Raw genomic sequence first — 141,074 nt, 5'->3', positions numbered from 1 at the left:
GGGCGCAGAAGCAAAATCGGCATCTAATATACCGGTGCAGAGAAATTGTTTCGTCACTTAAAAAAAATCGCGAACGCCTCTCTGAATGTAATCACCATCAGCCATTGTCCATCCACTGCTAGATGAAGGCCTCCCCACGCCGTTGCCATCCCTCACGGTACAGTGTTGCTACCATCCACCTGACACCTGCACATGAAATATTCTCATCGCTCCATCTCCACGGCGGGTGGTACCCGTCAACTGATTCTGTTCTTTATTCCGTCACCAGTCTTGTGGGCGCCACGGTGGAGAGATGTTAACTCCCTCGCCTGGTATGCAGGAGGTCGTGGGTTTAATCCCGACCCTGACGCCCAGTATATTTGGAATTTGCATGTATCTCTCCCTGTGGTCCCATGGGTTTTTCTGCAAGTCCTCCGGTTTTCTCTCCATTTAGAATCAACATCCCGCGTTTAGAGTATTTGGCTGCTGTACATTTCCACGTGATAAGCCACTTCTTTGAGCTATCATTTGTGGCCAGGTCGCTTCTGAAAAAGAGCTACACAGCTCGGTGTGCCTAACCTGGTAAAATAAAAGTAGTTTAGTTATTTTATCACCAGTCTCGTCAATAGCTATCATCCCGTCTAGGCATGATCAGCAAACAAACATAAATCACAGAGATTAACAAATAATATTCTTTGCGTCTTTCGGTAAAGCCACGTAGATAGAAAACATAATACAAATATCACGCCGTTTCGATGGCAACACAAGCAATAGTCATCAGGTGAAAATATAGCGGGAGAGCTGCTGAGGCAGGATGTTAAAGGTTTGAGATGGGTGTAGCCCTAGGGTCATCAGCGAAGTGGGCGGGGCTAGAGATTAAATTTGCACGTCAATGTTGAATCGGGTGAATCGGAGAGCTTCCTCCACGACGACGAAGCTGCGGAGGTGGCCATTGTCTTGTGAGGAATCCGCATGTCAATGTAAGATCGCAGAGCCACCGCCACATCGAGGAAAACGAGCAACGGTGGCTGTGTTAGTGAGACATTTAACCTGTTAATGTAAAGACATTTAACCTGTTACTGTAACACCAGAGAGTCTAAAATAACTACTAACAAGAAATGTAAATGGGCTTGAGTATTTACATTTCCCTAGACGGGATGATGCATCCTACTCGAGTCCATTTACATTTCTCAAATGTGAATGTCTCTGATTTTGTGTCTGTTTGCTGATCCATGATTCTGTTAGTTCTACCTGAAGGGGGATGCTGCTCACCTGCTGAAACCTCGCTGACATCACCAAGTCCTTGATGTACGTACACTATACGATCTGTCCTGTCAATGTGTATCATCACTCACGCGGTAACATTAATTACATTTGGATAAAATGTAAAGCCAAGAGACATCGTTATACAATTCCGTAATGTGGCACAATAACTCTGACTTATGCTTCATCTGAAATGATGCGATTAGAATGCCACGAATTTCTCCCTGAACAAGTCTATGCCATTTACAAACGGCCAACAGACTGGCGGTTTTGTCAACACATGAAAAACGTCAATAAATTAATAAAACCCTGACCTCTGCCGCCCCGAGGGGGTACCGAAAAGTCGCACCGCCGCGTTGGCAACCGGAACAACACTTGGTGGAGTTAATCATCAACACTGGTGGCCAAGGTGTGAGGGCACCGCGATGCTGGAGTCGCTGGGCTCTGCACGAAGACGAACGTCGGGAAGACGTCGCTGCAGGCGTGCGAGACGTCACTCACTCCGGCCGCGAAGCCTGGTAGCTCCTCTACGAGTACACGCGGTGAAATTAACAAGGCGCGGGGTTTAGTGAATAGACTCATCTCGACATTTAATCGGCGACCAATTTCCCTTCTCGAATTGAGGGCGCGCGCTGATGCAGATGGCACAGACTGGAGTGGAAACCGGTGCAGGGTTGTCATTGTTTAATAAACAACAGCTGCTAGCTGGCACACTCTGACCCAGCTGGGCCATCGATATCGCGGTTGAATAAAGTGGTTTTATCTTGAATAAAAAATCCGTCCTGGCGAACATGTATGGAGGTGAGTGTGCGTGTATGCTTGTTATTCTGAGAGCGGTTGCACAGTCGTTAGCGCGCTGCACTATGAACCCGACGGCTCGAGTTCGATTCCCGTTCAAGGCTAAAATCGGTGATGAGTGTGTGAACAGGTGCCGATATTGACTCCAACAGCACCTGGTGTGATGTGTAAACACGGCAGCATTGCCGAGACAAAGGCGGCCGAGCGTGGTGCTGGCCACCCACCGCCCTCTATTGAGCCTGCTAACAGCACTTGCCCCAATAGTCAGTTGCAAGCTATATTTTTGATCTTTATATTGGCCTTTGTATTCTTTGGGCGCCATTTCGGATTGTTTTTGCCCGTGTTTTGCCTGGGGATTGGACCGCTTCTCGTTTCCATGCTCGTGAAGTCTTACAATAAACACATTTCCCAACTTGTTTTGGGTTGCCCGACGTTTCGTTCCAAGTGCTCCCAGCACGTGGAGTAATAGCGTCCGACATCATGGGAAGCGGAGTAGCCTCCGGTATTCGCATATATAGCATTCACTCGTTCGAGTGCGTCTCACTCGTACGAGTGAGACGCACTCGTACGAGTGAGACGCACTCGTACGAGTGAGACGCACTCGTACGAGTGAGACGCACTCGTACGAGTGAGACGCACTCGTACGAGTGAGACGCACTCGTTCAATAGCCGCAGTGCACTTCGGCCAGCAACCTCGCTCGTCCCGCGGGCATGGCCGGGCTCCGTCGCAGCCCTCCGCTGGCTGTGTGCGACAAGCACGCGGTGATCTCGGCGTGATCCATCGACCCCCAGCCCCCGCGCCCGCCTCCAGAGGGCTGGATTAGAGGCAGCTCGAGTTGGTCAGTGGGTACTGCCTTACGATGGGTCCCAGTCGCATCATCATCGTCGCCTTCTCACCGCTATTATGTGGTTATGGTTATTGTTGCAGTAGAATGTTTGGCCAATTCCATTGTAAACGAATCGTGCGTTTTAATGATGATGATGATGAAATTGTTGATGAAGTCAATGAGTTTTAATAATTTGTCGTTTTATAGATAGCGACGACGTTCATGCAAATTGGCTCTCGCAAAGTTGGAAGCAGCGGTCAGGCGGTGAGCGGGCGCTACTAACGACTTGCCAAGCTCTGCAATCATATCTCTATAACAACATTTTAAGCACATCGAGGCATGTTTTTCACCAAAGAAAGCTTTACCGAGTCGTACTACTGGCTTCTAAAAGGGCCGTGTTTTATAATCAGATAGCAAATGAACACGGGAAGCAGAGGTCCTTGAACGCTTCGTTTAGTTGCAATGGCACGCGGTCTACCCCGATCACGTGAGAGCCCCCCCCCCACCCCCGTGGCTCAAGCGGGGTCTCCGGTAGAACCTTGGGGGAAGCGTTCACACAAAGTAATAACGAACAGCCCTTTGTCAATCCACTGCTGGATGGAGGCCTCCCCACGTCTCGTCGGTGATGGGGGTTGTTGATTGATCATACTTCACCGCGCCGGTTAGTGCGGATTGGTGAAGTTGGTCGGGGCTTGCAGCACCAGTCCAGACATGTCCCTACCTTTCCACCCATTGCCTGTTGTGTCAGGGAGTCGAACTCAGTTGGCCGAGTTGGAGAGGGAGCGCCAAGTGCAGCGGCCACTCGGTGCCAGGTGAGGTTAGCGCGCCCCCCTGTGGCCCAGCCTGGGCATTGCAAGGTCAAGGTTTTCCGCGATGTTATTTCCCCCCCCCCCCATACGAAGCACGATTGTCGCGATATGACACTGATCGCAAGCTACGCTTCCCCATGACGCTGTGCTTCACGCGTTTATTGCGCCGCTGTAGCTTGCAGGACGAGTGAAGGTCAAGGTCACTTAAATGTCCGTCAACTGCAGCTCCCCGGCGCAAGAATTTCCCCAAGTCCTTTTCAGCACGGCATCTAGCGCTGAGCACACACACGCACAACGCCGATATTTACACGATATTAGTTAAATAATTTACAACATCATATAATCGCCACGACGCCAATTATCCTGGAACACATTTAAAATTTCGCGATATGTTTTTATTTTTACAGAACGGACGACACAATCGTAGGTGACCTCGTGCCGTACGATATCCAATATCGTGGTGGCGCTCAATGTCGGGCAGCCGCAGGTGCTGCGTCTTCAAGTCGGGGTTTAGAGTCCCGGGTGGAGTGGATGGCTTTGAGGCTTGGTTAAACCACGAACGTGTGCCACCGGCTCTCTCCCAGGTCGTTGCAGGCACAATCGCCGCTAGTTTCAGAAATCGGCGTTACCTCGAGGCTCCGCTTTATGTAATGACAACTTGTGCCGAGTTCAACTTGTCACGAGCCGAGTTCAACTCGGAGCGTGCCACCACATAGAGGCGCAAGGAGCAACTCAATGGGCCAGCGCCAACAGTTGCCCAAGCTCTGCAGTCCTCTCTGTATTCAGGTGTGATCGGACGATTAACCGTTGACATGTGGGAGGAAACTGGAGCACCCAGGAAAAAAAACACTCGCAAGGGGGGAATGCTCGATCCCGCCATCTCCTGGCCAGTCAAGGTACGACGCCTCCTCGACGCCCACGGGAATGGAGTCGGGCAACATTTGTGTGATCCACCGACCCTCGCTGCCTCCATAGTGTCGGATCACAGGCCACGTGCATCGCAAGCACCAACGCGCCGCCGTCTGTGCCAATCGAGCACGGAGTCTCCGGGTGAAATGCCCGCAGGTGAGAGATGCAATGAGTGGCTCGTTCTCACGTCTGCGCAATCGCTCGTCGTCTACAAAGAGCGCCCTCTCGCGTCTCGGGTCATTCCAGAACGTGGACAACCGATCGGCAAGGTTGGCTACGTACGGTGCGAAAAAGTCAATTATAGATACATACAGTGCCATAGCTGCCAACATTCAACACCGTAAAAAGGCAGACACAACGCCCACTTCCCGTGTGTCTCTCCACATAGTATATGTGTCTCCACATACTATATATGTCTCTACACATACTATATATGTCTCTACACGTAAAACATAAACGAACCTTTTGCACAAACGTGCGAAGGAAGAAAAGTGTCAGCTTGTCTATTTTGTTATTTATATTCTCCACAACCAATGCGCATTGAGTATTGAGGACAGATGGGAAGGGATGGTTCACACCATCCATCATTTAAGCAATGATTTCATGTTTGTGTCTGGCTTTGTACAAATGACCACCGAGGGTGCAGGGGGCCACCCGGGGAGGTTCCCCGCAGGCCCGAGGCCCCGATGCAGAATCCCACGTGGGGCACCCCCTCACCTCGCTCATGGGCACGGTTGGGCCACGCTCTGGAATAACTCGAATCGCGAGGGGCGCTCTTTGTAGACGACGAGCCACCTCATTGCGTCTCTCACCTGGGGGCGGCGACACCCAGAGACTCCGTGCTCCGATGGCACAAAGGGGGCGGCTCGTTGGTGGTCTGTGATCCATCATCACGATGGAGGCAGCGAGGGTTGGCGGATCAGAGAAATGTTGCGAAACTTCCCGACGGGTCCGTTGCGGTGTCCTGGGCGACCACGCCAGAGTGTGCAAAGTTGTCACCCGTCTGGGTCAATCGTCTTTGTTGATGGCCCATTTACGATGAGAACGTAAGCTCACATCTCAAACATGGACACATTTTTAGAATACAGGGCGGTCTTCACACATATCCCACTCGCTGTGAAATGGTTGGATATGCGATTGGGCGCCGTTGGTTATGCGCGGTGCGAAATAAGTTCGGCACAGAACACGAGGGTCGCACCACCAAGCGTGACTCTGGAGCAGCGGCTCTCAACCGGGGGTACGCAGACCCCTTGGGGGTACGCAGACCCCTTGGGGGAACGAGAGGTCATTTAGAAATGTGTGAAATTATATCATACACGAGAGTCATCGGTGGATAATCACGTGTGAATCTGGCGATATAAAATAACTTCGATTACATTTCACTTCAATACGGTAGCCTAGAGCGGTATAAACAAAACCTTTCGAAACTCATTCATCGCAAACGCCGTGGTCTCCAAGAGGAACGAGCGAACGCGAACAAATAACGTCACGTGTGCAGAGCATCTGTTGATTTAGTTTGTACGCGCTTGTAGCTACGAGCAGCTTGTCACGATAAACCTTACAAAATGGACAATTTTGCTACAATATTGATGTTCATTATTCGTACATTTATTTCTCAGAACCCCGTTGGGTCGGGCAAGGGGGTGGCCACTGCTCGGTAGAAACAGAACTCGACATGGGAGGGGGGAGCAAGAGGAGCTAAACAAGGCCGGGAACCACTGCCTTGGGAGAGAGATTGCACAACGCGTGATCCACATCACACGGCTCGATCCAAACACGAAGCACATCCACCACTGGCGCTGCTGCTGCTGCTGTGTTGACGGCGGTGCACATGCACACTCAACGATATAACTTGCATGATCTTTGTATCGTCCGCTGGTCTACCGCTGGTGAGATGAGGCCACAAAAAAGCCCGTCTCGGATGGAGGCCAATCAGTATCAAGGACGATGCGTATATCTTTATCAGATCACTTTTGTTTGCATGTTTTGCGACAAGTATGTGTGAGTCATGCAAACGTGATGCCTGCAGAAGGTATCTATTTTGGTGTTTGAACATCTTAACACGCCCTGTTTCATTGCTTGAAAGAGTAAACCTGTGTTTATGTTTCATCGAAGTCAAAACATGTCAATAACACCGCCTCCCAAACCCGTATCCACGATGCCTCTGCAGCGGCCCTCTGTGCGTCGTGGAGGAGGGGCTCACTGCCCGTGTAGTGACTGTGAGTGTCACTGTGTGGTGCCAGGCTTGCGAGGCCACGGCGGATCATGTGTTGGCATTATGTGCAGCCCGCTTACTGGGCGTTCAACACCCGAGTGTAGGTTACGTTATGTTGTGTGTTGAGTTGCTGTAATAAAACGTGTTGCTCCCAAGACAACGTCTGCGACTACACGTGGAACTTGGCCTATTTAAATTATCTTCTTGGTTCTTTCGGTAAAGTCACGTAGAAGGGAAGTAATAAAATAATAAAAATAAAACATAATAAAACAATTCTCACGACGTTTCGGCCACAACGCAAGCAGCCATCCTCAGGCGAAGAATGAAACACCCCAAGCTTGGAGCGTATATTTAAGCTGGGTTAGAGGGGGGGGAGGTGGGAAGAAGAGCGCCTAAACAAAATAATTTGCATATCAAGAGGAATTCAGCATATGGAAAATGCGTAGGAGGTGGGCGGGGGGGGTTCCAAATCAATACTATGCCCGTGCATTATGCAGGATTAGCAGCATCAAAGGGGGGGGGGGAAGGGGGGGAGCATTAACAAAGGAAAGGAATGTTAATAGTATGTAGCTGTAGTTACTAAACAACCACGTAAAAAACTACAGTATAAACTGCATGACAAACTAAAGTAAGTTTATACTAACCCAGCTTAAATATACGCTCCAAGCTTGGGGTGTTTCATTCTTCGCCTGAGGATGGCTGCTTGCGTTGTGGCCGAAACGTCGTGAGAATTGTTTTATTATGTTTTATTTTTATTTTTATTATTTTATTACTTCCCTTCTACGTGACTTTACCGAAAGAACCAAGAAGATGAATCCCTGCAGTCACGAAAGCTTTAAATCGAAATCTATTTAAATTACTTTTACTTTTAGGGCTCACGGTGTTATCAACGAATGTGTTGATTCTTCTCCTTGTATCTGGGAGAGGTCAGACACGTGAACAATGGTTGTTCGCGTGAACAATGGGTGTACGCGTGAACAAAGGGTGTACGCGTGAACAATGGTTGTACGCGTGAACAATGGGTGTACGCGTGAACAATGGGTGTACGCGTGAATGGTTGTAGCGTGAACAATGGGTGTACGCGTGAACAATGGGTGTACGCGTGAACAATGGGTGTACGCGTGAACAATGGTTGTACGTGTGCACAATGGTTGTACGCGTGAACAATGGTTGTACGCGTGAACAATTGGTGTACGCGTGAACAATGGTTGTACGTGTGCACAATGGTTGTACGCGTGAACAATGGTTGTTCGCGTGAACAATGGTTGTACGCGTGAACAATGGGTGTACGCGTGAACAATGGTTGTACGCGTGAACAATGGTTGTACGCGTGAACAATGGGTGTACGCGTGAACAATGGTTGTACGTGTGAACAATGGTTGTACAATGACGCTCGCGCGCGCTCCACGGCGCGCGTGGCCGACACTGGGCGCGCCCCCCCCACCTCTCTCTCTCTCTCTCCACGCGTCCCCGCCGTTCTCTCGGTCTCCGCTTGTATTGCAGAGGCCAACGCAAGGTGCCGTATAGCGACAGGTGCCTTCAATAAATACGGTCGTGCTGTTCCATAAACACCTTTCGGCAATTTCGGGTGAATATGAAATTGAGCTGTGGGGCTTCAATGGGCAACGCGCTCGCAACTAAAGCAATATGTACACCGTGCATTGTTACGTCTCGCGGCTGCATGGTTTAGTCCCATCCACACCGCAGGTGACAACAACACACTCACCCCCACTCACCACACTGCAGGTCATAACAACACACTCACCCACTCACCAAACTGCAGGTCACAACAACACACTCACCCACTCATCACACTGCAGGTCACAACAACACACTCACCACACTGCAGGTCACAACAACACACTCACCCACTCACTCACTCATCACACTGCAGGTCACAACAACACACTCACCCACTCACTACACTGCAGGTCACAACAACACACTCACCCACTCACTCACTCATCACACTGCAGGCCACAACAACACACTCACCCACTCATCACACTGCAGGTCACAACAACACACTCACTCACTCATCACACTGCAGGTCACAACAACACACTCACTCACTCATCACACTGCAGGTCACAACAACACACTCACCCACTCACTCACTCATCACACTGCAGGCCACAACAACACACTCACCCACTCATCACACTGCAGGTCACAACAACACACTCACTCACTCATCACACTGCAGGTCACAACAACACACTCACCCACTCACTACACTGCAGGTCACAACAACACACTCACTCACTCATCACACTGCAGGTCACAATAACACACTCACCCACTCACCCACTCATCATACTGCAGGTCACAACACTTCTCTGCTTCTTTCCTGACACTGCTCCACTTTGAAATTTGACCCCATCATCGTCTCTCTTCCAAAATTCTTCTAATAACCTCTCTGAATGCAAGAACTTTGATAAATAGTGCCGTTTGTCGCTGGTCTCTTGACCTTTTGGGCATTTTTTTAGCCTGCCCTAGAAATTAAGAAAAAAAAATGTCTTTGAAAAATTTGCAAAGCATAGCGCCCCGCTTAAAAATCAGACATCAGAGAATCCAGAGACGTGGCTATTCATGGTGAAGGTCACCGGTGGGGCGAGGCAGCGAGGTCGCCCCACGTGAGTGCAACAATGCGACTTGTAAAGTACAAGCAACGGCACCGGACGAAGCAGGCTTCACTGATGAAAGGCGTAGAGTCGTCGATGTGCCTCGTCACGCGACGTGGCGCGCATCCGCCGTGGCTCACAGAACGACTCTTCTGAAGAGGAGCCATCGAAACGACTCCTCTTAGGCCCCGCGCTCCGCCACGTGCCTGGGCCGCGTCTCCTCGCAGGCGGCTGTGCTGGCGCCGGCCCCGGCACAGGGGCGCACGGCCTCCCCGAGGGCCTTGCTCCTCAGGTGCCGCTCGAGGCAGTGCACGGCCACGTCGTCCACGGCCGAGTCAACCTTGTTGACGAAGAGGTGGTGCTGCCGCAGCGCCCAGGGCAGGTCGCCCACGCCGTTGACGCACACCCAGCGCACCACGGTGCCGCGGCAGGGCGGGTAGGCGGCCCCTTGCAGCGTGTCGCCCTCCATGTAGGACCACCGCACGAGGCGCGCGATGGCCATCATGTCCTCCACGTCGTACTTGTCGTGCAGCGGCGAGGAGCCCGGCACCCCGGGCAGGCGCTGCAGCGTCGCCCACAGGTGCTCGTCGGGGCTGAACGTGTCCTTCTCCCACTCGATGAGCGCCCGTGCCGTGGGGTCGCTCAGCACGTGCTCCACGAAGGCGCGCGTCACCACGATGTACGCGTTCCCGGAGAACATGGGCGTGGGGATGGGCGGAGGGGACTTTCTGACGTGCGTGGAGCGCAGCTCGCCGTCCACGATCTCATGGCGTATCTCCCAGCGCACCGTCTTGTCCCGCGGAGTGTGCAGGGACTCCATGCTGTTCTTCCCGTTGAGGGTGCGCAGCGCTCGCACCATCTCCAGGTTGGTTTTAATGGGGAAGTCGAGGCCGCACAGGTTGATGAAATACTTCCAGGGCTGCGGCGCCGCCACGAGGTCCCGCATGCAGTTGAGGTCGGCCTGCACGCGCAGCCAGGAGCTGTAGACCACCCGCTCCTGCCGGCTGGCCAGGAAGACGTTGGGGAAACACGCGGCGAGAGCGCGCACCGCCTCCTGGTAGGGCGGCGGCGACTTCTCGTCCACGTGGAGGCAGTAGACGTTCTGCGGCGCGTAGATGGCGCGCAGCAGCCTCTCCAGCATGTCCACGCGGTGGTGGGCCACCACGGAGTAGGCGATGGGGAAGGCCGCCTCCTCCTCGCTCAGCGGCACCGTCACGTACCTCCTGTCGCGCTTGAACGCGTCGCAGTTGCGCGTTATCCTCAGGTAATCGTCCTCTGCGAGCGGGCGCCGCTTTTTGAACTCGACGGTGATGGAGAGGAGCATCGCTTCAGCGATGCTCTCCTCGTCGCCTCGCACCACCGCAGAGCAGTTCACGGGGAAGCGCGGGTCCATGTCCGGCAGCTCGTAGCGGCTCAGGTCCCAGGTCTCCCCGTGTCCGCGCGGCTCCCTGGGCACGCTGTGACTCCGGACGCACACGAGGAAGACCGCTCCTGTGGCGATCGCGACGGCACAAACGATCACCCCCTTTCTGTTCCACTTGACCGCCTGGCCCATGTTTGCGCCTGGAAATTAAAAGGAGAAATATGAAAGCCGCGTTGCTGAGTATCTACGGCTACCGTATCAACACAGCAACTGCTCGCACCGCGAGTAATACCCTGTCCCACCGTGAGTGATGATAGCGTTTGGGAAATTAATTAATGAAAGGTGACACCACGAGCAGAGCCAGGCATGTTTAGACAAAGTAAACAGGCGGCTCATCTCTCATAAAGACAATGATAGGCCTCACCAAGATTCTCCTCCCCAAGTCATTTCATTTTCAGACCATTCGACCGCCAATAACCGAGACCATTTTACATCGCTGCAAAATTAATGATTATAAATGCCTCATCCTCCTCCTGCAGGTCACTACTCGTGTCCGTGTGTCCGTACGAGTGACGCGCAGGGTGGCTCGGGATGACACGATATGTGCTATTCTTAACCTCATTATCGTAATAATCGTCATAATCAACAACGCGCGAGAGTTCTGCACAATAACCACCGCTACCTGGAATTCCCAAAGCACTGAGCCGGACGATGGTCATCATTCACTGCTGTGTTTGAGGATAAACATTCCGGTTGAACAACCACCACAGTAGATATGAGAATCGGCTCCGTGGAGTCTCGTTAGCCACGAAGATGCCTTGCGGGTCTCAACCCCAGTCTCGGATCATCCTGACATTTGTTTTTCTGGTCTCCGTGGAACTCTTGGCACCCTGCAGACCCCCTTAGCCTTGACAGCTGCTAGACCCCCGGTTGAGAATCTCCGTCCCTCGTCAAGACGGAGTGTGGTCTGCCGCTGAGCACAAGGCCGATGTGATGTTTGATATTTCGCCGGTCATCCCTTTGCAAGTTTGGCGGAAGCGGCTAGCGGGTGGGAGCAGGAGGTTCTCGATGAGGAGGACACCCTGGTTCGGATCCCACTGAGCCCATGGACTGCCCCCCCCCCCCAGCATCCGTAACTGTTGATAATTACAATCCGGCGGTGGCGGGCAACGAGAGGTGCGTTTGTGGCCGCGGTGCCATTAATTACAGGCCCCATCCCGCACCCTGGCGTGGCCAGAGGCTGCTGTGGGACGTGTCCATTGCGCAAGACGAGTTGACAAACCGGCCGTGTGACACAGTCACATGGCGACTTCCGTGTCAATGCCACATCATACTACCGGGCTAGGTGGAGCGGGGAGTTCACGAGCATTGATTTAAGCTACCCCGCGTCTGCTGATGAGACAGTGAATGTCGAAACTGCTCCAGGGTTGTCCTTGTGTTGAACCAACGCTGCTTAAAATGTACGCACTCCCAGAAGGTCGTGTGGCTGATGAGACGTGGAAATCCATTGCTTTAATTGTTTACGTGGCGGGACAGATATGGGATGGGAAGGAGGCTGAATCGTCTGCTTATTTATCTCTCTCTGCGCTCGCTCAAACGAACGCCGCTTTATAGAAAGCCAGAAATGGTTGTTCGAAAGAAATGACTTCGCCATACGGGAAGGAATTCCCGCCCGTGTCTCAGTGCACTGCCCGGCGCATCTCCCTCACACACGGTGCCTGGCCACGCTCCGATTCTCGATCATTCCCGTCGGCAGCAGTCCACTGGTACTGCAGGCTGACTCGACTGTCATCACACACACACGTGTACCGGTGCATACGAGTCGTCGGCCCGATGTAAACTGGCCCATGAGCCAGCCCAGACCGCAGACGTTTCGCCAGTGGGAGCCACCCGTGGCCGCCTCGCCACGTGGAACGTTCCGAATTCTCTCGTGCGGCCAACAACGGCGATTGACGCGAACACAGCGCACTGCGTGGTGACGACGAGGGGGGGGGGGTCACTCAGTGACGAGGGGAGTCACTCAGTGACGAGGGGGGTCACTCAGTGACGAGGGGGGTCACTCAGTGACGAGGGGGGTCACTCAGTGACGAGGGGGGTCACTCAGTGACGAGGGGGGTCACTCAGTGACGAGGGGGGTCACTCAGTGACGAGGGGAGTCACTCAGTGATGAGGGGGGTCACTCAGTGACGAGGGGAGTCACTCAGTGACGAGGGGGGTCACTCAGTGACGAGGGGAGTCACTCAGTGACGAGGGGAGTCACTCAGTGACGAGGGGAGTCACTCAGTGACGAGGGGGGTCACTCAGTGACGAGGGTGTCACTCAGTGACGAGGGGAGTCACTCAGTGATGAGGGGGGTCACTCAGTGACGAGGGGAGTCACTCAGTGACGAGGGGGGTCACTCAGTGACGAGGGGAGTCACTCAGTGACGAGGGGAGTCACTCAGTGACGAGGGGAGTCACTCAGTGACGAGGGGGGTCACTCAGTGACGAGGGTGTCACTCAGGTGCTGCTGCTGTTGGCGTGGGTGAAGCTGGGTTCTGCCCTGGCAATATGCACAGGAGCCTCCGAATGAGCACGCGTGGCTACGTACGGCGCGAAAGAAGTTCAACATGCAGTGTAGATACACACAGGACGAGTCGCAGGCGGACAAGCAGGGGCCGGGCTGCGAGACGGAATCATTTGGCAGCGCCGCCGTTCACTCTCGACTTCTGATGGTGGTTCGAGTGTTTTAGAACCCCTGGCATGTCACACACACACAAGGCAAAGAGACCCCATATAGCCTTGAGCTCACTGTTGAGACAAGTGCTGTGAGCGAGCGCCTATGGAGGTCGACAGTGACACACGACGGTGATGGGTGACCAGCACCATACCCGGCCGCCTTTGTCTCCCCAGGGGCGATGTTTACGCATCGAATCGGGTACTCGTTTGAGGTCGAGTCGACCTAGGCGTGGGCCAGGACCGGTTGAAATATTCGCGGGACTCGAACTCGGGTCACCGGGTTCGTCGCTGCGCGCACTCCAAATACACACACAGTACATACAGTACATACAGTACATACAGTTGCGCGCAGTACACAGTACATACAGTACACACACAGGACGCACAGCACATACATTGCGTACAGTACACACACAGTACACACAATACACACAGCACACACACAGTACACACAGTACATACAGTAAACACAGTACACACACGGTACACACACAGTACACACGGTACACACACAGTACACACACGGTACACACACAGTACACACGGTACACACACAGTAAACACGGTACACACACAGTACACACACAGTACACACACAGTACACACGGTACACACGGTACACATGGTACACACACACAGTACACACAATACACACGGTACACACACACAGTACACACGGTACACATACAGTACACACGGTACACACACGGTACACACACACACGGTACACACACACTACACACACGGTACACACACACTACACACACGGTACACACACACTACACACACGGTACTGTGGTGCCACAGCGACGGGGCCGCTCGGCCGAGCCAGGGAGCCGCCCGGCTTCCACCGCCGCACTGCCCCCCATCACCCCCCCCACATAAACACGCACCCGCACCCACGTAGGGCCTCGTGGTCGGGTCACCTACCCTGAGTTTTCACCCGAGGGCCCCCTAGGGGGGTTACCCCACGGTTTCTCAGGGCCAGGGAATTGGACAGGACCCTTCCCAGGCCAAGTAACACTGCGGCGCCGTGGGCGGATTTGAGATCGCACGACCACGGCGAGCTCAGAGAGCCCCGCAGTTAGAAACGCATACAAACACAAACACGGGTCAGCAAGGCAGATAGCTGGGATCAGGACCCGGGACGACTGATTGGTCGAAAGTTCAAAGGCCGGCGGGATCGCAAAAGAGCGGGAAATCCTAGGCTCAGGATTGGTCGAGAGACCAAGGCGGTCGGGACGGGGGCGCCTAGCCTTTGATGTGAATAGTTTAAAAGAAAACGCAGGGGCAGTAGGGAACTCTCTTCTTCTGGAGTTTGGACAGGGGGTCAGCGACGAAGGAGTCATCGGGCGAGCCGCTAGATTGTCTGCAGGACGATCTGAGCGCCGCAAGGTCACCAAGGACTACAGACGGTATCGTGTTGCGCGCCTTACAACACCTCAGAGCGGAGGGTAGGATCCGTAGGAGAGGGTTAGTTCGGGGTAAGGACGAGTAGGAAAGCGGTTTAGCAGAGAGCGCAGCATAGAATAGGGCTACACGGCACCAGAGTGTGGGTTAGAAGCGCCTTGCTGTCCCGCACACACACACGGGTGGCTCGGTTGGTTAGCAAGGGCTAATAAAATCTCGAGCGTAGTAACAAAACCGTGTTGTTGGGTGTTTTTGGAACGTGGTATTAGCGTGCACTGCATTCGCGAGTGTGTGGTCGTTGTACGCATAAAGGCCGTGGTCTCTGTACGATTGTGCGGGTACGGAGGTGTGTGCGTTAACGCCCGGGGAGAGCACTTTTGGTGTGTTGGCGTGACTACGCAGCCGTGTGAGAGGAGAATCGTCCTTGTACGATATTTGTGTTGACGTGCACGCGCGAGTGGGGGAGGGGACGAGTCGTCGTGTCGGCGTGTGCCCCGCTTGCGTGCGCTCGTTACTTGCGTAAGCTCTCGGCGTGCGTAATCGGCGTGCCCAAGGTGCGCGATCGTAACGTGGGCGGCCAGCGCGGCGCAGAGCGGCGCAGGAGTGGGTATCGCGTGTGGAGCTGTATGCGTGTGTGCGCGCACGTTCACGACGTGTGTAACACAGGTGCGCGATCCTAACGTGAGTGGTCAGGGTTGGGTGAGTGCCATGCAGAGCTGTGTGTGGGTGTGCGCGTGCGTGGTTATCCATGCCTGCTACGCGGACCCGCGGTGGAGGGGAATCCTCGGGTGACGGCTCCCACACCCTGGGTGAGGAGCCTAGCGGCGGTTCGCTTAGCAGCGGGGGGGCGATTGATGATGTTAGTCCGGCCGTTAGTATTATCGAGGGAGGGATCTCGGGGGCTAGCGACCCCCACAGTACACACACACTACACACACAGTACACACAGTATACACACGGTACACACACGGTACACACACACGGTACACACACACGGTACAGACACACACAGTACACACACAGTACACACAGTACACACTGCACTGTACAGCCATCCACCACGGCAGAATCCCCGATGAGCCCCGCCGCGCACAGCGGCAACAGCCGACGCGCTGACGCCCCGATCGGCAAAGACGACGTGGAGGACGACGTGGAGATCGCAGCTGCGACCCCGCCGCCGCCTCCGCTGCTGCTGCTGCTCGCGCGGGTCACCCGGGGCTTGACCACCCTGGCCCGATGTGAGGTCGTCGTCGTCGCTTCGCATCCACAGCGGCAGCCGCGCGAAAGGAAACGACGAAGCCCCTCCAGTAGCACGGCACGCGTCTCGCACGCGCACACCCCGTGTGTCTGTGTGTGCGTGCGAAACGTCGGACAGAGGGCCCTTACCTCGCCACCAGGGCCGCCGAACTCGCAGCTCTCTGTGGCTTCTCCTTCAGGGCAGGCGACAGAGCCTGCGAGCTGTGGCCACCAGCGGCAGGTGAGCGGGGAGCGAGTGCGTGCGTGCTACAGGTGATGATCAGACCCCACCTCGAGCCTGCCACCTGCACCCACCCCCACCTCCCCCTCGCAAGGTGACGTTTCGCTCCATTCTGACACCACGGCTCACGCCTTCCTCATCCCTCCAAGTTCAACCAGACACTGGTAAAGTTCATTTCAATTTCGATAATCATCTGCTGTACGTCTCTGTCCTCCGTGTGTGTGATGTGAAGAAGGGCTATGTCATTGACTAATGTGTCCAGTTTAATAATTGCACTGTGGAACAAAAAAAATGTTGTCCCTGGGTAGTGCTATTTTCTAATTGATTATGCCTGGAAGGTAAGATGGACAATTGTTGCTCGGAATTTTAAGTTATAAAATTTGTAAAAATAAATAAATTGTGAAAGTTTTTCATTTTTAAATGTTTTACAATTTCTAATGTTATTAAAAAAATATGTCATATATGAAAAATGTTTCGAGAATCTTACACATTCGTCATGGGTGAAATAAATGTATTTTTGTAGGATGGTACAGAGGGGAAAAGAAAGCCATGAAGTTCGCTATCCCAAGAATCTGGCGGGAACCCACTGACCAATCATGCAACTGCTACTTCTGCATGGTGGACCCTTCCAAACGTCGGAATGTCAAGAATGCACCTGCTATCACCTATCCGGATCTTCCTTCATCCATTGCCCCGGTACCACACTGCCGACTTTAGAAGAGAGCAGCAAGTCAGAGAGCGAGGAAGACGTAGATCGAGATGACAATTTCAGAGGTGGAGCTGAGGAGATAAACCCAGACTACCCCAACCAAAAATACCTCAATGACTTGATCAGATATCTTGGTCTCACCAAGTCCAATGCCGAACTTTTGACGTTTAGGCTCAAGCAGTGAAACTTGTTGGATGCAAGTGTGCAAGTCGCAGATCAGAGGAAGCGTCACCAACCTTTTTGCAGCTTCTTCACCCGTCAAGATGGGCTCTGCTTCTGCCACAATGTGACCATTCTGTTTCAAGCAATCGGAATCGCCTGTAACCAGAATGAGTGGCGCCTCTTCATTGACAGCTCATCCAGGAACCTCAAAGCCGTGCTGCTCCATAATGGTAACAAGTACCCATCTCTTCCCCTGGCTCACTCGGTGCACCTCAAAGAGGATTACAACAGCATCAAGACCTTGCTGGATGCTTTGAAGTATGATGAGTATGGCTGGGCGGTCATCGGAGACTTTAAAATGGTGGCATTCCTGATGGGTCTCCAAGGCGGTTTTACCAAGTTTCCCTGTGATCTTTGCCTTTGGGACAGCAGGAACACTAAGATGCACTAACACAAGCGGGACTGGCCACAGCGGACCGAGTTCTCTGTGGGGAGGAACAACGTCAAGTGGGAGCCACTGGTGGACCCCCAGAAGGTGCTGATGCCACCACTGCACATCAAATTGGGCCTCATAAAACAATTTGTCAGAGCTGTAGATAAGGAGTTGGCAGCCTTCAATTACCTTCAAGACTACTTCCCTAAGCTGTCTGAGGCAAAGGTCAAAGCCGGTGGCTTCGTTGGACCACAGATAAAGAAGATCCTGGAGTGCAATGAATTCCCCAAGAAACTCACATGTAAGGAGAAAGCGGCTTGGAACAGCTTTGTCGCAGTGGTTCGGAGCTTCCTGGGCAATCACAAGGTCGAAAACTATGTGGAGCTAGTTGAGACTCTGGTGAAGAACTACGGCACAATGGGCTGTAGGATGTCCCTCAAAGTCCATATCCTTGATGCTCATCTTGATAAATTCAAGGAGAACATGGGAGTGTACTCGGAGGAGCAAGGCGAGCGCTTCCACCAGGATATACTGGACTTTGAACGCCGCTACCAAGGAAAGTATAACGAGAACATGATGGGAGACTACATTTGGGGGCTGATTCGTGAAAGTGGTTTACAGTGTAATCGTAAATCTCGACAAACTACTCACTTCTAAATCTTTTGTAGTAAATTTTGTATTACTTTAGTATAAATACATGTTAATTTCGATTAATATCTTTTTTTCTGACTTTATGTGAACGAAAATACATAAATTCGCCCGTTTTCTCAATGAAAATAGGTACGTTTAAAAATATCACTGTCCTGGTCACAAAAGCAAAGTTTGTGGGGAATAATAGCCATTTTCTATACTTTTTAGGCATAAGCAATTAAAAAATAACACTTACTACCCAGGGACAAAAATTGTGTTACAGTGTTATTTGTGGTTATGCACCCCTACCAACGCAGCATCAGCAGCATCACCAGATAACGTAGCAGTCCTGTCGGACGTAGGTTACGTGTTTAATATCAATGCGATATGGCATTGACATACAAACCGATGTGAATGGGCAGGAGCGCACGCCGGAGGGTGTTGGTGTTCACAGATGATCTGTCGGGCTCACAGCCAGAGCTAATGTGACACGTCTTCACAATTGGTCCGCTTAAAAACACTCCCGTAACATCGTGGTGCAGTATATGAGGGCTGCTCATTCATCCGCGCTCCATGTTGCGCGTTATCGAGAGAGGATGAGCGATCAGCGACCAACTCTCGTAAGAGTCTATAACCCACCGTAAAGAAGACAAGTTGATGTCGACTTCCTTCTGTATTCCCCAACGACGCGTGCATGCGATACTCGTGTCGTGATGACACCGCGACCACCCTCAACCCGGCGACATCTGCGGGCGCGCATCTTGCGAGGGGTTGGAGGGAGCCCCCCCCCCCTCCTAGATTCGTAATGTCGAGCCAAGAGATAGTTGTGACACAACGCACATACAGATGTACAAAGCGATGGTGGGTCGCGGCCTTCCCCCGTTTGCGCGGGGCGTGAGCCTCGTGTCGCGACAAAGCCGGTCGCGACTCCGGGTCGTTGGTCCCGTCCCGGTCGGTGCGGCGGGACACGCCGCGTGTTCCACGCCTCCTGCGACTCCAGCACGTCGTTTGAACGTTCGCCGTCGTCTTGCCCGTCCCCATGGCCTTGGCACACCAACCTTGCCCTTGCAGCTCGCTTTGCCAAGTCACATTTGTCTGGATTTCAAAGCGGACTTGTTCGGGGTAACTTTATTGCACTGAATGTAACATTGACTTCCGTTCGTTCTCTCTTCTCGATATTCTGTTACGCGATTGTCATTCCCCATAATCACTGTACTACGTGTTGTTTTTGGCCCAATTTCTATTTGCCGAGTAAATTTACTTTGTTTCCATGTTAATTGACTTAATCGTGTCGGTGACCCAAATCACTGTTATCGCGAGGTTGTGACGTGGCCGCTCACCTGGTTACGCAATCATTAACTGGACATAGAAAAAAATAGCTTTATAGCTCATCGGATTCCTCCAGTATAAAAAGAGATTCTGAAACGTGAAAGTGGAACCCAGAAAAAGCACGTGACCGTCCCGGCGGCAGCACAAGTGCGCGCGTCCTCCCCCAGGAGATCCACGCGCTCGCAGCGCCACTCGCACGACCCCTTGGCTCACGCCCTCGACTCGCCCCGCCACGTGCGGGAACCCACCTGCACACCCCAGCGAAGACGGCGTGCGGGTTCCCCACCAGGCCCGGACCCTGCCCACTTCCACAATCCTCTCTCCTCTGTGGTGCGTTGGGGCTCAGCGCGCGACGCGGGATTGGCGACGGCTGGAGATGCGAGTGACAGGCTCGTTTATTGTCGTGGGATGTGCATACAATGGGCTCGAGCGATACGAGGAGCGAGTCGTGTTGCGGTGGGGTAAGGCGCTTGGCGTCACGCGGTCGCGTGCATCTGCAGTCGTGAGATCGGGCGTTTGTCCAAGTGGTAATCGAGGAATGTAATGACGCAGACTGTAACCATGTCCGTTTGCATCATTGCGAGGGCAGGTGGCGCTTCTGCCGGTCAGTGCCCCCTTATCGTCACTCCCCGTGATCTCAAAGTGCAGCTCGTCTTGCATAAGCTCCGCGGAGACGTTGGCACCACTCCGTGACACCTGCTGGTGGATGTTAATCGGGGCGTGTGTGTGTGTGTGTACTCGTGGAGGGTGCAGGTGTAGGATGGAGGTGTGCAAGTGTGTCGAGTAGCTGCAGGGGTGTGCTGAGAGAGGGGGGTGTCGAATTATGATTGGCGAGGATTCTGCTCGTTTGCCCGTGACAGACCTCACCGAGCTTCGCGACTCTTTTCAAGAGGGTCCACGTGGTGGCAATGGGCCAGAACGACCTGGAAGGAACCAGCCGGAGTGAGTTAGTGCGGATCGAGCTGGGGAAGCGGGGGGGGGGATGGTCCAGATTACCGGCACTGGAGTCTTGCAAAAATTTCCAGTCATGGGCAACCTTTGCTCTGTATGAACTCAGTTTAACTTTTTGCGGATAATTGTTTTTTTTATTTGGACTGACGCAGTCACACAATGGTCTTACTTAATTTTGGAGCTTTCGGTGAGCTTCCCTCTCTAGCCACTGGTGATGGGGAGGCGTTCCGCAGTCGTGGCGCAACGCATATTTATCGGCCACCACAGGTGGAGAGTCCAGCTCTCGGCACGGGATCTGGACTTGGAGCGGTCGTGGCGGTATCAGTTGTTAAATGTAAATGGTGCAAGGTCGTTTAAGGCCTTGTAGGTCAGCGGCAATGCTTTACATTGTACCCAAAACGTAACGGGAAGCCAATGACGAGATGTCATTATTAGTGGTGGCAATGTGCTCACGGGATGACGTTTGGGCGAGCATCCTGGCAGCCGGGGCCAGCAGGATAGGCACCGGTGCTCCTTGGCGTTGCAGAGAGCATGCACGGAATGTTTTGTGGGGTGACGCGATTTCAATCGCATCTTTCATGCCAGGAAGTAATCCACAATTCACGAAGCCTGAATGTGGGCTAGACCGGTCGAGCCAGTTCTGTGTTGAGAAAAGGAGCGGCTACATGCTGGGTGCTGCTGGGCTGCTGGGTGTTGGTGGGCCGCGCGTGACGGATCACGAGTGGTCATCGAGTAGGCAGAAGTTCCGTCTGTCAAATGAAATCGTAACCAGTGCGATACGATCCATGTTTGATTTTGGCCCAGGCTACGCAAGTGTTTTTAATGCCAAAACGTCAGGTGGTGGTGGTGGTGGTGGAGGGATGACGATGAGACTCTGTAACGACACACTCTGTGGCCTCACACCCACAAGCAAACGGTTTCTGTCTGTATTATGACATGGATCAGAGCTGGTGTCAAACAACTGGAAAATACATTATTGGCATTTGAGCATCAAGTATCTGAGATGGATGCTGGGAATTTCGTGAAAAGACAGAAGCAATGCATGTCGGGAAGAGAACGTGGCAGGCGAGTGGTGTAGATGGGATCCGGTGGGTGAGGCCGTTGTGTGCAGGATGGGGGAGGGCCGATTACCGAGACAGGCATCAGAGTGGTCTCCATGAGGGAAGAGAAGATCTACTAGCAGATGGCGGTAGACGACTGTCAGGGCAGATCTTGGCGGCCGCGTGTTGACTGCAGCAGCTGTGGGATCTGGCAGCGAGGTATGGGTGGCATCGACCTCTGACCATGACGACATCCTGGTCTTGGAGATGGGATGGTGCAGTTGAAATATGACCACCTTGGAGCCCCCCTTATTACTCCGGTTACACCCGCATTAAAAAGAGGACCCGCGGGAGAGTCGGATCTTCGCTGTGCTCACCGTAGGGAGCAGTAAAACAAATTAAGTGAACATCTGGGCGCGAGGTCACATGACAGCTTCCAGTCACAATCCCTGCGGAATAAGAACCGAGCGCCACCACGAACCCGACCTATAACAATTCACCAACACCAAGTAAACGGTGACCCCAGCACGAGCATAACTATAAACCCCCCACTCAAAACATTCCACTCGACCCCAAAACACAACCTAAACATCCTCATTCCCAACGCCAATCTAATCCCAACCCTAATCTTAACTTTACTAAAGTACGGATGGAGGCAGCAGCCAGGAGGAGCGTTGGCGCCGTGGTTAAGAGTCAAGTTGGGGGGTAACGTGACAGTTTGGTGAAGGCCATAGCCCAGCGAAAGGCGATCAGAGTCCATAATCACAGACCCACCACAAACATCCACAGCGTCAGCTGGGTCATGAGAACGATCCACACCAGGGTGTAATCGAGCCCACAGCAAGTAAAGACAATTGCTATATTTGACACCACTTCCAGTTTGACTCCAGTCTTCATTACACACACAAGGGGTGAGAGTGGAGGGCAGCATGCAAGAGACACAAGCTGGTCACAACTTTGCGCATTCTGTTTAGCGTTCACGTTTGTTTAAAGTTTATTGAACATTCTCTGTATCATGTCCCCCCCTGCCCCCGCCCCGAGTGTTTGTGTGCCCCCACCGTGAGGCAAGATCACGCTGCAGGGCTGGGGTATGTGGTGGTGCTGGAGGTTCCACGAACACCAGGGGAACATGCTCGCCATCGGACGACTAATCTAAATCATTACGAAATGCGTTTAGTTTAATCTTATCAACATTCCTTAAAACCATTTTATACAGTAGATTCCACCTCTATTGCAGTTTTAAAAAACCCAACCTTATCCCCAACAACCTCAATAAAAACGCATAAACTAAAAACAAGTAAAGTGATTTTCACAATCAGCACCGCACGGGGACGCGGGAGTGCGCTTGGCGGTCGAGCGAGCGTTGGAGGCGGCGAGCGGCGTGCTCGCGCCACACTCGTGACATTCGTAGCGGTGACCGGGAACCCCGAGGACTCGAGATCTCCGACGACGAGCCGCGGTCTTGCCGCACACGTGCTGGACGTCCCCCCCCCCCACGTCCTTGCGTCCCTCGGCAACGCGAGGATCGCGAATCTCGACGTTGCCGTTGCACGGTCCGCGCGTTCCCAGCTTCGGGCTCCTCCTGCCGTGCCCCGACACCATTTCGATGATCCTCTCCGTGCCGGACCCCACCGCCCCGCAACCGAACCCCCCCCTCCCGGCGGGGTCCGGAGCGAGCGACCCTACGCGAATAGCCGACCGTCGCCACCGGCGCCGGCGGCGCCGTCCTCGGGCTCGCTGTCGGAGGACGAGGGCAAGTGCTTGCCGTGGTCGTAGCGGCGGTACACCGTTCCGTCGCCGCTCGTATACACGACGTCGTCGTCGTCGTCGTCGCCGCTCTCGGCGGGGTCGTCGTGGAAGCGGCTGTGCTCGTAGCGGCCCTCGCCGCGCTCCGCGCGCAGGCGCACGCCGTCGCGCTCCGCGTCGTGGAAGGGCTTGGCGGTGGTCGTGGCGATCGCTGTGCCGCCCCCGCCGCTGCTGCCGCCCAGCTTCTCGTAGCTGGTGCGGGACCAGCACAGCTTGCGGTGCGCGCGAGCCCGCAGCAGCAGCGCCGCGCCGGCGCCCACGGCCATCAGCGAGAGCACCAGCAGCGCCGTCAGCGCCGCGTGGCTCTTCCGGCCCAAGGAGGCTTCCCCCGACGGCTGCGTGTCCGGCGCCCCCACCTGACGTCCCGCGCTCACGGGGGGCGGGGGCACGCACTTGCCTGCGCGCACGCATGCAGCCGGGGAGGAAGGGTTTCCGTTCGCGTTTTAACGGCGCGGCTGAAGAGAGGGAAGCCCTCGTAATGGCGCGAGGTCGAGAGCTCAAATCCCAGCCACGATCGACACGGGCATTATCATCCCGACTCAGAGGTCGGTAAAATGAGTACCGCTACGTGAGGGCGTTCCACGTGAAGTCAGCGATGGAGATGCACAGCCGAGTGTCACTGCTGCACGAGGGTCTCCCCACGCAGTGCGAGTCATGGGGGTTATTTGACCTTACTTCACCATGCTGGTCCCTGCAGGTTGCAGAGGTTGAGAGTATGGAGTGGGATAAAATGATGGATGTTGCTGCACCGTCCGCTTGCTGTCCAGACAATGATATATCCACAAATTCCCTTTGGAGACAGAGGTTAGAGTGTGGGGCTTGGTTTTAGTGGAGGCAGTGATGGAATAAGCGAGAGTGGGGATTGGTTTGTTAGCAGGAGGTGGTGATCGACTATGGTGCAAACGAGGCGATGGATGAAGTGGTGGATGAGGAGGGTGGTCGCTGCTGTGGTGGCACGACCGTGCGTGCGTCTGTTTATTGGTGCGTGCGTGCGTGCTCTCACTCGTTCCCTCGCGGCAGAAACAGCACTCGGCGCCGTCGTTGCCGCCCTGGAGGCAGCAGGGCAGGCAGCGGCGCTCGCTCACGTTGAGGGCCAGGTGCGGGTGGCACTCCAGGCAGTCGTGGCCCACGGGGCCCGTGCAGCGCAGGCACGACTCGTCGCACGGCTTGCACGCACCCTGCCCGGACGGGGAGGGGGGAGGGGGACACTCTTCAGAAGATGCCGCAGCAGTTGCTCGAGAAGACGTCTTTAGAATCACGATTGCCAAACGCAGGTCCTTGGGCCCAAACGTGCCAGGTGGCGGCCCACTGGCCAAGTTGATGTTGTTGAACCAGAAGAGAATGCAAGAGAGACCAGGAGGAGTCTCGTTTGCAAGATGGACCTGGCTGGGTGTCAACCGATGCCCTTTTGCAAACGAGGAGGTTTCATCCAGGGATTATTCCAGAAAAAAAAAATATATATTTTTTACCAAATCCTGGTTGGGTGTCAAGTTAGTCCACTATCCCTCTGGGGTCGTTAAGGTGAATACTACTTTGTGGGGAAGTCGACAGTGGTTCTCCTATTGATAGGACTCACCCCCTGTCATAGGAATGTGGAATATCCACAACTCAGGGCTGTAATACAGAAGATGCGCAATGCCTCAACACTCATTTGAGCAGCAGGAGATCACTTCGATTGTGAGCAGGGTTCACGGCGGGGTGGGAGAGAGGGTCACGGTGGAACGGCTGAGGGTCAGCTACCTCCTCAGTGAAGAAGTTGTTCTCCGAGCACGCCGGGTAGCAGATGCCGTCCTGGAGCTCGGCACCCCACTCACAGGTGAGGCAGTCCTTTGCGCCGCCTCCTGCGGCGACACCGCACCCACCCGCCGGAGACAACACGTTAGCGACGCGTCAGCGACACACTTGAGCACAATCGGAGCAGTCGTGGTGGTCACGCTGCGTCTTTACCAATCTTCCAATTCTCATTTGTTGGGATCAACTTGGGGAGGACCCCTTAACCTCTTGCATCCCTGTGTACCAAATCCCATGAAGGCAACTTCATCAAAAGCCTCTCGATAAGATCCTCTGGGCATCATGGAAGATATATCCAAACCAGGAGACAGAATCTGCGCATATCCCAAGCATAACTTTTCACGATCCTAGTCAGAGCCTTTGGATATCTCATCCAGATCTTCTGGGCACGGCCCCGGGCTCACCACTGCAGGAGCGGCAGCTGCGGTGGCAGGTGAGGCAGGTGTCGTCGTGCCCTGGGAAGTAGCCGTACGTGGGGCAGCCGCCTTCCACGCAGCGGCGCTCGTCGGCCAGCATCACGGAGCCCTGGGGGCAGCTCAGGCAGTCGGCGGGGGATGGGCCGGAGCAGTCGCCGCACGAGGCGTGGCACGGCACGCAGGCCGAGGCCTCCTCGTCGCCGTAATGCCTGCCGGTGGTCGGGGTGCGGTGCCGGACGGTTAGCGAGTTGGCGCATATGTACGCATTCGGCCTCCCCCACACATCTGGCCCCCCCGCGTAATACACATCCCATTAGCAATGCGAAATTCCTTCTAGAAGTGCATGATTTCAGCAGCATTGCTTCTGAACAAGCAAACGGTTTTGTCACCCAGTGTGCAGTTTGTTCACCACAGCAAGCACTAAGGCCATGTCACAACGTGGGTTGTCGCAGCTAATATTACGATTCGCAATTAGATTTTTTTGGTGCAAGGGCATGTAATTATTAATAAAATGTATCGTACGACCCTCCGCCACCAGACACAGCCAAACAAATAAAACTGCCAAGTGTCCAAGTGCTCACCGGCGCGCCGATCATTTTTTCTCGCACACAGCGGGTGACGCGCAATTGTTACAACCAAGATTGATCAGCAATCGGATGCGGCGCTTCGCTCAAAACCGCACCGAGCATCTTCAAGCAGGAAGGCCGGGAAGTGACGGCGATCACCTGGGCGGGCAGGAGAAGTCGCAGTGGCCGTTGTTGAGGCGGTAGGCGCTGCTGACGCACGCCGTGCAGTCCGCGGCGGACGCTCCCCTGCAGGTGGCGCAAGCCGGGTGGCACCGCACGCAGGAGCCATCTTCCCTGGCAGGGTGGTGCCCGTCGGGGCACGACGACAGGCACGTGCCGTCTGCACGCGCCGGCGCAGGGGGTGGGGCAGAGCGATCGTTGAGTACGGAACGGCGCAACCGCACGGCAATACTCCAACAAGTCAGCGGCAAAACGCACTAATTGTTATTATTGCGACGCTTGTTTACCCAGGAAAAGTCCTGCCAAGTTTCATTTTCAGGTAATGGAGGAAATCCATGCAGAAGCGGAGGAGAAGATACAAGTTTTCACGCAGAAATGTGCCCGATTCAGAAATCAAACGCAAGCCCTTCCTTGCTGCGAGGAACAAGTGCTACCACTGTGCCACCCTGCCACCCGCTTTTAATTCCACACGATTACTCTCAACCTTGACCGCTGCATTGCTTTTCCTGGCCCTGCCACCAAATCCCCAGCAATCGTCACGCGGACTCCTGCGCGCGTCAAACGCCGAGGCCACTCGGTGGCGAAGAGCTCTGGGAGGACGGGCCCCGCGGTGGCGCTCACTGTAAAGGAAGGCCCCTCGAGCGCAGGACCGGCAGTCGTGGTCCGACGGGCCCCGGCACGCTGCGCACGTCCCGTCGCACGTGACGCAGGAGCCATCGTCCCCCCGGCGGTAGGAGCCGGGCGGGCACGCGGGGGGGGCCGGCGTGGCGGGCGCGGGATCCTCCTCCTCCTCCGCGGAGCACAGGCCGGTGTCCGGGTCGGGCTCCCCGCCGTCGGAGGCGCACGTGGCGCACTCTGCGGCCGTGGGTCCCGTGCAACTCTCACACGATTGGTCGCAGTCTGAGGGAGCACCAGAACGCGCACACGAGGACAACCGTCAACCCTCAAATATTTGTTGCGCGTGGTATCCGCAACAGTTCCGGAGCACTTCCCACGGCCTTGCGGACCCACTGCTGGCGGGACACGCGCGCGTGCCGGCAGACTGGCGCGCACACCCCCTTTCCGCCCCCCCTCGGCTCACCCTGGCAGTCCCCCGTGCCGGCGTCGTAGAAGGCGTGCCGCGGGCACTCCTCGGAGCAGCGGCCCTCGTAGAGGCGCGGCCGGCCCGGCGGGCAGCGCTCGCAGTCGTCCTCGCCGGGACCCGAGCAGGTGGCGCAGCTCTCCTGGCAGCGCAGGCAGCGGCCCTCATCGACGCCCTCGTAGTACCCGTCGGGGCACACCACGTAGCACTTGCCCCCCAGCAGTGAGTACAGGTAGCTGCACTCTGCGTGGGCAGTGGGGGGGGGGGCAGAGGGCGAAGGATAGGAGGGGGCAGAACACGATGGGTGACGCGGTATGCAGAGAGAAACGTCAGATGTCGTGCTGAACGTCATCGCCGTTGTTAACAAAACGACGTGTGCGCACACACAACAAGCGAGAGCCGATTGAGAAATAAGTCTCTGTTGCAAGCGGTGCCGGATTAAGCTAGTGCGGGGCCTGTAGCATATGTTATAAAGGGGCTCTAAATAAAAAACAATATATTAAAACACATTTTTTACTTGCTCAGTAAAGTAATTGTATTTTTTCATTCGCTATACAGCAAGATATGACAAATCGCTAACATTGAACACCCAGGCGTTCATAAAAGTTGAAGACAGTATACTACTATAGCAATAGAACAAGTGCAGAATCACTGAACCGGAATTGATTGAAAGCATTTAGCACGGGGCCCTTGAAAGTGCGTGGCCCGTAGCATGTGCTACTGTTGCTACTAGGATAATTCGGCACTGGTTGCAAGAGACCATTCGAGATCATTGCCGCCACCGAGGCTACATACTGGCGCAGGCTGTCGCGTTGGTGCAGGCCTCGCAGTGCTGCGGGCAGTGCTGGCACTCGCGGTCCGCGTCGGCGAAGTAGCGCTCCCGGCAGCCCTGGCGGCACACGCCTCCGTCGAGCAGCAGGCCGCCGGCGCACGTCACGCACGCGGTGGCCTCCCCCTCGCACGTGGCGCACGCGGCGTCGCACGGCACGCACGCCCCCTCCTCCGGAGACTCGAAGTAGTGCCTGGGATGCGTCGGAGCGAGCGCGGGGGAGACGGAGAGAGCGAGAGAATCGTCGTTAGCCATGAGCGAGACCACCAGGTTGCCTTCCTCGAGCTGGCCAACGAGAGGTCAAAGCTGGAAGTCGTATCAAAACTAAAAAAGTGACACAGGATATACTCCTTAAAGCAAATTTTAAGTATTCTGCAGATGATTCGGCAATCCCAGGCGCGACGAGAGCTGCGGAAGAGCGCTCACTCGGGGCACTCCGCGATGCAGCTGCCCAGGTGGAGGTAGTAGGCGATCGCAGCGTCCTCAGGCTGCCAGCAGGCCTCGCACGTCAGCCCCTCGCTCCCCCCCGCCGCCACCGCCCCGTCCGCCACGCACTGGCGGCAGCCCTCGGGGCACTCCTCGCACTCGCGTGTGTCCTCGCTCCCCACGAAGCCCTCGGGACACGAGGACACGCACGTCGTCTGCTCGTCCAGGAACTTCCCTGCGGTGTCAGCGGAGGACACGGGCGGACACGAGTCACACGCGCCGCAAAGACCGTGCACCACGTATGCACTCCAGCAAGCGCACGCCACGTGTACAGCCGGATCACGTGCGCACAGCTCGCCACCTAACCTTGTACGCCGCACGTGCACACCGCGCGTGCGTACAACGGCGTAGGGGCCACTCCTCATGCAGCGTCCCAATCCTCCACAAGCGCACGTCCTCAAATGCACCACTTCAGCAACAAGTGAAGACGGCTGCACGCAGGCACTTGCAAAGGTTTCACCTGCGCCGTGTGACAGAGCAGCAAACCCCGAGGTGCGTCACACAGGCTGGCGGACTGGTGCGCCCGCCCACCTCCCCCGTGCCCGTGGGAACTCACCCTCCGCACAGGACGTGCACTGCTCCTGGGCGGGCCCAAAGCACTCGGCGCAGAGCGGACTGCACTGGTGGCACCCGGTGGAGCTGTCTGCACGGGTACATCACAGGCACAGAGACGCACACCGACATCCACGTTCAGGAGGCACAGATCGGCTGGCGTGGCACAGTGCTGATGTTTACGCACGATACGTAAACCTCCGATTAGCACGGTTGGTTACGTACGGTGCGAAAGAAGTTCAACACAAATATTTACTTGGTATTCCGGCCGTGGAATAACGATCACACCACGGCAGTGTCCTTGGCTTAACGATGGCAACTTCATGTCAATGTTGTGACTGGGAATGTCACCGTGTGGTGCCGGGCTTGAGGCCACGGCGGGGTGTCTACTGCTGTGTGTACACCCCGGATACGGGGTGTAGTACCAGCCCTAGTGGGGGCTTGGGGGAGCGCTGGTTCAGCGCGGTGGCACCACACACAGCGTGCGGTGCGGGCTCCCATTGAGAGAGCGAGAGAGCGTCAGCCAGCTGGGGTTACGTTGGGGGCACGATACTCTGGCTGACCTTGGGACATGTGACCGGATGATACTGGAGGGGGGCCACCGGTGGAGGGGGCCAATGGGTGGTCACGTGGTCCGAGAAGAACTCTCGAGAGCCTTCGGGCAAGGGTGAGAGAGATCGAGAAGGTGGGCGGGGCGTGAGGCGGAGCCAGTCCCAGCCCGGCCCCATATAAGGGGGGCCCCCTCCCTGAGAGGGGCTCGGGGTTCTTCCTGTTGGAGAGACCCACGTCAAGCTTGAAGAAGCCTCCAGCCACGCGGTCCGGACCGGGATAGTGGAACCATGTCTAGTTCCGCCGTAGCGTGGTTAGTTGGGCGGTCACCACCCGGGAGTTTGTTGCATTAATAGCCCTGGAGTATGTTGTGTTAATGGCCTGGAGTATGTCGTGCTAAGAGTTTAATAAAACGTGTTGCTCCCAAGACAACGTCTGCGACTCATTTGGACTCGCTACATAAACGTCAATAAAAGGAGTACGACTGCGGGGGAGAATCAACAGTGCGTTGTTCTACGAGAAAGACTCGATCCCACCATGGCAACATGGAATTTCCACCACTGGCCTCAGGGGCTGCACACACAAGATGGAGAGGAGTCGCCACACGTTACCACTGAACTCCCCGGCGGTGCACTCCTCGAGGTGCTGGCAGAGCCCGGCGTCCAGGACGCTGCCCCGGGGGCAAGATTGGCACTCCTCGGCGCCGGGGCCAGAGCAGCTGTCGCACGACTCGTGGCACGGCTCACAGCGGCGCGCGCTGCCGTTCACGAACATCTTCGGGGGGCACCTCGTCACGCAGTGTTCACCTGCGTGGCAGCGGCGGCGGCAAAACGTCAACCCTCCCTCCCCACGCAGTGGCGAGCGGGCGATTTGGAAGTGGCGAGCGGGCGAGAAATTTTGTGGGCGGGTGGGCGATTTGAGGGCGAGCGACGTCACTCACGCAGGTGCAGGTGGCCGTGGGGGCAGGTGCGGCACGTCTCCGCGTCGACGCATTCCAGGCAGGAGGTGCCGCAGTTGGCGCACTGCCCCGTGTGGAGGTCCCCGTACATCTCCTGCGGGCACGTGCGGTGGCACCGCGCTCGCAGCCTACGCAAGAGACAAAAGGTTGTGCTAGCGAGCACCTATCGAGGCCGGCACGGTGGACCAGGGGGCCAGTGGGGAGTGTCACACCCGGCCGTCTGTCTCCCAAGTGGCGATTTTACACACCACACCAGGTATTTATCTAAGGTTGAGTCGACCTAGTGGAGGCCCAGGACCGGTTCAGATATTCGTCACGGATATTGGCTACGATTGGGAATCTCTGTTTGCCGGGTCCGTAATGTGGTACACTAAGCACTCCACTCCTGCTTGCACACGCATGTCCACATGCGCCTGCTCCCATCACCGCTTCCTGCTTCTACCATCATCACCTGCTGCATCTCAACTACCCTGATGGTGCCCTCGTCACCATCATCGCGATCGCTCGAGTCGCTATCATTCTGACTACAGCTCCTCGGTTACTTCGTGCGTGTCGGTATGCGTGGAGTGTACTGCACTCGTGGGTACTCACAGGAAGTAGCCCGGCAAGCATTGGTCACACTTCTCGGGGTCAGCTGCGAGAAAGGGGTGGGGGGCAGGAGAAGGCACGTGACGTCACAACAAGTGTGCGTGCGGGGGGAGGAAACCGAAGATCCTGGAGAAATCCTCGCACGTGGGAGGGGAATCTCGGGGTGAGGGCTGTGGGCGGGCGGCACTCACACGGTGCGCAGCCGGCGCAGCCAAGACCGCAGTCGATGCAGTCGTCCGTGTCGGGGTCGAGCACCTGGCCTGGGGAACGTGGACACTGACGTCAACGACGCGACGCACCGACCCGACTCGCAGCAGCGACGACGGCATCAACACGAGCCTCCGCACGTGCGGGGTAAACGCCGGGTGCGTGGACAGGGCGAGCGCAAACCACACGAGCACAGTGCTGCAAGACGCCAGCACGGGGGTGAACGCGAGCATGGGGCGAGTACGCGACGCACGAACCACGCGGGGGGTGGAATAAACGCAGAGCAAACACCACGGAGACATCTCGTCTGTTAAGACACGAGCCTGAACACTGGCGCGAGGTAAACAAAAACAGTGCAGAGATGGGGGGTGTGGCGGTGGCGGGGCCGTACCGGCTTCGCATGTCTGCACCTCCTCGCAGGCGCCTCTCACCACGTGGTACGGCGCCTGGCACCGCGTGCAGAAGTCTTGCGACGAGCACACCTGGCAGTTGTCGGCGCAGTCCTGGCACCGGTGGGAGCTCCACTCGGCGAAGAAACCGAGTGGGCAGGCGACGCGGCAGTGCCGCTTGTGCAGGAAGCGTTGCTTGCCGGCACGATCTGCTCACACGGTCGTCACGCGCGTAAGGGCAAGCGCCGCGACGGCTCGCGGTTTTGGCGTTACGCCGCGCGTCGCTTCGGCAGCGTCCGACGTTTCGCGACACGTGCTGGGAGCCGCTTCAGGAACCGAAACGTACAGCTGTTTTACAAGCCGTCCATCTGTCAACGTCGAAGCCTTTAAAGGAGGCACCAAAGCGTAAAGCACGATCTCCGAGGACGAATCTGTCAATCCCCTTGCTCACCCTCACCGCTCTGCAAAGCGATCAACGCCGGTTGAAGGCCTCCCCATTCCGTGTTGGTCGCTCCGGTTGTTTGTCGCCACCACGCCGGGGAGCGTGGGGGCGCCCACAGCGACGCCACTCGCCATCGGCGTCGCCTGCGGCCGGCGATCCGACTTGGGGTCAACCGCGACACCGCCACTCGGCCCCGATTGGGAACTGCCAGTGGGTTACACATCCCCCTGCGGGTGCTGCTCGGGTTGCAGTTCTCACATCGGAAGGTCGCCAGTTCAAGTCCGGATAAGGGTTAATTTTAGCCCATCGTTGCTTTGGGGAAAATGAGGCTGCATGGTCTACGTACTCAAGCGCCGAACCAGCGGAGGGAGGAGAGAGCTCCGCAGGCTCCGGCTGCGGACGGTAACCGGGCACCACCACCACCCCACGCTCGCGTGAGCAGGAAACTAATTTTACCTTTTTTATTTTAAGTGGCTAAACTTAGGAAAGTCACAGTGTATGCACTGTCCCAACCGTGGGGCTGCCAAATTCACTCCCTTGGCTCATGACCATCAGATGGTTTGGGGGAACATGCCCCATGGTGATTTGGTTAAAATTTTAACTCCGTTTTTAATGAATAAACCCATCGCAGAGCTCCACCGCACAGCAACGAAACCCTCCGCAGCAGTTTCACTCCGTGTCTCGCCGGAAAACGACATCGTGAATATCAAGAGGGGCTCTCGCTCTCACCGGGTCAAATAAAAGCCACCGTTCAACAGAACTCGTTACGTGGCGCTATCGCCGCTGCGTTGGCAGAGGTGCACGAGCAAAAATAACAACAATAAAACTTGCACACCGCGCGTCAATAAAACTGGCTGTAGAAAGGAAAAACAATATATAAAGGGTTGTGTGTTTTAGGAAATTACCATTTCTTCACAGCACATAAGGGAGGCCATAGAAATGAGTGGACCACAAGGGTTGGGGAGACTGCACCAGACACCACGGGGCCTGCTCAGATGATCCTAAAAAAGTCTCCTGACGAACAGTTTTAAAATTGGCATACGTTACTCAATCGCTACCCATTAGCAGCTACTGAGTAACAGGCAAACCGTTCAGCGACCCACGTGTACGGCTAAACAAAGCATCGCAACTCTTGCACGACGTGCGGCCGGACCGCACGGAGTGCGGATCACCACGCGAGCGCTCGCAGAGCGGAGGCTGGAGAGACGTCACCGGCAAGTTGGGCTCCCCGCGGAAGCAGGAATCGGACCGGATGCGGCAATCAGACCGCCGCCCTGGATAGCTTCTTTTACTTTTTACAGACGCCAAGCGGCCAGCAACAAACAGCGCTGCCGAAGGTGGAATAGATCAAAGTGTAGTAATATAATACTGGTAGGAACCACCTGGTTCCACCAGCCCACAGGGGATTATTGTGGCCGTCCGTCCGTCGTGCATTCACAAATGGGAGGGGAGGGTGGGAGGGGCTGGTCACCCCGTGGTGCCCTTATAAAACTCAACGTTTAACCTACTCACGCCGGCTTGTGCCCGCCCTCACAGTCGGCTATATTTGCGGAATACACTACGCTGCCGTTGACCCTGCAGGCCATTGACCGAGAAACCCAACGTTCCTACCAGCTGCCTCCGCAGGAATGTTTCTTGAATTGAGCGAGGTAACTACTACGAGCACTGTGGAAAAGGTGATGGGAGGGAATTTCAAATTGGAGCGGCACGAGGGAAGAAGCAGGGGAGAAGAAGGGTTTAGCCTGCGACACCACGCAGACAGCAGCACCTGCAGAGCGTGCTGGGCGAGGCACCCACAGGTGCAGGCACGCACGCTGCCTCGTGTCAATTCGGCATACAACCACGGTGTGGCTTTTTGGCGCCCGGGTTGCTTGGATCGTACAGAGATAAGATCCCTCTATGGGGAAAACACGGCAGGCGAGTGGGCCATCAACCCAGGCCGCCCGATTGTTTTGCAGTGTTATCGCCTTGTAGCCGAGGTTTTGTTCCACACCCCCCTCCCCCCCAGCGACTCGGTTTCCTCCCACTCCACAAGGCACTGTGCCAAACACTCAAAGCCGGTCGCTGGCGATAGCGAGCCTTTCCTGGCTAAACAAAGGACTTGACCAGGAGGTTGTGGCCACGGTCGTGTCGTCGGACAGCTCTCAGCAGGGCTGCGGCGGAGAGCCGGGGGGGGGGACACCGTCGCCGCGATGGCTTCGAGGCACTGGTCGGTGGCAGGCCGGACGGGCTGCGCGCTGCGGCCGCGCTGGGCATGTTGTGGCGGTGGTCGTGGCTCGGTATGCGACGAGCCACCACGCGCTGGGGCCAAGCAGCGCTGGCCAGGCGTGTGGAGCCGGGTGGACTGCAGCCAGACGCGACGCGCCTCGTGAAATCTGTCCGCGGCACTCTGTCCGGCTCATCATTTTTGGAGGGGACGAATTTCCAGAGGCGGTAAATGCTTTTGGGAAACACAAAGGTCTCATTATACAATATTAAATATATCTGAAATAAAAATGTTAATGTATCGTTATTAATCTTCAATTTGACTTTAATGTAAAACCTCAAAAACCGGCCGAGCACCTGAACCGACCGTGTCAACCTCTTGGGGCAGCAAACCTCCGGGTCGGGCAGCAAGCTCGCCACTGGATTAGCAGCGACTTCAAATGCCGGTCGGGACTTGGCTCATCATCATCATCATCCGTCTGGTTTTCGATCCAATGACGAACACTTTGAGAGAGGTCAAGAGTGTTCGTCCTTTGAGAAAAACTGGTCCTCATCACGTGAATGTGGAATTATTTCTCCATTGGTGGCTAGGAGCCAGTGGTATACATTCACATTCTTATGCGCATGTACAGCCCCGTTTCTTAATCCACTGCTGGATGAGTGCCTTCCCACGCCCTCGGGATCGTGTTTCACGCTGATAATTGCCGGTTGTTGAAGACACGGAAGCATAGAGGTACAGCACAACAATAGCCATCCAAGCACGATCAAAACACTCCGAGCCACGTTCCCATTGGCCAGCTCCACCGTCGGCTTCGTACGAAACTATCAGCCCCGGGGAGACCCTGGGTCGAGTTGACCCACGACCCAGATTTTATGGGTCGCGAGTGTGGCGAGGTGGACACGGGTGACGAGGTGAGGTGGACACGGGTGGCGAGGCGAGGTGGACACGGGTGACGAGGTGAGGTGGTGTGGGGAGGTCAGCAGGGGATGGGGGCGTCGCGAGGGGTCCGGCTGGGTGGCCGCCCCGTGTTTCCACTCTCGTCACCCCCCGCCCCCCCCCCCATCTGCCTGACGCGCTCGCCTCAAAGGCAGACAATGAGCGAGCGAGCACGTGAGCAGTTCGCGACTCCCATCACCCAGCCGCACAGGGGCGGGGTGGGGGGCGGGGTGGGATGGGGGCGGGGTGGCTCAGCACGGCTCCCACTCAGCCCCCCCCCCTCCTTGCGACAGAGACAGACGCGGGGTTCCCTTTAAACGGACGGACGGATGCAGCATCCCCAGATGCGTACCAGCCCCCCACCCAGGGTCGGGACGCATGCGGACCCAGCTCCCCCCCCCCCCCCCCGTTGGCAAGCGCTTAAGGAGGAATTCGAACGCGTGATTTTATACCGCGAGCTTTCATACCGCGGGCATAACGCAACGAACGACACGTCCCGTATTTTGGCCTAAAGCACCGCCCAATGGTAGCTTGTCCCTAAACCCCACCGCGGTTGATCATCGACGAAACCGCACACCCGTGCGTGCGTGAGTGATGATGATGATCAAGGTGACGGCGGCGATGATAGTAGTGATGGGACGACTGAAAACGAGGTCGTTAGGTGATGTTTAACAAAGTTGTTGGCGATTCAGATGACGTCGAGGAGGATGATGCACCGTCGTTGCCGATGAAGTTATCAATGCTGATGAGACGATGCCGCGAGTGGCCGCGCTGCTGCAGTTCCCGTTACTCTGGACGATGCTACGGATGGCGATGTTGAGGAAGTTGACGGAGTGCAAGTTGTTGTTGTTGTGGATCGCGATTATGCGGGCGACAGAGTTATTGATGAAGCGGGTGGTAAGGATATCGATCCGTTAGATGATTATACAATTAACGGTGATGACGATGTTGATGACAACGGGATAACCACGATGCTAATGTCGACATCTATTTAGACGAGGATAGCTCGTCATCGTGATGCTACCGCTGATGTCGAGACCGCCAGAGAGAGTGGTGATGATGATGATCGTAATGAGGATGCTGCCGAAGCCGTGGCTCCATCCCACGGCGACGACGTTCGTGATGATGATGATGATGCCGACCCACCGACGAGACACGCCGTGCAGTTGAAGTTCTCGCTGCCATCGCACTCGGCGCACGACGAGTGGCAGGGCCGGCAGCTGCCGTCCAGGGCGAAGCTACGCGCGGGGCACGCCGCGGGCTCCCGCAGAGACGACGCCGCCGTCGCGGCCCCGAGGAGGAGCAGCAGCAGCAGCAGGGGGAGCCGGGGGAGCGGGGGGGCCACCCAGGTGCGGGGCCCGGCCGCGCCCATGGCGCTGCCTCTGCGGTTCTTCTCGCTCGCTCCCCTGTTGCCCTCTTTCCCCTCTCCTCCTCCTCTTCTTCCACTCCCCCCAATACTCGCCTCACTCTTTCTTAGCCTCGACTCTCTTCCTCTGAACTTTTCTCCTCTCGTGGTGCCTTCTCTTTATTATCTCTTCGTCTTCTCCACTCCGCTGCGTCGTGTCCTCTCCCCTACACTCGCCTCCTCCTCCGCCTCTCCTAAACGATCCTCTCGCCCCTCGTGCCCCTCGCCTCCTCCCTGACCGCCCGCAGTAGGCAAGTGTCTCCACCGCCCCTCCCTCGCCGACTGCACCACCACCGCCTCCACCACCGCCGCCCTCTTCGGGAGCTCCGCGCACAAAGGCAGCAGCGGCAGCAGCGGCAGCAAACTCCTGACGGGAGCGCAGTGTCGAACCAGGAGCGCGACCTCTCGAGCCTTTGTTCTTCGCTCTCCAAGAGTCGCTCGCAAACTTCCTTCGTGCCCGAGCGCCTCTCCCTCCTCGTCTCTCCCTCCTCGTCTCTCCCTCCTCGTCTCTCCCTCCTCGTCTCTCCCTCCTCGTCTCTCCCTCCTCGTCTCTCCCTCCTCGTCTCTCCCTCCTCGTCTCTCCCTCCCCGTCTACTCCCGGTCGGTCGGTCGGTCTCCCTCTCCTCCTCCTCCTCCCCCCGCGTCCCCGGGCCGCTTGGCTCCGCCTTCACCCGCGCACCTTTATTCTCGTCGCGACGTGGACTCGTCCACTCCGGGATGGGGAGTGTTCGGAGGGGTGGCGAGGGGGGAGGGAGAGTTAATCTCTTTAAAATGTGACCGCAAAAAACGTGATCCGCCTCGCGCTTTCTTCGAAGTAAGCATCCGCAAGCGTACAGCGCAAACTTACAACTGCTGTCCACTTTACGACTTTAGAATGGCCCTTGGCCGAAACGTCGGTTTAAAAATAAGACAAATCGCCGTGATTTTGTGACGAGGCAGGGTCTACAGTTGCGCGCGGCGCGATGTGTATTCGGGTTGTCGTGCAGGCGACCCGCTCACACGCCGCGTCTCGTTCACAGGGGCCGCGGGTGAAAGTGACGGCTCCCCCACATTCCACCACCCCCCCCCCTTGTCACGCGATGGTTTCACCCGGGGGGGGGGGTGATCCCACCTGATCCCACCTCTTTCACCTGATCCCTCCTGCACCCCGCCAACAGTGAACGCCCCTTCCCGTTGCACAGACAAAGATGACCCGTATAACCTTCATAAACTGTTAGGGCAAGTGTTGTTAGCGGGTAGCAACCGATGAAGGTCGGCACGTTACACGACGGGGTGAGTGACCCGGTCGCTTTAGGTCGACTCAGCCTCATATAAAGTACCCGGTGCGCTGTGTAAACATCGCCACTGGGGAGACAAAGGTGGCGCTGGATCCACCCCTCGTGTACCGTGCTGGCTTTCATAGGTGCTGGCGAGCAGGACTTGTCCCTACCGTCTGTTGAAGGCGATACGGGGGCGATCTTTGTGATAAGAACACTCTCACACCCTCACACACAATAACCCTCGCCTGCAGGTAACACACACACACCACACAGGTAACACCACACAGGTAACACCACACAGGTAACACCACACACCACACAGGTAACACCACACAGGTAACACCACACAGGTAACACCACACACAGGTAACACCACACAGGTAACACCACACAGGTAACACCACACACAGGTAACACCACACAGGTAACACCACACAGGTAACACACACACAGGTAACACCACACACCGCACAGGTAACACCACACAGGTAACACCACACAGGTAACACCACACAGGTAACACCACACGCCATGTATTACGAGTCAAGTTTATGTGCTATGCAGAAGGCCATTTCCCGAAACGTCGCCTATTATGCGTGTCCTTTAATGCGACGCGACGCTATTGACGATGGTGTTCAGTTCGTTTTAACGAAGAGTCAGTTACACGCGACGGATTCATTTCATCCGGGACTGAGCTCCGGAAAATACCCCCCCCCCCCCGCATAAACCTCTCCCATTGTTGGTGGGGGTAGGGGGGTTGCCCCCGGCGAGGCTGCACCACCACCACCATCGTGGCTGTCCCCACAAATCTCGCGGGGCCAGCTGTGTTTTTTAAATAGCGGGGTCATAAAAATAGAGGGGGGGGGGGTCTCTGAGTTTAGCGCGGAATTCGGGGTGACGGAGCAGGCTCCAACAGCGGAAATAACAGCAGCAGCAACAACATTTAGTTCACCACCGATCTCAGCCCCAGCATGCTGGCGGTCACCGGGCTAATCTCGTTGTTCGAGTTTCGAGGGGAACGTCCAAGGAGAGAGAACCCGGCGGACCACATCCATCCACGAGAACGCGTCACCAATCTCAGTGCTGGGACAGGGGCGACTACACATGTCGTGTCGGTTGTCAGGGGGCTGCTTGACCACACTTCGCCACGCTGGTGGGTGGGGGAGGGGTGGCACCCAGGACCCGTTGGGATGTCACTCGCCACTGATCTTAGTCGTCACCTGCAATCGGTCTCACAGCGCCAGTTACCCAGCACTGTGCGCTAACCACTGCGCCACCGCTCCACCCCGTGTGTGTAACCGTGTATGCGCTGTGCCGTATGCAGAAATACAATGTAGTGAAACAATAGCAGCAGCAGCAACAGCATCAGTCAATAGCAGGCCTAAACAGTAGCCGCATCAGAAGGAATAACAAAAGCAGATAACACGAGAAGCGCAGCAAGAACAGCAACATCAGCAGTCGACGCAGCGGCAACAACAGCAAAGACCACCCGAGCAACAGGAGATCCAACAGTGGCGATCCAACTTCCCCCCAGCGTCAGAGACGGCAGCAGTCGCAGCAGAGAAGCCGCATCACGGGACCGGGCAGCGCCGAGGGCTCCGGCAGATGGGCCGCTGATAGCCGCAGCTCCCCAGACGTGCCGAGGAATGCTGCTCGCGTGCACATTGCGCGCGCACACAATGCGCACGCACGCCGATAAACATCTGCAAGTGCAGGCACAGCCTAACACGGAGGACAGACTCCCGTTTAACCTTTCACAGACTGTTGGGGTAAAGTGCCGTTAGCGAGCACCTATTAATTCCGTCACAGAGCAGCCCCACGCCCGGCCGCCTTTGTCTCCCCAGTGGCTACTCGTTTAAAGCTTAGTAGACACACACGTACACACAAAGATCCCCCGATAGCCTGAACAGACTGTTGGGGCAAGTGCTGTTAACGAGTAGCACCAATGAAGGCCGGCACGGCACACGAGGGGTTGGGTGGCCAGCACCACGCCCGGCCGCCTTTGTCTCCCCAGTTGCGACGTTTACGCATGTCAGCAGGTACTCATTTGAGGTCGAGTCGACCCACACACACACACACACGTGCACACGTACACACGTACACACACACGTACACACACACACACACGTACACACGCACACACACACGTACACACACGTACACACACACGTACACACACGTACACACACACGTACACACACGTACACACGTACACACGCACACACACACGTACACACACGTACACACACACGTACACACACACACACACGTACACACGCACACACACACGTACACACACGTACACACACACGTACACACACACGTACACACACACGTACACACACACACGTACACACACACACGTACACACACACACGTACACACACACGTACACACACACGTACACACACACACACACACGTACACACGCACACACACACGTACACACACACGTACACACACACGTACACACACACGTACACACACACACGTACACACACACACGCACACACACACGTACACACACACATGTACACACACACGTACACACACACGTACACACACACGTACACACACACACGTACACACACACACGTACACACACACACATGTACACACACACGCACTGTAGGTGAGCGAGCTGGAGCCCCGGGGGGAATGCTTTGTAAGCGAACCTCACGGTCTGGCAGGCAACATTCCACATCGCGAGGGATCAGCGGGCTGCAGCCCCCCCCCTCGCTCCTTACCTCGGCGAGGGAGCGCACGGGCACGGCGTGGGGGGGGGGCACGCGGTGATGGGCACGGGGAGGGTGGAGAGAGAACGGAGGAGGAGGGGGAGTGGAAGATAAGGGTGGCTGGAGGGGGGTGAGAGAGATGGGGGAGATGCAATGGGGGGGGGTGCTGGAGGGGGTCTTGGGACTCTTCCAAGGTCGACTCAGCCTCAATTGAGTACCCGGTGCGGTGTGCACACATCAGCACTGGTGAGACAAAGGCGGCTGGGCGTGGTGTTGGCCACCCACCCCATCACGCGCCGCTGTCTTCACAGGTGCCGCCCGCTAACTTGCCCCAACAGTCTGCGAAGGCGATGTAGGGGATGTTGATCTTTGTCGTGTGAAGGGAACTGCGTGAGAGGCGGAATGCAGCGGCGGTGATGATGCGAGTCGGGCTCGGAATGTCTCCGGGACTCGAGGCGCGTCGCAGCCGCCACGCAGCCGCAGGGGCGACTCGCCCCGCCTGGATCAGTGCGCGGATTCCTCGTCATCTTCACCGCAGCCTCGCCACCCCTGTGGTTCTCACACTCGTTAAAAACTGTGTACGATGTAAACAGATGCATAGGTGTTGATTAAAACAAAGTTGCTGTGCTTTGGTGCCCGTGCTGAGTGTGTGTGTTCGATGATTTACTTTCTAATAAAAAACAAAGTCTGGCCACGTCTCGCGTCCGCAGGGGATGCGTGCCACTGACTAACGGGATTCGCTGCGTGTGTGTGCACGTAGCCTGGCACAAGAGCCGCGGTGATGTCACCGCCAGCACTTAGTGGCGAACGGCGGTTGTTGTTATTGTTGCGTTAATGTGTCTGTGTGTCTGTTGAGAGTATGCGGATGTGTTACGGGTATTGTGTTCCTGTGTGCGCATTGTCTGTTGTTGGGGTGTTTGATGTGCCTGTCGTGTGTGTGTTAGCTTGACGTGTGTGTGTGAACTGTGTGTGTGTGTAAACTGTGTGTGTGTTGTGTCTGTGTTATCGTGACGTGTGTGTGTAAACTGTGTGTGTGTGTAAACTGTGTGTATGTTGTGTCTGTGTTATCGTGACGTGTGTGTGTGTGTAAACTGTGTTGTGTGTGTGTAAACTGTGTGTGTGTGTAAACTGTGTGTGTGTGTGTTGTGTCTGTGTTCTCGTGACGTGTGTGCGTGTGTGTATACTGTGTGTTGTGTGTGTGTGTAAACTGTGTGTGTGTGTGTAAACTGTGTGTGTTGTGTCTGTGTTATCGTGACGTGTGTGTGTGTTTAAACTGTGTGTGGTGTGTGTGTGTGTAAACTGTGTGTGTGTAAACTGTGTGTGTGTGTGTTGTGTCTGTGTTATCGTGACGTGTGTGTGTGTAAACTGTGTGTGTTGTGTCTGTGTTATCGTGACGTGTGTGCGTGTGTGTAAACTGTGTGTTGTGTGTGTGTGTGTAAACTGTGTATGTGTGTAAACTGTGTGTCTGTGTTAGCTTGACGTGTGTGTGTTGTGTGTGTGTGTAAACTGTGTGTGTGTGTTGTGTGTGTGTGTAAACTGTGTGTGTGTTGTGTGTGTGTGTAAACTGTGTGTGTGTTGTGTCTGTGTTAGCTTGACGTGTGTGTGTTGTGTGTGTTTTAAACTGTGTGTGTTGTGTGTGTGTATAAACTGTGTGTGTGTTGTGTGTGTGTAAACTGTGTGTGTGTTGTGTCTGTGTTAGCTTGACGTGTGTGTGTGTTGTGTGTGTGTGTGAACTGTGTGTGTGTTGTGTGTGTGTGTAAACTGTGTGTGTGTTGTGTCTGTGTTAGCTTGACGTGTGTGTGTGTGTTGTGTGTAAACTGTGTGTGTTGTGTGTGTGAACTGTGTGTGTGTTGTGTCTGTGTTAGCTTGACGTGTGTGTGTGTAAACTGCGTGTGTTGTGTGTGTGTATAAACTGTGTGTGTTGTGTGTGTGTGTGTAAACTGTGTGTGTGTTGTGTGTGTGTAAACTGTGTGTGTGTGTGTGTGTAAACTGTGTGTGTTGTGTGTGTGGACTGTGTGTGTTGTGTGTGTGGACTGTGTGTTGTGTGTGTATAAACTGTGTGTGAAAACTGTATGTGTGTGTAAATTGTGTGTGTGTGTTGTGTGTGTGGACTGTGTGTGTTGTGTGTGTTGTGTGTGTGGACTGTGTGTGTTGTGTGTGTGTGTGTGGACTGTGTGTGTTGTGTGTGTGTGTTGTGTGTGTGTGTTGTGTGTGTGGACTGTGTGTGTTGTGTGTGTGTAAACTGTGTGTGTGTGTGTGTTGTGTGTGTGTGTTGTGTGTGTGGACTGTGTGTGTTGTGTGTGTGTGTGTGGACTGTGTGTGTTGTGTGTGTGTGTTGTGTCTGTGTGTTGTGTGTGTGAACTGTGTGTGTGTTGTGTGTGTGTGTAAACTGTGTGTGTGTGTTGTGTGTGTGTGTTGTGTGTGGACTGTGTGTGTTGTGTGTGTGTTGTGTGTGTGTGTTGTGTGTGTGGACTGTGTGTGTTGTGTGTGTGTAAACTGTGTGTGTGTGTGTTGTGTGTGTGGACTGTGTGTGTTGTGTGTGTGTGTGTGTGGACTGTGTGTGTTGTGTGTGTTGTGTGTGTGTGGACTGTGTGTGTTGTGTGTGTGTGTAAACTGTGTGTGTTGTGTGTGTGGACTGTGTGTGTTGTGTGTGTGTTGTGTGTGTGTGTTGTGTGTGTGGACTGTGTGTGTTGTGTGTGTGTAAACTGTATGTGTGTGTGTTGTGTGTGTTGTGTGTGTGGACTGTGTGTGTTGTGTGTGTGTGGACTGTGTGTGTTGTGTGTGTGTGTGTTGTGTATGTGTGTTGTGTGTGTGGACTGTGTGTGTTGTGTGTGTGTGTGTGGACTGTGTGTGTTGTGTGTGTGTAAACTGTGTGTGTGTGTTGTGTGTGTGTGTTGTGTGTGTGGACTGTGTGTGTTGTGTGTGTGTGTGTTGTGTGTGTGGACTGTGTGTGTTGTGTGTGTGTTGTGTGTGTGGACTGTGTGTGTTGTGTGTGTGTGTTGTGTGTGTGTGTTGTGTGTGTGGACTGTGTGTGTTGTGTGTGTGTGTTGTGTGTGTGTGTAAACTGTGTGTGTGTCTGTGTTTAAACCTCAGCCTGGGTTCCCGTCAGCCCAGGACTGCAGCGGCCAAAATGAGAGCCACACCTCCGCGAGCAGACACTGACTCATAGCCACTCGCAGCACAGGCGGTACACGTACCGCACACACAGTACCCACACAGCACACACACAGTACCCCACACAGCACACACACAGTACACACACAGCACACACACAGCACACACACAGTACCCCACACAGCACACACACAGCACACACACAGTACCCCACACAGCACACACACAGTACACACACAGCACACACACAGCACACACACAGCACACACACAGCACACACACAGTACCCACACAGCACACACACAGCACACACACAGCACACACACAGCACACACACAGTACCCACACAGCACACACACAGTACCCCACACAGCACACACACAGCACACACACAGCACACGCACAGCACACGCACAGTACACACACAGTACCCCACACAGCACACACACAGCACACACACAGCACACGCACAGTGCACACACAGTACCCCACACAGCACACACACAGCACACGCACGGTAACCCACACAGCACACACACAGTACCCACACAGCACACGCACAGCACACACACACAGTAACCCACACAGCACACGCACAGTACACACACAGTAACCCACACAGCACACACACAGTACCCACACAGCACACACACAGTACCCCACACAGCACACACACAGCACACACACAGTAACCCACACAGCACACGCACAGTACCCACACAGCACACGCACAGCACACACACAGCACACGCACAGTACACACACAGTACCCCACACAGCACACACACAGCACACACACAGTACCCCACACAGCACACGCACAGTACCCACACAGCACACGCACAGCACACACACAGTACCCCACACAGCACACACACAGCACACACACAGTACCCACACAGCACACACACAGCACACACACAGTACCCACACAGCCCACGCACAGTACACACACAGTACCCCACACAGCACACACACAGCACACACACAGTACCCCACACAGCACACACACACACAGTACCCCACACAGCACACACACAGCACACACACAGTACCCCACACAGCACACGCACAGTACACACACAGTACCCCACACAGCACACACACAGCACACACACAGCACCCCACACAGCACACACACAGCACACACACAGTAACCCACACAGCACACGCACAGTACCCACACAGCACACGCACAGCACACACACAGTACCCCACACAGCACACACACAGCACACACACAGTAACCCACACAGCACACACACAGTACCCACACAGCACACGCACTGTACCCACACAGCACACGCACAGTACCCACACAGCACACACACAGCACACACACAGTACCCACACAGCACACGCACAGTACCCACACAGCACACGCACAGTACCCACACAGCACACACACAGTACCCACACAGCACACACACAGCACCAACACAGCACACACACAGTACCCACACAGCACACACACAGCACACACACAGTACCCACACAGCACACACACAGTACCCACACAGCACACACACAGCACACACACAGTACCCCACACAGCACACACACAGCACACACACAGTACCCCACACAGCACCCCACACAGCACACACACAGCACACACACAGTACCCCACACAGCACACGCACAGTACACACACAGTACCCCACACAGCACACACACAGCACACACACAGCACCCCACACAGCACACACACAGCACACACACAGTAACCCACACAGCACACGCACAGTACCCACACAGCACACGCACAGCACACACACAGTACCCCACACAGCACACACACAGCACACACACAGTAACCCACACAGCACACACACAGTACCCACACAGCACACGCACTGTACCCACACAGCACACGCACAGTACCCACACAGCACACACACAGCACACACACAGTACCCACACAGCACACGCACAGTACCCACACAGCACACGCACAGTACCCACACAGCACACACACAGTACCCACACAGCACACACACAGCACCAACACAGCACACACACAGTACCCACACAGCACACACACAGCACACACACAGTACCCACACAGCACACACACAGTACCCACACAGCACACACACAGCACACACACAGTACCCACACAGCACACACACAGCACACACACAGTACCCACACAGCACCAACACAGCACACACACAGCACACACACAGCACCCACACAGCACACACACAGCACACACACAGCACACACACAGCACCAACACAGCACACACACAGTACCCACACAGCACACACACGTGTATCGGGTACTCTTGCGACGAACTACCAGCCATAATCTCACAGGGATGGTTCATTGCCCATAAACATCTACCAGTTCGCCAGCATCGCTCTGAACAAGCCCGGCTCGCGCCGATTTGACCGCAGAGAGCCGCGTGCCCGACGAGGCGCACAGCACGCGGGGAGGAGGCGCTTCGTGTGCGTCCACTCGCTCGCGACGCTCCACAGCGGCTGGTAATGAGCGAGCGTCGTGCGTGAACGCGGACGGGTCGCAGTGCGGGTTACATTGCCGGCGCGACCACGCTGGGACAGCTTCGACAAATTGGAATCCTTCCCGATTGTGAATCCATTCCAGAGACCCCAGGATGGCGCCTTGGATTAGGACGCGTGTCGGGCTAGGGTCAAGGGGTGCGGGTTTGTTCTCAAGAGGTCAAAGTTCAGTGGACCCTCTCCCTCCCTCCACATCTCCAGGGTTATAGTAGGAGACCCAGCGATCCTGTGTCAGCAGCTTGTTGAGTGTTTATAGCCTCTCATCCCGAGACTCGGTGAAACCTCCTCCATTCAGCGAGAATCAGTCATCGCTGGAGTAGTACCGCTATTGTATTGCGACAGCAAGCCTCTGGGCCTGCGTGTGGTTAAATCAAGGATCAGGCGTCTCTCTGAGAGTGGGAGAGGAAATCAGCTGCGCCGTTGAGGCGTAAATCGCCTTCCTTCCCTGCTCCCCCATCCTCTCATCACGTGCCCAACGTGTTCTACCCTGTATAGCCCAACTATGGACCATACAGTCACCTCTATGTAGTCTGTGCTCCTTCAACGAAGGAGTCGCCGCTCAAACCCCACGAACCCTCTCTCCTGAAGCCCTCTCGTCGTTGCTATCAGACGTCGACATTGGCATTTTGCTCCTGAAGTCCAAACCTCAACCCCACGGTGTAGCCCCGATGGCCGATGGAAACCCGCACCTGGCATGGAACCCCCCAGGTGACGACGACGCGGCTCCGTTTAGGGGATTTGTGCAAAGCGAGTCACGCAGGATCCTCCTGAAAAGAAGCCCTAAACACAAAACAGTCCAGGGCAGCATCGTCGCTTCGCGAAACATCACGCGGATGGGAAGTCACGCGCTTGGTTTAAATCCGAGTGTGACGTTAAGTGCCTGGTTCGTCTCCAGGTTGCCGTGGGTGGGGAGTGCCAGCTGCTTAAAGGACCCATTGATACCTGGAGGGGGTCACCGCTCCGTCTGGGCGCTCGCGGTGCACATCGACTCGTGGTGCACATCGACTCGTGGTGCACATCGACTCGTGGTGAACATCGACTCGTGGTGAACATCGACTCGTGGTGAACATCGACTCGTGGTGCACATCGACTCGTGGTGCACATCGACTCGTGGTGCACATCGACTCGTGGTGCACATCGACTCGTGGTGAACATCAACTCGTGGTGCACATCGACTCGTGGTGCACGTCGACTCGTGGTGCACATCGACTCGTGGTGCACATCGACTCGTGGTGCACATCGACTCGTGGTGCACATCGACTCGTGGTGCACATCGACTCGTGGTGAGAATCGACTCGTGGTGAACATCGACTCGTGGTGAACGCCGACTTGTGGTGAACGCCGACTCGCACACACGGGGGTCACGCGAGACTCGAGTGGAACCCCAAAACGTCGCGTCGCCTCTGCGTCAAGAGGCGGCAGACGATCCGACGTGCAGCGCGAGCCAGGCACGTGGCGACACACAACGCATCTCAACAACACTGCCCCCTCAACGAGATCGTCATATACGAGGCGACGTTTCGGGCAATGGCCCTTCTTCAGAGCAGAGTGTATTCGTTGGCACGATCTATGGGATGGGAGCTGCAGGGCCTGCAGCGGGAACCGCGTTCCTGCTCCTCTCCACTTGCTCCCCCACTCGAGACTCGATCCAGGTGCTTGTGTTCCGAACAGAGTGAGCGGTTGTTCGGAATAGGAGGGAAGGTGGAGGATGGATGACGCGTGATGGAGAGAAGGATGAGAGGGGAGACGAGTGAGGGATGAGAAGAGAGAAGGAAGATGTAGAAGGGGCGAGGGAGACGCATGGGAGATGGAGAAGTGGGATGCAACGGATGAGAGTGAGATGGGGGAAGAGAGGGTGGATAGATGAGAGGAGGCGGAGGAGATGGGAGAGATAGGGAGGAGATGGAGGAGAGGGATGGAGAGGAGAAAAGGAGGGCCAAGGGACTCGGGGGGAGCAGGGGGAGCAGAGGCGAGAGGGAGGAGGAGGAGGAGACGGAGGGGTGTCCCGGTCGCACAAAGCCCGCTCTGTGCGTCTCGCTCTGTGCGCGGCGTCGCGTTTTGTTTGTTACAGTGGCCGAGACCCCCCCTCCTCCTCCTCGCAAGAGCCAATGCGACCCCTCCCATCGCCACAACGTGAACACGCTCACTTGTCCACACGCGGGCACTCACACACTCATACGTGCACGCACTCACGCGTACACAAAGACCCCCCCCCTCCCGTGTTGCCTTTCAAGAGACTGTTGAGCCAAGTTCTGTTAGTGAGGACCGAGATAAGGCCGGAACCGCTACACGAGGGGGTGGATGGCCAGCACCTCCACATGTCCACACATTCCCATACACACACTCGCACACATAAATGGTTTCACACGTCCATGGCTGTACACTCATCCTCCCATGCAATACAACGCCCCCATCCATACAATCCTGAACAGACGGTTGCGGCAAATGTTGTTAGCGAGCACCTATTTAGGCCGGCACACTCTTCTCACACCCCCGACGCTCTGACGTCACAGAGCCCCCGCGTCCCCCGCCCCTCTCCACCGCGGGGTGAATTCCACGACCCCAGAGCACGCCACGTCACGTGACACCAGTGGGGGACAGAACCCCTCCACAGGGGTCCAGCACCATCACCAACGTCCCTAATCACCACCCCCACCCCTGCCCCACGCACTCCCCACCCCTGCCCCACGCACACCCCACCCCTGCCCCACGCACACCCCACCCCTGCCCCACGCACACCCCACCCCTGCCCCACGCACACCCCACCCCTGCCCCACGCACACCCCACCCCTGCCCCACGCACACCCCACCCCTGCCCCACGCACACCCCACCCCTGCCCCACGCACACCCCACCCCTGACCAACGCACACCCCACCCCTGCCCCACGCACACCCCCACCCCTGCCCCACGCACACCCCACCCCTGCCCCACGCACACCCCACCCCTGCCCCACGCACACCCCACCCCTGCCCCACGCACACCCCACCCCTGCCCCACGCACACCCCACCCCTGACCCACGCACACCCCACCCCTGCCCCACGCACACCCCACCCCTGCCCCACGCACACCCCACCCCTGCCCCACGCACACCCCACCCCTGCCCCACGCACACCCCACCCCTGCCCCACGCACACCCCACCCCTGCCCCACGCACACCCCACTCCTGCCCCACGCACACCCCACCCCTGCCCCACGCACACCCCACCCCTGACCCACGCACACCCCACCCCTGCCCCACGCACACCCCACCCCTGACCAACGCACACCCCACCCCTGCCCCACGCACACCCCCACCCCTGCCCCACGCACACCCCACCCCTGCCCCACGCACACCCCACCCCTGCCCCACGCACACCCCACCCCTGCCCCACGCACACCCCACCCCTGCCCCACGCACACCCCACCCCTGCCCCACGCACACCCCACCCCTGCCCCACGCACACCCCACCCCTGCCCCACGCACACCCCACCCCTGCCCCACGCACACCCCACCTCTGACCCACGCACACCCACCCCTGCCCCACGCACACCCCACCCCTGCCCCACGCACACCCCACCTCTGACCCACGCACACCCCACCCCTGCCCCACGCACTCCCCACCCCTGCCCCACGCACACCCCACCCCTGCCCCACGCACACCCCACCCCTGCCCCACGCACACCCCACCCCTGCCCCACGCACACCCCACCCCTGCCCCACGCACACCCCACCCCTGACCCACGCACACCCCACCCCTGCCCCACGCACACCCCACCCCTGCCCCACGCACACCCCACCCCTGCCCCACGCACACCCCACCCCTGCCCCACGCACACCCCACCCCTGACCCACGCACACCCCACCCCTGCCCCACGCACACCCCACCCCTGCCCCACGCACACCCCACCCCTGCCCCACGCACACCCCACCCCTGCCCCACGCACACCCCACCTCTGACCCACGCACACCCACCCCTGCCCCACGCACACCCCACCCCTGCCCCACGCACACCCCACCTCTGACCCACGCACACCCCACCCCTGCCCCACGCACTCCCCACCCCTGCCCCACGCACACCCCACCCCTGCCCCACGCACACCCCACCCCTGCCCCACGCACTCCCCACCCTATGACCCACGCACTCCCCACCCCTGACCCACGCACACCCCACCCCTGCCCCACGCACACCCCACCCCTGCCCCACGCACACCCCACCCCTGCCCCACGCACACCCCACCTCTGACCAACGCACACCCTACCTCTGACCCACGCACACCCACCCCTGCCCCACGCACTCCCCACCCTATGACCAACGCACACCCTACCTCTGACCAACGCACACCCACGCACACCCACCCCTGCCCCACGCACTCCCCACCCTATGATCCACGCACACCCACCCCTGACCCACGCACACCCCACCCCTGACCCACGCACACCCCACCCCTGACCCACGCACACCCCACCTCTGACCAACGCACACCCTACCTCTGACCCACGCACACCCACCCCTGCCCCACGCACTCCCCACCCTATGACCAACGCACACCCTACCTCTGACCAACGCACACCCACGCACACCCACCCCTGCCCCACGCACTCCCCACCCCTGACCCACGCACACCCCACCTCTGATCCACGCACACCCCACCCCTGACCCACGCACACCCCACCCCTGACCCACGCACACCCCACCCCTGACCCACGCACACCCCACCCCTGACCCACGCACTCCCCACCTCTGATCCACGCACTCCTCTGCTCCGCGCGTGACACAGCGACGTCGAGTCACCACCTTATTCATTTATTTGAGTTTCGTGTGAAATAGCCTAATTAATACATCGTCTAATATTCACCTACAATACAATAATAACAATAATAACATTTTCTATACAAACACCACGGACATGTAAAATAATAATAAACAAAAAGGCTATAATTAAAAATGGAATCTGGTCGACGTACTTGGCATTAATCTCTCGCGAAGTGAACGCTCCCAAAATAATACAGCAGAGCGGAACCCCTAAGACGAGGACGTCGCAGTCCGCCACTTGGTTGTGCCCTGCCGCGTGCAGCTGACGTCACTTTAATAAGTTAATTGGCTGCACGGTAAGCGGGACCCCACCGCCCGCCCGCCACACCGAGTCGCGAGTCGAACCGTGGCTTTGATTGCCGTGAGACGAGGGGTGGGGGCACGAGGTGCCGATCGGATTTGAATGGAGACCGGTGGGAGGAAAGGGGGTCCGGGGTAAGGTCATCGCGCGGGCGGCCCCTCCGCGACCCACCCACCTACCCACCCACCCACCCACCTACCCACCCACCCACCTACCCCCCCTCTTCCCATCGACCACCCCCACCCCCAGAACCACGCTCCACAGAGCGACGGCACAAGCGGAATGCAGTGAAGAGCACCTCTCGCTCGCTCTCTGTAGGACATTACAGAAAAAAATATATACAATACATATTTATATATATAGATTTATTTTCTGAGTAAATCACAGCTAGCTCTAGATTACTTATGACCTCGTGATTTATAGAACAAAGTATGTATATGGCGCTTCGGTAAAACCTGGTTAGAGCAACGCGCAATGTGTGACCGCCTCATCAATTAAATTTTCCCCGCCCAACACCCCTGCCAAAATTTTGCTCGAATCGTCATTATAAAGAGGGCTCTGTCTCTCGTGGGGTATTTCCCAGAGCTCAGCCCTGGACACAGCTCCAGTTTGAATCAAGCCCTGGTTGTTATCACGTATCATCATCATCGTGATTAGAGAGCTGGCGCATTTGAGAGCAGAGCCGCCCCTGAGCGATGGAATTGCGGTTTTGCGCGCTGCCACCGCCGCTGCCGACCCCTGAACGCCGTGCACCTGGGCGCCGGGTGGGGCAGCGTGGCGCTGGGCAGGGCTCCCGGCCCAGCCAGAGGCCAGGCTCGACGGCGGCACCGGAACGGCCTCCTCCAGCCGGTGCCGCTGCCTGCTCCAACCCAGCGACCCCTCCGAGGCGCTCACCTGAGCAAAGGAAAGAAACGAGCCACTGGGCCGTCACCCCTTAACGACTCGCTCCGTCGTGGCCGCTGTTGCCGATATTTCTTTTGCCACTTATTTCCACCCCGTTTAAAACATTTCCTCGTGTTGTTTTTGTTGTTTAGTAAAGTTTGGCCATTAAGGGCCGAGAGGAAAATTCTCCGGGAAGTGAAACCTGGCCGGAAGAGCAGGCCCTGTCACCTCCCCGCGCCCCCACAAAACCGCCGCCGCCCACGAGGCCCCGGGGAAACCCGGGGAAAGCCTCGACGAGACCACGGACGATCCGAGGAGACGTCCCTCGACCCTCGGGGGATGTGGGACGCCCCACGCCGGACCGGGCCCCGCGACGACCGGTGGAGGTGGCCGAGGGCGGAGCCGGCGAGCGACGGTGGGCCAAGGGACGACGGCGGGCAGCAGGGCCGCTCGCCTTAGCCCAGGTTGGAGCAGGTCCTGCAGCAGAGCTGCTGCAAGACCTTCCTGCTGCAGAGGTTGTTCACCTTGACCAGGTAGCAGAAGCTGGTGTTCACCGTCTCGCCGCTCGCTGCGCACAACGGGGGCGGGCGGGGGAGAGATTAGGGCGCGCGTGCGCGACGGGCTGGGGGTACGCGAGGTGCGCGAGGTGCGCTGTCGGCGTGGTGCACGTACAGTCGCGGCAGGTGTACACGGCCACGCACGCCCCGGCCTCCAGGCTCTGGCCCTCGCTGCAGCTGGTGCAGCTGCGATCCGTGGGCCCGCTGCACGTCACGCAGCTCACCTCGCACCTGCAGGCGGGCACACGTCCCACAGAACTCGTGCTCTGTGTTGCGTACGCGGCGCGCGCGTACGGGGTGATTCTAAATGCGGCCTACATGCAGGACGGCAATGTGTAGACAGGGTGGCTGTGTGCATGGGTTACGTGTATGGCGCCTTTACGTAGGGAGTGCGTGTGTGTGCGAAGGGTGTCCGCGTGCTGCTGGTGCCATTGTGCGCAGGGTGCTCGTACTTGTCACAGCTGGGCTCGGCGCCCTCCTCCACCTCCTCGCGGTAGTAGCTGGGGCTGCAGTCCGGCACGCAGATCCCGTCCTGCCTCAGGTAGCCGGCCGCACACTTCAGGCACGAGTACTCCCCCCCGGCTGGGGACCACAAACAAAAACAAAGACCTCCCGTGTAGACACGCAGACTGCTGGGGCAAGTGCTGTCCGCGAGCGCCTATGAAGGACCGGTGCGGCGCATGAGGTCGATGGGAATGGGTTGGCGGGTGTGTGGCCAGAACCAAGCCCAGTTGTCTTAATCTCCCCAGTGCTGATGCTGACATACTGCACCAGATACTTATTTTAAAGGTTGCATCGGCCTAGGGCAGGCTGCCCACAACTGCTTCAGATATTTGCCACTGATGTTGGCCGTGAGCAGGAATCTTACTTGGGTGTGCAGCACAGTGCACTAACCACTGCGCCACCACTCCCCACGCGTACATACGCACACACGCACATGCATCCCACATGTAGGCATGCACACACACATGAACAACAGCCGCCATTCACCACTAAGTGCTGGTGAATTCACCACGGCGCTTGTGGCAGGCTAGGTCCACTGATGTCATCACGTGAAGTGTAGAATGCTCGCTGGCTGGGGACAGACCCAGGTGTAACAGGTTGATCGACAGATGATTGTCATATTCTTGGTTCTTTCGGTAAAGTCACAAAATAAAAAAATAATAATAATGTTTTATATTTGTATTATTTTATTGTTTCCCTTCTACGTGACTTTACCGAAAGAACCAATAATATGAATCCCTGCAGTCACGAAAGCTTTAAATTAAAAGATGATTGTCAGTTGCGCTACCTGTGTCAGTACGTGCACACGAGCGCACACGGCGCATGAAGGAGCGCACTTGGCACGAGGGAGATCGCGTCACGAGGTCACGGGGTCACGAGGAGGCCGAGGGCCTGACCATTCTTATGGATACATGGGGAGGCTTTAGCAGGGAGCCAAGCAGTGCTTTCTGGCTTCAGGGGCCTCCGAAACGTGGAAATGAGAGCCCAGGGATCGCTGGTGGACGCAAGGAAGCCGGAGAGGAAAGAGCCATCAACAATGTTGTCTTGGACCCTCCTTTCGCTCTATCCCGCGTGAGGAGTGTAAAATAATGATTCACATAATTGTTGGGTCAAAGGTCAAGTATCCGCTTCGGAGGGGGGGGGGTGCAGACCTCTCGAATGCGAGATGGCGTAGCGCGTGACATTGGCCGGCAGGTGGCGTGAGATTGATTGCTGGCTGCGTGAGACCAGCACGGGCGAGGTGATCAGAGAAAGAGATGGAAAATCACGACATGTGCTCCTCCTTCCCTGCTGCTGCTGCTGCTCCCCAAGAAAGTAAGTAACTCTCTGCTCCTAGCCACCAATGCTATTGATTCCCCGCCCCTGGTCAGGTCCAGGTTGAATAAATTACACTTCTTTTTGGCTTATGACCGATTGCCTTTTCTCTAGCATACATTTACGACAGTATTTTTTGTTATATATATAAAACCATACACATGATTGCCATGCCATGCTTGTTCTTGTACAGCATTTTAGATGCAGTTGTATTGAGAAGCTGTATAATTCCAAATTGTACGATTCCATCTGTACCGTTTTGTACATTCGTGACAAAAAAGGTTCGGCCTTGATGAGCCGGAGGCGCGGGTTTGCTTCTCACTCGAGACTTTGCGGAACACTTCCAGGGTAAGGGGCTATGGGCGCAAGGCACTACCCGCTATCGTTTGCAATCCTGCATTACTGTACCAGAAAATGCCACAATCCTGTGAGGTTGACCAGAATGTGTGGTACAACGAGGTACAGAATGAGGCGAGGTGGATCTGGCACGCCGAAATAATTCCAGGAACCAGATTCTGATCAGCTAATCGTTGCGGCTGACATGAAGCGCAAGGTCGCAGGTGGAAGGCGTCGGTGCGGGCCGTACTTGCGCAGGTGTTGCACGACGGGTGGCAGGGCTCGCAGCGCGTCTCCTGCAGGTTGAAGTAGGTCCTCTCCTGGCACTTGGGCACACACATGGAGCCGTGGAGGCTGCGAGGACACGGGACGATGGGGAGATGGGAGGGGTGCGGTGACAAAACCACGGGTGTTATGTAACGGCGAGCTGGATGCATCCGAGGCTGAGCGAGCGCGGGGCCAGGGGCCGAATCTACGAACTTCACCGGCGTCAATCCTCCTCCTAGCCCACGTCAGATCGCGGGGAGAGTCCAAATGAAACAATGAGGAGCTGTGAACGATCACGGTGACACCAGGGCCAGGCAGCGCCCGTGACCGTGCTCGTTACGAGCACCGCCTTGCAACGGAGACGAGAGTGGCAGGCGAACGTCACGGGCGGTGGCTGCCAGAGGTGGACGGACGCTTTGTCAAATTGAACACGCAGGGCTTGGGGTGGAAGAGCTCGCACGCGACAGAGAGACAAAGGCTGCCATCGTTGTTGGGCAGCAGCGATTCATTCGGTGACAAGTCACACAAACGCAAGTGGTGTATGCGAGCGGCCTACTAAGGCCGACACACACACGCACATCGCGCGGGTACACACGCACCAATACGTACCGATTTCATCTCGGGTACACGACCCCCCCCCCCCCCGCGCGCCGTCGCCTTCGCTCACCTGAGCCCGTTGCGGCACATCGTGCAGCGCTCGGCCGCCCCCACGCAGCGCTCGCAGCTCTCGGTGCACCGCCGGCACATCATTGCCGCTGCAAGGGGTGGGGGCGGGGGGGGGAGGGGGTTTAAAAAACCACAGCCATTGTTTCAAATGCCGCGAGATCCTTGCGAGGAAGGTGTCGTGAGAGGAGGTGGGAGCGGTGGCGGCCTGGGAAGACCTTCGTCGAGCAGTGGATTGACCACGGCTGACGACGACGATGGGCATCACGCACCTGTGTCCAGGTAGAATCCGTCGCTGCAGGCGGCCACGCACTGCGGGCCCGGCCCCTCCTGCCGGAAGTATCCGGTGCGGCACTCGGAGCAGCGCTCGAGGCCGGCGCCGGAGCACGCCCGGCACTCGCGTGCGCACCGCCGGCACCGCCGCGTGTCGCCGTCGCCGAAGAAGCCGACCGGGCACTCCGACAGGCACTTCCTGCTCGCGCCGGGGACGGGCGGCACAGCCGGGGTGGGGAGGGGGACACGAGCGGGCGCTCGGAAACAACAAGGCGTTGCCACCGCGCGACGCACGAGCCGGGAGACACCGCGAGACGCTGGCCCGGGGCGCGCGGTCCAGCGCACGGCTCGCCGCCCGCGACCGACGACCATCGAGGAGGCGAGCGGAGGGCGCGAGGTGGCCGTGGGGGAGGGGGCAGTGGCGACTCGTGAGACTCACCTCCCGCCGCCACGCAGCCGCAGGCTCCAGCGGGCGCAGCTCATGCACTGGTCCTCGCCCGGGCCGTCACAGCCCTGGCTGTCGCACTCGGCATGACACAGCCCTGCTTGCGCGCACACACACGCACACACACACACACGCGCGCACACGTACATAAGCACCGGCATGCACGCCAATGCTGTTTGCGAGCGCCTATTACTACCGGCGTAACGTACAAGGCAGGAGTGTGGCCAGATCGACACCCAAATGCTCATGTTGACGTACGTTTTATAGACGGTACGAGGTACTCATTTAAGGCTGAATTGATCAAGGAGTGGCCCAGAACGGGTTCGGATATCGCTCGCCACTCATGTTGGCGGGCACAGCAGGACACGTTCGGGACACGGAAGAGGACACGCAGAGACGAGTATTGCCCTTCGGGGGCTGAACCACGGTTTTAAATAATTTTTTCTTGATTTTGAATTCGTGTCCGAAATGGTGACGAGCAGCAGAGCACCGGGTGGACGGTGGCGTCCGCGAGCACGGTTCACGATGGGCGGACGTTTCAGGCAATAGCCCCTTCATCATAGCTTATAAATATGGAGGCCAGAGATATTGACTGTGCTGTGAAGGGCCATTGTCTCAAACGTTGCCCGTTATGTATTTTTAATTTCAAAGCCACTGTTGACAAATACGTTGAGGTTTTCCTTAAATTACTACATTTGCAGGGGCTAAGTCCTGCTAACCCGAGCCACCTGTCCCCTATTGGACCACGGTGATGCAGAGTGGGGGGCAGGGCTCGTGGGGGAGCGTGGGGCGGGGGGAGGGGCGGCATCACCACTGTACTCGGTCTCCTCCGAGTAGTCCTCGTATTCGGCTTCGTGCGCCGTCGCCGCGTGCTCCGTGGGGTTGGCCGGCTCGGGCGAGCGGTCGCGCTCCACCTTCCCCGCAGGGCCCCCCGCGCCGCCCTGCCACGTGTAGGGGGGCTCCGCCGTGCCGTGCAGGATCAGGGACCACTCCTTCAGCTTGCCTGGAACGCGCACGCAGAGGCGGAGATCCCTCGTGTGGCCTTGACAAGCCGTCGGGGCGAGTGCCTTCAGCGAGCGGCACCTATGAAGGCCGGCACGGCGCACGAGGGGGTGGGTGGCCGGCATCACGCCTGGCCGCCGTTGTCTCCCCGGCGCCGATATTACACACCGCACCAGGTGCCAATTTGGAACTGCGTCGACAGATTCAGACATTCGTCACCGATGCTGGCCATCGTTGCCATCGTCGCGGTCGTCGCGGTCGTGGCCTTAGTGGTTGCGGGCGGCAGGCTCACCCAGCACGCGGGGGTTGCGGAAGTAGTTGGAGGGGTTGTCGTGGATCTCCAGCGTCCACGTGCCGGCCGCTCTCTCTCCCCAGCAGTGCGACGTCATGAACTCCCAGTTCTTGAAGCCCTCCTGGGAGTTGTCAAAGGCCCTGGCTCCCACACAACAACCACAACCACCACGACCGCGGTCATTTTCTGCTACGTGGAAGTGACATCACCGCCGCGCTCGTGACGCAACCAGCGGCAGCGCGCTCGCCGCTCGTCGTTGCAAGGGTTCATGGCCCCAATCCGGCGGCCACCCCGGTTAATGCTGTGGGTGTACGAGCCGGAACACCACCGCACGTCTGCTTGTCGGTGGATGCTAAGTGGCATCGTACGAAGAGAGCAAACCATTGTGTGCCGGCATCGTGGTCCAACTTTGCCAAAATCGAAAAATTACTCGCAAAATTGCTTAATTGGGAAATGCGCAGCAATCATCGTCCCCAGCTGTGAAAGCCTGACAGGACCCTCCTGAAGAAGAGTCTTGAGACTCGGTGAGGCGTTCCCGGGTGATCGAGTGGAACGATCACATTGACGTGCGTCGTGTAGCACGCGCGCACGCAGTGGAGTTCACGGCAGGTGGCGCTCCGCACTGAAGCCCAAACCCCACAGCGCGTCGACTTGATTTTGTTTCACCAGACGAGGGGGATAGAGTGACCCGGGTCACCAACAATGTCAAAAGCAGATGACGAAAAAGTAAAACCACAGCAGCGAAGCAAATAGAAATCGGTGCAAAAGCAACCCGCGTCGCAAGAGAGACCGTCGCGCATTGAGGAAGCACCTCTTGGCCAGCAGCTGGGACTTGGTGCCGGAGGGCGACGTGAGGTAGATGGAGAGGTCGCCGCGACGCGGGTGGGAGATGGTGACGCGCACCACCACGTGCTCCAGGAAGACGACGCGCTGCACCGCATTGTCGGCGCAGCCCGTGGCCTGGTGCACGGCCGTGAGGGTCTGGCTCGATCGGATGAGCCTGCCGCAAGCAACCGCACCGCGCACGGCGTCAAGCGCCGCGCCACGTCGACGCGCGGCAATCGGTGCCGAACCGCGGCAGACTTGGCGGTGCGGCACCACGGCCGCGCCGCTCATCGCCCGGTCGGTGCAGCTGGCAGGCACGGGGCCAGTGGCGGAAGGGTGGGGGAGGAATCAACCTCTCACCCCCCCCCCCCCGCTACCGACAAGGTGCCATGATGAACAACGCCTGCGATCTGGCGCTTGGTAGCACGTGCGGATGTGAGAGAGTGCTGTGAGATTAGTGGGGAGCGGTAGTATAGCGGTTAGTGCCCTGCGCTTCGGACCCAACGACCCCAGTTCGATTCCCGCTCACTGCCAACACCAGTAATGATTATCTTAACTGGTCCTGGGCCTCCGCTTCAAATGAGTATCACGTGCGATGTGTAAACATTGCCACCGGGGAGACAAAGGCGGTCCGGCGTGGTGCTCGCCACCTACTCCTCGTGTACCGTGCTGGCCGTCGTAGGTGCTCGCTGACAGCACTTGCCTCAGTCTGTTAGGGCTATGCCGGTTTTCTTTTTGCCTTTGCTGCAATATTTGTTGTACTGCCAGGGGACAGCATCGCAGACTCGTGCAGTCTGTGAATCGTTGCGTGGCGGATTTTCTCCGGGCACTCCAACAAAAGGCAAGTCTCTATTTACAAAATTATTGGCCAAGCATCCCAATGCAGGACACTGAAAAAAATCAACCTTGAGGCCTTCTGCCAAAGATTATCATCACGCCCTCTGCAAGTTAAGTTAAAGCATAAGTTGGGGGGCGGGGCGCGTGCATCTCATGATCCGATTGTTCCGTGTGCATGCGGCTTCGTGCAACGTCACAGACGGCGGACACAGGTGTGGGCTGCCGTGGCTATGCCCCCCCCCCCCCCCCAGGACGGTTCCAAGCACCGGGGCCTCGATCCAGCACCGAGCGAGGCCCAGCGCCAAGGCAATCAAGGCCAAGGCTGCGGCCCCCAGACGCATTCCTCGTTTTGTTTTCCGTTTCGTCTCTAGACCCCCCCCCCTCCCGCCGCCGTTCTGTCTGCACAATCCACGCTCGTCCCTCCCCAGCGGCTCCCAGCACCTGCTGCTGTAGCAGCAGCACCAACAAACAGCACCAACAACAGCACCAACAAACAGCACCAGCAGCACCAACAAACAGCACCAGCAGCAGAGGTTTGTGGATCACAAGATGGCCTGGAAGTGGTGTGAGACCAAGTGGGACCATCTGCTTCTGCCGCTTCACTCGACAGGAGGTGACTGTGGAAGTGGCTGGCAAAGAGGTAGCTGCAGGCGCCAGTGGGGTGAGCGAGACGGCGCTGGTGAGGGTGAGTGGGGTGAGTGGGGCGAGCGAGACGGCGCTGGTGGGGTGAGTGGGGTGAGCGAGACGGCGCTGGTGAGGGTGAGTGGGGTGAGTGGGGTGAGCGAGACGGTGCTGGTGGGGTGAGTGGGGTGAGCGAGCCGGTGCTGGTGGGGTGAGTGGGGTGAGCGAGTCGGTGCTGGTGGGGTGAGTGGGGTGAGCGAGCCGGTGCTGGTGCTGGTGAGTGGGGTGAGTGGGGCGAGCGAGACGGTGCTGGTGGGGTGAGTGGGGTGAGTGGGGTGAGCGAGACGGTGCTGGTGGGGTGAGTGGGGTGAGCGAGACGGTGCTGGTGGGGTGAGTGGGGTGAGCGAGCCGGTGCTGGTGAGTGGGGTGAGCGAGCCGGTGCTGGTGGGGGTGAGTGGGGTGAGCGAGCCGGTGCTGGTGGGGGTGAGTGGGGTGAGCGAGCCGGTGCTGGTGGGGTGAGTGGGGTGAGCGAGTCGGTGCTGGTGGGGTGAGTGGGGTGAGCGAGCCGGTGCTGGTGCTGGTGAGTGGGGTGAGTGGGGCGAGCGAGACGGTGCTGGTGGGGTGAGTGGGGTGAGTGGGGTGAGCGAGACGGTGCTGGTGGGGTGAGTGGGGTGAGCGAGACGGTGCTGGTGGGGTGAGTGGGGTGAGCGAGCCGGTGCTGGTGAGTGGGGTGAGCGAGCCGGTGCTGGTGGGGGTGAGTGGGGTGAGCGAGCCGGTGCTGGTGGGGGTGAGTGGGGTGAGCGTGCCGGTGCTGGTGGGGTGAGTGGGGTGAGTGGGGTGAGCGAGCCGGTGCTGGTGGGGTGAGTGGGGTGAGCGAGCTGGCGCTGGTGGGGGTGAGTGGGGTGAGCGAGCCGGTGCTGGTGAGTGGGGCGAGCGAGACGGTGCTGGTGGGGTGAGTGGGGTGAGTGAGCCGGTGCTGGTGAGTGGGGTGAGCGTGCCGGTGCTGGTGGGGGTGAGTGGGGTGAGCGAGCCGGTGCTGGTGGGGTGAGTGGGGTGAGCGAGCTGGCGCTGGTGGGGGTGAGTGGGGTGAGCGAGCCGGTGCTGGTGAGTGGGGTGAGCGAGCCGGTGCTGGTGGGGGTGAGTGGGGTGAGCGTGCCGGTGCTGGTGGGGGTGAGTGGGGTGAGCGAGCCGGTGCTGGTGAGGGTGAGTGGGGTGAGCGAGCTGGCGCTGGTGGGGTGAGTGGGGTGAGCGTGCCGGTGCTGGTGGGGGTGAGTGGGGTGAGCGAGCTGGCGCTGGTGGGGTGAGTGGGGTGAGCGTGCCGGTGATGGTGGGGGTGAGTGGGGTGAGCGAGCCGGTGCTGGTGGGGGTGAGTGGGGTGAGCGAGCCGGTGCTGGTGGGGTGAGTGGGGTGAGCGTGCCGGTGCTGGTGGGGTGAGTGGGGTGAGTGGGGTGAGCGTGCCGGTGCTGGTGGGGTGAGTGGGGTGAGCGAGCCGGTGCTGGTGGGGTGAGTGGGGTGAGCGAGCTGGCGCTGGTGAGTGGGGTGAGTGGAGTGAGTGGGGTGAGTGGGGTGAGTGGGGTGAGCGAGCTGGCGCTGGTGAGTGGGGTGAGTGGGGTGAGTGGGGTGAGTGGGGCGAGCGAGCCGGTGCTGGTGGGGGTGAGTGGGGTGAGTGGGGTGAGCGAGCTGGCGCTGGTGAGTGGGGTGAGTGGGGTGAGTGGGGTGAGCGAGCTGGCGCTGGAGGCACCGACCGGTTGCTGCGCTCCGCCGACTCGACGCACACGTGCTGCGGGGGCAGCGGCCGCCACTTCTCCGCCTCCATCACCATGGCGCCCGCGTCCATCAGCCCAAACCCGTACAGGTGGCTCACTGTGGGGGCAAGGCGGGGGGGGGGGGGCCGTGGGTAAGAGGTACAAGCAGTGAATGTGGTCACTTGAGGTGGTGCACATCTTCTAGTCAGAGCCTAGAGCCAGTGCTGGAAATTCGACATTCCTATGTCGGAGGCAAGTATATACAATTACTTATAACTGCCCTTCAAAGTGGTACTTATTTTATTGACCCCCAGATGGATAATGATGATGATGATGCGCTGAGTCAACTCCCAAGCAGGATTTGAGCCTTCTGACTGCAAGTTGCTCGCTCTGCCGCTGTGCCTACGTGTGTGTGGACGTAGTGCGTGTGTGTGTGTGCGGCCACGGTCATTCCCTCCCTTCTCTACGCTTGCGAAACGTGGACCCCCCTAGTGGAGCATCTTCGCCGGTTGGAAACATTTAGGCTGGCCTGCCTACGATCCATCCTGGGTTTAACCAGGCTGGATTGTGTGAGGAGCTCACAAGTCCTTGAAAGATCTGGGCAAAGTCCCATCAGTGAGCTCCTCCGGCAGGCAAGGCTGCGTTGGCTGGGTCATGTAGCCCGCATGCCCAGCCACCGCATGCCTAAACAGCTTTTGTTCGGCCGGATCGAGGGGGCTAAACGGGCGCGGCACGGGCTAGAGAAGAGATGGAGTGATGTGGTACAGGAGGACGTGGAGCTGAGTGGACTTGCCGATGACTGGTACCAGCGGTGTCAAGATCGGCCTCAGTGGAGGAGGCTCGTGAAGGACGCTACTGGGCAGTTGGAGGCAGTCGCCCTCCAACAACAACGGAGGGCGGAGGAGCGACGCTCACAACAACGAGCAGAGCGCCGGGTGGCTAAAGCACAGCAAGTTGGCACAGTAGGGGGCACAGGTGGTGCATCAGTCAGTCATCTCGGTCATCTCGGTCAGTCGACCCGTGGCACCTGGGTCTGCCCCGTGACCTCCTGCCAGCGGGCGTTCGACACTTCACGTGGCCTCAAGGTGCACATGGCCTGGCACAAGCGTCGTGGTGACGTCACCGCCACTTAGTGGCGAATGGCGGTTGTTGTTGTTGTTGTGTACATGCAGTGACAAATATCGAAACCGGTCCTGGGCCTCCCCTAGGTCGACTCGGCCTCAAATGAGTACCTGGTGCAGTGTGTAAACATCGTTACTAAGGAGACGAAGACCACAGGGCGCGGTGCTGGCCACCCACCCCCTCGTATCCCGTGCCGGCCTTCATAGGTGCTCGCTAACAGCACTCGCCCCAACAGTCAGTTCAGTTTATATGGGGGATCTTTGTTTTTTTGCTTTGTGCACGTGTGTGTGCGTGTGTGTGCGCGCTCATGTGTGCGCGCGTGTGTGTGCGTGTGTGCGTGGGTGCGAGTGTGTGCGAGTGTGTGCGTGTGTGCGAGTGTGTGCTAGTGTGTGCGTGTGTGTGCGTGTGTGTGCGTGCGTGCGTGCGAGTGTGTGCGTGTGTGCGAGTGTGTGTGAGCGTGTGTGTGTGCGTGTGTGCGTGCGTGTGCGTGTGTGCGTGTGTGCCAGTGTGTGCGTGTGTGAGTGCGTGCGTGCGCGTGTGTGTGGTACCCCGGTGTCCGGCCCCGTTGGTTTTCCAGTCGGGAGCGTGGAGGTTGTTTGAGCGCGACGTCTTCACCACGATGTGCTGCACGTCGCGCCACGTCAGCCCGGGGCTGAACGCACGCACAACAAAGACAAAGATCCCCTGTATAGCCTTTAACGGACTGTTGGGGCAAGTTTTGTTAGCGAGTAGCATCGATGAAGGCCAGGACGAGGGGGTGGCTGGCTAGCAACCATGCCCGGCCGTGGTTGTCTCTCTCATGGTGATGTTTATACACCAGGTACTCGTTTAAATTCTAGTTGACCTAGGGGAGGCCCAGGACTGGTTCAGATAATCGTCATCGGTGTTGGTTGTGAGCGGGAATCGAACTCGGGTCGCCGAGTTCATAGTGCAGCGTCGCGCTAACCACTACCCCACCGCTCCCCACACACAAGTACACACACAGACCCCTACAGGCACATCACACAGCCATGCAAACGCTCAAACTCCAATAACATCAGCAACAGGAACCACATCTTGGCAATACGTGACGGTGATGTCACCACGGCGATTGTGCCAGCTCGCATGCCCCCTCATTGATTCCACGTGAAGCGGTGGAAACATCGCTGGCAGGAGGCCAGTGGGATAGACCCAGGTGTGATGGTGTTGACTGACAGATGTGATTGGGAGCGGCAGCTGCACCAACCCGCACACTTACATCGTTGCGCTCACACTCTGCACTCAGCACACCCCTGCATGCGTGCGCACCCTCACACACCCACGCACACATCTCGCATGCATGCAAGTATACACGCACGCACGCACGCGCACACGTGCCTTGATAACTTTGGTGACCCAGGTAACTCTTGCGAATTAGTCTCCTCCCCTGGTCTCTTAAGCCCTTGCCTGGCTCAACTCGAAACCAAACCTGCACCCCCCCCGCCCGCCCCCGCCCACTCACTTGGCCTCGAGGGCAAGGGCGATGATCCCGGCCGCCATGGGCGCGGACGCCGAGGTGCCCGTGTGGCCGTCCGTGCACTTCTGCCGCAGGTCCGTCGTGATCTACGCTCGCGCAGAGCACGCGGGGGGCTGTTTGTCGCTGGCCCGCGTCACCTCGTCGTCTTCCCGTGGGCGACCGCGCTCAGCGGCCGCGTGAACAACGACAAGGCCCCGGCAGACGGTGGCGCCAGCCACGCTCGCAGACGCACACGCGGCCCCGTCGACCTCTGGAACAACGGCCGCCGTTCGCCACCGAGTGGCGGTGCTTGTGCCAGACTAGGTGCACCTTGAGGCCACGTGGAGCTTCGAAGGGTTGCTTGTTGGCAGGTCACGGGACAAAACCCAGGTGCCGTGGCCTGACCGACTGAGATGACTGGAAGATATCCCGCCTGTGCCCCCCAATGTGCCACACCGACACTCACGCACGCTTGCCCATTGCGGCCTGCGCTCCCGATAGCTACGCCCAAAGCCGTCCCCAGGGTACGGCGAATCGGGGCGACCGCCCCGGGCCCCGCGCTTTGAGGTCACGGTGTCAGTTGTAATACTGCGGTTTAGTTTGAAGGGGTCAGGGCCCCGCAACCCCCTACAGACAGCACCGGCTACGCTACTGCGGCACACACAGACGCACGGCTGAAGACGCGTGCACGCTGTGAACCCAACCCTTGCACCCCCAACTCGGCCCGCAACGTGTCGGTGCAACGTTTAACACCGAGCTCTGGTTGCTATTGCGTTGACCTCTCCTGCAGGATACTGCACAGTGCTGATAACGGACCTCGGGCTGACAGGGAAAACGCATCTGTGTTTGGTCTCCGATGGAGGTGGTGCAGGCTCCACTCACGATCTTGCGGTCGTAGGCCTCGCCGCTGCTGTAGGTGGTGGCAAGTGTGGAGGCGCACTCCTCCAGGTACCAGGGCTTCTTGCCGCTCTCCGTGGAGCTCGAGATGGAGATGGTGAAGATGCTGTTGGTGTAGCCGTCGCACGAGCAGTGGTCGCGGCTGCGCCCGCCGTTGCCCGAGGCCCACACGTAGATGGATCCGAGGCCGCCCCGGCCCTGGGCACGCGACACGAGCATGGCACGGCTCAGTGGCGCTGGAGGGGACGCCGTCGCGTTGGGTCGATGCAGAGCAAACTCGTTAGGAGACTCGGTCCTAAGCGAGTCGGAACAGTCTGAGCGTTTGTTATCGCACGCTTCTACGAGCCCAAGTGCATCGCGAAATTCGCCACGCTGACGACGCACGCGGCGAGCTCGCTGGAAGTCTGCTTCGGACTCGAGGATGGAGCCATACAATCTGCCACCTGTAGGCGCATCGCGCGGGTGCAGCAGAAGCAGCAACAGCAGCATCAAGAGCAGCAGCAGCAGCAGCAGCAGGATCACAACGTGGGCTGCCGGTCGTAGACGGCGTCGATCGGGGTCCGTTAAGGCCGCAACGCACGAGGAGTTGGTGAATTGCAGACACAGCCACTCACCCAGCGCCCCATCAAATGTTTATTTGGGGCAGTGCAAAGTTACGCGGACCATGGTTTAGTGTTCCTCGTGGTACTATACACACACACACACACGCGCATGTCCACGTGCTGACTATACACAGCAATTACAAAGCACTATACACACAAACAAACGCACAAGTACGCACACAAACACAGAAGTCTATTTCCTCTCTAATCTCACCCAGGGTGGTTGCCGAGTGCCACGAGACTCCCCAGACTCCCCGGCCAGGTGCAGACTCCCCTCGTGGGGGTCAGTGTGGGGCCAGGGGGAGGGGGGTCTGTGGAGGTCAATGTGGGGCCTGGGGGGGGGGGGTCCGTGGGGGTCTGTGGGGGTCTGTGTGGGGTCTGTGGGATTCCGTGGGGGGTCCGTGTACCTTGCGTATGCCCGTCTCGAGGGCCCGGCGAGCGAGCGTGGCCGGCCCGTCCACGGTGCGGCCGTCGTCGTCGGGACCCCAGCTGGCGCTGTACACGTCGATGTGCTGCGGGTTGACGCTGAGCGCCGTGGCCTCCACCATGTCCGTCACCTCGCCGTCCAGCATGCGCACACCTACGCACGCGCGCGCTCAGTTGGGCAGGTGTGCAAGCTCGCAGACAATCGCGACTGCACGCCGACGCTGCGACGCCCACGCACGCAGGCGCACAATTGTGCATCCACGCGTGCACACAAACACACGCGTGCACAAGCAACCACACGCACGCACGAGTCACACGCACGAGTCACACGCACGAGTCACATGCACGCATGGACCTGCACGAATACAAGCGCACAGGTGTAGTGGGGGCAGCCTCGTCATAGGGCAGAGGGAAGATAACGATGGGTGATGGGTGGCGATGGATATGGACAAAGTTTACAGACACCGGGAAACTTGCGATTTTCCGGGCTGATTATGGATGATGGGTAGTAGTGGTGGTGATGATGGATGATGGTGGTGGTGATGATGGATGATGGGATGGCTATGACCGTGATGGATGATGGGCGGTGATGGATGATAATTTTGACGACGTTCCAAGTTTAGCAGCCACCGAGAGATGCGTGGAGAGTGAAAGTCCGAGGGCGGCTCCTCGTGTGGGACTCAAACCCCCGCTCCGGGGTTAATTAGAAGGCAATCATCATGATCATCATCCGCCTAGCGTCAACCGGCCAGACCACACAGCGACAACAAGGACAAAGATCCCCCGTATAGCATTAACAGACTGTTGGGGCAAGTGCTGTTAGCGAGCACATATGAAGGCCGGCACGGCACATGCCCGACCGCCTTTGTCTCCTTAGTGGAAATGTTTTTACACATCGCGCTAGGTACTCATTTGAGGCCGAGTCAATTTAGGGGAGGCCCACGACTGGTTCAAATAGTCGTCACTGGTGTTGGCTGTGAGCGGGAATCGAACTCGGCTCATCGGGTTCGTAGCGCAGTGTTCTAGTCGCTACACCGCCGCTCCCCAACGCACAGGCACACACACACAGGCACACACACACACAGGCACACACAAAGCTCCCCCATATAGCCTTAACAGACTATAGGGGCAAGTGCTGTTAGCGAGCACCTATGAAGGCCGGAACGGTACACGAGGGGGTGGGTGGCCAGCACCACGCCCGACCGCCTTTGTCTCCCCGGTGGCGATGTTTACACACCACACCAGGTACTCATTTGAGGCTGAGTCGACCTAGGGGAGACCCGGGACCGGTTCAGATAATCGTCACTGGTGTTGGCCGTGAGCGGGAATCGAACCCGTTTCGCCGGGTTCATAGTGCAGCATGCTAACCACTACACCACCGCTCCCCAACGCACACACACAGGCACACAGGCACACACACAGGCACACACACAGGCACACACACAGGCACACACACAGGCACACACACACACAGGCACAGAGAACAAGCCGAGGCGAGGCGGTTTGTGTCGCCGGTGTCAAGGGAGCCGAATGTTGATGGTGTTTAAGGAGCAGCCAATGAGCCTGGAGGCACCTGTCCCGTGAGGGACGGGGTGGGGGGGGGCAGGGTTGCCCAGGCAAGTCAGGGTTAACCACAACTACTGCTAATAATTATAATAATAAATAATAACTGTGCAACTATTCGAGACAGGAAGAGCCGGCACCACCCGACGGCACGCACGTCTTCAGGAGAAACACTTCACCTCTTTGCACGCACGCGGCCACACAGGCACAGATCCCCGTGAGGCCTTGCAGGCTGCCGGGGGCAAGTGCCCCCTCGTGTCAGCTCATTGGCAGCGACGGCGCCGATTTGCTCACCACTCGGCCAGTCTCACGGCTGCCCTTGGTCCCAATGCCTTCTCTTGTGAATATTTCACCGCCACATCGGTCCACGTGTCTTTCTGTCCTCCCCTGCTCCTCTTTCTCAGCATTTTCACAACTTTGTGTGTTTTTGTGTGCGAATGCTGTGAGTGAGCTTCTATTAAAGCCAACATGACGTACGAGGGAGCGGTGTGGCCAACGCCACGCCTAGCATCCAACATCTCTCCAGTATTGATGCGTTTACACAGCCCACCAGATGCCCCTGAAGGCCAAGCCGAGCTAAGAAAGACCAGGGACTGGTCCAGATGTCCCTCGCAAACGTCGTTAGCCACAGCCAGGAATCGAACTCAGGAGACAGAGTTCACAGATCAACGCACTAACCACTGCACCACCACCGCGACCCCTGGTGATGGGGCCACACACTGACGTGCACTCGCAGGTCCACCCAGCCCACCCACCCAGCCACGACACTCACTGGGCTACCAGGTGATGAGCTATGCACAAGGCCCCCCAACACCCCCACTCCGAGACGCTGGCACAGAGGCGCACTGCTTGCAGGGACTCAGCCAAGCCGGGTTGAGGCTGGCCTAGTGCTTGAATGAATGGCCACCACCAGGGGCTTGCCAGGTGCTGTAGGCGTGGCGCTGCGAGGTGTGGCCAGGAGTTGGCAGTACCGGGGGTTCTCCGGTTTCCTCTTCCCATGCGGAGCCAAACTCCCATTCGTCGTGGCACTGGTCAAGCATCAATGTAGCAGGACACTCCTGAAATATTCCCGAGACTCTTTGAGGCTTTGCTGAGTAAATAATGGCCTTCTTCATTGTTACCATTATTATTAGAACCAGACCTCACGGGTCATCCGACGAGAGTGACTGGCAGATGCGCCGCCTGCACTCTGCCAACGTGCCAACAACTCGCTGTGTTCTGTGTTTTATCCTCCCGACGCTCTGCTGATTGTTGTGAGCGTCGCTCCTCCACGACACACTCCCACACAGCGTGACTCATTCCCTCAGGGCTGCCTCACTCACGAGGCTTCACCTCGCAGCCGCCAGCCAGCTGCAAAGAAACGGGACATTTCCACTAAAATACCGAAATGCAGAAGGAACAGGATCGGGGTTTTATTTTGTTAGCCGACTGCAGCTAAATTAAACCCTTAACTCAGCCCATGAGCGTGTTGTAACTCTGACAAGTAACTACGAGAACAAATAGGAGCGCTGCACAATTGACATGATTTATGGGGAAACTTTACGAGAGCAAAATGGGATTTGGTTTCAGGGGGAAAAAAAGTCCACAATTGTGATTTAGTCTACAGTTTAAAAGCTCGAACGTGGTACGAGCTGGAGTGCAGCCTAGAGAACGTGTTAAGCGTGCGTGCAACGTGCATGCAGTGTGCACGTGTGTAGAGTAAACTACGTGTGTGTAGGGTATGTGCACTCGTGTAGAGTGAGTGTGGAGTGCGTGCGTGTGTGGAGTGCGTAGGGTTCAGGGAGTGTGTTCAGTGGGAATTGGAGGAGGGGGGGTTCAATGCATTCCTCGCAGCTGTGCCGCATGACTCCAGCCGAGGTCTGTGTCCTAAGGAGGAGGACTCAACGTGGTTTTTTTCTGGGCTGCGTTTGCTTTTAATCCGAGCGAGAAACCTCGGCGTGAACTTGCTCTGGTTTCCAAAATTCCTTCAGACTCCGCAGACAATCGACTCCCGCGCCAAACCCAGACGCTGCCCGGATCACACGTGGAGCGGCGGTGGCGGCACAGAGAGACTGGAAATGCGCTCACAACAACAGCTGTGCTCACGCACTCGCTTACTCACCGACCCACGCGCACCCACGCAACAGCCTCAGATGGTGAGACAGGAAAGAGAGACATTGTCTCACTGGTGAGGGCTTCTCTGGGCTCCAGGCCCCCATCTGGGAACAGCCCCCCCTCCCCCCGGTGACGTTTCTAATTGTAACAGGCCGAGCCGAGCGGTGTGGCCGAGACCCTGACAAGTGCCACAGCGTGCTCCCGCACGTGGCCCAGTGGGTAGCGCACTGCACGATAATCCTACCGCAAACGTCAGCGACAAGGAATCTGAACCGGTGCTGGGCACCTGATAGATCGACTCGGATTTAAATGAGTGCCTGGGTGCGGTGTGAGAGGGATCGGTGTTGGGAAGACAAAGGTGGCTGGTCATGGTTCTGGCCCCACAGTGCGTTTGTGAACTGTGCTCACACGCAGCACTTGTCCCAGTCGTCTGATAGAGGCGATGATGAGCACCTTAGTTTTGTGTGTGCAGGTGTGACCTTGCGTATGGGCATCGCGTCAGTGGGAGCATGACAGTTACAGGAAAAGCGACCCAGTGGTTTGTGAACTGTGCTACGATCTCGGTGACCCGGTTTCGATTCCCGGCCAAGGCCAACATAAAAGGAAAATGGTATCGGAATCCGTTCTGGGCCACTGCTGTGTCAACTGGAGCGGCGTGTACACAGGCGCTCTCTAACAGCGCCTGCCTCTGCAGTCTGTATGTCCACGCTGGCAATCTGTAGCTGTGCGTGTCGCTGCGGGTGTAGCTGCGAGTTTAGTTGCGGTTGCCGCGTACCACCGATCCGCGCGTTGTACGCCACTCCGGAGACGCAGATCGAGTTGTTCGCCGTGGCCGCCACCTCCCCGGCACACCTGGTCCCGTGCCTGCCATAGCAACGGGGACAAGCGTCGCAACGTCGTCAACACAACAACAACAGGAGCAGGGACAACGCACGCACGCGGCAAGGACAAATATCCCCCCTGTAGCCTGAACAGACCGTCGGGGCAAATGTTGTTAGCGAGCACCTATGAAGGTCGGCATGGCACACAAGGGGGTCGGTGGCCAAAACAAACGCGCACACACACGGACACGCACAGACACGCACACACACGTGGCCGTGACCTTCGCCCGTGCAACAATAATTTACCAACCCCCCCCCCTGCCCCCCCCCGGCATAAACACGAGACCAGCGGCGCGCACACACTTCATGCCGCGTGCCGACAAGAGACAGCACCACCGGACCGACGTCAACATTCGGAAGGGAAGACGCTCCCAGCATGCGGGGCCAGACGCCGGACTTCTCGAGAAGCGTTGCATCAAAGCAGACGTTGAGAACACCAATATATTGTTTGAAAGAACTTGTTTTTACATTTATGCCCGAATATCTCAAATACCGTGTCTGTATTTACAGACACGGTATTTGACATATTCGGGCATAGGCTCTGGAGTCCGTGGCCATCGCCAGTCTCGACTTCAGCCGTGGCGACTTCCAGGCGGCGAGGATGACCTCGCAGCCACGAGAACTCCCCCACGGGAACACGCGAAATGTGGCTCCCCGATCCGAGCCCACCTCTAACAGACTGTCGGGGCCTTAGGTGCTGTTAGCGGGCACCTAAGGACGCCGGCACGGCGCCCCATGGGGTTGGTGGACATCACGGCCGGCCGCTTTTGCCTCCCGAGTGTTGCCGTTACGCACCGAACCAGGTACTGATTCGAGGCCGAGTCGACCTAGGGGTGTCCCCAAGCTGGTTTAAATATTTGCCACCGATAGTGATCGTGAGCGGGAATCAAACTCGGCTCACTGGATTCGTAGCGCAGTGTGCGGACTACCGCAAGGCCGCTCCCCACACACACGCTCACGGCAGAACAACACCCCCTAGAATGTCACACCCCGATCGGCATAGCGCTAGTTGGGCATACCCATAAAACAACCAGGACAGCACAACAAGGACGACAGAACCACGATGGCATAACCGCATCGGCACACAGCAAGGGCGGTACAGCCACGCTCGCGCTGCGTCTGCGCGTCGCTCCCCCCGTCAACTGCGCTGCTGCACATCCTCGCTGGGAAGAGAGTAGCGATAGAAACAGAAACTCCGTTCATGAGAAGTTAGGAAACCCGAACGCAACCTCTCACCCACAGAACACCGATTCATCACGCGCGCACTCGCACACGCGCGCACACGCACGCATGTACAAAGACAAAGATCCCCCATATCGCGTGAGCAGAGTATTGGGGCAAGTGCTGTTACGGAGCATCTATAAAGGGCAGCCCAGCACATGAGGGGGGGGGGGGGGGTGGCCAGCAGTACTGAGGTTTACACACCACGCCATGTACCGGTTCAGATAACCGTCACTCGTGTTGGGGGCCGTGAGCAGGAATGGAAACTCGGGTTGCCGGGTTCGCAACGCGGCGCTAACCGCCGTGCACAGACAGACACACATGCGTACGTACAACAACAACAACAACAAGCGCCATTCGCCACTAAGTGGCGGTGACATGACCACGGCGCTTGTGCCAGGCTATGTGCATGTTGTACGTACGCACACACACACACCTTTAAAAGACACGGGGACGAGTTATTTGTAATATGTATATATATAATATCAATTTCCATGAAGAATAATACAGTTTAAATAACAATAACATTATATTTACCAACGAAAGTCACCACTCTTCAAGAGGGTCCTGCATTGCCATGCCTGGCCTGCTCCACGGGGGAGGAATCCATGGCAACAAGAGACAGCACCCCACGTGGTGGGGGGGGGGGGGGCGACCCTCCCGTCCACACAACGGGGGGGGGGGTTTTCGTGACCCCCCCCCCCGTAAGATTCCCAATGGCCCCGCCAGGCCGCCCGGCGGGTCTCGGCAGTTTCACAAAAATCTCTCCGCGATTCCGCCGACCCCGCAAACAGCCTCCCTCCCGCGATCCGGGGAGCCGCGGATGCAGGCCGAGGCCGCCGTATCGCGAGCGTTTCTACATTTTTCTCGAAACGTCGCGTTCCATACAATGAACGAGCGCGGCGCGATGGATGACGGCGCCTCGCTCGCGAGCTCCGGCTGTGGCCTCCCCTGGGAGACTCTCCCCTCCTGCCAAAACGCCTCGCATTTCACTCCAACCCAGACACTCGAAACGCAGAAAAGAAATCTTGAACTCCGACCTCAGAAGTATTTAGGCCGTGGTTTTCTCTGGGACAAAAACGTCGTCGTCACCACCGTTGCATAACTGCGCGACCATGGGAATGTGGAATTTCTATCGCCGCTGGTCGAGGCGACCGTCTCCCGATGCTCGTTTGCGTTGGGAGTCGCCGGATCTCTCTGGCGTCGACCCGGCACGTTCGCTTCGTTGCACGTGCACCGAGGGGCGCCATTCGCGTTTCACGAGCGCGGTCCGCCCCAAAGCCGCTCGCGCCTCCGCGGCTCCCTCGTGCTGCCGGGGGGCGCGAGGGAGCCGCGGAGCTACACGGCTCAGCGGCGGCCAACAGCAACACGGCGGCACGAGCGCGCGGCATCGCGTTACTGCGCGCCCCCGCTGGACCCCGACGAGAGCGGCTCGAGCACACAGCGCGCATTCAATGTCCCCGCACGCACAGCGCGGGTCACATCCGCCGGGAGCTAACAGCGCTGGGGGGTGGGGGGGGGGGGTAGGGTGGCGGCACGGGGAGGAGTTGGGGGGCCCGGGACGGTGATGAGTGGCACGAGAAAGCTGCAGTTCACTCCGGGAGGCGTACGGAGGTGTTGGACGGTGCGAGGTATTGAGCGGGGCAGCGAGTTGTTCGGCAGCGGGTCGAGATGTCACGTGGTGCCAAGAGGTAGCAGCTGACAAAGGTGTTGGGTGGCACAGGCAGGTGATGAGTTGTCAAAAGGTTGTCATGGACGGCATGAGATGGTGGTGGTTGGCTCAAGGTGGGATTGGAACTGCGTTGGGGTGGCGGTGCCCGTGTGTGACCTCGCTGTCCGATGCGCGTTCGGGATGTGCGGCGTGCCGTTTGGCACGATGTCCGACGTTTCGCTTCATGTGCTGGAAAGCTCCCTGAAGAAGCTCCCACCCAGCACGTGGAGCAAAACGTTGGACACTAAGCAAGACGCACGATCGGAGAGGTGCGCAGCACAGGCGCGGAAACTGTCGTGATACGTGCGACGCGCTCGTCGCACCAAATCACGAGCGCCAACTCCCAGCGCAGCCGCGAGCGGCTTCGGGGGACTTTGTTTGGGGAGCCGGGCCGCTCGTCACACGAGGGTGGCGGCGCCGCGCGTGTGGCGACCGACCCGCCAGCCCTGCCGGCCCCTGCCCTCGCTTACAAAAACCACACCGGCGCTTTCTTTCGGAGTCGTTCAATAATTTTCGATGGCTTGTTGCCAAGGCTCATGTTTTTAAATTGATCTTTTATCTTCGCTGAAGACGCAAGCGCCACAGGGGGCAGGAGATTCCCTCGCACCTAGAGGCTGCCCCCGGGGTAACACCATCGTGGGGACTGCCTTCTGAATAGCGCTTCGTTATTCTTGAGTTGCTGCTATTGAGTTATTTTAAAATCACCCCAGGCTCCTCACGCATGGCTACCCCCCCCCCCCCCCCCCCCGCTAGGGATGGAGTCTCTCACAACAGCAGGACCACTCACCGCACACATCCTCAGCGCACACCCACTCAGCGCACACCCACTCACCGAACAGTCCCTCACCCCACAGCCTCCCACCCATCACCCCGTGTTCCCGTACAAACGCTGTCCCAATATTTGCTCGGCCAAAAGTCAGCCGGTCCACCCGGTCGCAACACAACAACAACAGCAGCGGCGGCAGCAGCCTTTGATGGCACAGAGTCTCGTGACTCGTTTGGGAGAGGGTTCCGCTCGGGGTGTTTGGCCGATTCGCGGTGGAGGAAAATTCCACCGTGTGTGTGTGGGGAGCAGTGGCCCAATGGTTAGCGCACTGTGCTACAAATTAGGCAAACGAGGTTCGATTCCTGCTCAGAGTCAATACCAGGGACGATAATGATCTAAACCGATCCTGGGCCTCCCTGAGGTCGACTCAACCTGCAATGAGTAACTGGCGCGACGTGTGAACATCAGCACCGCGGAGACAAAGGCTGTCCACCGACGCCCTTCGTGTGCCGTGCCAGCCTTCATCGGTGCTACTCGTGAACAGCACTTGCCCAAAAAGTCTGGTAAGGCCTCTTGGGTATCTTTGTCTTCGTCTTTTGGAACCCCGAGTGCCTTAAGAAGCCACGCGCACACCCGGGAGAATCGGGTCGAGAGGTTTCAGTCACCCACTGCTTGTACCGACTGCGGAAAATCGGCCACTTGTCAGCAATGGGTTGCGGTTCGCTAAGCGACCCATCAACCCTGAATCCGAGTCACCGGATCACAGGAGCACGGTGCCGCAGAGAGCTCGCAGGCGCCCCAGGGCCGCACACCCCGGCGACATCATCACGCACCCCGCCGGGATGGCACACCGCCTGCACACCGCCTGCACACCCCCCGGTCTGCACCCCCCCCCCCCCCCCCCCACTTTTGACCGCACCCTCCCTGGGACCGCACCCTCACTTGTTCTCGTTGCTGATGTCGTAGCGAGGCATGGGGTCCAGGTCATCTCCGTTCACGTCGTAACTCGCCAGTGGATCCTGCCAACAAATCACAACGACAATGATTTGGACGACGATGATTTGGAGATGATGACCGCATGCATCGTTTACGCAAAAGAAAGCGTCCGCCACGTCAGGATCCACACGGCCTCCACAGGCTGTAGGGGCAAGTGCTGTTCACGAGTAGCACCGATGAAGGCCGGCACGGCACACGAGGGCGTGGGTGCCCAACACCACGCCCGACCACCTTTGTCTCCCCAGTGGTGATGTTTACGCACCGCACCAGGTACTCATTTGAGATTGAGCAGATCTAAGGGAGGCTCAGGACAACGTGCTCCCCTCTTGCACCGACACACACACACACACCACACTCCCACCGACACACACACCACACTCCCACCGGCACACACACACCACACCACACACTTGCAGGTCCTCATTAACGCCCCTTTGTGTGGTCCAGTGAGGCACCGCCCCCCCTGCTCCCCCTACCCTCTGGGTCCCCCAGAACCGGGGTCCACAGGAATGTTGAGAGTCAGACGCGGGAATCTGCTGCGGCACCACTGTGTGTGTTACATTATAAAAACACGCTCCACACGCACACACATAACCACACACACAACCACACACACAACCACACACGCAATACTACACACACACAACTACATACACACACACAACCACACACACACACACACAACCACACACACAAATCCACACACACAAATCCACACACACAACCGCACACACATCCACGATCTCCCGTGTCGCCCCGCAGACCACTGGGGCAAGTGCTGCGAACGAGCGCCTATGAAGGCCGGCACAGCACACGAGGGGTGAGTGGCAAAACACCACGCACGGCCGCCTTTGTCTCCCTCGTGGCGATGTTAACAAACCGCACCAGGTACTTATTTGAGGCCGAGTCGACCTAGGGGAGGCCCAGGACCGGTTCAGATAATCGTCACCGGTGTTGGCCGTGAGCGGGAATCGAACCCGGGTCGCCAGGTTCGTAGCGCAGCGCGCTAACCGCTACACCACCGCTCCCCACGTGTACGCCCATGTACACGCACACACCCGTACACGCACACCCGCAGGCACACACACCCACAGACCCACAGACACCGCACACCCACAGACCCACAGACTCACAGACCCACAGACCCACAGACCCACAGACGCACAGACCCACAGACGCGCGCGTGCACCCTCACGTAGTTGTCGACGAGGTCGGGGTGGTTGCGCTCGATGCCGTCGTCCAGGATGGTGACCACGACGTTGCGGCCCGTGTAGCCGCGCCGCCACGCCGCCATCACGTTCATGTCCGAGCGACAGTTGTAGCCTCTGTCACTGCAGTTCTACAGCAGCACGGGGGCAGCACGGGGGGCAGCACGGGGGGCAGCACGGGGGGCAGCGTGGGGGGCAGCACGGGGGGCAGCACGGGGGGCAGCACGGGGGGCAGCGTGGGGGGCAGCGAGGGGGGCAGCGAGGGGGGCAGCGAGGGGGGCAGCGAGGGGGGCAGCGTGGGGGGCAGCGAGGGGGGCAGGGGTCAAGATGGAGGTAGGGGGCAGCACAGGGCACAGGTCAACATGGGGCTGGGGTCAGCGGGATGTAGAGGTATCAGGGTAGCAGAGCTCCAAGTACCTCTCTGATCCCACAACCATTGGCATTCGAGTCAGTGGTGGCAATTCCACATTCTTTTGGAAGGGGCAGTCTATCAACAGAAAACCACTTCCTTTATAAAAGTAACCTCCACCATAGCTTCCTCGCAGATATACGACGATCACTTGCAATGGTCGGAGATCACCATTTGATTATTTCGTCTCACCCGTTCCGTCAAAATAAAAATTTGCAGCAAATTTGGGAAAATAAAAAACACAAATGGAGCATCGGCCCGGGAGGTCGTCGCTATCACAAGGATCTACCGCTATCGACGGCTCCTTACAATCAGGGCTTCATCCCCCCGCCCCCCCCCTTGTGTTTCCGTATCGCCGACAAGCTGGCGAGGAGTAGGGGTCCCCGTGGAGTGGTGACCCCCTTGGGTTGGGGACCCCCGAGAGGCCCCATGGGGTGATGACCCCGGCGGGCCGCGGTGCGAGTAACGCGCCGCGAGCGCTGTCCTGCGCGATTAGGGGAGCGCGCGTCACAGCCCCACGCACGCACGCGCAGCGGACAACGTGTGTGGTCGGAGGAACGCACAAAAGACAAAGATCCCCCGTGTAGCCTTGACACACTGTTGGAGCGAGTACTGTTAGCGAGCACCTATGAAGGCCGGCACTGCACATGAGGGCGTGGGTGCCAAACACCACGCCCGACCGCCTTTGTCTCCCCAGTGGTGATGTTTTTACACACCGCGCCAGGTACTCATTTGAGGTTGAGCGGATCTAGAGGAGGCCCAGGATCGCTTCAGATAATCGTGACTGGTGTTGGCCGTTAGCGGGAATCGAACTCGGGTCGCCCGGTTCGTAGCACAGCGCGCTAACCACGACACTACTGCTCCCCACCATGTAGATGTACTTGCGCATGTACACATGCAGACAACAACAAAAACTGCGGTTTTCCACTAAGTGACGGTGATGTAACCACAACGCTTGTGCCAAGCTAGGTGCGCTTTGAGGACACGTGAAGTGTGGAAGGCTTGCTGGCAAGCGGTCACGGGACAGACCCAAGGGTTATGGGTCGACTGAGATGACTGGCAGACAGACACCCAAATATGCACAGACACACAGACACACAGAGACTGACCCTGACAGACCCAACAACACTTACACGCCCAATTCTTTACTCTCAATTACAGAGCAAATGCTGCACTCTCCCCCACACTAAAAACTCACTAATATAACTGGAGCACGACTCATACACCCTCACAGATGTTCTCTCTCCCCACCCCCCCACTCACCAGGTACCACATGCTGGACCACTTGGGGTCGTTAAAGAGGAGCGTTGCCACGGAGACCGTCTTGAAGTCGCGCTTGCTCCTCCTCCGGACCACCTGCTGCTCCACCCACTCCACCTGCGAGCACGCGAGAGCACACACGTGTTCACCGGGTGTCCGCACGCTCACCGAGGGTGCGTGCGCGCGTGCGTGTCTGTACCGGGGGTGCGTGTTCAGGCGTGCGGTGTCAAAGTGGTTCCCATTATTTTGTGTTTGAGTCCCAGTCCTGTTTAGTTACCACCAATTCAACCAGCACCATCACCACCACCCATTATCAATCATCGTCACCTCCACCACATCATCACCACCCCTGACTATCACGATCAAAAGCACTACAATCCATAACCACCATCAATCATCATCACCATCACTAACCACCACCATTGGGATCTACGGATGAAATGTGCCTTGCAAATGTAAAGTATTATTATTAATCTATCACCACCATCATGTTTGCGCGCATGTGTGCGTGCGAGCGCGTGTGTGCCTGGGTGCAAGTGCTCGTGTGTGCGTGTGTGCACGTGTGTGCACGTGTGCGCGTGTGTGCGTGTGTGCACGTGTGTGCGTGTGTGCGTGTGTGTGCACGTGTGCGTGTGTGTGCGTGCGAGCGCGTGCATCTCACCTGCGGCTCTGCCTCGATGAAGGTGTGGGCCCCGCGGCTCCTAACGGTTGCTCGCTTCATCACCCTGCTGTGGTGGAAGTGGTAGTAGTCCCGTAACGAGCCGATCTGCTCACACGCACCCACAACGCCGCGTTCAGCCACACGGCAAACATACCCAGGTTCGACTCCGGGTTCCAGCCGCCCCACCACTACAGCGGGCTCTCAATACTCAGCAAGGCGATGATCTCGGCCACACCGCCAATGACTGCACAAACAGTCCGTCAAGTCACTCGTGCCCTGTCACCCAACATTTAATCACTTCACTTTGATTGACATGCGACAAACAATTATTACGTTTAAATGTTTCACCTGGAAAGTTTCTCGAGAGGGAACATGTCGTGTGCAAGGGTGTCCCTGGAAATGCACAGTGAACGCGTGGCGACACACAGTTTAAGCATTTCATTCTATAACCTACACAATAAAGTGACACCAGAGGGAGACATGCATGTGTGTGTGTGTTGAACTTATTTCGCACCGTACGTGGCCAACCGTGCCAAATCGGAGGTGCGGGGCAAGGACAAGAACACTAAACACAAAAAGCAGTCCTAAAGAAATTAGTTTTCAATCGAGATTTAAAAGTGCGAAGCTCCCAGTGGCTTCCGAATATCGAAAGGGAGAGCGTTCCAGACGGCCGCAGAAGCGCATCTGTGACGTCAACTCTCCTGCCATTCCATGACACGCGAGGGTACACTGCTCGCTGCAACTGGACAAGACCGGTAACGTGATTGCAAAGGTGCCCTGAGAGAGCGACCACCGCGGAGATGGAGCGATGAGATCTGCTCGGAGTGAGATGGATCGCGAATGTTGCGGCGCCGCGAGAGGGAGGCGATCACGTGGGGGAGGGGGGACTTTATCCAGCAGTGGATAGACCATAGCTCAGGATTACGATTCCTCGACGTCAAGGAGGGGACAGGCCTACTGCCATGATGATGATGGTGGTGATATTGATGACGATGGTGATGCTATCGATGATCTCAGGGAGCCGATGCCCAAGGCGAAGTAGGCACTTAGAGTGTATGCGAAATCATGGTTGGCCAAGAATGTCGTCAGTGACTTCAACACCCACAGATGGGGGTTGGGTGTTCGTGCGTCCCTTGCCGGGTGAGTGTTGTTGTGAGTGCCATCTTTAATCACAGCTCTTTCTATTTAAACGCTTCCTGTTGTTGTTTAGGTTCCTGTCCCCCAGCGGACACAGGAACCCCGAACGCTCTCCGCAGGGGGCTAACGGTGGGGGGGGGGGGCTAACGGTGGGGGGGGGGAGGGCGTAACTCGAGTCGCGGGGCACGGTGAGGCCCACGGCGGATGCACCCCCCCTCCCCCCACCTTCCTACAACTCGAGCCTCCTCCGCCCAGCTCCGTGTCTGGCTGGGTGTTCACCACAACCTCGGAGCACTCATCTCGCGCACACGCGGCGCGCGCTCTCTCCGGGCGTTCACCGTGGGACGGGATTTCCCAACATGTGCTCCCGGCCCAGGTTCTGGGAATGTCTCCAGCGCTTCGCTGCGATTGAGCGGCTCTGATTAAATAACCACAACCAGATGGGGGCCCGCGGACGCCGCCTTCCAGCGCTCGCAATGGAGACCCGTGGCCCCGCAGCAGATGCAGAGGAGGGCCTCGCTCAAGCGGGTCGTCATCGCGGCCGACGTGGAAGGGCCAAGGCGCAGCCCTGCAATGGCTTGCTCGCGCTGCTGCCCGGTGGAAGGGCCTCCCTTTCTGCTCGCGGTTGGCAGAGGAGATGAGCGCGAAGGATGAAAGTGGTGGGTCGGATGCGGAGGGATGGCGAATGAGGCGACTGGGATGAGAAGGGAGGCGAAAAGGGAATGGGATGGGGAGATGATAGGAAGTGTCGAGGGCGAATGGGATGGGAAGGTGAGATGATGGAGCTGATGGAGCCGATGGAGCCGATGGATGAGGATGTGTGGAGGATGTGACGCGATGACACGACGCCTGGAGGCGCGAGTGGTCGAGGATCAACTCGGCTTTTCAAACTCAAGCGCTCGCGGCAATCAACGTCACATCAAACAGAGCTCGCATTTAAACAGGGCCCCCCCCTCCTCACCCCCCCCCCCCACAGCCCCCACGCTTTCATTAGCGCCATTAGCAACCAGAGCGACACCCTCATCGCAGCAGCCGCCCGCGCCGCGATTTGCATTGATGGGGTGTGAACGCCATCACCGCGGGGGGGGGGGGGGGTGTGCGGGATTAGGGAGGGGTGTGCCCCCCCCCCACCACCACCGCACAATCCTGCACGGCCCCCTGTCCCCCCAGGGGCCTCCCGAGTTGGAGACGAGGGGGGGGGGAAGGCGCGGTGGTCCCCCCCCCCCCCCACCTCAAGCTGTGCAGCATCAAGGGGACGCGACGTCTTTGAAGGCGCAGAGCCAATTTCAGAGGCCGGGCCGGAGGCGGGAGGAGGAGGGGGGTGGCTGCGTGGGTGGCGGTGAGGGGGAGTGGTGTGGGGGGTGGGGGCCTCTGGGGGGTCCCAGGGTTTTGAGAGTTTTGAAGCCAAGACGATTTGTCTTCTACTCGGCCGGTCTCCGTTTGGAGCGCTCACCTCTGCTAGTGGCTGTGGCGGAAATTCCGCGGCCCTGGACCGAGGGCCAGGCTCCCAGGGCGACATTCTCGCGACGTAGTTTTCATTTGTTGCTACTGACGTCTAAAATCCACCGCATTCACGTAGACTGTGTCTATATGTGTGCGCGTATACACACCGCAGAGGAGGCGGTGTGGATGAGGGTGTGGATGATGGGCAGTGTTAAATAATGAAGAGCGGTAAATGATAACGATTGTTAACATTGACAATGCAGGGTAGCGATGGGTTTACGGTGAATGAATGATGGATGATGGTGATGATAACAACAGTGATTGGCAGAGCCAACTCCTGACCGGATTTGACCTGGCGACCTGTGGCCAGAACGCTGGGCGCAGTTGACCTCGTGTCTGCTCCATTTTGAGCTCGGCGATGCTCGCTGCACGCGGCGTTTTACTCGGCAAGGCCAGGAGCCACGGGGCAGCCTGGAGACCGTGCACGGGAACTTGCGAACGGCGTTGCGGCTGGTGTGGAACACAGTCCCATATTGCGCATGGAGTGCTGATGATGATGATGATGTTTAATCTCGCGTCATTCATGCAGATCGCGTCTTCACGATGCTGCACCACTTTGACCCCATGCGGGGGTCATAGCCCAGCAAAGGTCATGACCCCAGCATGGGTCATCGTCATCTCCATCAAAGTTACACAGCTCCGAAGTGCCCATTCGCTGCACTGGAGTCATCATTATCGTGCCTTGGCCAAACCACCGCCGGACGAAAGCTCCACCAAGGCGCGTCGGTCGTTGGACCATGCCCCCCCCACGCTGCCACTGATGTGAAGTCGTAGCCCTGGGAATCGAACTCGCGCGGCAGAGCTGCTGTGTGCGAGAACCACCGTGCCGATAACGCTCGACCTCCCAATCGCTTGGGAAAAGCGTGGACGATTCACCCAGCGCACGACGGCCGTGGCTGGGATCGGGTGGAGACGCGGCAAGACGCAGGCAGGGAGGGAGGGCGGCATGGAATGGCGGAGGAGTCTCGGATTATCCTTCACATCACTGACATTTTCCGTTTCACATTTCCAAGTTCGTTATTGTGTTTCATTTAAACTGCGGGTTAATTGTGCGTTTACTTATTTCATGAAGAACGTCGTTCCGTGCTGCTTGTAGTTCATTACTCAGCTGTATTTGTTTAAATATCCAGTATCCCGTTTCTCCGTTGTTTAATTATCCGGGTTTAAAAATCGTGTTCACTCAGGAGCACGATTCTTGATGGAATCTTGTTCAGCCCCATGTAAATCCACTGCTGGATGAATGCATCTCCATTCGCCGTGTCCGTCAGAGGGGTTGTTTGACCATGCTTCACCACGCCAATCAGTGCGGCGGTTCATGGGGACGAGGGACCGCTCAGAAGCCACTCGCTGCTGACGTTAGCCGCGACCAGGAGTCGAACTCGGGTCACTGGGTTCCTTGCGCGGGGTGCGAACCGCCGCACCACCGCTCCACCCTCAATGGACTCTGATCTGGCTTCAGGCGACCAGCCAAAGACATCGCAGGAACGCGAGGTCCTTCATCCAGTAGTGGATCGATCATGGCTGATGATGACGACGATGCACCAATCAAGTAATCGATCTGCCGAGTCAGAGAGAGCATCGTCTCAGCTGGCGGATATCTGTGGGTCGCGTGGACCTGGGTCAAAATCTGGAGTCGACCGCAGACATGCGGGTGAACGGGTTCTGGCACCGGGGTCCCCTTACAGCCCCCCCCCCAATTCCACAACCCCTCCCCCCTCCATGTTCCCACCTGCATTCCTGTGCCTCCCTTTTCGGCGAATTCTCGCGAGGAGCTGGACAGGACAATCAGATAAGAAGGCTCCAGAGAGAACGGGGAGGCCTGCGTGGCCCACGTGCAGGAAGGCAACGCACGCGGCCCCGGAGCAGTGGCGCACGTGGCTGGCTCGGGGGCCCTGTGCCGCTGCTGCACCGCCTGCACACCACTCCACAGCTACAACGCTACCCTGGATTCGCTCACCCCCCCCACGTCCACGCAGAGGGGAAGCTGCGACCACCCCACGAGGCAGACCTTGGCTGCGGGTTTGTCTCCGAGCTCGCGCGAGGGACGGTGATCGCTGCGGAGATGCTGCGACTGATGAGGATCGTGGAGGAGGAGGGGGGGGGGACTCAGCCATCAGCTGCCCGTGCCTCAACGCCCGCGTGTCCCGCGGGGATGTTTGAGGACGATGTGGGTGGCCAATTCTGCGGTGTGTGGTGATGATGATGATGTGTGAGTGTTGATGATGTTGACGTGATGGTGATGTGTGGTGATGATGATGATAATGATGTTGACGTGATGGTGATGATGATGATGATGTTGACGTGATGGAGATGACGTGATGGTGATGCTGGGGGGGGGGGGTGTTTGTTGGATTTGGAGAGAGGAGTGGGGTTCCTGGGAGTGCGCGCGACCCCCCGCCCACCACTTAGGCCGAGAGACTCGCCACCACAACAGCGACACAAACAACAGCGACACAAACAACAGCGACACAAACAGCAGCGACACAAACAACAGCGACACAAACAACTCGACAGCTGCGTCCAGTCCAGCCGTACAAACACGACCTTGAGATATTCATTGCTGCCACAGCAGCAGCCACCACGCGTCTACCATTGGGTGGTCACAACAACGACTGGACTGAGATAGGGGGGGGTGTGCCCCCCCCACCCAACATGCAGAATGAAGTTAATACACTCAGCCCATCATCTTCATCATCTTTGGGTGGTCGATAAGAGAGTGATGTACAATGCTGTGGAAATGGCCAGCGATTTGACTGACCGTCCTCTAGACTAGCCCCCGTCATGGGAATGTGGAATTTCCATAGTTAGAGCGATCCACGAGTTTTTGTTGCCGAACTCTAACATTTCCCACAGATTTTGGCGCGATCGTGACGAGGTCATCAACCCGACCGCCTTTGGATCCATTCGCTCAGGGGGTGACGACGATGAGATGACGTCGTCCACCTAATTGCGCAACGTATAATTAAAATACACCGCTACCACCACCACCACCCTCAGCCATTATCTATCCACTGCTGGATGAAGGCACCCGCACGCGGTCGCCATCCGTCACGTGCTGCTACCGCCCGCGGTGGTCGCCGTCTCCTCGCGCGCGTCATCCCGCACGACGAGGGATGTGTCCTCGTCTCTCTCTCTTTCTCTCTCAATCGTCAACATCGGTGGCCGACGTTGCATTCGCCGCTGCCGCTTTCGTGATCGCGACAGTTTCAACAATCAGTGCAAGATTCCTTAATCACTTAATCACCCCCCCCAAGGATCTGTCCACCGAGCACGCTACGTGGGCAGACACGGCAGTCCATCACAAAGTCCGTGCGGTGGTGGGCTACAGCGTGGACTCTTAAGCTCTCCCTCGAGCGCACGCCCTTCCACCAGCGAGACATTGCAGGGCTGCGCCTTTGCCTTCGCCGCGGCTGCCGGGCGCTGGACGCGGGGCGATGCCTCAAACTCGGCACTTCGTTTTCTTCCGGGCAATAATTCGCCACCGCTTCCCCGAGGGCATTCCGAGTGTCCCCCCCCCCCTCACGGCGATGGCAAAGTCCCAGTGGGAGGGGGGAGGGGGGTCTCCGGGGAAAGGGAGTGGGGGACGAATTAGGAGCTGCTGGTAATGGACGAGTGAGTTTAATAGCCCAGTGATGGCGTTACTGCCCGATTGGGAGCGAGGAGCCTCGTTTGCAATTGCCCATTATCGTGGTCACGGCACGCCGAGGCCTCTAGGGGGTAATGTAACGACACATGCCCCCCCCCAGTCCCTGCGCGAGACCCTCTCGTACCCGCACGGCTCGAGGCGAGCTCGCTGTGCCGGCAAGGAGGATTCCACTGCAAGAGGCGGCGCGGCCACACAGGTGGCGGACTGCGGCGACGATGTTCACCGCGGCGACAGAACCACCCACGTTCTATTCACGCACTTGACCCACGTGCGTCTCAGTGTCATCATCATCATCGTGATTATTTCTAGATTTGAAGCTTTCGTGACTGCAAGGATTCATATTCTTAGGTTTTTTTCGGTAAAGTCACGGTAGGTAAAAAAATTAAATTAATAAAAGTAAAATATTTTTTTCTTTTGTTTTATTTTACTTTTATTAATTTAATTATTTTACCTACGTGACTTTACCGAAAAAACCTAAGAATATCGTGATTATTAACAAGCGCCGGGTCCCTGGCGGACCTTCTTCGCGTGGAGAGCCTCGCGGTCACGTGCCCAGTGCGGGGGTCGTCAAGCCACGAGGGGGCTCCAGGTGGGGGAGGCGGCAGAACGAGGCCGATCCTCACCGGCAGCCCTCCCTCTCGTCGTGGCCGGCAGACCTCCACTCTGGCAGCGAACTCCTGAACCACGCCGCTGCTGCTGCTGCTACCGCTGCTGCTGCTACCGCTGCTGCCGCTGCTGCTACCGCTGCTGCTGCTACCAACACACGCGACGGTAGAATACCCGAGCAGTGCCATATTCGTGGTGACGTCACGACGGACCTTGTGCCAGGCTAGGTGCACTATTCACTCCCGACCCTACCCCACACACACACCCCAGTGATTCGATCGCCACGATTTAAGCCTGCGATTAGATTAAATAATTAACTATTTTTAATACAGCGGTGCATAACAGTGCGTCTAGTATTGAGTGCATTTTATTTGCCACACGGATGATCACGTTTAGCCAGTTTCCCGGCTATTTTACAAGGGAGATCCCGTAGTGCGTGGGTTTAGCAAAGATAACAAGACAGACACGTCAACATTGCAGAGAACGAGTGACAGTGCCATTAAGGGATATTGGACAACGAACAAACGAGGTATTTTGACTGTTGCAAACGAATCGCGCGTGAATAACAACACAGGGACACTCTCGATGACAGCAAGAGGCGTGCGACAAGGTTAGGTACGTGTCAAAGTAAGCTCTGCGTTTTTGGCTCTTTTCGGACATACGTGGCTATCGGAGTGACGCGAATCCATGGCATCACACACACGTGATTCAATGCGCGTATCGCCAATCGAACAGTTGTTGGTAATCGACGAATCGAGATTGTGTGAACGGTCGTTGGTAGCCATGAGGCACGCCGACCTGGCAGGAGTCATCGTGATGAGAGGACTCAGCACGAAGCTGCCAATGTCAGGCATTACCCCCCCCCACCAACTCCCTCCAACAGAGGTAGTCATGGACAGCGACAGCGTTAGAGATGAAGATGGGGTGAGAGATGGGGTTAGAGCTCGGGTGAGCGTTAGAGATCGGGTTAGCAGGAGAGAGCAGGGCAAGCACCAGTTAGTGCGAGAGCGAGCACTAGGGCTCGAGAGGGTGCTCGGGCTTGGCGTTAAGAATTCGTGCTCGAGATAGTGGTCGTGTCAGGGTTTAGAGAATTACTGCTCGCGAGAGAGAGAGAGTTCGTGTTCAGGCGAGAGCGAGCGCTAGCGTTCGGGAGAGAGTCGCGGACAGGGTTCGCGCTCTGGGCTCCTCCCATCGCTCGTCCACGTGGAGCCCCCCAGTCGCGGAGAGGCGCTGGGTGATGTGGCCGCGTCCCCATTCCACAGTCCCCCCGCCCCCTCCTGCTACGGACAGAACCGATGACCTCACGGGCCCGCGAGCTACCACGACCCTCGCGGTCTCGTGATCCCACGGGCACCCTGGCCTCGTGGCCCTGTCGGCCGGGTGGGGAGGGCGCTGGGCGGTGGGGTGCGGGGCGCCGAGTGTCGAGGGTCCGTGCGGTATTCCGCGCCCTGCCTCGACACGAATTCCTGGCGCTCCGTTTAAAAGCCTCGAGATCTCAGGGTCAAGTCTGATGCCAACACAGCAGCCCCAGCGGCAGCAGAAGCCGGGGAAATAGCAGCTGGAACCGAAACAGCAGTCGCCACAGTAGCGGCATCAGCAGGAGCAGCCCGAAAAGTAACCACAACTGCATCCGCAATAGCTGCAGATCCATCAGTGGCAACAGCAGGAGCCCCGGCAGAAATAACAGCTGCTGCTGATTTGCAGCCAAATCAGCAGCAGTCACAGCAGTAACAACAGCAGCCACAGCCATGCGAGAAGGCAGATCAGCAGTCAGAAATTCCTCCATATCAGCATCAGCCCTATCAGTAGCCGCGGGAACGTCAACATTTGCCACATCAGCCCCCTCGACAGTAACATCAGCTTCAACAGCAACCTCAATATCAGCCTCACCAGCAGCAAAAGTCGTTGTAATAGCAGCCTCAATAGTAGTAGTGACATCAGGCCCAATAGCAGCTACATCAGCCGCAACAGCAAAAGATCCAAGGCACAGAGAATTGCTGCAAGGGTTAGAGGTGGTGGGTGGGTAGCAGGGCCAACCTCTTCCCTTACCCCCCCCCCCCGCCGGATCCCGAACTCAGCTCTGGGACAGCTCCCGCAGTAATTAAGCCCTGGGTGGTGCAAAGGGTCAGGCCTGGGGCTGGGGTGGGGGGAGGGATGGTGAATGTGTTGAGCAGAACTAGTGATGCGTTTCGGGCAAACACACTTTGTTAAAAGTCAAAATTAAATCTCAGTTGTGTTGGAATCGCGATCAAAGCACTCTGTGGCTATTTTTAACTGACACAAAAAATTGCAGTTCCAGATTTTTTTCATTAGACCCCCCCCACACACAACTACCACCCCCAAAACACCCATCCCCCCCCCTCCTAAAGAGCCCCAGCCACCCCGAAGACATGGAGTAAATAAATGGACACGTGGAAGGAGCAGCAGGGGTCGGATGGACACGGGGATGGCTGTGGCACGCGCGGACCAACGAGATCTGCACCAAGCGAAGGGTCAACCACCACCCACTACAACCACCACCCACTACAACCACCACCCACTACAACCACCACCACCACCACCACGAGGGTCAACATGCACCACGGCCACACGTGCCCGCGTCACGTGTTACGTAACATCATGCGGAGTGTAGTGGTCGGGGGTTTTTCGACGCAAGCTTTGTGACTTCACATATGACTGCTATGTTACCCCGGCAGGGGATGCAGGTGTGATGGTTATCACACTGGATCTGTAATAATCTAGAGGTCGTCGGTTCGGTTCGACCCAATCTCCCGGTGTGACAATGGATACAATGGGCGCGTTCTTGAACTCAACCCCGCTTCTGTCCGTCTGCCCATCAGCATAAAGCGGTAGACCACGGTTGATCGATCGGATGGGCGCGTGTGGTGGGGTAAACTGTGAGTACATCACCCCTCTTACAAACGTCTGGCCAGCGTGTAGGTCGCTGCTCTCTGGAGGGGCTCTCAAGAGCTCCTTCTCGCGGAGACCCTTCCGTCAGCAGTAATGTGCGTACGCAATTGCAGGGCTGCACCTTGACATACGTTACACCACAGATGGGTGTACAACAGCTGATGATAACAATAATACCACCACCACCGTATTTATCCAGGAAATCCTCAGAGTTGTATGGATCTTTGTCAAGAGGGTCCTGCACTGAGATATTTGGCCAGTTTAGTTTTGAAATAATGTGCTTCGCGTTTCACGTGGGGGGCAAACTGAAGTGCCCGGGGGAAAGCCACAGCGCACATGACACCCCCCCCCCCCCACACGGTTTCATGAACCCACTCGCTCTACTGGCTGCCATCTCCCGCCACTTGTCAGCCCAAAGTGTGTGTTAGCGCGTCTTAAAATCTCTTCTCCGTGATCCATCAACCCCTGTGCCTCCTAAGATCTGGATCACCGCGGGCGTGCACCACCACCATCGCCACCACGACCGCTACCACCACCGACTCAACTCAGGTGCCCTCGCGAGTAAACAGCGCGGTCATCAGACGTCGGCGCACTCCGAGCGACACTCGTGTGCGAGAATTTCAGCTCCAGCTCGACGTCGCATTCGCAACAAAGTAAACTCAAAGTAGTTCCCCGATCAGTCACGCCATCGTGGAACGATGCTCCATCTCCCTTTCTACAGCCCTGAATCGATCAGCGGAAATGTCCACATTCTCACGGCGAGATCCAGTCAATGCCACCCACAGGATTAGCCACTTGTTGAGTGTACGCTCTGACGGCACACGTACGCACGTCGCATGCTGCCCACGTGTTGTGCGCGGAGTTGGTGATCGCGAGTGTGCGTGTGGCCTCACCTGGCCCAGGTTCATGTAGCCGTATTTGCTGGCGATGCGGTCCGCCTCGGTCGTCCCCCCCGTCACCTTGACGGCCCAGTGGTTCGTGAAGACGGCGGCGAGCGAGGGCCGCGCGGCGTGACTCAGGAGCAGCCCCAGAGCGCACAGCCAGAGCCACGCGGACGGCCGCGGTGAGGCCGGCATGGTGCGCGGGGGTGGCGGCATGGGGAGCGGGGGGGTCACGGATGAGCGCGCTCGATGTCCACTTGGCCCCTCGGGCCTCCTTTCGCCCTTCTCTCTCCCTGCCTCAACAGCAAAGACTTTTCTCGCTTCACTCCTTCCCCCTCTTCGCTCGTTCTTCGCAGACTCTTCTCGCCTCGTCCGTCTCCGCTAGGCAGGGACCCTCGCTCACTCTGCGGCAGCTCTGCGAAGGGGACCCCGAATGCCTCCGACCCAGCCCGGCTCACAAGATCCGCATGATCGGCGCGGCGGCGGCTCCAGGAATCACCGTGGGCTGGTTCTGGCTCAGCTCGCTCCTGGGTTGTTCACGATGCCCCTCCCCCCGTGCCCTTCGTGTCCCTGGTCCCCGCTGCTCACCTCGGGGCGCAGGAGACGGAGAGAGAGTGCAGGGGATGCGCGATGCTTCCCGTGGCTGCGGCTGCTGCTCAGCGGAGAGGAGGGAGGAGGAGCAGGAGGAGGAGGAGTTGAAGAGAAACACGGGGCACCTCCCCCACAACCACCACCACCACCACAACCCGCACCCCCACCGACACCCGCTCCTGGGGTCCAAGGGGCACCATATGCAATACATCATGGCCAGGTCTTTAAAAAAAGCGCGTTACATGCACGCGTCTTTGGCACACGTGTACACACATTGGCGTGTGTGTGCGCGCGAGTGTGCGAGAAAATGTGTGTGAATGTGTGTACAGCATGGGTATGAATGCGTTTGCGGGTCGCATTGTGCGCGTGTGCGTGCGCATTTAAATGCGCAAATTGCTTATTCATGTGTGCGTGTGAGCGCGCGGCCAAACACACACACACACAGAACGCCCGTGTAGCCGCACACACTGGCGGTACTGCGACTGTTGTCAGCGAGCATCTATTAAGACTGACGCGGCTCACCATGGGGTAGTTTAGTGGTGGTAGTGGGGCTAATAACCACACCAGGCCGCCTTTGTCTCCCTAATGCTGACGGTCACATACCGAAGCAGGTACGTACCGATGTAAGACTGAGCCGACACGGAGGAGGCCCGGGAAAGGAAAACAAATAATCATCAAGTTTCACCGATGCCAGCCATGACCGAGAATCGAACCCAGGCCGGCCGGGTTCGACGTGTCACGCGCGAACCAACCTGCCACCCCCCACCTCCTCAACCTACACACTTGCACACAGAAGCGTGCACACGCGGTGGTGAAGACACCACCAGCACGAACTTTGACGCCTTTTAGTTGCGACGGCTCTCAAAACGTGGCCAGCGACAAAGATTGCTCCGACATGAATCTGGGATCAGGATTCCGGGGCTCCCTACCCCCTCCCCATCTCCTCTCACCCCCCCCCCGTCTCCTCCCCCCTCCCCGGACCCCATTGTTAAAACTGCAGACGGGGCGGCGAGCGTCAATTCAGATTGCGAACTGCCCCCCCCGCCCGAACCGGTGGCGAGTTGGGGAGGGGGTGGGGGTGCTCGCAGTCTCGTCGGCGATGCGCCCCCGTGTGGCGGGGTATCCCGAGCGCCCACCTGGACCTGCTCATCGTCCTTTCCGCCCCCCCCCATCCACACGCGAACCGCCCCGAGGTCTGATGACGGATCGCACCGTTTGCCCATCGTCCCGTAGAACCGTCAGATTCACGGCCGCCATCAGCAGGTGGGGTCCAGTCACCCTCCTTTCCGCCAGGTGTGTGTATTTTGAACTTCTTTCGCACCGTACGTAGCCAACCGTGCTAATCGGATGTGCGGTGTTCCGCGTCAACCTGTAGTTGATATCGCCCAGGAACGCGGCTCTATTTCATTCGGCGAGGTCCTGCTGCAACCTGCGATGCTCGGCCATTCTCCAGACAACGAGCGTTTGACTGCACGTCGAGTGAATGCGGAGCACCTGGAGAGCCCCCAGGGTGCGCACGAGGGGACAGCGCTCACAGCTCCGCCGCGAGACGCATGCGCGGGCTCGCAAAGCGCTGGATCACGCATCCCGCATGGCGGCGCGCAGGCGTGCGGATGAATCCACAGAAATCGATGACATCGCGGATCAACGGCGGCGGCGGTGGCACCCGCAGCATGCGTGGCTGCCCCGGAGGGTCCGGATTTGCAGGCGACCCGTTTGAAGCGGCTGGGTTTATCTTCGTGGCAGGTAGAGCGATCTCCCGCAGCGGGGTTCCAAACCCACGGCCCATCAACCCATGTATCCTAATTAATGAGTAATTATCGCAATTAGCTCACGATCAAAAGAAAGCACGTGGGGGCCCCCTACCCCATACCTACGCCTGCGAACTCATTAACCCGGCCCACTGATTGCACGCGGGGCGTTGTGCAGCAGTCACCAATGACCCACGCACGTGCGAGCACGCACGGCTCATCCGGCCGACGACTCCACAGCTGTTACCGTGGAGCCCGTACGGCCGGGCGACGCGTCCCGGGATGTACCGCGTGAGTGTCAAGCTTCGCGACTGAAGTAAAACGCTTTAACGTCAGCGGAGAGCCGTCGTTATGGCACTCCCAAGGACGTCTTTGATACCCCTTAGAAGAATGTGAACACAGGAGAGTGACTGGAAGCTGTTACGTCTTTTTTATTCTTCTTCCAATGAACCCGTTGAGAACTCAGGTGGGACAGCGCACGGCACGCAGCCTGCGCGTGGCTACAATGTGCCGCGCGGTTTGGGTCTTTGGGCCGCACTTTCCTCAACGCGAGCTGCGCATCGAGTTCCACATTCCTATGGGCGGTGGATAAAATCGGGAACTCATTTGTCGCCAGCCAGCTACGGCTCGGCAGCTTACCGCAGAGCTTACCAATCAGTCGCCACGTGTGTGCGGCGTGTCTGTGGGTGCATTTCCCTTTGAATGAAGCCATTAACACTCAATCACGGCGTTTATCTTGTGAGCAGGTGCGGTCTCTCGTCAGCAGCGGGGGGCGGGGGGGGGGGGCTCTGTGCGCCCAAGGACCCCCCGCAGCTGAGCACGTGGGGCCAGGGATTAACTGACCGACGTCGTGAGTTTTTGTCCGGAAGAGGAGCGGTGGGGCAGTTGTTAGCGTACGGCGCTACGAACATGCCCTTCCAAAAATCCCACTCCCGGCCGCGGCTAACATCGGCGTCTCGTGGGAGCTGACGCTGCCGTGGCGATTCACCCCGCCGCCCCTTTCGCCAAACCGCAGTGACCAGCCTGGTGACGGTGTACGACAAAACCACCGTCATGGCCGACGTTGGATGGCCGGGCCTTCATCCAGCAGCGGATTGGCGAAGGCGAATGTGGATACATCAGTTGTGTTTGTTTGCTCCTAACTGCATTCCAGTGCCATAACACAAACCCGTTTTCCATGGAGAACTCTCGCAGAAAGCAGCGCTTCACCTTTTGATGTCCTCTGCAACACAACGCGGAGCGACTGCCGATGACCCTTCTACCGCGAACGACTTCGTCACCCACACAGCGCGAGGGAGAAATGCTAGCGATGAACCAGAATGGCTGGAGAGACCCCAGGAATAGGAGGAACGCCCTGAAACGCTGCACATGGCCAAACCTACTTGGTGCACTGCATGCCTCGTACATGAAGCACCTCTTGGGCGACAGATAGGTGTCCTACTCACAGCGACACCAGAGCGCAGCGCCCACAGCAGACATTGGCACCGTCTAGATTCGAAGTTTTCGTGACTGCAAGGATCCAGACTCTTTGGTTTTTTCGGTAAAGTCACGTAGGTAAAATAAAATAAATGAAATCACGACGTGTTGCGTCCGAAACGTCGTGATTTAATTTATTTCAATTTTTTTACCTACGTGACTTTACCGAAAGAACCAACGAGTATTGGCACCGTCCCCAGTAATAAAACGAGGGTGGGGCACTTTGAACACATTCATCGAAAGGGCCAATACAAGGTAATTCGTATATCGTTGCGTTTGAAATGGTTATGACATCCAAATACCATTCATGCTCACACCCTTTCTCAAGTCTGCCACTCCAGCTGGTACCAACAAGTGCGACGCCGGGAGACGAAACAATCGACATCACGACCAGTCCACGAAGAGCATTTTAACACGCAAACTTAATTACGAATGTTTTTATTCAGAATCGAGAGGCGCGCGGGGCGGGTGGCCTTGGGTAACAGCCAAAGTGGGAGTAACACAGACACCAAGAGGAACACAGGGATCAATCAACTCGCAAGACGTGGGTGGCGGAGGGGGTCATTAGGTCATTACACCCCCCCCCCCCCCGCTTTAGTACCACCACGTGTGACAAAAGGCCAGCCAACCGGAGGTGGGGCACGAGCAGCAGGTGCATCACCTGCAGCACACCAAGTGAATGTCAGCGGCGTGAGCAGGTGGGAGGAGCGCCACAATGCATCCAACATCCATACAGCGGTCGAATTACCGGCGACGGAAAGTCTGCGCCGACTGCAAACTGCCGCTCGTTTAAAAGCTCCACCCGTGGCAATAATTACAAGTGCCACTTTGTCACAGGGCACTTTGCACCGAGGGCAGAATTCTGGAGCAACGATTACATAAACACCGGCGGTGTGTGGCAAGCGGCAAGGGAGGCCCCCCGGTTATCGTGCAATTTGACTTCACCAAACATTCATCGTCGTCGTCAACAACACTCACCATCAACGTGTTAGGCAATCGGTGGCCGTGCTGGGAATTAACGCACAGCACGGCTGATTGTCGACGCAGAAAATATCACCAGCCATCTCCATGGCACGTGGTTACCACAGGGAAGGCAAGAGGTGAGCTGATCAGTGCAGCCATAGACCATTTTTTAACACGAATGTAGAAAAGTTACCCGAGCAGGAGCGAGGGGGTGCATTAATCGCACGCTCGGCACGGACGTGAAAGCACAGCAGACGCCACAGATCACACACTCGCAGGACACGCACACAAACCTCACTCATGCCAAAGTGTGTGCACAGTATACAGACACGTACACACGGGAGACCTGGATCACTCCCCCACACGTGACTTTACCGAAAGAACCAAAGAGAACGGAAGAGTACTTTGGTAATAATCTGCTTAAGGGTATAAACACTGACCTTCCAGTTTCTGCCCCAGTTCTTCTCAATAAACGAGAGTTTAACGATTTTAGAAATTATTTCAGAAGTTATAAGCGATGAAAAGTGAATAAAAAGCAGGGAGAAGCACGTGGGGGCTGGATGAAGCAGTGTTGGGTTTCTGGGTTGAGCTCTGACTGGCGAGCGTGGTTAGGGATGGGGCTAGAGTTTCGGGTCTGATTGGCCAGTGTGCAACACCTTGTAACAGTGTGCCATCCCAATGCCAAACGTGACATTTACCAACTGGTGTTAGATTTCAATTATTTACGAACCCCTATTTGCTTACAGGGTGGTCATTGTTCCTTTAAATGTGAATTTTGGTGAAATGGGGGAAATCGCAAATGTGTAAATTTTTAGTCGTCTCATCACGGTGAATTTAATCCTACAGTGCAGCCCTGCCACCGTATACTTTCGCCAATTCGGGGCTCAAGCAGATTACGACACCTTTGACCCTTCCCTTGGTCACGGATGCACAATAGCGTTGGGGGCGCGGGGGATGCCGGATGGCCGTGGCAGCCGAGCTCGTGGGAGGTGGGACGCGCCGCGAGCCTCCCTCCACAATAACACCGCTCCCAAGCCCCCAATGAGTGGCGGGGCCGAGAGGGCTCAAGCGTTGCGCGTCCCCGCTCCTCCCCGCGGTGCTTCCAGTGGACAAGCATTCAAGTTTCAGACGGGGTGTCAGCGGGCACGCGATCTCGCGGCCCACGTGGGAGCCAGAGCGAATCGGATCCGGATGGACTGACCCCTCTTTTCCCATAAGCCCTCAGCCCCCCTCCCGTGTCTCCCGGAATGTTAATGTCTAAAGACAATCATTTTAATCCAAATAAAATATACAGTATTGTAGAAAATTAATTAAAAAAATTAAAAAGTTAGCGATTTGCTGGGGAATGGAAGATGCACAGGTGGCGGCCACCGGCGGGCGCAGGGGAGCGTGCGTGCTCGCGAGGGCACGGGCCGGCACGTGCGCTCAATCCGAGTCTTCGTCATCCAGGTAGTCGTCGTCTTGGCTGATGGTGCGCCCCGTGGTCACAGCTGCTCACGCACACGGACGGGCGTTCAATACGCACAAAGCACACCGCAGTCATTCTTGAGAGATGCGAGCCGACGATCATGCAGCGAGTCGGAGAGCCCGCGTCACGTTTGTGTTCCCGATGCGCCGTTGTGCTCGTCAGCCGTGGTCTCCTCTAACAACTGACACTGGTGCACAAGCACATGTAACAAAATCCTTGACACACGTGTCAATAACGCCGCGTGGCCTTCAAAGGAACTGTATATTACAGGTGACGTTCTTAACGGGCACCAACGTGAACAGGGAAATGCTCCTCTGTGCTTGTTTCAAGCAGTGGGCACAAGCGTCAACGACCAAGCCACTGCACGTCGTTTCATTTTCCCAACTTAAGTGCCCATCAATTGTCGCTGGACATTGGTGAAAATGAGAGGCAAAGGCTTTGGCACGCAGGTGAAGGAACAACCAAAGGAGGCCAAGAGTAACAAAACGAGAGATACATTTTCCACAACGTGCATCGACTGCGGACAGCAAATGCAGATTCTACAATCGTTTACTTTATAACCACGCGAGGGTCCAAAGAGACAAGAGTGTGTGAAGAGCATCAAGGGATTCAAGGAGCAGTTGTATGCTGCTGTGGGGAACCCTGTCAGTAAAGGGGAGGTATGGACATTTTAAAGTTTACTGTACTGTGCTATGCTCTAACTTCTAACATGCCCTCCTTCGCGGACCCCTGACTGACCAGCGTGGTGAGGTACTGTCAAGCAACCCGCTTGGGGTGTTGAGGACCTCATTCAGCAGTGGACAGACAAGAGGGCCGCACATACACACATGCACACGTGTGTTCCCCTCGAAATGTCCGGCGCGGGGCTCGGTGCTGGCGCCGCGTGTGCAGTGGGCGCGTGGTGTGCGGCAGCCGTACTGGAACGCCGCTTGAGCAGCGATGCACTCTGGGGGTCCGTGGCCATGTCCAGGGCCAGCTTCTTCTCGTTGTTGCGGACGTCTGTCAACGCACCTAGCGCGCGCGCACACACACACACACGTACAAAGGCAAGAATCTCCTGTTTAGACCGGCAGGGCATATGTCGTTAGCAAGCGCTTATTAAGGCTACACCAAGACAAAGATCCCCCTCCCCGTGTAGCCTTAACAGACTGTTGGGGCAAGTGCTGCTAGCGAGCAGCACCAATGAAGGCCGGCACGGCGCACCAAGGGGTGGGTGGCCAGCACCACGCCAGGTACTCATTTAGGTCGACCTAGGACCAGTTCAAACATACGCCACTTCTTGGTTGCGAGTGGGAAAATAAATCTGGTTGCCAGGTGCGTAGCACAGAGCGCTGACCACTATGCCACCATATGTACACGTACGTACATACATAAAAATGAAAAATACAAGTTCAGCTATGTACATACACATCAATTCATATATGTAATTATTTAACCAGGTGAGAGCCTTTTTGGATGTATTCTCGTTTCCAAAACATAATTATGTATTAATTAAACATAATTATGTATTAATTATGTTTTTGTCAAATTAGGAGTTTGGGCTATGACAGCCACATAATGCACTCCATGTGAGGATGACATTGCAGGATCTTCGATGCCCACCCGGCAGCAGAGGATTAGAGCGGTAAATTACAGGACCGCTGTAGGGACTGAAACGCTGACTGAACAAATGGCTTCAGTGGGGAGCATGTGGAATGTTTTTGTATCCAGCTTCCTGAAAAGACGTCTTTTTATCTAAAGTATGACGCAACCCACAAAAGCCTGCTGCTTTTATCATGTAGATTCAACCCCAAGCCACGCATTTTAGAATGTCCGACAAGAATTCTAAGCTTCGTTAATGAGAAAATAGGCCGTAAAATTACTGTCAGATGCATCATGACGTCAATCGTGACATCACTTCCATGTTTGCGTACGTCAATGCAGTAACGTCACGAAAGGGCCATGTTGTTGCACCTGACATAGCATAGGTGTGCAGCAACATGGAGCGGTTTGTTGGCTTAGCGGCGCCTTCTTTTAAACATTCCGTCACCAACGGGCATCTGCTCCGTTAAACAAAGCCCGGTTTACTCCAGTCCCGCACGTACAGACAGCCGGACCGACACGCCAGGGAGGGGCACCTTTTGTGAGCAGCATCTCCACGATGTCCGGATAGCCCTTCCACGCAGCCGCGTGCAGGGTCGTGTCTCCCAACTTGTTCTGAAAGAAAATTATTGGGGTATCAAAAATCCCTCTTCCTGGCCATCCGCACAGCCAACCCCATCCTTCTGTTCAAGTCCCAGCTCAAGACTTTCCTCTTCATCTCTGCCTACCAACCGCCTCTTTTCTACTAAACATCTTCATTCCCATGTCACCATTATGGCATCTCCTTCGCATATGTGCCCCAGAGCCAAAACCACCCACCTCTCACTGCCCCCCCTCCATAATAATCGTTTAAAATTCCCATCTTCTCTCCCAAGTCCTCTTCGGGGCGCATCTCTCTCCCTATTTGTGCGGAGGCTCGAGATGCGATCACATTGAGGTGCTTTATAAATACAAATTGTCTTGAACCGCGTGCGATAAAAAAGAAAGGTGACATTCACGGCCGTTGACCGCGGGCTCACCTGATGGTTCAGCTCGATGTTGGGGTGGCCGAGTAGAATCTCAACGACATCTGGAAGCGAAAACACAAACGGGAGGTGGGGGGGGGGGGCAACCACGCGTCAGGAAGTCGGGCGGCGGCAGGGATACGGGCGGTGCGTGAGCTCATTGTGTCGTGCCCTACCCTTGTGGCCTCCGTGCGCCGCCCAGTAGATTGCCGTGTTGCCGGCCTTGTCGAGGCCATTGACGCTCACGCCGTTGTCCAGGCACTCTCGTAGCCAGCTTACGTTTCCTGTCGCACGCAGGGACACAAGTGAAGGACGCCCCCTGTTAGCGATTAGCTGGGATAGGCAGTAGGGGGCCAGTCGTATGTCTGTGAAATATGCACGGGCGGAGCGGGAGTGCATTGGTTAGCACACTACGCTACGAATCCGGCCACCGACAAGAGCCATATCAGCGGACATCCTCTAGGTTGACTCAGCCTTAAATTAGTACCTGGTGTGGTATATAAACACCAGAACTGGGGAAACAAAGGCTGCCGGGAATGGTGCTGGCCAGCCATCCCCTCGATTGCAGTGCCCGCATTCATTCGTGATCTCGAACAAAACTTTCCCCAACAGTTTTAAAGGCAAAATCCGGGGGATCTTTGTCTATGTTTTTGTCTGTGGGTGCATGTGAGTGCATCTGTGTGCGCGCATGTCCACGTGTGCCAGTGTGCCGCACCTCTCTTGGCAGCCTCCTGCAGGGGGTTGTCTATGGACTCCGCCTGCTCCGACACTGCGGGGGAAACGCACAGAGCACAGATCTCTTATACGGCTGCCAAGGCGGAGCCGGCAACCGCTGGCAACTCCGGCGTTGAGCTCAGCTCATCGTGCCAACACCAACTACCGCAACCGCCACACCGAAGCCTGAAACATCAGAATGCACTACGGTGACGCAGGACAAGGAGGGGACATGGGCGGTGGAACACGCGAGGGATGTGGGCAATGGCAGGATGGAATTACCGTAGTTGCTGGGCACGAGTCCAGAGCGGCCTTTGCAAGTCCCCTTCCACCAGTTGGGGTCACTCTGTATTTACAAACACAGACACATCGGCCAGCACTTTACACCACGAGAGGGACCACAACACTCCCAGTGTCACTTCAATCACCGGGGCCACTCAACACTACAATTAGCGCCAAGAGCTGCAGTTGGCGTGCATCATTCATGGGACGTTCACCTAAAAGAGTTCATTAACTTCAAAAGAACAATATTGGCGTAATGTCATAATTGAGAAATAAATAAACGTTTGAGGCATGGGCACCGATTGCGGTGTTGAATTTGTATGGACCAAAGTCAGATGCTGATGAAATGTCCAAAATAAATTGCTTTTGGTGACCAAGCCCCATGTTTGTGATGGCGAAACCATCACGTTTTCATAAGAAATAAGACGACAACGCGTCCATTGGGCTTGAGCAGCTTGCGAGCAATGCGCTGGGCTGTGCAAGCAGAATGGGGATGTTGTGGCCCTCGGGAAGGGACGCACTGCCGGGCTCTCGGGCAGCCCTTCCATCCTGTCGAGTACCAACACGTGTGCCCGCAAACCCACGTGAGCCCCGAGCACTCACAGTGTCTGTGACGTACAGGATGTCTCCTTCCTCAAAGTACAGCTCGTCGGGCTGAAACAAAAAAAAGTACACACACGAGGACATCGAAAGCACCTTCAATAAGCACGGTTGACTACGTACGGTGCGAAAGAAGTTCAACATACATACATTTGTACACCAAACGATTGGTTGTTAATTTACGACTATGGGTCAAACTGCAATATCCGCAAAGTAACTGCCAGGTCTAAACGACACAGGAAGTGCTGCATCGCTTTATTGCATGTATGTGTTTTGAATAATATTATTATGTGCTTTATTTGCAGAGTGCAGTAAGACGATTACGATGAAAAATAAGCACTGCTTCACTCATCTGCCCTGCCCGTTGCGCGCAAGGGCGGCTGTGCGCTTTGAGGTGGCTGGAGGCCATTTCGCCCCTTGCGGTGGTTTAACAAAACTCACAGAATGGGGTAGCCGTGCCAGTTTGTTTAATTTAGAGTTGTGCAACGTTTTCCCCCAAAGCAGAGATCTGGTAAAACCAAGCCTTGCTCTGGCTAGCCAAAAAGTCTGGCTATCTGCAAAACTAATTTAAATTAATGTAAAAAATAAATAACCGCGTGTTACTGTGCAGTCTATGTATAGTATTAGAGTGAACGTACGAGTGTGTGTAGTATGTGCGTTATTGTACAGACCAACACAAAGTACTTGGGGTATGCTACGAGCTGTGTACTGTATTTACGTCCGTCAGTCCGAGGACACCCCCGTCTCCCCCTTCCCGATCACCCCCTCTCTGTCATCCAACCATGAACATATTGCCAGAATTATTATTCCACTTCAACTGCATATTTTATGCATTGTGAACAATATAACATGTTCGAGCGTATTATACATTACATATTCTTAATTATATGGCATGTACGTAATTTTAATATGTAAAAAAATTCTTGAATTTTTTGTAATAGTCGATCTGGTGTAGCTCATTGTGAAATCCAGCTAGCACGTGTCTGGCTCACCAGGGTTTTATTGTACAGGCACCCAAGAGCTAAAAACCAAACTCCAAGGCCTTTTGTTCACGCTGAGACCAAGGCCTGGAGACCAAGTAGCGATGGTGCAAGCGAAGGCCGATAGCTGGTCCCCTCCAATAATCAACATTGACCCCCCTTAGCTAGGAATATTGTAGTTATGTCACTGTTCCCGGACATTAGTGGCTATTGTTAATTTTAAGGAAGAAGTCCGTTTAGAAAAAAAAATGTCACAGGCTCATATAAGGAATTGTTCCTCTTCCGCTCTTTTGTTAACGTGCACATGTTTGCCAAACAGATGGGCTCTGAGGCCTATGAGTGAGCACAAGCGAAGGCCCCAGGGTAAGGACAGCTCAAGTATTTGGGGCTGGGTGTTGCATGCCAAAAACCCATCACTGCTCATGCGCACCCCATTACAGGACATTCCAGTTCATCTTATCTTTGGGCCAATGTTTCCACAAACCCATTCACCTAACCAATGAACTTCCACCACCACCACCGAGTTAATAACAATAACAACAAACTGGCAATGGACTGGCTGCTGATTGTAAGCTCACTGTCCTATGAACCCGGCGACCCAAGTTCGATTCCCACGCACGATGCATAATAGTGGCGAAAATATGAACCAGTCCTGGGCCTCCCCTAAGCCAACTCAGCCTGAAACGAGTACTATTTCTGGTGTGTAAACATCAGCCCTGGGGACACAACATCAGCCGGGCATGGTACTGGCCATCTACCCGTTTGTGTGCCGTTCTGGCATGAACAGGTGCTCACTAACAGCACTTGTCCCAACAGTCTGTTAAGGCCAGCCAGGGGATCTTTGTCTTTGTTGTGTCTTGTTAAATCTATTTGTTTCCAGTCTGCATGCATTTTACTATTGTGATGGGTTTTCTCATCATTTACTGAGAGAGTGGGATTTTACTTAACTGGCGTTGCATCATGCGCTTACTTAGGTTGGTTCCTGCGACTATGAGGGGGGGGGGGGGGGCAACGGAGGAATGGCAGACCCCAAGCCGGGATAAAAATCGGAGGGAAAGGCACTCGAGAATGAAATTGGGATCAGCGGCGGTGGCGGCGGCACCGCAGCCACGGTCGCCCGAGTGACGGCGCGGCCCGACCCGCGCACGCACCCGTTGGGCTGGTGTGCACAAACACCACCCGAGCCCGGCTTACTGTACCGCACAATGCCCCACTGGCGCGTGCGGAACAACGCAGGGGGAATTAACTGGACTCCGCGCCTGTTGCCCAAGTGAGTAGCCCTCGGTCTCCCGGTGCATGCTGGGCACAGCGAGTAATTCAGTCGGTCTAGAGAGTGACATCTAACCAACATCAACACAAGACATGTTTCTATGCACAATCCCCCAAGCGCCGCCGCCCCCCCCCCATTTCCTAGCTCTTGACAGCAGTTGTCAATTTGCTGCAGCCAGGAGGTCAGTAGCAATCCCCTTGGCCTCCTCCACCCATCAGATGCCCTAAGCAGAGTACCTGGTGGGCAGGGACAACCAATCATAAGCGAGAAACACGATGCCCAAAATTCCACAATCGGCATTCCAGTGTAATGCAAGTTGCAAGCCTCATCGTACTTACCTAAAAATAGTAAGTCAGTCGCTAAGTTGATTAAAACGTTTGACTTGACAGTGTCAAGTGAGACTACTTGATCAGTTCTGCAGGACAGATATGTAGAATTCAAAGCTGGAAAAATTTACGTGGAACATAATAATATTTGAGGAAGTTACAAGCTCTGGTTTGATCATCACTGACAGGACTTATGTCCTGTCCAACAGTACACGGTGTTCTGCCAAAATGGATCATGCCATGCCAGTCATGCCACATCGTGCCAAGCTTGTTGTTTCTTGAGCTATGGTGGTGACGTCAGGTGATTTGACCCGTATTGTGGTAGGCCTATTATGATTTGTATTTGATTTAGAGCCACTGGCTGTGTGCAGAGTCACAGTGTATCCAGTGCCATTCGCTGTGTGCCTTGTGCTGTGGCCTTACCGTCCTGGGTTCAAACGTGTAGAGCGCGCGGTACACCTTCACGACGCCTGCATGACACATCGCATAATCATAACACCTGCCGTTAGCACAGCGTGCATATCCAGACACTCAATCGCGTACATGAAAATGAATTCATCACCGCCATCCCTGTGTGTATGAAAAAGTCAGACCATCTGAGTACGTCTAACACAAGTCTATTTGGAATACACATCTCCATGTCAAGAAAAATTGCTGAGTTATTTTTTTTACCTGTTGTACATGCTGGATACAGTCGAAAATTATGTTTTGTCAATGCAAATAATCTTTAAGGGCAATTCCATGATTTCAGACGCATGTGTCTGGTACATAACAAATGTGGGTAAACATTGGCTTCATCATAAACTGGGGTTTTACCGCAGGCATCATTTGACACAGATAGATATGTCAACCTCTCGTGATAAGGCAGAACTTCTCATAAAATACAGCGGCGTCTGACACTGATAAACATTGTCATCCAAGCTGGGATGGTGATTGTGCATTCAGTTTCACGTAGGTGTTAAAGCATAAGTGCAAAAATAAGCTATATTTTCTAAAAGCTAGACCCTCAATATAACACCCCATATTTACCATTGGGATCATTTTTGAAATTCCGATTATGGGGTTTCCTAATCTGTGAGACTGCCCGTGTGTGTTCTAAAGATTGGCGTTAATCAGTAATTTTCAGGCAGTTGCGTGGGAAAGTGACCTGCACACCCGGTCTCTGTGCGGTGAGTTGAAAGTTTAAATCCCATCACAGCTAATTCCACTCGGGGAGTGGTGGCACACCGGTTCACACACTGCGCTCAGAAACCTGTGGCATAAGTTGGATTTCGGGTCACAAACTGACATCAGTGGTGATATCTGAAAGGGGCCCTTAACCAGCCCGTCTTCACAAATCTGCGCTGACCAGCGTGAGGCAAGATGAAACAACCCCCGTGACAGACAGGAGATGGGGAGGCTTCCATCCAGCAGTGGATTTACGTAGGGCTGACAATTAAATCCACTCATTCATTACCGGACAGGAAATTAATATTAGAGTACAGTAATGAATGAATGGAATAACCAAATGATACTGCCTGTTGTGAAGTGGACGTTAAATAGGAAGTGGAGGTCAGAGTTTAAAACTATTGACCACTACATTTTAAAATAATGACACTGCTTTGCAAGTATACCTACTGCGTGTTAACATTTCCCGCTTGTTCCTCGGAAGTGGGCTATCCAAATTTCAATTGGACACTAATTACTGTCATGTTGCAGGTAATCGGTCATTTACCCTAAACGTGAACCTAACTCTTGTGTCGTGTGTTTATACCAATATCATCATCTACTGCCTTCACTGCCAATGCCACTTGCATTATTGTACTGAGGCTAAGCGCTGCCACCAAAGCCGCATTCAATCGTGTAACGTCGCGTTACGTAACGCGATTGCAGTGACCGCCAAAAAGCAGAATCATCAACTCTCGGGGTGTAACAAACCCATGGCGTCAGACACGCATTTCTTACAAAACGCGGTCAATTCTTGCCACTTCACATCCTGCATGGTGGCGGAGAGGGCCGCTTCGTCTCCTCGGGCACCCCGGCTCAGCGAGAGAGAGGACGAACCATGGCAGGGGGTGAAGGGCAGCGTAGGGGGTCAGGCAGGGCCAACAACAGAGGGCAGGCAGGACGGTGCGGTCAGAACAGAAGGTGGCGGGCAGGACGTGTCAATCGCAGGACGCGGAAAAGCGCGCCATGACCTTCTCTCACGAAAGCCATTCTGATGCAAACAATGAGCACTTAGGGCAGCAGTTGACCCGGGCTTTGAAAGGGACTCAATTGAGGAGCGCGCACAATCCCTGGCGTGCTGGCCCCAACCCCGAGCCCCGACAGCGCTGGAACTTGCCCACACCCCACACTCAGGGGCCCCGGAGTTAACGCCCTGGGGATCGGGGAGGTGTTGCCCCATTCTGTCAGGGACCCTGCCCTTCGCAGGCTTGGCCACATACAGCTGCCCCGCGCTGCCCTTCTCAGGGCCTCACTCCACTTCCTGCCCTTCACAGACTTGCCTCCCCCCACCCGAACCTTCCTCCCCAAGGGCCCCCTGCCCCTGCTCAGGCCTCGCCCCAGACGCCGCCCGACCCCCACGAGCCCTGCCCCTGGCGGGCCTCGCCCAGCGCGCCCGCCGCGTCTCACCGGGCTTCGTAGGCTTGGGCGGCACGGGCTTCACGGACATCTTGCTGAGGCCTCCCGCGCCTTGGCCTCCTCCTCTTGCTGCTGCTGCTGCTTTGGCTGCTGCCGCCGCTGCTGCTACCGATAGACAGCAGAACACGGAAGTTTGGGCAGGACTCTACGGTCCTTAGGTTCCCGGAACACGCGTGGCAGGCACTGTGAGTGACAGGGGGAGGCGGTGGCCCCGCGGGTCGCTGGCCGCTAGGGGGCGTGGCAGGCACTGTGAGTGACAGGGGGAGGCAGCGGCCCCGCGGGTCAGTGGCCGCTAGGGGGCGTGGCAGGTACGGGAGGGGCTCTCGCTCGCCACGAAGGGTCGGGGAGCGGTGGCGCAGCGGTTAGGGCGTCTGCGCTGCCACGAGTGCGGACGACCCGAGTTCTCGGATTCACGTTCATGGCCACCAACAACCGGTGCTGATTGATCTAAACTCGGTCCCGGGACTGGAGCGGTGTGTAAACGTCGCCAAAGCAGAGACAAAGGTTGCCGGGGCGTGGTTCCGGCCACAACGCTACCTCGGTGTGCCGAGCCGGCCTTCACAGGTGCCCCTCTCACGCAACATGTCCCCAAGATAAAGGATTCACGTGGTTCGTTGTCTACACAATAATTTATTAACGGCCATAGAAGTCACCAACAACTCAGCACGTCCCTCAATGGCAATGCCTCTAAAGGGAAAAACATTTTTTTAAATCTCACAGAAGTCGACATTTCGGGCAATGGTCCATTTTTATAGCACGTTAAATAAAAAAATGACGAATGTGCCAAACGAAATACGGTATTCTATGTCATATAAGAAGTCAGCTACTTCAATAACATGAATTTCCCTAGTTTTATGATCTCTGCAAATATCTCTTTCATCTCACTGGTTGACTCAACCTCGTCAACGTTCTAATCCCACACTCTCTTCTCCATCTCGAAACTCGCCACATCTCCTGCGTGTCATCCCCCTCGCCTAAAAACACTAATTAATTGGCTGAAAGCATCTTAAAATTAAAAAAAAAATGTAGCAGCAGCAGGCGCCTCTTGAAGAGGTGTTTCTACTCAGTGTGACTTTCCTGGTAATTATTGTTACATCTTTAATTTATCAAAGATAATAAAATTTCGTCAGAAGGCAGTTGCACTGGGTAAACACTCAGCCACAGCTGACGCTATTTGCTTGGATTTATCGTAAAAATAAAGATTATGCTGCATTTTTCGTGAAATTCCATCCAATCTTGCGCATGTCGGCAGCGACGTGGTTCAGGAGTTCGATTCGAGTTTCGAGGTCTGCTGGCCAGTACGGGAGGTCTTCAGCAGAGGGCGTTCAAGACATGTTTCTCACCCTCCTCTGTTAAAGGGGCACAGGCTAGTGGGTTCACTGTACAGTCCATAATTTGGGTTGCATGGCCACATTTTTTTTTTCCATATATCAAGTTGAAATAATTCAGCGGAACAAGGCTGTGTGAAACTTTTTTTTATTTCCGTTCATGAAATAGAAACAATTCAGTGGAACAGGGCTGTGTTGAAGGGTCAACACAATCTTAAATCAACTCTCCAAAATGTCGGAAAAAACCCGATTTCTAACATTCTACGAAAATATATCGAAGCTCAAGGCTGTTGCAGCCGGAACGCCACTCAACCAAGAGCAGACTTACGTCTACTTTCCAGAATATAAACGTTGACTCAATCTATGGTGTCGACACCCATGAACGATGGTTGACAGAGGGATCAATCTTACTCATTCAGGGTGCCCGACAGTATATGGTAGAACACACGGACGCATTTGTCCTTCTTTCCCGACACGAAGCAGGGTAAATGAGCGGGGACGTCTCTGTTAGTGCCCTGAACTCATGAGCCAGCGTTCTTGGCAGGGGGAATCCATTTGGAGAGGGTGTGTTTGGCATTCGTCAAGAACGCTGCCTTTAAAGGAAAAAAAAACACATGAAACAAATATTATAACAGGTAACGTTTCAGACAGTGGGCCTTCTTCACAGCACACGATGTGTGTTGTACAAATAGAAGGGCCATTGCCCGAAACGTCGCCCATGATGTATATTTCCAGTGACAGCTTTGCGAGTCCACCACTGCGAGAGGCGTTGCCCTCTGGACGTGACATCCATCACCCGAGCTCCTCCTCCTCCTGCTCCTCCCCAAAACTCCGCCTCTTCCCTTTCGCTTCTTCTTCCTCCTCGTCCGTCAAGATGGAAAGGCTGAGCGACATGAGTAGCTAACCCGAACCCCCGATCCCATCCCAAAACCCAGCCGCACACCCGCGCGTCAAACCATCACGCCACCGGCAGCTCCAGCAGCAGCAACAACATCAGCAACGCCATCGGCAAGCCGCCCGGCTCGGACATGCAGATCATCATCGGCATCGGAGGGTAACGAAATCCCGGAACTCGGCCACGTGGCCCCGGGGCCACCGGTACCCGGTGCCCGCCCGTGGCGGCGCCTCGCCCGGGTCTCGCCGTGTGGCGGCACCGGCGTCTTGGGGGCACTGGGGCGGGGGGGGTTCGAGGAATCGAGGAGGAGGTTTGCCTCGGGCAGTGCCGGCCACGTGGGCAGGAGGCCGAGGCCCAGGCGCATCGCGGCCACGTGGAGAGCAGTTGGGGCCGGCGAGAGAGACGGGAGAGAGTGCGCGATCTGTGGGGGCGCTTGGGAAAGAGCAGTGAACAGAATTCGGGGGTCGAGTGTTGGTGTTTTGACGTGGCAATTGGGTCGGCAGAGATGTTAGAGGACAGGGAAAGGATGCGGGGGGGGGGGATACAGATTTTGGAAGGTAAGTAGAGACAGAGATAATTTTGGGGTCCGGGAAAGGAGTATTGTTGGAGATATATTATTTAATTGGGGGGGGGGGGGTGAAATGTAACGCATATGCACAGGAGGTTGGCGGGCAGGAGAGAGGTTGATTTCGATGGAGTTGTAGGAGGCGAACGAATTTTCGGCGCACGGGGGGAGAGCGTCGTAGGGGGGGGGGGTGGAATACTTTAATACATTAATTTGTGCCGGGCACAAGAGACTTTAGTGTTAAGAGGGTCACCTTGAGGTGCGGGGGGGAGCAGGGTGATTTTTGGGAGCGCAGATGGTGTCCTGGGTAGCGATTTGGGAGAGCGGGGTGTCAGGCTGGGTGTCAAGGTGTGACGAAGAGGGGAACAGAGTCCAGGGAACTGCTGTGGGGGGCTGAGGCGAGTGGGGGGCTGAGGCGAGTGGGGGGCTGAGGGGAGTGGGGGGCTGAGGCGAGTGGGGGGCGAGGCGGTGTCCACGCCTTTTTGCTTGTAGGTATTCTGCACCAAAGCAATAATGGCTTCAACGTGTCCGACCTAGATTTGCACAGCTGGTTGTATATATATGCACACTACCCTACATTACATGTTAAGTCTGTCCTCTTGCGAAATCCACTGTGACATCCGACAACCTCCGTTACTGACGCTGCCGTACTACCAGAACACGATGTACAGTGTGCTTCAAAAAAATGTTAACACTTACATGGGACTGTCGTTTTTAATGGAAAAAGAACGAATAATACACGGCAACGTGATAACAAATGTCATGTTAATAGCTTCAAAAATTTCAGAGTCTCCGCTTGTTCGCCGTCGTTGTCAACGCGAATCTTCTCCAAGGGGTCGCCAGAGCTCGGAGGCGGCACATCCCTCGTGTCGTTGTTGCAAATTCTCAGGAGCGTTCGCGTGTTTTTGAAGCACCCTGTACAATAGACTGACGTTTCGGGCACGATGCCATCGTCAGAGCTGAGAAGGCAAAGACGTTAACGAACTTGTACCTATGGATGGAAACTGGCAATGTGGTTGGTGCCATGAAACACGAACTCCGATCTCACATCGGCAGTGACAATTATCGCGGGGTTTTATTTTCGCCCATTTGCACCACCACTGCAAATACGGCCCCATTTATTTTCCAATTTATTGTAAAGAATTGTGGCAACTCGGTATCTTTAAAAAAAGGCGAGGGTCAAGTTTTAAACTCTTATTATGGGCGATAGCACGTTGACTGGGTGATCGGTGCTGAATGATGGCCGTGATGTTTTACGATGGCGATGATTGTGGTGGTTGTTGTTGTCGCTTGCCCTCAGGGTGACGAATGGGGGCAAGACGACCGTCACGAACCGCATCATCAAGAACTTGCCCAACTGCTGCGTGGTCTATCAGGACGACTTCTTCAAGGTAAACCGCACGAGGCACCTGCTGGGGCCACTCCCAGCGGCCAAAGTTCATCGGCAGAGAGCAGCGGGCGAGCGACTCGGGACGTGCGGCGTCCCGGATGTTTGTTTTGCGATCATTCACGTTGATGGTGGTGGTGATGGGGAGGGGGCAGTTGGGGAGTGTTCCATTTTTGACGGCCAGGGTTGAGCCATCAAAGGCGAGTGGCGGGGTGGCCGGAGCGTTGGATTGTCGCCGTGACGCATGGCCCAGGAGGGCGGTGAAGCTGGGCAGCTGTCGGTGTCTTCGCGACTTGACGCTTTCCTCCGTGACGTGTCCTTTACAGCCCCAGGATCAGATCGAAGTTGGGGCCGATGGATTCAAACAGTACGATGGTGAGTGCAGCCGTCTGCAGCTGTCGCCGCCGTTGCAGCTGTCCCCCCCCCCCCCCCCCAGTATACAAACGCCCCACAAGCGCCCTTGTTGAGTGTTGTGACCAGACGTGTGTTTTAACACGAAGGCAAAGTGAAGTGTGTTCCCATATTCCATGGAGCGTTGGGGTGTGTCCGGTTACCATCGGCCAGCATTGGAAGTGACACATTCCCATGGCAGGGGCCATTCTATTCCACCGGAGAGATGATGGCTCGAGTCGACTTGTAATGGTGATAAGAGTGCTGCTCTAACAGCACGGCAGTGGTGACACTGACTGGACCTTCTCGGCCATCTTCTGTTGAGGTTATCGCCATCAGCAGGCGTGTAACGATGTCCCCTTGAAAAACACATTCTTACGCGCGTGATAAATATGTTGAATCATGCTCGTGAGAATGTATTAATCCAAATGTCACGTCAATTGTTTGGTCAAATGAATGCGACCCGCAAAAATGAAACGGTACAGACGAGAAGAAAACAACAACAAATGGGACAAACAAGATAGTAGACGTTACAGATGAGACCATGCAGGCAGTCCGTGAGAGATGGTACAAAGGAGACTGTACTGACATAACAAATGAAACGATAACAAGAGAAAAAGAATCGATGGTTGAATTATTTTGTAACGTGCCTCAAAACGGGTGAAGTGTACGTCCCAACGCCGTGCTGCCCCCCCCCCCCCTCGTGCTCCGCCCGCACCAGTGATCACAGCGCTGGACATGGAGGCCATGTTGAACACCGTGCACGCATGGCGCGACAACCCCATCAAATTTGCACGCTCGCACGGCGTGCCGCTCGCTCCATCAGCCGACAACGGCCTCGGGCCCTGCCCCTCGTCCGATCTGCACATCCTGATCGTCGAGGGCTTCCTGCTGTACACCCACAAGTACGCGTGCCTGCGCGCGCGTGTGCGTGCACACGGCTATCCGGGCGACCGGTTACGCATGCACGTGTGATGTCCAGGAGTTGCGATCGTGAGCATTGCTTTTTTTGCCCGCAGGCCTCTGATTGACATTTTCGATCAAAGCTATTTTATCTCCGTGCCGTACGAAGAATGCAAGAAGAGACGAAGGTAAGGAATGCGGCTGGCATTGTGGACACTTGATAACCCGGCACGCGTCAAGTTAAACCCCGAACGAGGAGGAGACGAGCGGTCTTTGAGCCACGTGGCGAGTGTGTGGCGTGAAGCGTGAGAACTCCCCCACGTGTGTTCCTGTGTCCCCGTGCCCTGCAGCCAAAGGAACTACACGGTGCCGGACCCACCGGGGTTGTTTGATGGACACGTGTGGCCCATGTACCTGAAACACCGCAAGCAGATGGAGGAGCTCAACCTTGATGTCGGTACGGTCCTGCAGTGAGCGGCGAAGAGATTGAATTTGGGACACACTTCGGAAAAACTAAAACTTTCGTCATCTAGCCTCATATTTGTGTCAATAAATGCTTTTGTAACTTTGCGTTGCATATTTTGTATATAAAAAGATGACCTTCATAACAAGACGAGAGCCATTTCACTCGTTGAAATTTTCCAGTTCCAACAAGACGGTTCCATGCCTCCCACGTTCTGGTGCTCGCGCGCAGTGCACGTGGACGGGACTCTGTCGAAGAACGACGTGTTCGACGCAGTGTACGAGGGCATCAAGGAGAAGCTGGCGGAGTACATCGACGCCTGCCCCGTGATCGCAGGTTCGGAAAACCTGCGTTTACTTCCTCTACGGCTCCATTGCCTGTGCGACTATCGTTCAGTGCTCGCCAGTTACAGGGAGGGCCAACTGGTGGCCGTCTTTGACAAGTGGCTAACGTGTTCCCTTGCTTTTTGTCCTGGCAGATATCATCTGAAAGAAATCCTCAAGCTTGGAGAAATGACGACGGTTTTACATCAACAAATACGAGTTGTTTTTCTTCCATTATGGGATGTCAATTAACACCAGGTTGTATGGGAGCTATGTGTCTTTTTTTAAGTTAAAAGCCGTCGGGATAAAAAATTTTTGCACCGGTTGAGTGACTTTTTTTTAACATCATGTTTTAATCTTGCGCAATAGCAAACCCGAAGGGCGTGACCCGTGAGAGTACGGCAGAAGGATGTTGTACGAGAGTGATACCTGGCTTAAAAGAAGGAAGCCGTGTCATGCTACGGAGCCCAAGTATGAAAACATTATTTAAAATTGCAACTAAATAAGAAGACAGCTCTGCTGGTGGCAGATAAATAAAAAGTCCCAGTCTGAAATATTGTTTGGTGGGCTTTTTTTTTGTTTGCGTGTGACTGCCAAACCAACCGCGGAAAAATACAAGCTCGTCAAATTCTGTGCGGCTGCGGTGCGATGGCAATGGATGGCCTGACAATAATTGCAAAGCTACCGAAAGGATTAGGTGGTAGCGTTGTGGTGTAGCACTTTGCCGTAAGGCCAGCGCTGCACAGCGGAATGGTTGGGCTTACGCTGCAGCGTCAGCGGCGCGAGGGTGGCATTCTGCGCTATGAATAGCAGACGCCGCACACCATTCTGCATCTCCCAATATAGGCACCCCCACGTGTCGAGGCGTTTCCCCAAATACACAACACCACTGTCCAATGGTCACGCGCGTCTGCGCTTTGGGGACAGACATTTTTAACAGAGAAGTGGGGGGGGGGTGGGAATTTATGAACTGCAGGAAGCACACATTAAATAAGACGAGTATCTATTCATAATAGATTTTATTTGATTAATAAAATAATAAAATCTTGCATATTCATTATTTTGGGGGGGTTGATACATGTACAGCTATCGCTCGTGACCGCGTGGAGGAGGGGCCCGGGTCTGGCTAACGAATTGGAAGCCGAGTGCCGTGCTGGCAAAAAATCATAATCTTTGGATTAAACATAAAATACACCTGCGTACAAGTACCCAAAGCCCTTTGAAGTCCGAGACGAGACAAACTACAAAAAATCATTTACTCAAGCACCTTCACAAATGCTTCCTTCCGTGTACATAATTGAAGATACCATTGATTTGGGAAGTGCCAACTGCCTCCTGATAAGCAAATCGGCAGATTCATTGCATCTGTTCCTTTCATAAAAGAAACTAGAGACATACGGGCAGCAGTGTGGACATTTACATTAAGGACATTATCTACACCAGTTACTTTAAAAAATATATTTGTTCATAAACACCGTCGTGTTGTAGCGTGGTGGTTCCGCTTCAGGTTAGCAGCTTGAGTTTTGTCTGGACAAGTGGGATCTGTCGTCAAGTATTAGCAACACGTCCCTCTCTCACAATCGAAATAGGGCGGACCGTTGGGTGCGTCGACACCTTTGCCAATCGGTGGCAACTCCCGCATAAATACGAAGAACAAAGCTACAAAAATAAAGTCACTTGTGCAAACGGACAGTGCGCTCGGTATCGAGGTCGCAAGGGCGCGATTTTCTCTTCGCGAGCAAGGGGGGGAGGCGTTGCGGACGGCACTGGATGCTCGGGCTCGGCGCAAGAGGATCCAAGTGACGCAGAGCAAGTGCGCGGGACTGTCAGTGGAGAGCGACTCCGCGAGACGCTGTACGTCACGCGGCGATAAAAAAAACGTGCCAGAGAGATGTGCGCAGCACATTCTCGTACGCGAGCAGAACACATGCCAATACATCCGGTTAACTGAAACCCTGCCAGCGGTGGCTCCGAACCAGTCCCACCGACACAATCCGAAGGCAGCATTTTTAACGACCCCTCTCGCGTCGGGACTCAATTTTGTGCCTCGCTTCAAGCCACGATAAAAGCAGTGGAGCCCCGTGCCCAGCAGCTGGGATGACTCCAACTGCACGGGAGCCCTTTCGATTTGGTTCACATGATTAAGCGCGCACAACATTCGACTAAGCACAACCGCACTCGAGGAAACCTGTGATTGCGACATGCAGAGTACTTCACACGGCGACACGCACGATTCAAAAATATAAATACACATCTTTGTCGTCACACACTCGAATTGCGTTATAACTTGCGGGCGAGACAATGGCGGAGACTGGCCAGTAGGTGAAAGCGCCGCCAGGAATGTACCGTCGCAATGAATGTACCTCTGTTACGTACCATATGGAAGTTCGTGCAAGTGCCCGTGACGCGCGGGGCGGCCAGAACAAGGAGGGCGGCGCTCTATCTACAGTGGATGGTTTCTCCCAGTTGCCCCTTCCCCGCCGCAAACCCCTCGTCCCGATTTATTGCTGCTATTTTGCTCCCTTACGATTCCACCTTCCTCGCTACCGCAGCGCCGGCTCGAGCTTGTGCAGCTGCTGGAGCCCTCGCTGCGGGTACCTTTACCGCCGGTAGCACCGTGGAATCGTGCGCCGAACCCAGAACAAAGTGACCAAACGAGAATACTTTCAACGCGAGACGCGGCGTCGCCTGCAAGCAGACTCAGCGTTCGCACATTGTCGGCCCACGCGCCTCCCTGCATGGTCCACGTCGCCAGTCTTCACGCGTCAGAGGAGGCTGCCTGGGAGACGCCAATGTTGGACGGAGTATATTCGTTGCGCTTCAGGTCTGCACGCAACAGTGGAGACATAACGGGCACACGCATGAAGGGAGCTCCGAGAACACGAACGGCATTGCGTCGCCGCTTTCTTTAGGCGTGTTACGATTTACCCCCCAGAGGTCTGGTGAGATGTCATGACTCAGGCTGGAAATTCCAATTGATAATGGATTCTTGTTTGTATTGCGTCTCGATTGTGCCGAAACATTCATACAAATTCGAGTGTTCCATCAGCTTTCTAGAACAGCACATCATAGCAAGCTTGGTACAGTATTTCTAAATGCATTGAGATAAGGAACAAAGTCAACACGTTTGTCAATTACAGGAAAATAATATAGGTGATGTGTCAGGAAATTGCCCTTCTTCACAGCACAGAGGGTCAGAGAGGTAAGATCCTAAGGGTTTTGTGTGTGCATGTCAGTATGCATATTTATAATTACACACAACCAAAAGTAATTTCACCAACCCTACTAGTGTGAATTATTAAAAATGTATAGCTACCACTTTGAATTAAAATAGCAATCAGGTTGTAATACGCAGTTGACCTGATCTGTGTGTATGTTAACGAAGGGCGACACCACCAGAGTGCACGACGCCACCCAGACGTGGAGGTGCGTGCGGTGCGTGCGGTGCGCGAGTGCTGACCGGGCAGCTTGAGCTTCCGACAACACGAGTTGCAGGGGTGTTTGACGCGGAAGTTCTTGATGGCGTCCTCGCCAAGGTTCGCCGGTCCAAACACCATGTCATGGGACCTGACCCCAAGGTGCGACCGCACGTTCACGTGAGTCACGCAACAGAACACGACCCCCGCTCTCGCGCGGAGTTACGGCAGCGTCGTTAAACTTTAAGACCAACCATAATGTCGGTTGGCATGTTCACATCGACGCTTACAGCGCCTGGCACCGGAGTCTCATTTGGATTTCGTAATTTACAAATCATGAGCAAACATTACCTCTTCTCTCCAGCCTTGATTACAGAAGGGTCAGTCAAAATCTCCCCCACACCTGAAAAACAACCAAAGTAGTCAGCATGGTACCATGTGAGTATCAAGTGTAGGCACCATGTCACGTTTTTCCAGCCATTGAAGGCTCAAGCAAAGCGATTTTGAAAAAATCTATCAATATGCATGTAAGAGTTAGCAGTTAAGGAAAACCAATTTTTGGTGATTACAGGTGGAAACTGAGCCAAAGTAGCATAAGGTAGAAACGGTTACCTTTTCCCACAATGCATTGTGATAAACTGCCTTTAAGCACTCATGAGTGTGTACCGCCACTGCGGGTGCACGCTTTCTGCACGTGGCACGTTAGGAATTATATCCACACCGCCGCCGCATTACCAGGATTCGTCGCTTCGCTTTCGACACCGATTATTGAGGATGACGCGTTGCAAATAACGCAAGGACCAGCAAGACGGATGGACACGCGCGCAAGTTACCCTGCAGATCGAGGACGAGCAGCTCGCCGCGGGTGTACTCGTACGTCCAGTGCGAGAAGGCGAGCAGGCTCTCCTCCAGCAGGTTGGCCGCCTGGCCCTCTTCACCCGTGTTGTTGTTGAACTTGCGGAACTCGCCGTTCACAAACTCCTCGATGGCGAACCACTGGCCCGCCGCGTGGCAGTACAGCAAAAACACCTCCAGGAACCTGCGCGCAGGAGGAGGTGGTCGCGCGGGAAAGTCGCTTACGCTCATGGGGCTTCGACGTCGATCATAACCGCCACGCATGAATGCAAACTTGGGGTTGGTGAGCGAGCGAGCGAGCGCGCGCGCACGCGCTCGCAGGTCCGCACTAACTGGAAGGGTACGTGCGAATAGGAGCAACAGACGCGTGCTCATTAAATTTGTCTGTTGGTTTACTTTTCAAAAGTGAAATGTCAAAACCGGGCGAAACAGACGCGGGAGTGAAGCGCTCTGACCTGGGCGAATACGGGATCGACTTCGGCTTCATCATGTTGAAAGTGAAGAGGAGCTTCTGCGCGGCTCGCTGCTGCTGGATCTCCTGCGTCGCAAGGACACGCGGCACAAGGGACACAAGCGCGCTTGCACGAGCCGCCACTGTCGCCAGGAAGTGGGGTGGGGGAGGACCGAACCGTGCGCGTGTGTGTGTGAACGCACACCTAACCTCACCCTGAGACAAAGGTGCAGAATGGTGTCCTCGCGGTAGACGGCCTGCCACGTCTTCACGACGTCCGGCAGGAAGGACTTCAGGATGTAGATCTGGCCCTGCCGCAGGATGCCTCCCTCCTCCGCCCACGTGCACAGCACCTTCATGGGAGGGAGGGAGGCAGCAGCGGGGGTGGGTGAGGAAGATGATTACAACGTCAAACTCAACGCCAACACCGCCAGCATCACCACCACTACAACCACCACCGTCGCCACTACCACCGTCACCACCACAACCGTCACCACCACAACCGTCACCACCACAACCACCACAGCCGCAGCCACCGCCGCCACTGTGGTTCCTTGCGTTTTTTTTATTACAATGCTCAACCCTACTCGCATGACCATTCATCGGTTTATCAATTAACAAGACAGACCAAACAAACCAGAACATTTGAAACAGGAAAGAATCCATTCTCTCGTTCCGTGACATGGAATTGTGATGATTTATGGATCATGGAACTTTAATTCCAGGACGGGTACAAAAACCTCAGGTCTCTCTCCCGGTGCAAGAATGAACCTCACAGGGGGCCCCAACTTGGTTGAGAAATCAAGAATTAACTACAATAAAAGTCAGGGCTGGTAGTTGGGGAGTTGGTGTCGGCAGTCAGAGGGATCGGCCACCTTCATGGCCTTGCGCAGGCCGCCCCCCATCTCCTCGGTGGAGAGGAACTCGAGGCGCGAGCTGCTGCCACGCTGGGACCAGGAGGACATGCTGTTGCTCATGTTGCCCGGGGAGCTCTCTTCCAGCCGGTACACCGTCACCAGGTCGCCTGTGCCACAGCGAGCAATGGCACCAGGCATTCGCGATACGCACGGACGCACTCGTGCACACACACATGGACCCATTTACACAAACACACAGAGCCACTCGCACACACACGTGCATTCATCTACACACATGGATCCACTCACATTCCCATTTACAAACGCACATGGAGTCACTCGCACACACGGGCCCACTCGCACAAATCCACAGACCCACTTACACATACATGGAACCACCCACATACACAGACCCATTACACAGACACACACAAAACACAGACCACTTGACGCACACAGACCCATTTATACACACATGGACCCATTCACATGGACGCAAACTCATGTGTGGTTCTACTCATACGTTTATATTCAAGTAAAGAATCTTAATTTGAAGCTTTCGTGACTGCAGGAATCCATACTCTGGTTCTTTCTGGAAAGTCACGTAGGAGAACAGCAGTTCTCCTGCTGCTGTTTGTCTCACCTGATGACGGTTGCTTGTGTTGCGATCGAAACGTCGTGATCTATTAATGTTCTATCTACGTGACTTTACCGAAAGAACTAAAGAGTATGGATTCAAGTAAACAGTTTCAAGAAAGGTAAGGTCCTAAACCAGTGATGGAGAATTCACTTTCCTACGGTGGGAACATCTATATCCAAATATGAAATGTAATCTGTTCGTGGTATGAACAGCTGGGCAGTGTTTACAAGCATCCTCATAACAACATACCTCTGTGCTGAATCGGCGCAAAGGGGATGGTCTGAGCAAGCCTCATCAAGTTGTTCCTTTCCATTGCTGGAAAAAACAAAAACACACACACGCTCGTGGTTAGCACATCACTCATGGGCAGGGCCCGTGCATGTGACACATCCCGGCCAAACAAAGTAACAGGGGGGGACGTGGCCACCCTGCCACCAATCCTAGGTGGTGGCTCCCATTGTAAATGCCTGGCGACATGCACACAATCCACCAGACGGAGTTTCCAATACAGATTTATACTTCCCTTCAAAGAACCACAGACGCCATTGTAACTTAAAAAGGAACACGGGATTCCACAAAGCAAATCAATTGAAACGACAGGGATCCCATCGTCGTGGCACGTGTAAGGAAAGCGAGGTTCACCCGAGTAGCTGCTGTCCAGTGACGACTTGTATGGGGAGACGATGCCTACGAACGGTGAAGGAGACACGAGACAAACACGCGACATTCACGCACAATAAAGCACTGCGAACTAGCGCACTGTCACACAGGCCGACCACCACGCCAGTCGGCCTAGCGGTCAGATCGCTCACCGACGAGCCCCTCCGTGCGGAGTTGGTAGTTCCAATTCCCGTAACAGGCGCACGGCGATTTCGGTGAGGAATCGCCGAGATGTATCGTGGATGTCAGAGCGTTCATCTGCGGCTTCGTTTGCGCGAGCGGGCCAACGCGGGGCCTGCGTCACAGTCCAAGTGATAAACCTGTGCTCCGTCCTGTGGAGGCAACGGTTTGCAGGACGGAGCTGTCAAGTGCTGGGCCCCTCGTCCCCTTGGGCAGGAGCCCAGTGAGCGTGCACGTGGGAAGGCAGTCCATGGCGGTCGTGAAATACGACCTGGCTGGCAACGTTTTGCCAATGTCATCACGTAAAAAAAAAGACACATCCACGTCTTTTACAACGAAAGCCCCACGTGATGATGCGGCCTCCCCATTACTGCTGCACATCGGGTTATGTCAGACCGAGCCTGCGTTGCCACCGTCACTACCGCCTCCATCTTTTCCACTGGAAACAACGAGGCCAATTCATTCGTCGGCGGCCAGTCTCTGATCGGTGGGGGATTTCCTGCATTTAGCTTCCACATTGATGCCAGGAGGCGCATTGGGCCGAGTTCCCGTGTCTGTGCCGAGGCGATTCCTGCCAGCCTTTAGTGGACAACTGTCAAGCGTCGGTGGGAAAATCACAGCGATTGTATGCTAACTGATTCTGCCCAAGTTTTCCTGACAGAAAATCTGCAAAAAGGTAGGTTTTTTTAAACTAAAAACAAGAATGAGACCCAGAATTGCTCAGTAGTTGGTTTCCAAATACTTTTGTTTGAGGATTAAGCACAGTTTATCGATTGAAAGTTTTTTCAACAGAATCGATAGGACAGATAATTTACATGTCCTTTAAAAAAAAAACTACAAAATCCACATCCAACTCATGACCAGCATATAAATGAGCTAAATGTGACAGACAGCCAATATCACAGACAGCTCCCAATTCAAGGTCCTACTGTTAAAACGACACGCACATCGATGTGCGCCAATGCCAGTACGCTGTTACGTATGGCAAGTTACTCTCGTGGATGACAATAGGGCTATTTTGGTGATTAGTCCGACTTGTAAAATGAACACTGTGTGGCGTGCCATTGATAAAGAACAGCTGCTGTGTAACTTGAAGAGCAGTTGCGTGATGCCTCGTGAATTGTGTAGAAAAAAAAACGGCCCTAACCTTTAAACTACAAGCTGGACATGTCCCCGCATGTCCGCATGTCCGACCGAAAGCAGGAGGGGCTACTCACTTACCCCCTCCCCCGCACCGCCCCCCTCCCCTCCTTTACCTTCAAACTTGCGGGGGCGGCTGAGCTCACGCGACACCGACTGCATGCCGCTCTGCAGGCTCTCGCAAATCGCTGGGGAGCAGATATGCAGCAGAAATCAGCAGCGGCAGCAGCGGCGGCAGTCACCACAGATTTACTCCTCGCGTTGAACCCCCCCGGCCCGCGGGGGGCGGCACGACGCACGGAGTTTGTCTCATTCGGCTCATGGCCACATGGATGCCTATTGCTTCAAAGCGGCCGGCCAATTATATTTTATCCGTCACCAAAAGCATCTTAGCTGTGCTCATCGGGCACGAGAGTGGAACGATTTGACCTGGCATCAGCACGCGGGTTTCTAAATTTAGAGCGACCAGTCTCCCACGTCAATGCAAGGGCCGTTTTTCGTGAAGACAAGTGATCTGTGCGTTCATGTGCGGTTACCGACTGAAGGTATGTGAACCCACTATTTGGCCCGAGGTTAGGAGAATGTTCCCCACCCGTGATTTGCATGCACTGTCACGCCACGCACGCCAAGGCGCTTGCTGCCTTACACAGTGCATCGAGAGAATCAAGGGCTAATAACTCGTGACCAATAACGTATCACAAACAAATGTCACACTTTCACTTGCATGGAAATATGATTGACTGATACATTAATATTGTAAATATGTTTGCATGCATACATATTATACATAGCAAATCACAATAAGATGTATCATGGTGATATGCTCGACACTGTTGATATAGTGTACTACGGTAAAACACACCTGCTTTGGAGGCACTTAGTCTGGAAATGAAACAGAACACAAACCCTCAATTAGCAATGCTCCGGCCGACTCAACACGATCAAGAGACTCGCTGCAGCTGTCACATGCTACACTTTGTTGACGGGGTGATTGCATCAACTACCCAGGAACGAGTCTGCTCCCTGGACAGGAGGCAAGGATCTTCACGACGCCACTCGAAAAGTTCGTTTAGTCTGTGATTGAATTCGCTTCTCAAACCAGGCAAAAATTGGCTGTCAGAAAATGAGTCGAGGTGTCTCATCTTGCTAGAAGGAGCATGGCGTGGCACTCATTTCTGTTGCCAGTTGTCTGCAAGTTGTCGAAATTCCACATTTCCCTGGAGAGAGCCAGTCTCTTATTACCACAACAGCAGTTGGGTTCCTGGAAAGTGCCACTCATTCTCTTCGCACTGCGAGGTCGGCGACCCTCGACCGGAATGAGAAAAAAAAAACGGCGTTCTCATTGCGAGCCGAGTGTTATGACCACGGCACAATCCGTCCGGATAAACTCCGCTCGAATCGAGCATGACCCTACTTGTTCATCGTTGTAGTTTGCTCTTATGTTTAGGGCTTAGGTAACCCTAACTCAAGAAGGTCTGTCACTTCCAGTCGGGTCCCTTACATGTAAACCCACTCTGCTTGAGCATGTGCTGCTCAGCCAGCCTTTCCATCACTCCCCCTTCACACCCGTCCCTCCTCCTTCTTCTCGTCTCGACGCTATTTATTTTAAAGTCAGTTCCACCCCCTGGTTGGGGGTGAAGGGAGGGCGAGCGAGAGGAGGGGGAGCGTGCGAGGGGAGGGCGAGCGTGCGAGGGGAGCGTGTGAAGGTGCGAGGCCATACCCGGTCACTGGCCCCTCCGCCTGTGGTCTGGTCGCCGCCTCTGAGTCGTCCTGCCACTCCTAGGTGACACACGGACACCACCATGCCGTCACTCACACCATCACTAACTCTGCTGCACCTTCACCAACATCATAGCTGGTCTGTGTGGGCTGGTGTGGAGGTAAAGACGTGGGAGCACAGAAGTACACCGCAACAGCGGGATTTTGCTGCACTGCCCTCGACGGTCTGCCGTGCAGCCCGGCAGTCTAAAACATGGCGGTTACAACGCACGGTGGTCGCCCATCCACGTACTAACCAGGCTCAAACTCGCTTAGCTTCCGAGATCTGACGCAGATCAGGCGCGTAGTGAGCGATTTGGCCATAGATGTGGGAGATATGCGGGAAGAGGAACCGACAGAACCGATCCGGGCACCAAAAGCGAAGTGAAACACGGCCACATCTGAACACGCCAGCGTCGTCTCAATAGAGGCTCTGGTGGTGCACGTGCCTGTGTCGAGGGCAGGGTTACCTGCAAGAGAGGCACGCGGGAGTTCTCCCGTAAAAAGGTGAACGGGCCAGAATGGGTGCCCATCAGGTCGGGGCTCAGGCTCGACGCTGCAGGGCGCAGAGAGAGGAGAGTTAATCATTCAACAAATCAACTCGATAGATGACCCAAGTGAAAATATGTTCGGAACGGGGCACATCACAATAAATGTCCAATTCATCACGATTAGCCACGGTCAACGCTGGATGAAAACCGACCCAAGCTGCCGCCGTCTCTCACGATCCAATCCACGTGGCGCCTGCACACGAACAGACTTCATCGCTGCGTCTGCACGCTGGACCTCCGCTGGGGTGCGTTCGTCCCCGTGGTTGTCGTTATTCTAGACCATTGATCATCATGCCTTACAGCGACGCGTCCTGTCAAAGCCCACTGACTTTTATTAACAGACAATAATGTCAATGATGAATGTCTATAATGTCAATAATGGTGTCTCTACACAGTTTATGTTCGATAATCCATGTGTTTATTTTTTGTCTCTCACTAAAGTATAAAAGTATTTCACATTTATTCTATTACACTCCAACTGAGCATGCATAAAGAGTACGTGTCTAATAATCTGAAGGTTGTGATGATATCATTCCCGGTGGCGGGATGACTCAGCCGACCATCCCTGCAAAGTGTATAAAATGAATACTGCTTTGTGAAAAGCTAACAGCTTTCCATTGGAGATGCGGAGTTTTCATGATGATGGTGAGCACGGGTGAGAGCAGGTGACTCCTGGACATCTGTGAAAAAGAGCTTTGCAGCCCATCGGATTCCTCCAGTATGAATAAATATTCCGATTGATTCCGATTCTGAAGCTTCCAGGGCCCCCCGCTCGTGGGAGCGCGACTCACGCGTTGCCGACGCCGGCGGAGGCGCCGCTCCGGCCTGCCGCTCCGTCCCGGCGCCCGACGCCGCGGCCGTGGGATTCTCGAGCCCAGGCCCCGTCTCATCACCACCGGTCGCCTCCTACACACAGTCGTGCGGCACAGGATCACGAGGTCCACTCGAGTGTCATCCATTTTAGGGCAACCGTCACCGGCGACGCGTTTACCCCGGGCAACTTGCATAGCAAGTTCTGTCTTGTTAAGCAAAGGAAAAAGGGTAAGGCTACTGCCGATGGAGAAGCTTGGTCTAAACTTACACTCGTGTAGGACTGAATTTCTCACTGTGTATTTTCTGGGTCGCCGGTAGACTGCAATAGGTTCGCCACATCCATTGCAGGAGGTACAGTGGATGCGGTGTGCACTATCATTGTGGAATTAAGGCCCCATTGTTCTTCATCTTTCGTATGGCTAATGGAGATGCAGAGCAATAACTACAATTTCACATTCAGGTGGTCAAGCCAGGCCCCATTAATGTGGCACAAACGGAGGGGGGAGGACGCGTGCGGTGGGTGGGGAGGCGGCGGCCGCCCGGGACCGACCTGCGCCTCGGCGGGCTTCGCGTCTGTGACATCGACGCACTCCTCGAACCTGGCCTGCCTCTGCAGGCTCACCCTTCTCGAGTCGGCGGCCGGACCTGCAGCGCAGAGCACGGCGCCGTGCAAGCGTGCGGCGGAGCGACGATTACAAACACGGTCAATCGATGCAAACGGCTGACAAGTTAAGACGGAGCGTCGTTAAATTGCAATGCACGGATCAAATGCAAGATTTGTGTGGAAGCCGGCGCAAGTGACGATCAAGGTTCTGTCCTGTGACCTCAACCCCTCATTGGCACCTGACCCATGTGTCTCCAAACCTTCAGTAAAAAAAAAATCACCAATCTGTTTGTTTTGTTTAAAATAACATTACGAGATGTAAAGATTGTTAACCGCAGCACCAACGAGAACAACCGTGAAATTTAACATCCTGTAAAAATCTCAACCAACAGTTGTTAGGCATGTGCTTGTTTTGTGAAATAACATATCATCCAAAGCAGCGTCGCGTCATCGAGAACAATGTGAAACTTCAGCACCAAATTAATAAATACCATGTTATTCGTAAATACGGAAGAAAATCATCAAGACATTGTTAGCAGCTCATTTTCTCATCTCCGTTCCACAAATCGTCGTCGCATAGAGCGTAAGCGGGAAGGCAGAGCGCAGAGCGGTGACAGGGAGGGGGTCATGCCAGGAGGGGGCGGTGGTGGGGCAGGGAAACAGCTGAGGGTGCACGGGAGGAGGTTCTGATCCGGCGTTATTAGACAACGAGAGACGTGTGTTGGTTGACGCAAACCTTTGGCCTTTCTCGACCTCGAGTGTTCATTATTCATCCCTGCCCCATGTTCGACTGGCAGCGCCAACGTGTGCATCTTCACGGCCTCCCCTTGCTCGGTCGGACTCCTCAGCCGCTCCGGCCGCTGGAGGCCGCCCCCGGGCACCGCCCCTGCCCCCGTCCGCTCCCGTGGGCTCTCGTCGGACGCCTGCGAGCCTTGGCTGGCGGCCAGCGTGAGACGGTTCTTCACCTCGACGAGCAGGCCTTCCGTCTTGTAGACGTTCACGGCCGGCCCCGCTGTGATCACCGGCCAGGGCGCCTTGCTGCGGCCGCACCCGCACACTTCGTCGCCCTCGGGCCGTGAGAATGCGCGGTTCACGTAGCCCCCCGGGGGGTCCTCGCTGTCTTCGCTGCGGTGAATCTGCACGGATCCCAGGCTCCCGGGGGAGTTGTCCCACGGGAGGAACTTACCCTGGGTCCGGCGGCCGAAGAAGGACGAAAACTTCCAGCGTTCGCTGCGGTTGCTCTTGCTCGTCGCTTTCCCCTGCTGGGGGACGGAATTGGTGGCCGACGGCTGCTGCTCCCGCATTAGCGGGGCCGTGCTGCTGCTCATGAAGCTAGGCATGGACGACACGTTACTACGCGGGGAGGCCAAGCCGCCGCCCGGCTGGGCCTGCTGAGACACGCTGGGCAGGGGCAAGGACAGCTGCCGGTGTTTGCTAGCGGTAAGGCTGCTGGGGTACGCAGGCTGGCTGGAAGGCAGGGATGAGAACGGGGACAGCTGACGGGGAGTTAGTATCAGCGGCAAAGCGTTGCAAGCCAGCGTACCTGATGGGGTGTCCTTCTCGTGAGACAGCGAGCGCTGCCAGCCGAACCTGGCCGGGCCGCGCCTCCTCAGAGACGAGAACCGCTGGAAGAAATCCTGGTCGGCCAGCGACGCCCTCCCGCTGCCTCCGTCCCCGGACTCGATGCCCAGCTCCATCCTAATGTCCCTCAGCTCCTCCCTGCGCCCCACGGAGTCCTTCCGACGGGCGCCCGTCCTGACCCACTCGGCCGCCGTCTCCCCCGCCGCCGGCCCCTTGGATCCCCCTGGCGCGAAGTCAGAGCCCCGCATGGAGCGGCGGCCTTGCACGCCGCTGTACCAGAATGCCGGCGGAGAGCTGGAGTGGAAGTGGGGACGGCTGTCGGCCCTGGCGCTGGCAGGATGGCCGGGGGGCGTAAGCTGCCGGTTCGAATGCGCCCCGATGCTGTGGGGGGCCTGGCGGGCGATGGCGGGGTCCGTGTCGCGGTCCAGGGCCGAGAGGACGCGTAACGTGTCCACGGTGAGGGCCGACAGGTCCTGCAGGTGGCCGAGCTGCGTGTCCAGGCTATGCAGGCTCTGCTTTATACAATAGACGCGCTCGCTCACCTCGCGCAGCTGGAGGGACATGCCCTCCACCCTGTGGGGGGAGCACGTGGGAGCAGGGGGGCAGAGTGCACAGGAGAGCGAGAGGGCGACGACACAGGTGAAAATAATAACATGACAGATCGTGACTTTTATACAAACCCATAGCATTGATTCATGAGTAAAATACTTCATGAGTAACAAAGTCAGATCCAATTAAAATCGACTTTTTCTTAAACATAACATCAAAAAACGACGTGAAAGATTTCATGTAATTGAATGTGAATCCGAGAGTGCAGAGGACGTGGCGGGTGATGGCGGGGTCCGTGTCGACACTTCACGTGGCCTCAATGTGCACATAGCCTGGCACAAGCGTCATGGTGACGTCACCGCCGCTTCGTGGTGAATGGCGGTTGTTGTTGCAGAGGATGTTATGTACCTTAAGCACTGAATGTGATTAAAAATGATCCAATAGCGAAACAATTATCTCCCGTTGATTGTACAGAAAACATCGAAATGTTTGTGTTTAGTGAACATATAACGATAGTAGATGGCACTAAATTAGCAGCGTTTTCAGCATACACAGTTTACGGCTGTAGAGGAACTCAATACAATTAATCACTTTGACAGCAGAGGGTGCCCTTTGCTCATTTGCTCAAGGAATGACACTTTCAGTTCCGTCTGCTTTCTAGCACAGGGGAGGTCAACATTCAGGCCTCAAACACAGAGGCTCTGGGGAGGCCAATGCCAGGATCAAGGGTGAAGAGATTAGAGTGTGGAGTCAAAGGCCACAACTCGCTCGGGCACGAGAGAGCAATCATCGCCGACAGCCGTCACCGGCAGCGTTTGCCGCACTATTTCCTGTTGCAAAAAACAAATTCGTTGCCCAAATCTGATCGCTGTTCCGTTTTAGTCGGCCAGTGGGATGGCAACTTCCAATCAGAGCCGAGAGCACAAATACCCGAGGACTTTTTCAACAAACTTTTTTTAGCGTTTTATCATGAAACGCCATTGTGACACCAGGTTGCCACAGCTGCCCACAGTAACAAAAGCGTTGTCAGATAGAGGCACGGGGGTCACACTGATCGTTCGGTGAGAGGAGACAAGACACGCCGGCACGTGCTCGGGTCAGGGTGCAGAGCTGAGCCACTTGGTATGTACGTTGAACTTTTTTCCCACCAACCTTGCTAATCGGAGGTGGGGCGGAAGGACAACAAACTAAAACACAAAAATCAGTTCTAGAGAAATGAGTGGTGGGGTCTGGGCGGGGGCCAGTCGGCGTGCGGGGCCCGTGGGGCGGTCACCTCTCGCTGGTGACGCGGATCCTCTCCTCGCTGCTGCAGTGCAGGGTGTCTTGCTTGCCGTGGAAGTAGAGGTCCACGCAGTGCTCCTCGAATTCGTGCAGCTTCTTCTCGTCCTCCTCCGTCAAGTACAGCTCTGTGCACACGTCCGTCCCGGCACCGACGAGCTAGCGCGATCACAATGCTCGGTCAACCGACCTCGCGTCCCTTACTTACAGAGACAACAAACTGGTGAAGCACCGTCCATCGTTGTACCGCACTACTCTCTGAGCCTTCACCGACCAGCGCTGACCAGCGTGGTAAAGTATGGTCAACTAACCCCCACGGCTCAAACGGCGTGCGGAGGCCCTCATCCAGCAGTGGAACAATACGAATGATGGCCATGCACAAGAGCCCACTCGGTCGTGGAGTCTCTTTCTCAACAGACACGTAGGTCTAAATTAGTGGAGAAGAAACAGTGAACAATGTCCAATGGGAAACTAAGCAGCATGTCTCGGACCGTGTTCGTGAGCATAAGGCAGATTTGAAACACGGTAGGACCAATACTTCTGCCGTGGCTGATCATTATTTTAATGTGGCTGGCTCACACGAAATCTATTTCTCTAAGATGATGGTACTTTGCAAGCCGACTGGCTATCAACAAAGATTAGTTCATGAAGCCATCCATATATACAGACACAGACACAATTTCAACCGAGAGGATGGTTATAAACTCATCCATCATAGGAACGATGTCATCAACCAATTTGGGTCATGACTTGATTTGTGTTTTCTGGTCCACCTCCACCGTCAGCAGTGTGGGTATGTGGAGCGAGGTGCAATGATTGCCTGGCAGCCCTTTCATTGATGTAGACCCGCTGCGTTGGCGTTGCTTTTTCCTACATTAACATGAGCTGCCCCGCCCATGCTGCTGACACACTTGGGCTATGCCCATCTCTAAAACCTTCATAAACAGTTTTCCTTTAGAGGCTAACCCCCCTTTTCCTGATGACGACTGCTTGTGTTGCGATCGAAACGTCGTGGTTTTTTTTAATTTAATTTTTATTATTGAAAGAACCAGAATAAGTCTACATTATAGACTGCCAGTACGCTCACTCAGGTTAATAACCATTGCTAGTCTACATTATAGACTGCCAATACGCTCACCGAGGTTAAGAACCAGGATACAGTCTACATTATAGACTGCCAGTACACACTCCGATTAAGAGCCAGGCTACAGTCTACATTCGTGTTTTTTTTTTATTCACTTAATTTTTATTATTATTTTTCTATCTACGTGACTTTACCAAAAGAACCAAAGAATAAGGTCCAAAGTGTAAACAAAACAACACAGAAAACACCATTTGCCCTATGTGCAATGCGAGTAAATATTGTCACACACTAAACAATACGTATAAAACAGTAATTAAACATTACATATTAAGTCATATATCATCTGGCGAGTTAATTTATATTGCACGGTAGCTGCATGGGCTTTATTTACAGCAAATGTTTAAATGTGATCGTAAGCCGAGGGAGCTCAATGGCACATTGCGGTGAACAATGTCACGGGATCTTTAATGTCCCCTTTTTACGATAGGCACAGTGCTTCGGTAAATCCGTCCAAAACTTGTGGGGCTGCCATGGGTGCTGCGCCGTGCACCAAGCGAGCGTCACCTGGGAGAGGACGGCCGCTGTTTATGGACTTTTCCACACCTACCAATGCAGGACCCTCCAGGCAAAGTGCTCTGAGAATGGGCGAGGCCTCCATGGATGAAGGAGGAACTGCTATTCTCGCCATTGGCTGCACCTGATCATACGGCGCTGTTGAATGGTAAAGCGCTCCCATTCACAGGAGTTTGGTCAGGAACTAAAATCCTGGTCAGGAGTTAACTTATTCCATCATCTCTGCAGAGTCAGCTAAACGAGCACCAGTTTGCAGGAAATCGACAGTGCTTCTCCTCTGGTGAGACTGCAGCTGGCCCCTTCCATAGCAATGCGGAATTTATATCATTGGCGCAGGGCTGCCAATAGAGAGAAGTGCTGTTGCAATTCCCCTTTCACCGTGAAGTCACTTAAACTTAAATGGAACTGTACACTAAAACAACCAAATCCGCAAGGTAGCAGCGGCAAGCTGGTCGCTCCGTAGGTTTTGCCAATGGCAACACTCTCTGCTGCTCCAAATTATGTATGTATGTATGCTGAACTTCTTTCGCCCCATACGTAGCCAAACGTGCCAATCGGAGGTGCGGTAGTGTGGGGCAGGGGATGAGTTATCCCTGCACGTAACATCGGCGGCGGTCGCGAGAGGCGAGTTAAACGACACGGCACGGGCGCGAGCACTGACTTAGCCAGCTCTGCTTGTCCTTGCGCTTGGCGGGATTGCGCTTGCAGCGACGGCAGAGCTGCGAGGCGAACAGCGAGAGGTAGCTGAGCAAGATGAGCGGCGGCGGCAGGATGGGCTTCTGGTGGTAGTACATGGTGAAGTGGTAGCGGTGAAACTTCCACAGCTTGTCCGAGATGTTCTTGGCCTCCAGGTAGATGTTACTGAGGTTGGGGGGGGAAGTGTGCAGGGAAGGGGAGATGGAGGGTTATTTAGTTCACGGCTAACGTAACGATTCTCACCCCTTGTCACCAATCCCAGTTACATATATTTATTTTATTTTCGTCCTTGCTGTGCATATAGACTATACAGCGATTCAAACCTTTTAATTTATTAAGGTTATGAAATTGTAGACTCACACTACTGTAAACAAATATAAACTAAAAGTAATTAATGATTATTCAAACAAGGTCATGTATTTCAAATTAATCTAAGATAACACTCGAATCAATTAATCGTTTGAGCCATGTTTACGCGTCGAGGGGCGTGGGTGCTATGGGTAGACTTCAACGATCGTGCGTTGGGGGTTGATTCACGCTGTTATTCCCCTTTGAATTTTTTCCCGGGAAAATTAGGAATTTCCACTCGTCAAGATGGCACACTCACTTGAAAAATGCGATGAGGAGGTTGACCATGATGATGTACTGCACGAAGAGGTAGACGGCTTGCAAGAAGGGAGTGATGAAGGCCCCCGCGGTGCACGGGGGATACTCATCGTCCGTGCTGTTCTTCATGATGTTCTCGCACGCTGCCAACACCGCCACACAGATGCACACAGAGATGCCTCATCTGGCCTTTAATAGACTGTTGGGGCAAGTGCTGTTGGCGAGTGCCAATTAAGGCCAGCACAGCGAGGGCCAATTAAGGCCAGCACGGCGCACAAGAGCGACGATGGCCAGCACCATGCCCGGCCACCTCTGCCTCCCCAGTGCTGAGGTTTATACTCAGCATCAGGTGCTCACTTGATGCTGGGTCGACCAAGGGGCGGCCCAGGACCGGTTCGGATGTTGGCTGTAAAGCGGGAATTAAACTCAGGTCACCAGGTTCGAAGCGCAGTGCGCTTATCACTGCACTATCCACTCCCCAGACAAACACAATGCGTGTTCATTGAGGTATGAGCATGGACAGCCAAATACATACACGTGTACACACAGATACACAACAGTATCGTAAAAAAATGACACCCTTTACCTGTCTACAAAAGGATCACTGAGTCTCAAAGTCACTAAATCAGAAGGGTCCTGCATAGGATTTTTTCCAGCTTTAAACACAGAGCAAGGGAGGAAGAGGAGACACTGATGGCTGGAAACCCCCAAAAGCAGCAACAGCGGTACAAGACAAGCAACCTCCACTGATGATAAGATAATAGCTTCGAAACAGCAATTAACAAATGAAAATCACGAGGCACTTTAAACGTGTAACTTTAAGCGCGTTGTAATTGTTGCAATCACTGTGCGTTTTTAACACTCCGGTGACGCGACCATGGTTACCGTCAATCTCGGGTGCATACACCTCCCCGAAAATCATCCAGTAGGGCTGGAAGACGATGTTGCGGGCGAGGTACCAGGAGGGGTCGGCCTCCTTGAAGAGGATGGCCTGTCGCGCCACGCCAAAACTCAGCAGCACGATGGCCATGATGATCACGATAGAGAACATATTTGCCATCTGTACGCGCACATGGAGGGAGGGATCGCGTGAGGCCGTAAGAATGTGTGCGAGGGGTGCGGGCGAGATCCGGGGGGAGGGGGGGGGGGTGAGGGTTTGTGCGAGCATGGTGGCCGATCACGCAGCACTCACGAAGAAGGGATGACGAGGTTATGTTCAATGTCCGCACGCATTACTCAATGCCCCAGTATCGCCGAACGCACCGTGTCAAGTGCAGCCTATGGTGCGATGCACGATGGACACAGCTGGTCGGTGGACTCACCATCTTGCCAATCATCATGATGTACGGCCCCACGTTCTGGTTGACGGCGAAGACGTCGAGCAGCCGGACGTACCAGAAGATGACGTCCAGCGAGTACACGATCTTAGCCTCGATGAGGAGGTGCGATTGGGAGCGCAGGGCGACGGCAACGAAGAAGAGCAGGATGCCCAGCGAGTCGTTGATGTTCCAGTAGCCGTCCAGCCACACCTTGATCTTCTGACCAAACTTGCCCGGCTCCGACATGAAAATCTGAACGCCGACAGACGCGCCGGTCATGGCAGCGCGCACTCGGGCGACTCCCGCAGCAGCCCCACGATGCGCATCCACGGTCAACAAAGGAGAATAACGGCAAACTGGGCAACGCGCGGAAGAGACGGTGCCGTCATGGTGTAATAGATTCCTCATCAACAAGTAACCTGCCTTGGGTTTCTTGTGTGGCCCCAAAGAAGGCCTCTGCCCCAACTTGTATTGTCTTCAATCCTCTACCAGTGGAAGATCATTGAAGAACAGCAGACGAAGAAGTAAACAAAACAATAAATAAATAAATGTTATTTATTTATCCAGGAAAGCCTCACTAAGTATCCAAATCATTTTTGAGCAGGGATTTTGAATTGGGATCGTTGTCCAATTCTTTTTTTTAAAGCAGTGCTTTTGGAGTTGGGAGAAAACCACAGAAAACCCATGCATGCGAGGGGATAGCACACCAAAGTACGAGCAGATGGGTCACAACCTCTCACTCTCTGTGCTGACGCCTCCGAGTCACTCCGCAGCCCAGCGGCATCGCGAGTTTCCCTGACCTACACGACCGGCCAAGAACCCTGCCTCTAACGGCCTGGACCACAGACGGCGCAACACGATGGGCCAAGCGGGGAATGTACTCGTTGCCCAGCTGCTGCCAACCACGCGGCCGCGTGGCCCCGCACTCGCCGGGCGGGGGTGGCGTCCGCTCGGCCCTCGCGACGGGCACGATCGCTCACCTCCCGCACGCGCTCGATGGCCGACATGAAGAGGTAGAGGATGACGAACCACTCCTGCACGGACGGCAGCTGCTGCAGCTTGACGAGCACCACGTAGGTGAAGAGCATCAGGAAGCCGATGTACGCCAGCTGGTGGGCGATACGCGCATTGGACACGCGGGTAAAGAGACGGAGCGCACTGAGGCACGCTGCACATACATACGGCCGCTACACGCACACAAGTGTTCGACGCAAGGCACACGAGCACCAAAACAACAAACAGAAATAAACAAGTATATATATATGTATGCCAGTTGAACATTTATATTAACATCGGGCAGCACCACCGGCCTTCACACTCCCGCAAATCTCATAAACGTGGGCATTCAATTTTATTTTAAGAACAATCCACCATTGAATGGGGAGAGTTGCCCAAGTTGTGTTGTTGCAACAGGACTGTTTTGCAATCTATTAAACAAAATAAACATTTTTACGAGTCATATAAGCGCTATAAACCTACTGTTTAATAAATGTACATTATGCAACAAGGACGAAGCCCGTTTAAAACAGGTTATGCACGAGCTAAACCCAATCAACGTTCCGTGAGGCTTCTCTTCCAAGCTTGTTGCTTTCAGACACAAGCCGGCACATACCACACATCGGTGGGAACGAATGGAACAAGGTGAAGTGGCCACCCTCACTTATGGACTTGGGGGGAAAGCGATGTGGACGTGCATCCACAATTTACAGCTTTCATAAGGACCATCACACATCCCTGCTTGGCGACTCCACACGCGGTCCCCCTGGCTACCCGACACGGGGTCCTCTTGGCGACTCCACACAGGTCCCCTTGGCTACCCCACACGGGTCCCCTTTGCTCCTGTGAGCCCGGCCAGCGTGTGCTGTGCATCCGGCGGCACGCACCGTGTTGAACCAGAACTTGACGATGGGGGCGTGGTAGAACTCGTAGATGCGGCGGCTGAGCGAGAGTCCTGACGGCCGGATCCAGATGCCCTCCTCCTCCTTGTGGCCAGATTCTCCGCCGTCTGCCGCGCTGCCGTTGCTGAACACTTCCTGTGTATTTGCGAGCGCCCGTTAGCAGAGCGGTTCAGCGTGCGGGCGTTGCACAGTGGACTCAGTTGCTCAGTATCACACGACGTTGTTTTTTTAAGGTAATGTTGCTCTACGAGACTGGTCTACGAACCCTACTGTCCTAAGAAATAAGATCCTGATGGCAAAAGATAATAATCACAAAAACACTCGCTGGCTTAAACAACGTTGCTTGAAAGTATGCAGACCGCATATTTTAGAAAAAGTCACACATTATTTGACATCTCTATAACCCACCTCTTTCACAGGCCAGGACACATGGCAATTACCTTTTTTAATGTTGTGTCATGCATATCCAAGTAAAGACCATGACACCGCAACCAGTGGGGGGGAGAGGGCATCGGTGGTATGGGCGGTGGTGACGGTGGTGGGAAACCGGCGTTGGTACGCCTCTCATGCCTCCCGTGGGTGGCGCTGGTTGGCAAGAGCTGGCGGGCGAGCGGCGGTGCTCACCATGGGAATGTCGCGCGTGGCGGCGGCACGGTGCTCCCGCTCCTCCTGCCCCATCTGGTGCAGCTCCTCCGACTGCGGGATGTGAGACATCTCCGCCTTGCTCTTGTACTCCAGCATCAGGATGGAGGGTGGCATCAGGATGCTCAGAATGACCTGCGAGTGCGGGCACAGCGATACACCGAAAACACAAAACAAAGATCTCACATACAGTCTGAATGGACTGGTGGAGAAAGTGCCATGAGTGAGGACTTACGAAGGCCAGCGTGGTACATGACGGTGTGGTGGTGTAGCTAACACCACATACGGCCACCTTTGTCTCCCCACATGGTTAATGTTTGCACACCGTACTAGGTACTTACTTAAGGCCAAGTCGACTTAGGCGAGGCCCAGGACCAGTTCAGATATCTCTCGCCCCTGATATCAACTGTGACTAGAAATATAACTTGGGGCCCGCTGGGCCCTAACCACACATATGTAATGACAGGTCAAACCTCCGTCCATTTAGCCTCGCAGATTCATCGGGAAAATGCTGTTAGTGTGGCGAGCGCCACGTACGCCTAGCCGCCTTTGTCTCCCCGGCGCCAATGCTCACGCGCGTTGGCACCAGACGTGAGCATGGCGAGCGCGCGATGCACACCTTGAACCAGGAGTTCTTGCGCATGTTGAGTCGGCCCATCCACATGTCGGCGAGCAGCATTTGCGTGCAGGTGTGCGCGACGAAGGGGCGGTGGCGTGACGACACGGCCAGCTTGAGGCAAGTGAAGTTGCTCCAGTTGCGCAGCTCGTAGGTCAGCAGCTTCATAGCCATGCGCTCATCCTGCCGGAACGACTGGTCCAGCAAGTCCAGCGCCAGCTGGCCAAACTCTCTGCACGCGCGACACATATGCGGAGCGCACACTAAGTCACTCGGGTTGTTAATCGACTTTAATTTTTTTAAATAATTGCTTACAAAAGTCATGGGATCGACGGTGGAAACCTGGCAAATGTTACGACTGATCGAACCGATTGGCATGTTCGACTGCGACTGTTTATGTGACGAATTTTCGATAACGCTATAAAACTAAAGTATCAACCCCACGTGTTACCAACGTCCAACGTTGTCAGCCCAGTGCCTGCTTTTACGCGTGCACACCACAGCCTTTTCCACTTCAGCTCATCCTCTCGGCTGATGACCAAATCATCCGACAATGTGCCTGGTCTTGTGGGATCTCAGTGAAGAAGCGGGCTCGAGCCTAGTCAAATCCTAGGACGGGTGACCACGGAGGAAGCAAACGTTGGCCTCTGTACAACATCGACGGTGGCGCGCACACGGGCCCACGCACGTCGAGTACTGCTTGAGCTCCTCCGACGAGTCCTCCACGGCCTCGCTTTGCTTGGCCTCGCCCGCCAGCGAGCGGTACAGCTTGCAGGCCACCAGCGCCTTGGCCAACGACTCCTCGCCGTGCTGCCAGAAGAACATGGCCATGCGCTGGCGCTTCATTAGCACGGCCCAGGCGAGCAGCTCGTTGAAGGGGTAGGCGAAGCAGCTGCACTCGGGGTCGCTGCCGTCCAGCGTCACGCCCACGCCCGACGCCGTGCTCATCTTCTGCTTGCGCTGCCGCGTGTTGTCCACGGACGCCTGAGGGGGCGCCGGGGCAGGGGGAGCGAGAGAGAGAGAAACAAAAGGCTGACGTTTCAGGTAATGGGCCTTCTTTGGAGGAGCATGAGAGGGCAAATAGATGGTGTTATGGTGAGAGCGCACGACTCAAAAGGTTGAAAATGTTGGAAATTTAAATTCTGATTGGGGGATGACTGAGCCCATCACTTTGGTGGGGTTAATACAATGAGGGCCACGTTGTTAGACGTCGATAGTGATTGTCCCACAGTCAAGCGGATGCAGGGTTTGCATTGTTGACTTGGGAGCTTCTGGCAGAGAGAACGACCGCCCCAATGCATATTTGAGCATCGGAGCGCTCCAACTTTGAAAAATGTATAAATAATGGAGAACAAATCTCTTCTCTGGCGAGGAGATCACGACCACAATAGTGCCAGAGAAGCTGAATGTTGCGATGCTGTCACATTATATCTATACAGAACCCACCTTGTATTGCACTGCATGTACCACCCATAATCACCGATTCAAATTCTCACATTCGCAACCTCAACCATTTAACTTATCGTAAATTAACAATAATAAGTCACAGCCAATGTTAATCTGCTGCTGGATGAAGACTTCCACATGCCACGTCGGTCATGGGGGTTGTTTGACTATACTTCACCGCACTGGTCAGCGAAGGTTGATGACGGGGAGGGGTCTGGCCTGGTTCAGAAACCAAGGTAGCTCGGGGGTTCAGAGTGCAGGTCCTGAGCGACTGCGTCACAGCCTGACAGGCACCGACGACTCAGTCACCTTGTGTTATTACGATTCTCACTTCCCCAGCAATAAACGAATTGCCAAGCCAACCGTGGCACCACGAAAACTTTCCAACACCATCCGCGTATCGATGTGAACTAGCACAGATTGCATTTGCCAAGACAGGACAAATGTCACGCACGTTTAATTTTCACCGCCACCAGCAATTCACCTTCGCAGTAACATTCCTTGACTTTCGTGAGCCCGCACTTTCGCACGTCCTCATTTCTGATTGTCCCTGCCGATAACCCCCCCCCCACCCGCCACTCCCGTGGAATTCCCACGGTATTCTTGCCGGCAGACAAATGGCAATTACAAGCCTTTCCGTGCCGTTTGGGAATTAACATTCTGATAGCGATCTCTTACGGCGCTGATTATTAACCGCAGGACACAAACGGGTGTTCATCTCACGTCCGCCTCCGGCCACCTCTCACGCGTTTACAATGCCACTCTAAAGGCCACGCAATAATTACATGAATTTTACAGCCCGTTTGATTTTCAATTGATAGGGCTTTAAGAAAACAGTAATAACATTTTGTTATAATGAGACTTGTTCTGACGACGAATGTAAGCGAGCGCCGCCAAGGTGGCTGGCCGTGGGAGGCGCCCGGGGCTGTGCGTGGCTCTCGGCATGAGAGGCGCACTGCGCAGCAAGGGCTCCAGACTTCCCCAGTCGCCCCAACAATGTCAGACCGCGGGGCACCGGCAAGCATAGCGCCCATAGGGCCGCCAGGAGCACGTCGATCGCGCGAGCCAGGAAACTACGATGTAGATTTCCACAGAAGGCAGAATTTACGGACCATTTAACCCTTGTTCTCATAGCCCTTGGTACGCAGTGCGGTCTGGGAAAAAGGCAACGCCATCAGAAATTCTCTCCCAGGAAACATTTACCTTTTCAATTACGGAATCTATGAAAATGTTCTCAGAATGGATACCAATTCGTTGACTATGGAATATCTTTGTGATCAACCATTATAAAACTCTGCACCCAAGACCCAAGTTTTCAACAATTAAACCATTTAAAAACAGCACATTGTGTTTCCATCTGTGTTTTAAAACCACATTCATTGGCTATAGGAAAGTTACAATTCTTTATAACATGTGCGTTCAACCCTGAGTATGCCGATGCAACGGGACATGGCACAGCCAATTGAGTCTCAGCTGCGAATTGCGGTGAGTACGGCACTGCGAGGTGGTGGGTGTAGATCGGCAGGTCTTGCCTGCGTTAGGCAGTGAACACGGTGGAATGGTAGGCGGTGAGCAGGGCCACTGAGGGGCGGTGAGCCCAGTGCCATGAGAGGCAGTAAGCGGCAGAGCCGCGTGTCTCGGCTGTTAGAAGCGGCAGTCATGGTGCCGCCCGCAGCCATGGGCGGTGGTGGCTACGCACGTGACTGTCTCTAATCCAGCACCGTGGGGGCAGCAGCGAGAGTTGGTGGATCACCGCACAATTGTTGCGAATCTCTCTTCCCGTGGGCGTCGAGGAGCAATACCCTGGCTTGCCAAAGGAAAGTGGAACGGCGAATGTGGACTAACATCATCTCTGCTATCTGTATGGGATAGAGCGTTGCCCCCTCACCCGTGTGCATTTTCTCCGAGTGCTCCGGTCCCCCCCCACATGTATAAACACTCATCATTCATTTACTGAAAACATCTCAATCTGTACACGCCTCCGCGTTTGCGGCATGCACAGCGTTTGGCGACGCAGTTTCATAAATTGCGCCGTGCAAAATGCTTTTTTTTTTAATTGAAACTCATTATTAAAAAAATATTCAGTTCTAACTCAATAACATTATGTTATAATCGCGTGACTATTATTATTATTATGAGAGGCAGTGAGCGCTGTGCGCGTGCCTTGCGCTTGTAGGGCTGCGCCGTCTTGAGGAAGTGGTTGTGCCGCGTCTGAGACTCCTGCTCCGAGAGGCTGGGGTTGAAGAGCTGGTGCCGGTGGTTGAAGATCTGCGAGGTGTTGGTCTGCAGCATGGCCGAGCTCGTGCTCGTCTTGAACTTCTGTAAGGTCGTAGGGGGAGCGGCGTTAATGAGCAAACAGCGCCGTCTCCTGCTGCATGCGCCCACCGTAGGTGACAGACAGCGCACCCAGCACGCGCGGCCCCCTCCCCAGCAGGTATGTAGGCATGTTGAACCGTACGTAGCCAACCGTACTCATCGGATTGTGGGGGAAGGGCAACAAAAGGCATGACACACGCGAGACAATAATAAAACCGCAACTGGTTCCAACCTGCACAAAGACAGTCTCAGACTTGAAGAAAAACTCAAGCCATCAACAGATATCTTGTATTTCAAATTAACAAAGCTACAAAGTCGAATTAGCTTGGAATAGAGTACATAGAGTTCTTGTGTGTGGAACACTGCGCCACCTATGATAAATGGACGTTCGTGATGATATGGCGTTTGAATCATTCATCGCCAACCAAACCGAAACGGCGAGTAAGAGTTTCCCGACAAAGCAACTCCTGCGTGCCGGCACGACAGGCGGACGCTGAACTGAACCCTTTGACCGATTTGCTGATTAAACGACGCCGTCCTGGCAAAGCGCCATCGCGAGGACGTCCCCGACACGCGAACTGAGTGCGCCGCTGCCGCCGCCGCTACCATACCCGGTGCTGCCCGTAGAGGTTTTGGTAGAGCAGCCGGAAGCGCTTGCGCGTGTACATACTCCGAAACGCGCCACCCATCAGGAACTCGATCACCAGCCCCACGTCGATCAGCGTGATCTTGTAATCGGGCGGGAGGTGGCTCTGTGGGCAGGGAGGGCGGAGAGTGCGAGACAGGTGGGTTTGAGTTCTGGGCACATGGTGTCTATTCCGTAGACCCGTGGACATGAAGAAAAAGAGAATGACTACACTAATTTCAGGTTTCGAAGGAGCTCCGAGCACGTTTGGCCAAACATCGAATGTCGCGCCCAACGGCCCAAAAGTGATCATCTATGCAGTAGGATTCACAACTAGACATTGTTCGCAAGTGCACTCATTCCCAAAGTATTCATTTTTGTTTTCAAGATGAACAAATGAGAATAACTTTGTCAGAAAAGACATCGTTTTACAGTATGCATGATTGATAACGGCAGTTGAATTTGAATCAAAGTATTTCCCAACTCAAACGAGCAATAGTGGAAATTCCACATCCCCAAGGTGGAGATCCGAGCATGCAGGAGACACGGAGAAAGGTGGTGACAGTGATGATGTGTGGGGGTGGACAAGTTTTTCTCTGCTGCTCACCACAAAAGCACTTAGTAGCATCACCATGGGCATCATCATCATGTATACTTATGCCCATGATGGCATGACTTTTGTATATTAAGCACGCAGGCTAATACAATCCCTTGTGTGTCAATATCAAACTTGTCCAAGCGGAGTTTACATTTAACATTTGATGGTGGGCGCTGGCTGTAGTGTAGCTTACTGACCCGCCCCACCTGGACATCTGTGAAAATAAGCATCACAGCTCACGGGATTTCTCACCAACAGCAGAGTGCCATGTTATGCCAGCGCCATACTCTCGAGGACGTGAGGTTTACCTGGTTCACTAATGACAGGGATCATACATTAAGCATTCAGCATGAGACTGCTGGGACCAAATTAAATATTACACAATTCCAGACATCCCAGTCACTGCTAGCGAAGAACACTACGTAAGGAAGCCCTTCCAGGCAACATGTATATATAGAGCCCATCTTTGGATTTCCCACTCGCTTAGGCACAATCTCTAGCCCCCACCCTCTTGCCCGATGCGGCAACCCCCCCTCTCCCCCATTCTTGGCTCTATATATAAGGACTTGTTTCAGCAGTCTGTTTCTCTCTCCCACCTGAAGACGATTGTTTGTGTGGCGATCGAAACGTCGTGATCTATGATTTTTTCTACCTATGTGACTTTACCGAAAAAACCAAAGAGAATGTTGAAACAATTACAAATACACCAACAATGCGCAACTCACCTTTTTGACGTCTCGTACCAGGTAGTACAGGGTGGGGTTTATTGGTCCATTTTTCTAGAGAGAGAAACAAAGAAACCGCGCAGAGATGAATGTCCCTCTTTATAATACGCACACCACTCGTGGCATACAAGACACCCTCGGGCGGATCACAAAAGTGGCGAAATGCTGTTGCCAAAAAAAGTGATAGCCACTGAACCCAACTCACCCCACTTACCATAAATACATGAACAACAAAAAGACGAATATGCTGACTTGGGTCCACAGGACCTGCGACACATCGTTTACTGTGCCGCACTCTTATCGGCATGCATGCCATATAAACGCACACGCGGTATCTACGTCGCCGCTGCAGAGCCATTGTGACCAGCGATCTCCCCGATAGGCAGGCAGCCAGCAACGGCACACCTGGCGACCAGA

The 141,074-nt window shown here is 55.7% G+C and overlaps 6 protein-coding genes and 1 long non-coding RNA gene across 14 annotated transcripts in view; 1 reads left to right on the top strand and 6 right to left on the bottom strand.

The window, feature by feature from the left end:
* Positions 1-9,485: 9,485 nt before the first annotated feature.
* On the bottom strand, positions 9,486-11,247 carry LOC144949889 (beta-1,3-galactosyl-O-glycosyl-glycoprotein beta-1,6-N-acetylglucosaminyltransferase-like). Its single transcript, XM_078879877.1, has one exon. It carries the CDS (start codon positions 10,977-10,979, stop codon positions 9,606-9,608), a length of 1,374 nt encoding a protein of 457 aa, XP_078736003.1. The 5' UTR covers positions 10,980-11,247; the 3' UTR covers positions 9,486-9,605.
* An 11,399-nt stretch (positions 11,248-22,646) lies between these two features.
* On the bottom strand, positions 22,647-37,635 carry LOC144931064 (uncharacterized). The gene is made up of 16 exons (XM_078854975.1): positions 36,774-37,635; positions 32,046-32,252; positions 31,639-31,707; positions 31,451-31,493; positions 30,842-30,987; positions 30,513-30,707; positions 29,357-29,443; positions 28,741-28,975; positions 28,281-28,507; positions 27,486-27,728; positions 27,026-27,304; positions 26,384-26,564; positions 25,647-25,867; positions 25,192-25,292; positions 24,455-24,629; positions 22,647-23,848 (listed from the first exon to the last, which is right to left on the bottom strand). Exons 1-16 carry the CDS (start codon positions 36,997-36,999, stop codon positions 23,328-23,330), a joined length of 3,156 nt encoding a protein of 1,051 aa, XP_078711101.1. The 5' UTR covers positions 37,000-37,635; the 3' UTR covers positions 22,647-23,327.
* Positions 37,636-38,808: 1,173 nt separating this feature from the next.
* LOC144931066 (uncharacterized) lies at positions 38,809-46,540 on the bottom strand. Its single transcript, XR_013636486.1, has 3 exons — positions 46,490-46,540; positions 41,312-41,412; positions 38,809-39,940 (listed from the first exon to the last, which is right to left on the bottom strand). It is a non-coding gene; the product is annotated as an uncharacterized LOC144931066 (long non-coding RNA).
* Positions 46,541-52,000: 5,460 nt separating this feature from the next.
* LOC144931065 (proprotein convertase subtilisin/kexin type 6-like) lies at positions 52,001-90,959 on the bottom strand. Of its 3 annotated transcripts, none has more exons than XM_078854976.1 (21): positions 90,311-90,959; positions 79,616-79,720; positions 78,958-79,071; positions 77,273-77,416; positions 76,024-76,100; positions 71,278-71,366; positions 66,827-66,999; positions 65,803-66,015; positions 64,927-65,027; positions 63,995-64,098; positions 62,325-62,442; positions 59,108-59,296; positions 58,297-58,436; positions 57,814-58,005; positions 56,997-57,102; positions 56,557-56,756; positions 56,289-56,376; positions 55,605-55,708; positions 53,653-53,782; positions 53,316-53,431; positions 52,001-53,211 (listed from the first exon to the last, which is right to left on the bottom strand). In XM_078854976.1, exons 1-21 carry the CDS (start codon positions 90,512-90,514, stop codon positions 53,099-53,101), a joined length of 2,820 nt encoding a protein of 939 aa, XP_078711102.1. In that variant the 5' UTR covers positions 90,515-90,959; the 3' UTR covers positions 52,001-53,098. The 3 variants fall into 3 exon arrangements, with proteins under 3 accessions (XP_078711102.1, XP_078711103.1, XP_078711104.1); XM_078854977.1 differs by having other exon boundaries at positions 56,997-57,099; XM_078854978.1 differs by having other exon boundaries at positions 56,997-57,099; positions 57,817-58,005.
* A 3,579-nt stretch (positions 90,960-94,538) lies between these two features.
* On the bottom strand, positions 94,539-106,158 carry OSTF1 (osteoclast stimulating factor 1). 2 transcript variants are annotated; one of them, XM_078854972.1, is made up of 10 exons: positions 105,918-106,158; positions 103,728-103,774; positions 100,732-100,782; positions 100,129-100,192; positions 99,848-99,901; positions 99,309-99,416; positions 99,148-99,197; positions 98,665-98,743; positions 97,466-97,558; positions 94,539-96,569 (listed from the first exon to the last, which is right to left on the bottom strand). In XM_078854972.1, exons 1-10 carry the CDS (start codon positions 105,955-105,957, stop codon positions 96,505-96,507), a joined length of 651 nt encoding a protein of 216 aa, XP_078711098.1. In that variant the 5' UTR covers positions 105,958-106,158; the 3' UTR covers positions 94,539-96,504. The 2 variants fall into 2 exon arrangements, with proteins under 2 accessions (XP_078711098.1, XP_078711099.1); XM_078854973.1 differs by lacking the exon at positions 105,918-106,158 and adding an exon at positions 105,249-105,796.
* Positions 106,159-108,063: 1,905 nt separating this feature from the next.
* LOC144931062 (nicotinamide riboside kinase 2-like) lies at positions 108,064-112,734 on the top strand. Its single transcript, XM_078854971.1, has 8 exons — positions 108,064-108,308; positions 110,015-110,105; positions 110,428-110,476; positions 111,213-111,396; positions 111,511-111,582; positions 111,745-111,851; positions 112,089-112,193; positions 112,336-112,734. Exons 1-8 carry the CDS (start codon positions 108,283-108,285, stop codon positions 112,344-112,346), a joined length of 645 nt encoding a protein of 214 aa, XP_078711097.1. The 5' UTR covers positions 108,064-108,282; the 3' UTR covers positions 112,347-112,734.
* A 448-nt stretch (positions 112,735-113,182) lies between these two features.
* LOC144931060 (transient receptor potential cation channel subfamily M member 7-like) overlaps positions 113,183-141,074 on the bottom strand; it is a 56,769-nt gene continuing 28,877 nt past the window's right edge. For 3 of the 5 annotated variants that reach the window (XM_078854965.1, XM_078854966.1, XM_078854969.1), the window contains 29 exons: positions 140,658-140,711; positions 139,321-139,461; positions 138,557-138,712; positions 135,636-135,931; positions 134,951-135,179; positions 134,314-134,466; positions 133,675-133,824; positions 132,772-132,900; positions 131,795-132,043; positions 131,358-131,532; positions 130,474-130,615; positions 129,832-130,031; positions 127,509-127,641; positions 124,842-126,259; positions 124,052-124,146; positions 123,480-123,594; positions 122,608-122,693; positions 122,100-122,158; positions 121,242-121,261; positions 120,496-120,567; positions 119,042-119,086; positions 118,649-118,714; positions 117,778-117,926; positions 117,118-117,255; positions 116,907-116,989; positions 116,430-116,635; positions 115,948-115,999; positions 115,641-115,747; positions 113,183-115,006 (listed from right to left, as the gene is read on the bottom strand). In XM_078854965.1, coding sequence (XP_078711091.1) covers positions 114,939-115,006; positions 115,641-115,747; positions 115,948-115,999; positions 116,430-116,635; positions 116,907-116,989; positions 117,118-117,255; positions 117,778-117,926; positions 118,649-118,714; positions 119,042-119,086; positions 120,496-120,567; positions 121,242-121,261; positions 122,100-122,158; positions 122,608-122,693; positions 123,480-123,594; positions 124,052-124,146; positions 124,842-126,259; positions 127,509-127,641; positions 129,832-130,031; positions 130,474-130,615; positions 131,358-131,532; positions 131,795-132,043; positions 132,772-132,900; positions 133,675-133,824; positions 134,314-134,466; positions 134,951-135,179; positions 135,636-135,931; positions 138,557-138,712; positions 139,321-139,461; positions 140,658-140,711 — 4,986 coding nt within the window. In that variant the 3' untranslated portion in view covers positions 113,183-114,938. Of the gene's footprint in view, positions 115,007-115,640; positions 115,748-115,947; positions 116,000-116,429; positions 116,636-116,906; positions 116,990-117,117; positions 117,256-117,777; positions 117,927-118,648; positions 118,715-119,041; positions 119,087-119,225; positions 119,392-120,495; positions 120,568-121,241; positions 121,262-122,099; positions 122,159-122,607; positions 122,694-123,479; positions 123,595-124,051; positions 124,147-124,841; positions 126,260-127,508; positions 127,642-129,831; positions 130,032-130,473; positions 130,616-131,357; positions 131,533-131,794; positions 132,044-132,771; positions 132,901-133,674; positions 133,825-134,313; positions 134,467-134,950; positions 135,180-135,635; positions 135,932-138,556; positions 138,713-139,320; positions 139,462-140,657; positions 140,712-141,074 lie in introns of those variants that run through there. The other 2 variants (XM_078854967.1, XM_078854968.1) reach the window with 2 other exon arrangements.

This window comes from Lampetra fluviatilis, chromosome 3 (assembly GCF_964198595.1).
Source record: "Lampetra fluviatilis chromosome 3, kcLamFluv1.1, whole genome shotgun sequence".
NCBI lineage: Eukaryota > Metazoa > Chordata > Hyperoartia > Petromyzontiformes > Petromyzontidae > Lampetra > Lampetra fluviatilis.
The sequence above is the reverse complement of the archived record's forward strand: the minus strand, read 5'-3'. Positions and strand labels throughout refer to the sequence as shown.

Coding starts and splice junctions, on each gene's coding strand:
- LOC144931062 (XM_078854971.1), top strand. CDS start 108,283: ATGCAGATCATCATCGGCATCGGAGG. Junction 110,106..110,427: donor ATCAGGACGACTTCTTCAAG/GTAAACCGCACG, acceptor TGTCCTTTACAG/CCCCAGGATCAGATCGAAGT. Junction 111,852..112,088: donor GGAGCTCAACCTTGATGTCG/GTACGGTCCTGC, acceptor GCTCGCGCGCAG/TGCACGTGGACGGGACTCTG.
- LOC144949889 (XM_078879877.1), bottom strand. CDS start 10,979: ATGGGCCAGGCGGTCAAGTGGAACAGAAAGGGGGTGATCGTTTGTGCC.
- LOC144931064 (XM_078854975.1), bottom strand. CDS start 36,999: ATGGGCGCGGCCGGGCCCCGCACCTGGGTGGCCCCCCCGCTCCCCCGG. Junction 31,708..32,045: donor GGTGCAGACATGCGAAGCCG/GTACGGCCCCGC, acceptor CACGTTCCCCAG/GCCAGGTGCTCGACCCCGAC. Junction 28,508..28,740: donor TGCATCGCGGAGTGCCCCGA/GTGAGCGCTCTT, acceptor GACGCATCCCAG/GCACTACTTCGAGTCTCCGG.
- LOC144931065 (XM_078854976.1), bottom strand. CDS start 90,514: ATGCCGCCACCCCCGCGCACCATGCCGGCCTCACCGCGGCCGTCCGCG. Junction 79,721..90,310: donor GCTACATGAACCTGGGCCAG/GTGAGGCCACAC, acceptor GCGTGTGAGCAG/ATCGGCTCGTTACGGGACTA. Junction 76,101..77,272: donor CCGACCTCGTCGACAACTAC/GTGAGGGTGCAC, acceptor ATTTGTTGGCAG/GATCCACTGGCGAGTTACGA.
- OSTF1 (XM_078854972.1), bottom strand. CDS start 105,957: ATGTCCGTGAAGCCCGTGCCGCCCAAGCCTACGAAGCCCG. Junction 103,775..105,917: donor GCCCAAGCCTACGAAGCCCG/GTGAGACGCGGC, acceptor TGTGTCATGCAG/GCGTCGTGAAGGTGTACCGC. Junction 100,783..103,727: donor ACACGTTTGAACCCAGGACG/GTAAGGCCACAG, acceptor TTTTTGTTTCAG/CCCGACGAGCTGTACTTTGA.